Below are 144,179 nucleotides of genomic sequence, written 5' to 3' on the forward strand. Positions count from 1 at the left end.
TGGTGTAGGAAGGAAGTGTTTGGGTTCCTGGAGAACTGGGCAGACTTTGCAGTCGGCTACAGGTTCTACAGCAGGGATGGGCTGCACCTTAATGGGGAGGGTGCAGCTGCATTGGGGGAGAAGATGGGTAAACGGTTGGAGGAGATTTTAAACTAGGATCTGGGGGGAGGGGGGAAGATAAAGTCTCAATATGTAGACAAGATAAGGTAAAAAGACAGTGGGAGCCTAACATTATGGGGGGTGGAGAGGGGGGTGGGGACAGTGTAAAGATTAAGGAGGTTGCTAAAACTTCAAGTAGCCCATTTCAGGTAAACAAAATTGGTAAATGTGTTGGTAAAAATATAAAGTGCATGGTAACCAATGCTTGGAGCCTTGCAAATAAAATAGACGAACTAGAGTTCATTCTGAATGACAAAGGCTATGACATTGTGGGTATAACCGAGACATGGATGGATGAAAGCCATGACTGGATAGCTAATTTAAAAGGATACAATGTGTTTAGGAGGGATAGAACAGGGAAAAAAGGTGGAGGGGTTTGTCTCTTTGTTAAGAATTCTTTTACAGCTGTCCCCAACGATGAGATGGAGGAAGATTGCGAAGATGTGGAGTCCGTTTGGGTAAATATTCATGGTGGAAATAAAGGTTGCCAATTGCTTATTGGGGTATGCTACAGACCACCTCATATTAATGAAGCTGCAGAACTGCGATTACTACAGCAAATTGAAAAAGCTGCAAGTAAAAATGAGGTCATAGTTATGGGCGACTTCAACTTTCCAGACATTGACTGGGGTATTGAGGCTACCCATTCTGGTAAAAGCAGCAGATTTCTGGCAGCACTACAGGACAAGTACTTGACACAAATGGTAACGGAACCAACTAGGGGGAATGCGTTACTGGATCTGATCATTTCTAATAGACCAGATAATGTATCAAATGTGCAGGTTCAAGAACATTTGGGAAATAGTGATCACAACATGATAACGTTTGATCTGGTGACTGATAGGCCACGGGGCAGCGGGAAACTAAAACTATGAATTTTAGAAAAGCAAAGTTCAATCAAATTAGGCAGGCACTAAGTTTGGTGAACTGGGATAATGTACTACAAGGGGAGGACACTGAAGGGAAATGGCAAGCTTTTAAACGTATTCTCAATCAATATTGTAGTATGTATATCCCATATGGAAACAAAATGTCTAGGAATAAAAAAAGGCCTCTATGGATGAATAGGAAGGTTAGGGATAAAATGAAGAGGAAAAGGAATGCCTATAAGGTCCTAAAACAGGAGGGGACCGAGGCTGCACTAAGCAATTATAAGGAGTGCAATAAAAATTGTAAAAAAAGAAATTAGGCTGGCAAAGATCGAAGCTGAAAATCAAATCGCTAGGGATATCAAATCTAACCCAAAAAAGTTTTACAAGTACATCAACTCTAAAAAAATAAAGGTTGACTGTATAGGAATCCTAAAGGATGAGGGTGGGAACTCAATGGTGGATGACCAAGGTAAGGCAGAGTTATTAAATGCTTTCTTTGCTTCTGTCTTCACAAAGGAAACAGCACTGTTGCAAATTACAGAGGTAGAAGAGTCTCAATCTTCTAACTGTAATATTAACCACTTCAGCCTACAGGTGTTTCACCTTCAGCACGCAGACACTTTTCCCCTTTCAGCACTCCTCCCATTCATTCCCCAATAACTTTTTCACTACTCATCACACATAAATGATTTATATCTTGTTTTTTTCGCCACAAATCAAGCTTTTTGTGAGCGATACTTGTTTTCAGTAAATACTTTATTTTCTATGCATTTTATAGTGAAAAACCAAGGAAAAAATGAAAAAAATACACTATTTCTCAAATTCCATCCCCAATAGTTTTAAAAAAAACAATATTACTATAGATAAAATACACACATTTTATTTGCCCATTTGTCTTGGTTGTCACAACATATAAATTATGTCCCTAGTACAAAGTATAGTGACAGTATATTGCTTGGAAATAAAGGTGTATTTTTTCTATGTTGTGTTTTTTGTTTTCTCATTGTACACTACCAAGGATTAAAAGTCCTTATTTGCATAACTAACAGGAATACGCCCTCATGGCATACATATTTACAAAGCTGAGTCCCTAAGGTAAAGATTTATGTATTCTTTTTTCAAATCTGTCACTTTTTGTGGGTTTTACAAGTGTTTTATTTTGGTACAGAGTTTATGAAAACACCAATATTATTGCTTTTCATTCACTTTGGCAGTTAGAAAAATTAACATGAAATACGCCTCAACTTTCTTACTACCCAAATTGTATTCTCTTGCTTGTCACGGTTAAAATGATACCCTATATACATAATCACATAGCATTTTGGGCTCACAGCACACTATTAACCGCAAGTAGTGCCAATTGATTTTTCAAAGCCATTTTTTTCAACAAATGCAGCAATGTCATTCTTTCTTAGCAACGCCCATGGAGTGTCAGAACATTCAATACATGTCATAAATGTTACCATTCTGAAAATTAGAGACCCAGGCCTACTCAGATATACATATTTGGTAACATTGGGACGTATGCGGTTTTGCTGAAGTTGCACCATAACTCTGAAAATTGCATTTTTGAACAGTTTTTTTTCAGTTTGGCAGTATGAAGAATTCACATGACACAGGCCTCAATCCTAAAACACACCAAAATCTATTCTACAGCTTGTCACGGTTAAAAAGATACCCTATATACATAATTGCATAGTGTTTTGGGCTCACAGCACACTATTAACCGCAAGTAGCGCCAATGGATTTTTCAAAGCCATTTTTTTCAACAAATGCAGCAATGTCATTCTTTCTTAGCAAAGCCCATGGAGTGTCAGAACATTCAATACATGTCATAAATGTTACCATTCTGAAAATTAGAGACCCAGGCCTACTCAGATATACATATTTGGTAACATTGGGACGTATGCGGTTTTGCTGAAGTTGCACCATAACTCTGAAAATTGCATTTTTGAACAGTTTTTTCCAGTTTGGCAGTATGAAGAATTCACATGACATAGGCCTCAATCCTAAAACACACCAAAATCTATTCTACAGCTTGTCACGGTTAAAAGAAAACCAAATGACAATGATGACAAATACAATGGAACTTACCATTGGACGTCTAGCAGGATTGGAGAACAGTCAGAAGTCAGGTGTCAGAAGCCAAAGCAAATTGGTGGGTCAGAAGAAGGGAGGGGTCAGCATAGTTCATTCCAAGCATGTGGCTAAAGTTCAATTTGGAACAGGGTCCAAAGTTCAATTTGGCAGCTTGATTATGTTTCTGGGCTTCTCCCAAGCATCCAGTTTCCTCCAACACCTCAGAAACACATTGGTAGGCCAAATGTGAGCTTCTTAAGGGACAGTAAGTGACATGAGTACACAGGAAATGGTAAAAGGCCAGTAAAATATGTCCAGGTTTAAAAAAAATATAGACACCCCCCCCCCCCCCCCCCCCAAAAAAGGAAGAAGATGAAATTAATAATGTGGAAGAGTGTGGTATGTCCTGAAACAAGTGGCAACGCATAGTGCTGGGGCTGAGTGGCAATCCGGGCAAAAATATCTGGACTCCCTCCTCATCTTGTGTTTCACACACACTCTGCATCTTCTCGTAGGGGTGGCTTTCACTTCATTTGGGGGGATCAGGGCAGGAAAGTGTCTTTAAGTCTGAGGGTATTCTCCAAATAAATTGGATCGTTTTGCTGAGCGATTTGGGTGAGCCAAAAATTAGAGACTTGTGGACTTTCTCCTGGAACTGCATAAAGGTGTCCCTTCCGCCTGCTTTTGCATTCAAGACAAATGCGTTCTGCATTGACACCTCCAGCAAGTAATAGGCTATCTTCTTATACCATGCCCTCCGCCTTCTTAGCATATAAGGAGCCAGTTTTTGGTCTGCCAAGTCCACTGCTCGCATTTTCTTGGTGTACTCCACTACAGCCTGTGGTTTTACAGTTCCCTCCCCTCTTGACGTGGCAGGAACGGTGGCCTCACTGTGGATCGTTGTTAGGATCAACACATCCCTCTTGTCAAAGTATTTTAGTGCGAGCAGTTCGCCACATCTGAGGCTGTAGGACTGTCCTCTATGTAGTTTTTTGTTCAGTACCTGTAGTGGGAGGCCTACACGGTTGGATCTAACCGTCCCACATGCTCCAGTCTTGGCTGAGTACAGGAACTTAAACAAAGGTACACTTGAATAAAAATTATCTACATAGAGGTGGTACCCCTGGTGGAGATAAGGGGTTAAAAGATCAATAACAATGTTCCCACTGGTGCCAATGTACTGTGGGCACCCAGCTGGCTGTAAAGCGGAGTCCTTGCCTTCGTATACTGTAAAGGCGAAGGTGTAGCCAGTGCCACTCTCACATGCCTTGTACATTTTTACCCCATATCTTGCCCTCTTGCTAGGTATGTACTGCTTAATGGCAAGTCTACCATGAAATGGTACAAGGGACTCGTCCACTGCAATGTCACGGTCTGGGGTGTAGAGATCTCGAAATACTGCAGTAAGGTGGGTCAGCATGGGCCTTAACTTGAATAACCTATCATGGGCAGAGTCAGTCCGTGAAACATGGTTGGTATTATCATTCAAATGAAAAAATTTAGATAGCAAGTCAAATCGCTGCCTTTTCATTGTTGCTGGGTAGAGGGGCGCGCTATGATAGAGGTCCTTGGACCAATATATTCTCAGTTGTGGCTTTGTTGTGACACCCATGCTGAGATTCAAGCCATTGAAAATTTTAAATTCAGGCACGTTGGTGGGTTTCCATTTTGTCACAGTCCAGTGGGTGGGGTTTTCAGCTAAAAATTGTTCAGCATAGAGATTAGTCTGCTCAACCATATGCTGCCAAAAGTCCACCGTAATAAAGAGCTGGTACAGCTCAATGGCTGACAGATTGTCAATAGGCACTGACACACCAGGAGTGGCTGTAAAGTGTGGTATATTGGGCACCTCAAAATTAGGGGGTGACCAAGTGCCATTAAGGATATGCTCTGGTACCGGCTGCCTGCGAGGTACCGATGGCCGCTCACCCCGTCTGCTGGCTCCCCTCTGCCCAGTGCTGCTGCTGGCTGCTGGGGTGTTGCCCGCTGAGACCCCAGCTATGGCTTCTGACTGTCCAGTTGGTTCCTGTCTGCTGGCTCCTGTCTGCCCACTGCTGCTGCTGGCTGCTGTGGTGTTGCCCGCTGAGACCCCAGCTATGGCCTCTGACTGTCCAGTTTGTTCCTGTCTGCTGGCTCCTGACTGCCCACTGCTGCTGCTGGCTGCTGTGGTGTTGCCCGCTGAGACCCCAGCTATGGCCTCTGACTGTCCTGACGGTTCCTGTCTGCTGGCTCCTGTCTGCCCACTGCTGCTGCTGGCTGCTGTGGTGTTGCCCGCTGAGACCCCAGCTATGGCCTCTGACTGTCCAGTTTGTTCCTGGCTGCTGGCTCCTGTCTGCCCACTGCTGCTGCTGGCTGCTGTGGTGTTGCCCGCTGAGACCCCAGCTATGGCCTCTGACTGTCCAGTTTGTTCCTGTCTGCTGGCTCCTGTCTGCCCACTGCTGCTGCTGGCTGCTGTGGTGTTGCCCGCTGAGACCCCAGCTATGGCCTCTGACTGTCCAGTTTGTTCCTGTCTGCTGGCTCCTGTCTGCCCACTGCTGCTGCTGGCTGCTGTGGTGTTGCCCGCTGAGACCCCAGCTATGGCCTCTGACTGTCCAGTTTGTTCCTGTCTGCTGGCTCCTGTCTGCCCACTGCTGCTGCTGGCTGCTGTGGTGTTGCCCGCTGAGACCCCAGCTATGGCCTCTGACTGTCCTGACGGTTCCTCATCAGGGGAATCAGGATCATCCCAACACAATTGGTGAGATGGCAGCCCTCCGGACTCTGAGCTTTCAGTACCTGAATCAGAGTCGCTCGGAGGGGACCACTCGCTGCCTGAGTCATCCCCAGATTCCTCACTGCTGCTCTGCTCGCAGAAGGCGACTGCCTCCTGCAAAGAAAAGCGCCTCCTCGCCATACTAAAAAGAAGAGATAGAAATAAAAAGTAAGAAGAAAAAGAAAGAAATAGATTGTGTGTTTTTTTTTTTAGTGACAGTTTTTTAATTGAAATAGATAGATAAAATAGATAAAGAGTAGATAGAAAGAGTATATAGAAAGAGTAGAGAGGGTGAAAATACCCAAAAGTTAGGAAGGGAGGTTAGAAAGAATAAATGGCAAGGAGAGGGAGGATCAGGAGATAAGAGGGTAGATATGGGGTTAAAATCAAGGAATGGGGGGCAAAATTTTAATAATATAAGTCCTACCACACTGCTGCAGTCTCTCTCTCAGCTCCTGTCAGCACAGATCACTCACAGAATCTGTGATGACAGAGAGCTGTGAGAGAGAGAGAGGGAAACTTTGTTTATAAACATTTAGCAGAATGTACATTGTTACTGGCTGTAACAATGTGCATTCTGCCTGTAAACTCATCTGATTGGTTAAGGGACCTGCTGGTCCCTTGAACCAATTAGCGCTCCGTCGGCTGGGCTGTGAACGAGCGGCGGGTGCGCGCGCATGAGCGCGCACCCGCGGAAATAACGCTGGACGTACTTGTGCGTCCATTTAGCCTGCAATGCGCCTATCTGGACGAATAGATCCGTCCAGATAGGCTGAAGTGGTTAAATACTTAACGCAGGAAGAAGTGAAGGCAAGACTAAATAAATTTAAAATAGACAAGGCACCTGGCCCGGATGGCATGCATCCTCTGGTCCTAAGGGAATTAAGTTCAGTTACAGATAAACCCCTTTATCTTATCTTTTGTGACTCTCTTTTAACTGGCAGAGTCCCAGTGGATTGGCGTACAGCCCACGTTTTCCAATTATTTAAGAAGGGCAAAAAATCAGATCCAGGAAATTATAGACCTGTAAGCTTAACATCAGTTGTATGCAAACTATTTGAGGGGTTACTAAGAGATACTATACATGACTTCATAGTAGAAAATAATCTTATTTCTCAGCATCAACATGGGTTTACTAAAGACAGGTCCTGTTTGACTAACATGCTCAGTTTTTATGAGGTAGTGAATGCTAATATGGATATTGGGAATGCTGTAGATGTGATATACTTGGACTTTGCAAAGGCCTTCGACACTGTTCCCCACAAAAGTCTGGTGCAAAAGTTGAGGATGCAAGGACTGGGGAAGAGTCTGTGTGCATGGATAGGGAACTGGCTGATGGACAGAAAACAAAGAGTTGTGGTCAATGGATCGTACTCAAAATGGGAGACTATTAGCAGTGGGGTCCCACAGGGGTCTGTACTGGGTCCAGTGCTCTTCAATTTATTTATTAATGACCTAGTGGATGCAGTAGTGAGCAATGTTGCTATTTTTGCAGATGATACAAAATTGTGCAGAATCATCAACTCTCAGGAAGATAGTGTTATATTGCAACAGGATCTGGATAGGATGGCTATATGGGCACATAAATGGCAGATGAAATTCAATGTTGAAAAATGTAAAGTCATGCATTTTGGTCGTACCAATGGTCTAGCACCATACAAAATAAATGGGATACAGTTGGGGACATCAAACTTGGAGAAGGACTTAGGAGTACTCATCGACAACAAGTTAAATAATTGTACTCAAGGCCAAGCCGCTGCAGCTAAAGCTAACAAAATTTTGGGATGCATTAAAAGGGAAATAAAAACTCGAGATGCTAGCATAATATTGCCCCTGTTTAACTCTCTAGTAAGGCCACATCTGGAATATGGAATTCAGTTCTGGGCACCACATTACAAAAAAGATATTGCAGTTTTAGAGCAGGTGCAGAGACGAGCAACAAAATTGATACGTGGGATGGAAGGTCTCGCTTACCAAGAAAGGTTAGATAAACTGGGTTTATTTAGTCTAGAGAAAAGACGCCTTAGAGGAGATCTAATTAACATGTATAAATACATCAGAGGGCAATATAATAGCTTGGCGGATGAGCTTTTTGTCCCTAGGCCTTCTCAAAGGACTAGAGGACATGATCTGCGCATGGAGGAAAAACGTTTTAGCCATTTATTTAGGAAAGGGTTCTTTACAGTAAGAGTGATTAAGATGTGGAATGCATTGCCACAGGAAGTAGTTATGGTGAACTCTATACATATATTATCTATATATGCATTTAAAGGGGGCTTAGATGCTTTCCTTGCGTTGAAAGGCATCCATGGCTACAATTACTAGGTAATGTCTAATGATGTTGATCCAGGGATTTTATCTGATTGCCATCTGGAGTCGGGAAGGAATTTTTCCCTTTGGGGCTAATTGGACCATGCCTTGTAAGGGTTTTTTCGCCTTCCTCTGGATCAACAGGGATATGTGAAGGAGCAGGCTGGAGTTGTACTTTGTACTGGTTGAACTCGATGGACGGATGTCTGTTTTCAACCAAAATAACTATGTAACTATGTAACATGTCAGCACAAAATAAATGCAATGTGTGCAACATGTCAGCACAAAATAAACGTAATGTGAGCAACATATCAGTACAAAATAAACGCAATGTGAGCAACATGTCAGCACAAAATAAATGCAATGTGAGCAACATTTCAGCACAAAATAAACGCAATGTGAGCAACATCAGCACAAAATAAATGCAATGCGAGCAACATGTCAGCACAAAATAAACATAATGTGAGCAACATATCAGTACAAAATAAACGCAATGTGAGCAACATGTCAGCACGAAATAAACGCAATGTGAGCAACATGTCAGCACAAAATAAACGCAATGTGAGCAACATTTCCCCTGTAAAAAAAAAGCATTTACTCACCTGACAGAAGTCTCCGGCCTCTGGCGCGCTGCTCCATCTTGCTCCTGCACTGCAGTCTCCCGCGCTGACAGGCAAGATGGTGCCCAAAGCCCTGTACTGGAGACACAAATAGTCTCCAGTACAGGGCTTCGGCAACCATCTTACCGTAGCCCTGCTCGCCTGCCGGAACGGAAGACTATGCAGGCTGGAGCGGGGCTGCGGGCAATGAACTGTCACAGCGTCTATAGATGCCGCAGACAGTTCATGCAGATACGGTGGCTAGAGTCCCGAGGCCGGGACGTCCCGTGGATAAAAGCGGGACGTTTCCCGGGACCTGATGCAGCCTGGGACAGCGGACCCTGAATGCGGGACGTGTCCCGGGTAAGGCGGGACGTATGGTCACCGTATATAAATACTGCTTTCATCCTGTTTGGGTTTGAGTTACATTGTTGTGAAACAGGACTGCTTCAATTACAGCACCCAATGCTGTGTTACATAAATTAATATATTACAAACACAATCATTACACACAAAAGTGCAAACCTGCAGGCTTACAAAACATAAAGTCTTGGTAGCATAGAGGTAGAGACATTGGTGCAATCAGGGCCGTTTCTAGCTTTTTTTCACCCCAGGCAATAAATTCTGCCCCCCTTTCAAAATAAAAAACAACACTAGAAGACATCCTATATGATACAACCATGTGCCATATAATACATGCTGCCACCATGCACCTCATATATACACAGCAGGTATTATGCCGCCCACACTACAAGTCCCGACATCATGTCCCCACAGAGCAATGTCAGGTATCATGTCCTTCACATTGCAGCATCAGATTGTCAGGCCATGCGGTCTTCATTTCAGAATACTTTTCCACAAATCTGGGATATGTAAATGTGACCCCGCCTGTTAGGATAGCTGTGGCCTGGAGGGGTATATCATGGTAGCAGCACACACATTTATCCTCTGCACATCCATGATGTCCCCTCCCACCACATCATGGGGGGAAATGCTGCCTTATGATGTGTGTGGGCTGTCATGGCCACACCCATTTCTCACTGCAGCGCTCTCACTTCCTTTCCCTACAAGATCCCACAATGCACTTAGCATGCCAACCCCTTGAGAGAAAAGGCCTCCAATGCTTTGTTCTTTGTGTAGATATTGTGATAGTCCTCTGTTGTAGCGTCCCACACATTAGGCCGGGCTTGGAGAAAACACAGATAATGTTTTCCTATGGACGACTCGCTCCTGACGACCGGTAGAGCTGTGGAGACTGGGCTATTACTCCAACATCTTGTTTACCTTGTGTGCACGGGTTGTGCACTTGATGCAATTTTATTACAAAAGGGTCCCTGTCACAAGGGCACTCCGTGCGAGTTTCTGTTTGCATTTGTATTTTTGCTTTGAATAAATGTTTGCAACCTTGGAAATTTAGCTGATGGATGTATGATCTATTTATCCGGTGATGGTCACTTCTTGTCTGAGCACTGGGTGACTGCAGCTTTGTGTACCTCCAGCTGATTGTTGGAATTGTGGATGTAGCACTGAGGATTACATTGGAAGTTCCTATGGACATTGTCAGACACATGTTACACTGTTTTCTTTTTCCCCTCATGTCATAGCTTGCACTGTGTTGTGCACTTTATGCATCATGTTACATCTGTCAGTGTAATCACCAGTGCTGTATTTAGTACCAGTGTCCATATGTGATGTATATCATTGTCTGTATCATTATGCACCCCTTGTTTGTTATCCCACTATGTACAGCGCCACGGAATATGTTGGTGCTTTATAAAGCAATAATAATTATGCGCGTGGGAACAGAAATGGCAATACGAATCGCATGCTGTATGCGGAAAAAGCAACAAAGCCGACGGCTAGGCTGGGATCACATTTGGGGACACACGTGTGTTTTGCTGCAATGTGGAATGGTATGCAGAATGCATGGAACGCATGTAATGCTTTTCTATGGACATTTGGGGCCATGTGGGTACAATGGTATTTTCCCTCCGCATTTGGAAAACCTCACACTTCTGTTGCTTTTTTCTCACACCGCATGCAATTCCTATTGCTGCTGTCAGCTGGCTGACGTGTGCAGAAGACTATATGGATATTCCACAGACTCCAATGTGATGTCAGCTGACTGCATGCAAAAGATTTGTAGAACACCGCGGTGACTCCAGTGTGATCCCTGCCGCACTGTAACAATGTGTGTGACATGGAGCAGCATGTTCTCCAGTGTGATCCCTGCCGCACTGTAACAATGTGTGTGAAATGGAGCAGCATGTTCTCCAGTGTTATCCCTGCCGCACTGTAACAATGTGTGTGAAATGGAGCAGCATGTTCTCCAGTGTGATCCCTGCCACACTGTAACAATGTGTGTGAAATGGAGCAGCATGTTCTCCAGTGTGATCGCTGCCGCACTGTAACAATGTGTGTGAAATGGAGCCTCGTGTTCTCCAGTGTGATCCCTGCCTCACTGTAACATTGTGTGTGAAATGGAGCAGCATGTTCTCCAGTGTGATCCCTGCCGCACTGTAACACTGTGTGTGAAATGGAGCAGCATGTTCTCCAGTGTGATCCCGGCCGCACTGTAACAATGTGTGTGAAATGGATCGGCATGTTCTCCAGTGTGATCCCTGCCGCACTGTAACACTGTGTGTGAAATGGAGCGGCATGTTCTCCAGTGTGATCCCTGCCGCACTGTAACAATGTGTGTGAAATGGAGCGGCATGTTCTCCAGTGTGATCCCTGCCGCACTGTAGCAATGTGTGTGAAATGGAGCGGCATGTTCTCCAGTGTGATCCCTGCCGCACTGTAACAGTGTGTGAGAAATGCAGCAGCATGTTCTCCAGTGTGATCCCTGCCACACTGTAACAATGTGTGTGAAATGGAGCAGCGTGTTCTCCAGTGTGATCCCTGCCACACTGTAACAATGTGTGTGACATGGAGCAGCATGTTCTCCAGTGTGATCCCTGCCGCACTGTAACACTGTGTGTGAAATGGAGCAGCATGTTCTCCAGTGTGATCCCGGCCGCACTGTAACAATGTGTGTGAAATGGATCGGCATGTTCTCCAGTGTGATCCCTGCCGCACTGTAACACTGTGTGTGAAATGGAGCGGCATGTTCTCCAGTGTGATCCCTGCCGCACTGTAACAATGTGTGTGAAATGGAGCGGCATGTTCTCCAGTGTGATCCCTGCCGCACTGTAGCAATGTGTGTGAAATGGAGCGGCATGTTCTCCAGTGTGATCCCTGCCGCACTGTAGCAATGTGTGTGAAATGGAGCGGCATGTTCTCCAGTGTGATCCCTGCCGCACTGTAACAGTGTGTGAGAAATGCAGCAGCATGTTCTCCAGTGTGATCCCTGCCACACTGTAACAATGTGTGTGAAATGGAGCAGCGTGTTCTCCAGTGTGATCCCTGCCACACTGTAACAATGTGTGTGACATGGAGCAGCATGTTCTCCAGTGTGATCCCTGCCACACTGTAACAATGTGTGTGAAATGGAGCAGCATGTTCTCCAGTGTGATCCCTGCCGCACTGTGACAATGTGTGTGAAATACAGCAGCATGTTCTCCAGTGTGATCCCTGCCACACTGTAACAATGTGTGTGAAATGGAGCAGCATGTTCACACGTCTACTGTATACTGTAAATAAAGTTGATTGAAGTGAAATGTATATTTGTTTGGTTGGTATACATTGGGCATGTGTGAGATGTGACATCATATGTGTGAGACTTTAAAACCAAAATGGCAGCTATTTGTGCAATAGTTAGTGGCTGCTGTCATGGCAGAACCACAAGTAATCATGATTGCAATCCAAAACGAGATTGGACCATGTAGGAACGCTTTGAGGTTTCCTCTGTCAAAGGAAAAGGCTTCCCTAACAAATAGGTGTGAAGAGCTTCATTAGGCTTCATGTCTGCCCTCTCAGTGACAGAGAAGTATAATCTCAGCATGGGGCCGGCCTAAGAGAAGAGTTTCCTGTAGACATCATGGCAAATCCATATCGTGCCTGGACTTGTAACACATAAAGGTACATTTCATATTTGCTATATCCTCCACAGCCTCCAACCAATGAGCAGAGGAAAGGGGCAGACATTACAGGACCAGCCAGGAGGACAAAGCAAGGGGAGGTCTCGCTGTGCCGCTGGGGCTGATGGACAGGACAAGATTCCCCAGGGTGCAGGTGCAGAGCAAGATCTCCTAATACCAGTAATAAAGCCCCCTCCAGTGATGTCACACATGACAGGGGGACCCAGCAATGCAGGCCCTGGTGAGATCGGTGGTGTGAGAGCAGCTGCTGCTGACAGCTGGGAGGTAAGAAAAACTACTCATCAAAACTTCCCTGAGACCCCCCTTCACTACAGGGCCCCAGGCAAAATTAACCAATTAACCTGACACCCCCTCCACTGACACCCCCTCTAGTAAGTGATATTAATGCTGAGTTTGATCCCCCCATGCCCCACTTCTCCTCTGTGATCTGGTGCATATTATCACATTATACATGCTGCCGGGTCACTGAGAAGATGCAGCCAGCGAGGATGAAGATGGGAAGGCATGGACTAATGGAGGAGAGCACCAGCTGGACAGGCAAATCACACACTGCTGGAAACTTTTGTAGGAATTTTGGGGACCACTATATAGCAGGTAGGAGACCTGGAGGGGGCAATGGGTGACAGTGGGCCTTGGGCGGTGAAGGGTACAAGTCTAACCCTGGCAGCCCCCTGGTAGCAGAAATAGCCGGGGCTGATCGGGTCCATGCTACTGCACAAGTGCAGACAGCTCACGCCTGCTCAGTAGCATGGACCCAATCAGGCTCGGCTTTTCCTGCCAGAGACCGACCGTGGCGGCGCTACTGCGTATGTGTGACCTGCTGACAAGGCTCTTGTCGGAGGAGAGGGACAAGGGAAGCCTCTGTATAAACCAGCTTCCCTCTGCTCAGGTAGACTGAAATGTCCTACAAAACAGCTGTCACTGAGATGTTGGGCTTTCTTATGGCACTTTTTGAGATTTTGCTCTGGATATTTGCCTGATGAAGCTGGAACCTAGTCCTGAGAAACGCGTTGCATTCTCGAGGGCTGGTGCAGAAAAGGCAGATAACATTCCACACTGCACACCAATGTAACCAGCCTGTACTGAACATAATAATGCTATTTGTGCCGATAACGCAAGAGTTTTACCATAGCAGTGCGCGTAAACCTTGTACGTGTGGTATGGGGGTAGCGTAGCACGTGCTACACTACTGCTGTGCCGTGGGTACACTGTTTATGTGCATTGCTATGGTAACGCTATCAGCACAACAAGCGTTACTAGGTTTGGTACAGACTGGCCACATTGCCACGTGGTGTGCAATATTATCAGCCTTTGTTGCTTCAACCTCTGTGAGAGTTTTTATTTTATCTCTCACTCTAAATTGTCCTCCTTAACACTTTAGAAGAGAGAAATTCATATCCTCCTCTTTTTAAATTATGAATATTATTTAGTATTTATATATAGTCTTGTCACTAACAGTCCCTCAGAGGAGCTCACAATCTAATCCCTACCGCAGGCCTCTGCCCATCATAGTCTAGGGCCAGCTTTGTTACTGGGTAATATATAATATCCTTAGCTTGATCAGCTACGTTCTGCTGACTGTGCAGGCGGCCTGCGGATCTCAGCGCTGGATCCGGTCAGTGCAGGACAGGGAACACTCTTTACCCAGAGGCTTCCCCTCCGGAGGTGAGGTGTGGGGTACAGGGGCACAGTCACATCTCACAGCTTCCTATTACAGTGTACCTGGACTCTTACACAGGACAGAAGATCATAGAGAAATGCACCCTGTATGTATGAAATCTCACAGGTAGTATAAGCGTACAGCTATTTAAAATTTTCAGATGGCTGAGTCAGTGCATGCAGTTCCACAACCAGAGGCTGCAGTTAGCCTATTCACCACAAGATGGCGAACTCTCACCTCCCAGGTGGAAGGCACAGACAGGAAGTAATGAAGCCACCGAGAGGATGTGATGTAACAGCAAGAGGAATTGTAGGAGTTTGAGACACACGGCTGTAAGAGGTAATTGTGTGATTATTGTTATATATTGTGCAGAGCAGAGGTCGGGGCGGACATACTTGTTATATATTGGGCAGAGCAGAGGTCGGGGTGGTCATACTTGTTATATATTGGGCAGAGCAGAGGTCGGGGTGGACATACTTGTTATATATTAGGCAGAGCAGAGGTCGGGGTGGGGACATACTTGTTATATATTGGGCAGAGCAGAGGTCGGGGTGGACATACTTGTTATATATTGGGCAGAGCAGAGGTCGGGGTGGTTATACTTGTTATATATTGGGCAGAGCAGAGGTCGGGGTGGTTATACTTGTTATATATTGGGCAGAGCAGAGGTCGGGGTGGACCTACTTGTTATATATCGAGCAGAGGTCGGTGTGGTCATACTTGTTATATATCGGGCAGAGCAGAGGTCGGGGTGGACATACTTGTTATATGTTGGGCAGAGCAGAGGTCGGGGTGGACATACTTGTTATATATTGGGCAGGGCAGAGCAGAGGTCGGGGTGGACATACTTGTTATATATCGGGCAGAGCAGAGGTCGGGGTGGGCATACTTGTTATATATCGGGCAGAGCAGAGGTCGGGGTGGACATACTTGTTATATGTTGGGCAGAGCAGAGGTCGGGGTGGACATACTTGTTATATATTGGGCAGAGCAGAGGTCGGGGTGGACATACTTGTTATATATTGAGAAGAGCAGGGGTCGGGGTGGACATACTTGTTATATATTGGGCAGAGCAGAGGTCGGGGTGAACATCCTTGTTATATATTGGGCAGAGCAGAGGTCGGGGTGAACATACTTGTTATATATTGGGCAGAGCAGAGGTCGGGGTGGACATACTTGTTATATATTGGGCAGAGCAGAGGTCGGGGTGGACATACTTGTTATATATTGGGCAGAGCAGAGGTCGGGGTGGACATACTTGTTATATATTGGGCAGAGCAGAGGTCGGGGTGGTCATACTTGTTATATATTGGGCAGGGCAGAGGTCGGGGTGGACACACTTGTTATATATTTGGCAGAGCAGAGGTCGGGGTGGACATACTTGTTATATATCGGGCAGAGCAGAGGTCGGGGCGGACATACTTGTTATATATTGGGCAGAGCAGAGGTCGGGGTGGACATACTTGTTATATATTGGGCAGAGCAGAGGTCGGGGTGGACATACTTGTTATATATTGGGCAGAGCAGAGGTCGGGGTGGTCATACTTGTTATATATTGGGCAGGGCAGAGGTCGGGGTGGACACACTTGTTATATATTTGGCAGAGCAGAGGTCGGGGTGGACATACTTGTTATATATCGGGCAGAGCAGAGGTCGGGGCGGACATACTTGTTATATATCGGGCAGAGCAGAGGTCGGGGTGGACATACTTGTTATATATTGGGCAGAGCAGAGGTCGGGGTGGACATACTTGTTATATATCGGGCAGAGCAGAGGTCGGGGCGGACATACTTGTTATATATCGGGCAGAGCAGAAGTCGGGGTGGACATACTTGTTATATATCGGGCAGGGCAGAGGTCGGGGTGGACATACTTGTTATATATTGGGCAGAGCAGAGGTGGGGGTGGACATACTTGTTATATATTGGGCAGAGCGGAGGTCGGGGTGGACATACTTGTTATATATTGGGCAGGGCAGAGGTCGGGGTGGACATACTTGTTATATATTGGGCAGAGCAGAGGTCGGGGTGGACATACTTGTTATATATTGGGCAGAGCAGAGGTCGGGGTGGACATACTTGTTATATATTGGGCAGAGCAGAGGTCGGGGTGGACATACTTCTTATATATTGGGCAGAGCAGAGGTCGGGGTGGACATACCTGTTATATATTGGGCAGCGCAAAGGTCGGGGTGGACATACTTGTTATATATTGGGCAGAGCAGAGTTCGGGGTGGACATACTTGTTATATATTGGGCAGAGCAGAGGTCGGGGTGGTCATACTTGTTATATATCGGGCAGGGCAGAGGTCGGGGTGGACATACTTGTTATATATTGGGCAGAGCAGAGGTCGGGGTGGACATACTTGTTATATATTGGGCAGAGCAGAGGTCAGGATGGACATACTTGTTATATATTGGGCGGAGCAGAGGTCAGGGTGGATATACTTGTTATATATTGGGCAGGGCAGAGGTCGGGGTGGACATACTTGTTATATATTGGGCAGAGCAGAGGTCGGGGTGGGCATACTTGTTATATATTGGGCAGAGCAGAGGTCAGGGTGGACATACTTGTTATATATTGGGCACAGCAGAGGTCGGGGTGGTCATACTTGTTATATATTGATTTTTATTGAAAAAATATATACAAAATATACAATACAATAAATAATAATTATATTCGTGATCAAAAGGATCACAAAAGCAAAACATACATAATCGATATATACATTGTATATCCTATACATAATGTATTAGCAACAATACTATTTACACAAGGTGATTAATTATCCATATCACCAACTTGTATCAAGCAAACCAAAGGATTATAAATACCTGAGCAGAAGAATACTCATTCAATCCACATTCAAAACCAGACAGGACAACAGGAAACATGAATCCATCACCCTACACCCAACAAGTGACAATCACCAGAAACAACGACCACTCATTCTGCCATTTATGCAGGAGGGGTAAACAAAGACAAAAATATCAAAATCAACACAGGACAAACAAGGACACCCATAAGTTAGTTGGAGGGATAACTCCACTATTTATGTCTGCGGCCAATCATCAAAAAAGGTATGAAAAAAAAAACCCCAAAAAAACTGAAAAGGGTGATAAGAAACAGAAAGCTCACCCATAAGAGACGGAGATAGGCTAAGGAGGCCTGATGTTCTGCCACGCAAGAACCCAGGCACCTCTGCCCAAACTACGCCTCTCCGAGTCCCGGATCCTAGATACCTCACCCAGAATATTGCCTACCACCACCTGAACAGGAATGGTTTTATGCCTAAGTGGTACCTGACACCGTGCCAACCATGTGTGCTGCCTAACAACTAAGCTGACTAAGTATAAGGTGCATAAATCAAAACCCTGGTGGTGTCTGAATGCTCCATACGCCCACTCTGCGTAACTTAGACGCTCCAGAAAGGGAATACCTAGGCTTCCTCCCACCTGTTTATACACTTCAACGTTGAAAGGACAATGAAGTAGAAAGTGGTCCATGGATTCCTCAACACCACCACACTCCTCACGAGGACATCCACGTGCCTCCACCTTCAGACACTTAACATTACTTCTAACGTAAAGCTTGCCATGAAAAGAGAGCCAAGCAATATCCCACAATTTATTTGGAATCTGCGGTGAATTAAGAAGTCGCAAACCCTCCTCCAATTTTACGCTTCGGCAATCTCTCAGGTGCAGTGGCTCATGAAAGTATGAGTCTACCACCCGGCTCGTAAGGACACGCCTCTCGACCGATTTCATATCCTCCACAGTCAATCCCCACTGCCTTAATTTTCTCAAGCACATAACAACATAGGTCGGAAGATAGTCACGACGTGACGCCAGTCTCTTCACTGAACCACCACTTTCCCAACTCTTGAGGTAAGTCCCAAACCAGGTCCGAAAGATGCCTACCCAGTCAGCTGGGTTCTCTGCAAACATATTACCAAGATTGTGTTTAATAAAAATCAGAGTAAAGAAAACAATTGGGTTGACCATGTCTATGCCACCCTCCCGCCTGGCTCTGTAGGTGATGCTTCTACGCATGATGTTTAATCTATTTCCCCAGAGCATCTGGAAAAACAGATCACAGATCCTTGCATACAGAGATTGAAGCAAAACTGCAACATAGCTGACATATAAGAGGATTGGAACCAGATGGCTCTTGATCAGGTCCACCCTTTCCCTAAAGGTCAATTTCCAACCTTTCCATCGTGCTACTTTGGTGCTGACATCATTCAGCCTACTAACCCAATTTTGATGACCATAGTCACCAGGTCCAAATTCGATGCCAAGAATCTTGATTTTCGGCTGGGGCACGGGAAAGGAGCCAGGAAGTACAAAGCTCTCTCCATCATTCCCCATCCAGAAAATTTCACACTTGTCTGGATTGACTTGTGAGCCTGATGCTTCTGAGTACTCGGCAATCTCCGAGACTACCACCTCTGCTTCCTCTGCCTTAGAGATCACCACAGTCACATCATCAGCATAGGCCACAACCCTGAAGGGTGAGACACCAGGGATGTCCACAGGAACTCCACTGAGCGCACTGCTCTCCAACCTTCTCACGAAAGGACCGATCGCAAATACGTACAGGAGGGAGCTCAGCGGACAACCCTGATGCACACCAGAACTTATTTCAAAAGGTCCGCCAACCCAGACATTAATGAGCATGAAACTCTCTGCCTCTTTGTACAAAGTACGAAGCCAGTCAACAAAACCTCCCTGTAGGCCGTACACACAAAGTAGCCTCCATAGGTACTTATGGTTGACCCGATTAAAGGCTTTAGACATCCAGTGCCAGCAAATACTTTCCCCCGCCCTCAGCCCTGCAACATTCCAGGACTTCCTGGACAGCCAAAAGTGCTGAGAAAGTACTTTTTCCTGAAATCGAGCAGTACTGGTGGCGAGAAAGCACACATGTCGCCTGAGACAATTGCCCGAACAAAGTTTTCGGCACAATCTTCCTATCGATGTTGAGAAGACTGATGGGGCGCCAGTTCTCAATCATCTCAGGATCTTTGCCTTTTGACAAAAGAATCACCGCTGACTGTCTCATGGATGGTGGTAACTCACCCTGAGCAAGACATTGATTAAAAAGCTCTACCAATTGTGGTGCCAGAAATGACTTGAAAGCCCTGTAAAACTCGGCCGTCAACCCATCTGGACCAGGTGTCTTTTTGGGTGTAAGACTATCAATAGCTCTCACTACTTCTTCCGTGGTGATCTCTTCTGCCAGACATATGTCAGAAGCATCTGCATCACCCAGACCTGGAGTTGAGACCCAAAAACTTTCCATTTTTGCTTGGTCAATTGGCTTTTCCCCAAGCAGATCAACATAAAAACTTCTGGCGATGGATAGGATTCCAAGTGTCGACTTTTCTAACAAACCCGATCCATCCCTGAGACCACTGACCGTTTTAAGGGCTGCGCCTTGTCTGCAATTCAGATAGGGATCAGGCGAGTGGTATTTGCCATAATCCCTCTCCAAACACAGAGAGGACAGACGGTCATACTGTTGCTGGCTAAGTTGAGCCTTGACCTCAGGGATTTCCCCATGATCTCCACTTTCCGAAACAAGAACTTCAAGCCTTTTCCTCAATCGTTGATAAGCATATTTACCAATTTGTCTTTTTCTGGCTAGGTTCTTGAAAAGAGCAACAACACGTCTTTTGACTACCTCCCACCACTCCGACCTGTTGTCAAAGCAGTCCAGTATGGTAATCTGTGCCTGAAAAAATTCCTCAACAGATTGTCTTACACTCTCTTCCAGTAGCATAGACGAATTTAGTCTCCAGATACCCCTACCTCTGGGAGCAGCATCTGAAACATTCAGGTCCACCGATAGAATACAGTGATCCAAAAATTCCACTGCCTGTACCCTAGGGGCCGTGGCAGTGAAACGCTCTGTAACAAAAAACCTGTCTATTCTACTCTGACTATCTAATCTACGAAAGGTGTACCCAGTGAGGTCTAGTGATTGTCGAACGTGAACATCCACCAGACCAGCCTCACTAACTATCCTATTGAGAAATTTGCTGTCAGAGCCCAGCTGAGTGTTGGTACCACTCCTGTTCATAACCCTAACAATGGTGTTGAAATCACCACCAAACACTACCGGCTGGGTCGTAAAAAGGAAAGGCCTGATCGCTGTAAAGAGGCACTTCCTCTCCCAGGCCGACTGGGGTGCATAGATATTAATTAATCTGAGGTCTTGCCCCCTCACAGCGACATCTAGGACCAGACATCTCCCCATCTCCACCTCAACCACTCGCCGGCAAGTTACCATACCAGTAAAAAGCACCGCCACACCACTGTAAGGCTCAGCCGCAAGAGACCAAAAACTCGGACCGGACCTCCAGTCCCTCTTGGCGAGATGGATATCGGCCAAAGAGGTGAGCCTAGTCTCCTGCAAAAACAAAATGTCAGCATCAAACTCACTGAGAAAAAATAAGGCTAGTTTACGAGCTCTTACTGATTTTATACTGGCCACATTAACCACTTCACAACTGAGGGGTTTTACCCCTTGACCACAAGAGCAATTTTCACCTTTCAGCACTCCTTCCATTCATTCGTCTATAACTTTATTATTACTTATCACAATGAAATGAACTATATCTTGATTTTTTCACCACCAATTACGCTTTCTTTAGGTGGGACATTATGCCAAGAATTATTTTATTCTAAATGTGTTTTAATGGGAAAATAAGAAAAAATTGGGGGGAAAAATCATTATTTTTCAGTTTGCGGCCATTATAGTTTTTAAATGATGCATGCTACTGTAATTAAAACCCATGAAATGTATTTGCCCATTTGTCCCGGTTATTACACCATTTAAATTATGTCCCTATCACAATGTTTGGCGCCAATATTTTATTTGGAAATAAAGGTGCATTTTTTCAGTTTTGCGTCCACCCCTAATTACAAGCCCATAGTTTATAAAGTAAGTGTTATACCCTCTTGACATAAATATTTAAAGAGTTCAGTCCCTAAGGTAACTATTTATGTATTTTTTTTAATTGTATTTTTTTTACAGTGTGGGAGGTAATGAGTTAATTTATAATGTAAAACTATATATTTGTATATGAAAAATGCTTTTGGGTGTAGTTTTACTATTTGGCCACAAGATGGCCACAGTAACTTTTTGTGAATGCGTCCTGTAAGCGTCAGAAGTACGCTTACCGGATGATCAATGCAGACGATCATTGCTGGGGGGCTTAGATCAACAAACAGGAACGTTTTTTCCTGTCCATTGATCTCCAGGCGAGCGGGCGGCGGTGTGCACAAGCGCGGGAGCGCGCACGGGAGCGCGGGAAGCGGCGGAGGTGCGTATATCTACGCCCCTGGTGGGGAAAGGTTGTGCAAAGGGGTGTAGATATACGCACCGCTGGTGGTAAAGTGGTTAATGGTTGCCAGTTTCAATGGTGGGGAAACAGCCATTTGAGTGTTTAAGGTGGAATCCCTCCAACTTACTTCACTAAGGACAAAACAAAATAGAAAAACATAAGACAGAGACAACATTAGGATGTATTCTTCTGCCCAGAATCTGATGTGTCCATACCCTCCTCAGATGTGGCCAGCATAAAATCAGTAAGAGCTCGTAAGTTAGCCTTATTTTTATTCAGCCGTTTTGATGCTGACATTTTGTTTTTGCAGGAGACTAGGCTCACCTCTTTGGCTGATATCCATCTGGCCAAGAGGGACTGGAGATCTGGTCCGAGTTATTGGTCTCTTGCGGCTGAGCCCTACAGTGGTGTGGCGGTGCTTTTAGAACTGGTTTAGTAACTTGCCGGCGAGTGTTGGAGATAGAAATGGGGAGATGTCCGGTCCTAGACGTTGTTGTGAAGGGGCAGGACCTCAGGCTAATTAACATCTATGGCCCCCAGTCCAAATGGGAGAGGAAATGCCTTTTTACAGCGATCAGGCCTTTCCTTTTTACAACCCGGCATGTAGTATTCGGTGGTGATTTTAACACCATTGTCAGGTCAATGGACAGGAGAGGTGCCAATACTCGGCTGGGTTGCGATAGTATTTTATTAAATAGGATAGTTAGTGAGGCTGGTTTGGTGGATGTTCACGTTCGACATTCACCAAACCTCACTAGGTTCACTTTTTCTAGAGCTACTAGTCAGAGTAGAATAGACAGGTTTTTTGTTACAGAGAGTCTTGCTACCTCGTCCCCTAGGGTACAGGCGGTAGAATTCTCTGATCACTGTATTCTATCGGTGGACCTGAATGTTTCGGATGCTCCTCCCAGGGGTAGGGGTATCTGGAGACTTAATTCAACTGTATTGCTGGAAGAGAGTATAAGACAATCTGTTGAGAATTTTTTTTCAGGGGCAGGTTACCATCCTGGACTGCTTTGGCAACAGCACTGAAGGGGACACACAGGAGAGGCAGAGGAGGCACTGAAGGGGTCACACAGGAGAGGCAGAAGAGGCAGTGAAGGGGACACACAGGAGAGGCAGAGGAGGCACTGAAGGGGGCACACAGGAGAGGCAGAGGAGGCACTGAAGGGGTCACACAGGAGAGGCAGAGTAGGCACTGAAGGGGGCAGACAGGAGAGGCAGAGGACGCACTGAAGGGGGCACACAGGAGAGGCAGAGGAGGCAGTGAAGGGGACACACAGCAGAGGCAGAGGAGGCAGTGAAGGGGACACACAGGAGAGGCAGAGGAGGCACTGAAGGGGACACACAGGAGAGGCAGAGGAGGCAGTGAAGGGGACACACAGGAGAGGCAGAGGAGGTACTGAAGGGGACACACAGGAGAGGCAGAGGAGGCGCCAAAGGGGACACACAGAAGAGGCAGAGGAGGCACTGAAGGGGACACACAGGAGAGGCAGAGGAGGCGCCGAAGGGGAGACACAGGAGAGGCAGAGGAGGCGCCGAATGGGACATACAGGAGAGGCAGAGGAGGCACTGAAGGGGGCACACAGGAGCGGACGAGGAGGCAGTGAAGGGGACACACAGGAGAGGCAGAGGAGGCACTGAAGGGGACACACAGGAGAAGCAGAGGAGGCACTGAAGGGGGCACACAGGAGAGGCAGAGGGGGCAGTGAAGGGGACACACAGGAGAGGCAGAGGAGGCCGTGAAGGGGACACACAGGAGAGGCAGAGGAGGCACTGAAGGGGACACACAGGAGAGACAGAGGAGGCACTGATGGGGACACACAGGAGAGGCAGTGAAGGGGACACACAGGAGAGGCAGAGGAGGAAGTGAAGGGGACACATAGGAGAGGCAGAGGAGGCACTGAAGGGGACACACAGGAGAGGCAGAGGCGGCACTGAAGGGGACACACAGGAGAGGCAGAAGAGGCATTGAAGGGGACACAGGAGAGGCAGAGGAGGCAGTGAAGGGGACACACAGGAGAGGCAGTGAAGGGGACACACAGAAGAGGCAGAGAAGGCAGTGAAGGGGACACACAGGAGAGGCAGAGGAGGCAGTGAAGGGGACACACAGGAGAGGCAGAGGAGGCAGTGAAGGGGACACAGAGGAGGCAGTGAAGGGGACAGACAGGAGAGGCAGAGGAGGCGCTGAAGGGGACAGACAGGAGAGGCAGAGGCGGCACTGAAGGGGACACACAGGAGAGGCAGAAGAGGCATTGAAGGGGACACAGGGGAGGCAGAGGAGGCAGTGAAGGGGACACACAGGAGAGGCAAAGGAGGCACTGAAGGGGACACAGGAGAGGCAGAGGAGGCACTGAAGGGGACACAGGAGAGGCAGAGGAGGCAGTGAATGGGACACACAGGAGAGGCAGAGGAGGCAGTGAATGGGACACACAGGAGAGGCAGAGGAGGCAGTGAATGGGACACACAGGAGAGGCAGAGGAGGCACTGAAGGGGACACACAGGAGAGGCAGAGGAGGCACTGAAGGGGACACACCGGAGAGGCAAAGGAGGCACTGAAGAGGACACAGGAGAGGCAGAGGAGGCACTGAAGGGGACATGCAGGAGAAGCAGAGGAGGTAGTGATGGGGACACACAGGAGAGGCAGAGGAGGCACTGAAAGGGACACACAGGAGAGGCAGAGGAGGCACTAAAGGGGACAGACAGGAGAGGCAGAGGAGGCACTGAAGGGGACACACAGGAGAGGCCGAAGAGGCACCGAAGGGGATACACAGGAGAGGCAGAGGAGGCAGTGAAGGGGACACACAGGAGAGGCAGAGGAGGCACTGAAGGGGGCACACAGGAGAGGCAGAGTAGGCAGTGAAGGGGACACAAAGGAGAGGCAGAGGAGGCAGTGAAGGGGACACACAGGAGAGGCAGAGGAGGCACTGAAGGGGACACACAGGAGAGGCAGAGGAGGCAGTGAGGGGGACACACAAGAGAGGCAGAGGAGGCACTGAAGGGGACACACAGCAGAGGCAGAGGAGGCACTGAGGGGGACACAGAGGAGAGGCAGAGGAGGCAGTGAAGGGGACACACAGGAGAGGCAGTGGAGGCACTAAAGGGGACATACAGGAAAGGCAGAGGAGGCAGTGAAGGGGACACACAGGAGAGGCAGAGGAGGCAGTGAAGGGGACACACAGGAGAGGCAGAGGGGGCACCGAAGGGGATACACAGGAGAGGCAGAGCAGACACTGAAGGGGACACACAGGAAAGGCAGAGGAGGCACGGAAATAACTGTGTGTGTGGGGTGGGGGGAGGGGGGTGGAGGAGGCAGTGAAGGGGACACACAGGAGAGGCAGAGGAGGCAGTGAAGGGGACACAGAGGAGAGGCAGAGGAGGCAGTGAAGTGGACACGCAGGAGAGGCAGAGGAGGCACTGAAGGGGACACACAGGAGAGGCAGAAGAGGCATTGAAGGGGACACAGGAGAGGCAGAGGAGGCAGTGAAGGGGACACACAGGAGAGGCAGTGAAGGGGACACACAGGAGAGGCAGAGAAGGCAGTGAAGGGGACACACAGGAGAGGCAGAGGAGGCAGTGAAGGGGACACACAGGAGAGGCAGAGGAGGCCGTGAAGGGGACACACAGGAGAGGCAGAGGAGGCACTGAAGGGGGGACACAGGAGAGACAGAGGAGGCAGTGAAGGGGACACACAGGAGAGGCAGAGGAGGAAGTAAAGGGGACACACAGGAGAGGCAGAGGAGGCACTGAAGGGGACATACAGGAAAGGCAGGAGGAGGCAGTGAAGGGGACACACAGGAGAGGCAGAGGAGGCAGTGAAGGGGATACACAGGAGAGGCAGAGGAGGCACTAAAGCGATGCACAGGAGAGGCAGAGGAGACACTGAAGGGAACACACAGAAGAGGCAGAGGAGGCACGGAAATAACTGTGTGTGGGGGGAGGGGGATGGAGGAGGCAGTGAAGGGGACACACAGGAGAGGCAGAGGAGGCAGTGAAGGGGACACAGAGGAGAGGCAGAGGAGGCACTGAAGGGGAAACAGGAGAGGCAGAGGCGGCACTGAAGGGGACACACAGGAGAGGCAGAAGAGGCATTGAAGGGTACACAGGAGAGGCAGAGGAGGCAGTGAAGGGGACACACAGGAGAGGCAGAGGAGGCAGTGAAGGGGACACACAGGAGAGGCAGAGGAGGCAGTGAAGGGGACACACAGGAGAGGCAGGGGAGGCAGTGAAGGGGACACACAGGAGAGGCAGAGGAGGCACTGGAGGGGACACACAGGAGAGGCAGAGGAGACACTGGAGGGGACACACAGGAGAGGCAGAGGAGACACTGGAGGGGACACACAGGAGACGCAGAGGAGGCACTGGAGGGGACACACAGGAGAGGCAGGGGAGGCAGTGCAGGGGACACACAGGAGAGGCAGAGGAGGCACTGGAGGGGACACACAGGAGAGGCAGAGGAGGCAGTGAAGGGGACACACAGGAGAGGCAGAGGAGGCAGTGAAGGGGGGACACAGGAGAGGCAGAGGAGGCAGTGAAGGGGGGACACAGGAGAGGCAGAGGAGGCACCGAAGGGGACACACAGGAGAGGCAGAGGAGGCAATGAAGGGGACACACAGGAGAGGCAGAGGAGGCAGTGAAGGGGACGCACTGGAGAGGCAGGGGAGGCAGTGAAAGGGACACACAGGAGAGGCAGAGTAGGCAGTGAAGGGGACACACAGGAGAAGCAGAGGAGGCAGTGAAGGGGGCACACAGGAGAGGCAGAGGAGGCAGTGAAGGGGACACACAGGAGAGGCAGAGGAGGCAGTGACGGGGACTCACAGGAGAGGCAGAGGAGGCAGTGAAGGGGAGACACAGGAGAGGCAGAGGAAGCAGTGAAGGGGACACACAGGAGAGGCAGAGGAGGCATTTAAGGGGGCACACAGGAGAGGCAGAGGAGGCGCTGGAGGGGACACACAGGAGAGGCAGAGGAGGCAGTGAAGGGGATACACAGGAGAGGCAGAGGAGGCACTAAAGGGGATGCACAGGAGAGGCAGAGGAGACACTGAAGGGAACACACAGAAGAGGCAGAGGAGGCACGGAAATAACTGTGTGTGGGGGGAGGGGGATGGAGGAGGCAGTGAAGGGGACACACAGGAGAGGCAGAGGAGGCAGTGAAGGGGACACAGAGGAGAGGCAGAGGAGGCAGTGAAGTGGACACACAGGAGAGGCAGAGGAGGCACTGAAGGGGACACAGGAGAGGCAGAGGCGGTACTGAAGGGGACACACAGGAGAGGCAGAAGAGGCATTGAAGGGTACACAGGAGAGGCAGAGGAGGCAGTGAAGGGGACACACAGGAGAGGCAGAGGAGGCAGTGAAGGGGACACACAAGAGAGGCAGAGAAGGCAGTGAAGGGGACACACAGGAGAGGCAGAGGAGGCAGTGAAGGGGACACACAGGAGAGGCAGGGGAGGCAGTGAAGGGGACACACAGGAGAGGCAGAGGAGGCACTGGAGGGGACACACAGGAGAGGCAGAGGAGACACTGGAGGGGACACACAGGAGAGGCAGAGGAGACACTGGAGGGGACACACAGGAGAGGCAGAGGAGGCACTGGAGGGGACACACAGGAGAGGCAGGGGAGGCAGTGCAGGGGACACACAGGAGAGGCAGAGGAGGCAGTGAAGGGGACACACAGGAGAGGCAGAGGAGGCAGTGAAGGGGGGACACAGGAGAGGCAGAGGAGGCAGTGAAGGGGGGACACAGGAGAGGCAGAGGAGGCACCGAAGGGGACACACAGGAGAGGCAGAGGAGGCAATGAAGGGGACACACAGGAGAGGCAGAGGAGGCAGTGAAGGGGACACACTGGAGAGGCAGGGGAGGCAGTGAAAGGGACACACAGGAGAGGCAGAGGAGGCAGTGAAGGGGACACACAGGAGAAGCAGAGGAGGCAGTGAAGGGGGCACACAGGAGAGGCAGAGGAGGCAGTGAAGGGGACACACAGGAGAGGCAGAGGAGGCAGTGACGGGGACTCACAGGAGAGGCAGAGGAGGCAGTGAAGGGGAGACACAGGAGAGGCAGTGGAAGCAGTGAAGGGGACACACAGGAGAGGCAGAGGAGGCATTTAAGGGGGCACACAGGAGAGGCAGAGGAGGCGCTGGAGGGGACACACAGGAGAGGTAGAGGAGGCAGTGAAGGGGACACACAGGAGAGGCAGAGGAGGCAGTGAAGGGGACCCACAGGAGAGGCAGAGGAGGCAGTGAAGGGGACACACAGGAGAGGCAGAGGAGGCAGTGAAGGGGACACACAGGAGAGGCAGAGGAGGCATTAAAGGGGGCACACAGGAGAGGCAGAGGAGGTGCTGGAGGGGACACACAGGAGAGGCAGAGGAGGCAGTGAAGGGGACACACAGGAGAGGCAGAGGAGGCAGTGAAGGGGACACACAGGAGAGGCAGAGGAGGCAGTGAAGGAGACACACAGGAGAGGCAGAGGAGGCACTGGAGGGGACACACAGGAGAGGCAGAGGAAGCAGTGAAGGGGGGACACAGGAGAGGCAGAGGAGGGGACACACAGGAGAGGCAGAGGAGGCAGTGAAGGGGACACACAGGAGAGGCAGAGGAGGCAGTGAAGGGGACACACAGGAGAGGCAGAGGAGGCACTGGAGGGGACACACAGGAGAGGCAGAGGAAGCAGTGAAGGGGGGAGACAGGAGAGGCAGAGGAGGGGACACACAGGAGAGGCAGAGGAGGCAGTGAAGGGGACACACAGGAGAGGCAGAGGAAGCACTGAGGGGGGGGGGACACAGGAGAGGCAGAGGAGGCATTGAGGGGGGACACACAGGAGAGGCAGAGGAGGCACTGAGGGGGGACACACAGGAGAGGCGGAGGAGGCACTGAGGGGGGACACACAGGAGAGGCAGAGGAGGCACTGAGGGGACACACACAGGAGAGGCAGAGGAGGCGCTGGAAGAGGAACTCCATGGACATCACTAATGAATTAATAAAATAAAAATTGGGTCATGTCCGGTTTGTTAAAAAGCTGGACCGGTTTCCCAAGTTTTACAGGGTGGGGGGGGGGGCACAGTGATTTCTAGCCACACCCATGCCCCGCCTCCTCTGATCTCCTGTCCAATAGGAGCTGCAGGGTTCAGCTGCTTGGTTTCTTATTAGGCAGAAGGATGGGAGGAGGAATGCGGCTATACTGTATGTATAGGAGTATATATGTATGTACAGTACAGGATTTACTAAAAAAATTAGCATATTGTGATAAAGTTCATTATTTTCTGTAATGTACTGATAAACATTAGACTTTCATATATTTTAGATTCAAATACACACAACTGAAGTAGCTCAAGCCTTTTATTGTTTTAATATTGATGATTATGGCATACAGCTCATGAAAACCCAAATTTCTTATCTCAAAACATTAGCATATTTAATCCGACCAATAAAAGAAAAGTGTTTTTAAAACAAAAAAAGTCAACCTTCAAATAATTATGTTCAGTTATGCACTCAATACTTGGCCGGGAATCCTTTTGCAGAAATGACTGCTTCAGTGCGGCGTGGCATGGAGGCAATCAGCCTGTGGCACTGCTCAGGTGTTATGGAAGCCCAGGATGCTTCCATAGCGGCCTTAAAGGGGAACTGAAGAGAGATGTATATGGAGGCTGTCCTGTTTATTTCCTTTTATGCAATACCAGTTGCCTGGCAGCCCTGCTGATACTCTGCCTCTAATACTATTAACCATAGCCCCTGAACAAGCATGCAGCAGATCAGGTGTTTCAGTGGTTCAGACTTTAAAGTCAGATCTGACAAGACTAGCTGCATGCTTGTTTCTGGTTTTATTCAGATACTACTGCAGAGAAATAGACCAGCAGGGCTGCCAGGCAACTGGTATTGATTAAAAGGAAATAAACATGACAGCCTCCATATAGCTCTCTCTTCAGTTCCCCTTTAAGCTCATCCAGAGTGTTGGGTCTTGCGTCTCTCAACTTTCTCTTCACAATATCCCACAGATTCTCTATGGGGTTCAGGTCAGGAGAGTTGGCAGGCCAATTGAGCACAGTAATACCATGGTCAGTAAACCATTTACCAGTGGTTTTGGCACTGTGAGCAGGTGCCAGGTCGTGCTGAAAAATGAAATCTTCATCTCCATAAAGCTTTTGAGCAGATGGAAGCATGAAGTGCTCCAAAATCTCCTGATAGCTAGCTGCATTGACCCTGCCCTTGATAAAACACAGTGGACCAACACTAGCAGCTGACATGGCACCCCAGACCATCACTGACTGTGGGTACTTGACGCTGGACTTCAGGCATTTTGGCATTTCCCTCTCCCCAGTCTTCCTCCAGACTCTGGCACCTTGATTTCCGAATGACATGTAAAAGTTGCTTTCATCCGAAAAAAGTACTTTGGACCACTGAGCAACAGTCCAGTGCTGCTTCTCTGTAGCCCAGGTCAGGCGCTTCTGCCGCTGTTTCTGGTTCAAAAGTGGGTTCATGCTTCCATCTGCTGAAAAGCTTTATGGAGGTGAAGTATTCATTTTTCAGCACGACCTGGCACCTGCTCACAGTGCCAAAACCACTGGTAAATGGTTTACTGACCATAGTATTACTGTGCTCAATTGGCCTGCCAACTCTCCTGACCTGAACCCCATAGAGAATCTGTGGGATATTGTGAAGAGAAAGTTGAGAGACGCAAGACCCAACACTCTGGATGTGCTTAAGGCCGCTATTGAAGCATCCTGGGCCTCCATAACACCTGAGCAGTGCCACAGGCTGATTGCCTCCATGCCACGCCGCATTGAAGCAGTCATTTCTGCAAAAGGATTCCCGGCCAAGTATTGAGTGCATAACTGAACATAATTATTTGAAGGTTGACTTTTTTGTTTTAAAAACACTTTTTTTTATTGGTCGGATGAAATATGCTAATTTTTTGAGATAGGAAATTTGGGTTTTCATGAGCTGTATGCCAAAATCATCAATATTAAAACAATAAAAGGCTTGAACTACTTCAGTTGTGTGTATTTGAATCTAAAATATATGAAAGTCTAATGTTTATCAGTACATTACAGAAAATAATGAACTTTATCACAATATGCTAATTTTTTGAGAAGATCCTGTATATCCAGCTACAGAAGTATTAGTGGTTGGGGATCTCCGTGACATAAATGGATAATTCCTCCACCTCGCAGCTCCTATAATTAGTGTTGTGTAACGTCACAATATCTTTATTACCACAATTGGGGACAAGAGAGAGATAAAGTGACAAAGGGGCATATGAGTGACACGAGGATACAATGGTAATAAGAATGTGTAAGTGACACCACATTGCTCTACAAACATAACACAGATCTCTTGCTATAAGTACATATAGGTCTGTTGTCACAGGAGTAACACATTGCTGCCATTGTCTCATCAAGCTCTACAATTTACTGCTTTCCATGTATGGCCAATGCTTTATGTGTAGAAGTCAAAGAGATGTAGGTAACTCTGCAGTTGTATGCAAATATAATGCAACTTGTATGCAGCTAATCACATTTCTCAGGCAATGTATTTTCATTGTTCAAATTTCATGATACAGAAAATGTGCACGCAAAGTTATTGTCCTGTGATTGGCCGCCTGTAATGAGCACAACCTTCTGCAGTTCTCTGTCAGGCTGATAACTAGTGATGGTCAGTGACATGCCCATAACTCTGAGATGGTGCAAATTATGTTATAATTATATGCAGAGTTATGCAGCTGCTGCATCTGGCCCATTTCCAATCTGCATCATCTTTGCACCAACTTGGAATTATCAGCAGCTCACTGACCTCCCTAATGATAATTGCTCCTCCCCTCAGAATTCTCTAACCGGAAGTGATGATGTTATTCTATTTGCAGCGCGGAGTCCCGGCATCAGGAACCTCTCAGAGACTCGTCTCTCTGTATCCACAGACTGTACAGCGGATGATGATGTCACTGGAGAAGATTCTCCTGCAGATATCCTGGTGACCCCAAATATTCCCCCAGATTCCCCTCACCTGTCTAACCCCGAGGGGCCTCATACCCAGCACAGCTCTCCCCCTACTGGAGGGTCTTATTCCTGTTCCACGTGTGGGAAATGTTTTGTGCGGAAATCACAGCTTCTCATACATGAGAGATATCACACTGGTGAGAAGCCTTATTCATGTGCTGAGTGTGGGAAACGTTTTGTACAGAACTCCGACCTTGTCAGACATGAGAGATCTCACACTGGTGAGAAGCCTTTTTCATGTGCTGAATGTGGGAAATGTTTTGGACTGAAATCAGAACTTGTCAGTCATGAGAGATCTCACACTGGTGAGAAGCCCTATTCATGTGCTGAGTGTGGGAAATATTTTGGACGGAAATCATACCTTGTCAGTCATGAGAGATTTCACACTGGTGAGAAGCCCTATTCTTGTGCTGAATGTGGGAAATGTTTTGGACGGAACTCCGACCTTGTCAGACATGAGAGATCTCACACTGGTGAGAAGCCGTACTCATGTGCTGAATGTGGGAAATGTTTTGGATGTAAAGGAATCCTTGTCAAACATGAGAGATCTCACACTGGTGAGAAGTCCTATTCATGTGCAGAGTGTGGGAAATGTTTTGGACAGAAATCAGACCTTATCAGGCATGAGAGAATTCACACTGGTGAGAAGCCCTATTCATGTGCCGGGTGTGGGAAATGTTTTGGACAGAAATCAGACCTTGTCAAGCATGAGAGAATTCACACTGGTGAGAAGCCCTATTCATGTGCTGAGTGTGGGAAATGTTTTGGAGATAAAAGAAGCCTTGTCACACATGAGAGATGTCACACTGGTGAGAAGCCCTATTCATGTGCCGAGTGTGGGAAATGTTGTGGACAGAAATCAGACCTTGTCAAGCATGAGAGAATTCACAATGGTGAGAAGTCCTATTCATGTGCAGAGTGTGGGAAATGTTTTGGACGTAAAGATAGCCTTGTCAAACATGAGAGATCTCACAATGGCGAGAAGCTCTTTTCATGTTCTGAGTGTGGGAAATGTTTTGGACAGAAATCAGACCTTATCAAGCATGAGAGAATTCACACTGGTGAGAAGCCCTATTCATGTGCTGGGTGTGGGAAATGTTTTGGACAGAAATCAGACCTTGTCAAGCATGAGAGAATTCACACTGGTGAGAAGCCCTATTCATGTGCTAAGTGTGGGAAATGTTTTGTATGGAAATCATATCTTGTCACACATGAGAGATCTCACACTGGTGAGAAGCCCTATTCTTGTGCTTTGTGTGGGAAAAGTTTTGGGCGGAATGGACAACTTTTATCACATGAGAGATCTCACACTGGTGAGTAGCCCTATTCATGTGCTGAGTGTGGGAAATGTTTTGGAGAGAAACGAAGCCTTATGAGACATGAGAAGTCACACTGGTGAGAAGCCCTATACTGAGTGCTGGAAATGTTTTGGCCATAAGTGCTTTTTTCCAATGTTTGTTTTACTTCTTGCAAATCGCATATGGCAGCATATTTACACTGAATCCGAGGACTCCTGCTGCTCTTTGACTGTCTATATTTAACTCCTTCAGATCCTCCAGCAGTTGCAGGCGTTTGTAAGCGTTGGTTCCTAGCGTACGTCAGGCATTTTCCAGGTTGTGGCGTTGGCTGGTTATACGCTCTGCTACCATATATTGTGCGTTTGTTGAGAGTTTACTCAGTGTTTAACGGATGTTTTGACAGAAAGCCAAAGGAACCAGGAAGTGCCGCTTATATTTCAGGAAGTGCCGCTTATATTTCAGGAAGTGATGTTTTACAGGAAGTAGAAACCAGGTACAAAATAAAAAATGGGGGATGTGTAGAGGTTAGTTTTAGAAAAAAGGGTGTTACATATAAATTTGGGGCTCTAGTGTTTGGCAATATTTTATTTGTGGGTGTTGCAATCATCTAAGGCTGAATGATTTCGGTTTTAAACTGAAAATCGTGATCAGGGGTAGGAAGATCTTCAGATCATCAAAGCTGCAGTTTTGTGGTGGTTTTCCCTGCTGGAGAGGAGGCCAATGAGGGGTTAATGATTCGCACCCCGCCCCCTCCCTCTCCTGGAGACTGCCAGGCTGGTGAATGGGGCACAGACACAGGAAGGACGGCTTGTCCCGCCCCTATCCCCGGGGACCCCGCCTCCTCCCTCTCAGGGAGACAGCCAGGCCGGTGAATGGGGCACAGACACAGAAACGACGGCTCGTCCCGCCCCTATCCCCGGGGAAACGTCACTGGAAGTTGTTGGTGAAGACAGAGGAGCCGGAGATCGCTGCCCGGGGAGCCATTCACACATTGACACCTCATTCTGCTCTCTACCTGGTGGAGGGACGCAGGGCTGTGGAGTCGGAGTCGGGGCAATTTTGGGTGCCTGGAGTCGGAGTCGGGAAAAAATGCACCGACTCCGACCCCTTAATGAATTTAAAATGTAATTAAAATAGAAAATATGGTAAAATGTTCTATTTTTCAGATAATAGTCATTAAAAATAATGTATATATACAGTATATATACAGTAATAGCTGTGCTTAGTCCACAAAAATGAAATAAACCAATCAAAATTAATTACTTGTGCTGCTTCAATAAAGCAGTCCCCGTAGTTTTAAGGTCAGATATACACATCTGATTGTGACTGTATATATGATGTGTACACAGGAATCTCTTATATATACTAAATAACATCTATGCTGTAAGTATAAAGCCTGATGTGTAGCCGTGTCACTAATAGAGATGGGCAATGAGATGGAAATAATTCTGCATTGATTCTTATTTATGCAAATGTACGCACTCTCTTTGCTCATGAAATCAAATAATTTGATATGTTGTTAAAATTTGGTTTGGTGACTACGAATTAAATGGTACCTGAGAAGGATGAAAAGAAAATTCAACCAGTCAGCGCAGTCCGGCCGCATGCCGCTTCCACAGCCAGGCGCGTTCTGCACCTGCGCAACAGTGCTGCGCAGGTATAGTACGCTCCCGGTGGCGGAGTGTGTGCTTGCGCACTTTGCCAGACTGGCTCAAGTACCTGGACTCATAGCAGAAGATCCAGGTGGCGGAGGGGGACAGCGAGGGACTGATTAGCCTGAAGGGGGCTGGAGGAAGCCCCAGGTATGTATAAAACTTTAATTTCATCTGTCTCAGTATGTCTAACCCTAAATACATAAATGCCTTTAAAGAACACATGCAGAACTTCTTTACCACTAACAACACTCCAGATACTGACCAAGCCACTATATGGTCAGCACATAAGGCCTACATGAGAGGCCTATACCTCCAACAAAGCTCTAGAAAGAAAGACAGAAATTATATTTAAAGTGAACCTCCGGACTAAAAATCGACTCAGCAGCACTGAAAAGGCTTGGTGTTTCTTTAACAGTTTCACAGCATCAGAACTTTTTTTCTCTTATACAAGCCTCATTTTTAGCTGTACAGAAGAAAACTGCCCGGGCTTTTTTCCCCTGATGCTGTGCAAAGCATGATGGGATTTCTGATGTTGTTGTTCTCGTTCTGCTGTTTTGGTGCAATTTTTTTTTTTACATTTTGAATTTGACATTTGAAGCCTACCGTGTGCAGCTGGGAGGGGTAATCAGGACACAGGACAGTTAGAACTGTGTCTCCTGCTCCTTGTCACCTCCTTTCAACCAAAAAGATGGCTGCCCCATGACAAAGATGGCAGCCCCCATGAATCACAAACATTTGCCTGTTCTTTTAAAACAGGGTGGTATAAGAGATTATATTACCTATCTATTCTAATTAACATAACTAATGTAACTTGATGACAGTATGTTTGTTTAGGCTGAAGTTCCCCTTTAAGCCTTCTTACCCAGATCCAAACTTTAGAAAAAGCACATAAACAAACATCAGATCCAACCATATATAATAGGTTGTTTTATCTCAGGCAAGAGTTGGAAAACTTTCTCCTATACCAATATGAGGCAAATCTACGGAAAACTAACTCCCTCAAGTATTCCCAAAACAACAAAGCGGGGAAATTTCTAGCGAATGCAATAAAACATAGAAATTCTAAATCTATGATACACGCAATCATTTACCCAACTACTAAATCAAACATAATGAACCCCAAGCACATAGCCAATGCATTCGCTGAATACTATTCACAGTTATATAACCTACAAAGAGACCCGAACGCCATTCAACCCTCCCAGACAGCAATTCATGATTTTCGTAGCTCAATTGATCTACCGAAACTAAGATCAGAACAATTAGAAGAAATGAATATACCCTTCTCTCAAACTGAAGTTATTAAGGCGATCAGGTCCCTGAAACAAAATAAAGCACCTGGCCCAGATGGCTTTCTTACTGAGTACTTTATCACATATGCCCACACACTAACCCCAATATTAACTGATCTCTTTATCGCCTTTATGACAAACACCCCTATACCCAAAGAATACCTGCAGGCAACAATAACCGTAATCCCTAAAGCGGAGAAAGATCATTAAAGAGAATCTGTATTGTTAAAATCACACAAAAGTAAACATACCAGTGCGTTAGGGGACATCTCCTATTACCCTCTGTCACAATTTCGCCGCTCCTCGCCGCATTAAAAGTGGTTAACAACAGTTTTAAAAAGTTTGTTTATAAACAAACAAAATGGCCACCAAAACAGGAAGTAGGTTGATGTACAGTATGTCCACACATAGAAAATACATCCATACACAAGCAGGCTGTATACAGCATTCCTTTTGAATCTCAAGAGATCATTTGTGTGTTTCTTTCCCCATGTTCTCGTGCACTGAAGTTTCAGGCTGCTTGTTTCTTCCTGCAAACAGCTTTGCCCTTGTCTGTAATTCTTCAGTATGTGAAAGCCCAGCCAGCTCAGAGGACGATTTATCCAGCTTGTAAAAGATAAGAGAGAAGAGAGAAGCTGCTCTAATCCTACATAACACACAGGCAGTGTGCATAGAGGGGCCTGGAAGGGGGAGTTCATAGCAGAACCACAACACTGAAGAACTTGGCAGCCTTCCATACACCGGCCGACAAGTCTGACAGGGGAAAGATGCATTGATTTATTACAGAGACTGTGATAGCAGAAAGTGCTGCAGTAAGCCAGAACACATTAGAATAGCTTTTGGAACTTGTAGGATGATAAAAAACAGGATGCAATTTTTGTTACGGAGTCTCTTTAATATCCCCATAACTATAGACCAATTTCTCTATTAAATTCAGACATAAAGCTCTAAGCCAAACTGATTGCAAACCGACTAATGCAAATTACGCCAGGTCTACTATTGCCAGATCAAGTAGGATTTACAGGCAGGCAGGGAGGTTTCAGATCTTACAAGGCGCATGCTGAATGTGTTGAGACACTTGGAGCTCTCTCCAACGCCTTCTCTGCTTCTTACATTGGGTGCGGAGAAGGCATTCCACAGAGTACATTGGGGCTTCCTAAGGGCAACCCTTACCAAATTTGGGTTTCAGGGGCCAATTTTAAACGCCATTATGGCACTGTATGCAAATCCCTCAGCAAAAGTAAATGCGACCGGCTTTTTATCTGGTGCTTTTGATAGATCCAACGGCACCCACCAGGGATGCCCATTATCCCCTATTATATTTGTTCTTCTTATGGAGACATTAGCGCAAAAAATCCGTTCCACTCCCGAAATTCCAGGGATAACCATAGGAGGGAAAACCCATGTAATCAGTCTATTTGCAGACGATATAGCCTTATCTCTCTCAAACCCCCATATTTCATTAGATTACCTACTCTCGGTGATAACAAAATTCTCTGAAGCATCCTTCTACAAACTAATCCATACTAAATCATTCATCCTAGGATTAAATATCCCACCAAAGCTTAAAGAATCTATATCTCGAAAGTTTATTTTCCCTTGGGCAGACCTGGCGGTGCAATACTTGGGGTATCCATTGAACAGCAAGAGCTTCAGATCTTTTCGAATATAATTTTGTCCCGCTATTAACAAAACTCAAAAATGAAGCCCAAACCCTCAATAAATTCTCACTATCCTGGTCAGGAAGACTAGCATCTTTCAAGATGTTTCTACTTCCTAAAATATTGTATCTACTCTGTACCTTACCAATACCTATTAAAAATTCATTTTTTATAGAAACAAAGAAAATTATAAATAACTTTGTCTGGGCAGGACGGAAGCCTAGGATTGCGTACAATACTATGACATTACACACAAAAAAAGGGAGGAGCAGGACTCCCAAATATTTGGGCTTACTACCATGCTTGTAATCTTGAATTCGCCAAATTGTGGTGGTCCAAAAGTAAAGATAAGAGATGGGTTACAATGGAACAAGATATATTAGCAATGTGTTCAAGAGATTTACTCTCAAGCATGATGCTAGGGTACAAGCCACCTAGGCATACCTTCCAATGGAACAAGATATATTAGCAATGTGTCCAAGAGACTTACTCTCCAGCATGAAGCTAGGGTACAAGCCACCTAGGCATACCTTCCAATGGAACAAGATATATTAGCAATGTGTCCAAGAGACTTACTCTCCAGCATGAAGCTAGGATACAAGCCACCTAGGCATACCTTCCAATGGAACAAGATATATTAGCAATGTGTCCAAGAGACTTACTCTCCAGCATGAAGCTAGGGTACAAGCCACCTAGGCATACCTTCCCGACTATCTCAGCAACACTATTGTCATGGGAACTTTTCTTGAAGCACCCCCCCCCCCCCCATGAGGGCTTATATGTAACACCCAGAATTCCTCTAACAGCCATGCAAGTCATGATTCCTGATTTGAATTTAAAACAGTTCAAGGCAGCAGGTATTATAAACCTAAATTATATACTAGATGGGATTAAGATTAAAACATTCGCTGAACTCAAAAGCCGGTACAACATAGCAGAGAATGCATTATTTACGTACTAGAAGATCGCTAGCTTTCTAAGAACAAAAAACATAAGCCTCCCACAAATAGCTAGTCAGATCTTGACCATGCTCAACTCAGCTACACCTCCATTGGGGAGTATAGCCACCTGTTACGAGGAACTCCTAACATATAATGTATCACCCATTAGTAAATATGTTCAAATTTGAGCATAGGACCTCAATATTAACCGGTTCAGCACCGCAGTGCAGAAAATCTCATGCATCCGAGCAGTGTTCACCTCCCATTCATTCGCCTATAACTTTATTGCTACTTATTACAATGAATTGATCTAGATCTTGTTTTTTCCACCACTAATTGGGCTTTCTTTGGGTGCTACATTTTGCTAAGAATTATTTTTTTCTAAATCAAGCTACATTTTGCTAAGAATTATTTTTTTCTAAATCAATTTTAACAGGAAGATTAAGAAAGAAATGAAAAAAATTCATTACTTCTCAGTTTTTGGCCATTGTAGTTTGAAATTAATATAAGCTACTGTAATTAAAACTCATGTATTTTATTTGCCCATCTGTCCCGGGTATTACACCGTTTAAACGATGTCCCTATCACAATTTATGGTGGCGATATTTTATTTAGAAATAAAGGTGCATTTTTTCAATTTACGTCCATCATTATTTATAAGCTTATAATTTTAAATAATATAATAACATATTTTCTTGACATGCATATTTAAAATGTTCAGACCCTTGGGTAACTATTTTTGTTGTTTTTGTTTTTTTTTAATTGTATTTTTTTTTTTTTTAATAAAAAAAAAATGTATGTGGGTAATTTTTGGTGCGGGAGGGAAACTGCTAATTTTAAATGTAAAATAATATTTTTTTTTATAAAAAATGTATGTGGGTGCAGTTTACTATTTGGCCACAAGATGGCCACAGTGAACGATCTCGCATCCAGGAACTAAAATGCTGGGGAGAAGTTTCCTGGGGGCAGAAATACCGCGCTCTCTGGAGAGAAAGCGTCGGTATTTCTGCGGGGAAATTAGATTGGTGAATGGGAATTATATTCCCATTCACTCATCGGGGGGCAAGCGGCGGGCAGCGGGGGCGCGCCAGATCGCGCTCACCAGCCAGCGGCAGCAGCAGTGCCTATCTGGATGAGGAAGCTCGTCCAGATAGGCCGAACTGCTTAATCTGTCCGTACCCCAAATAATCACATCTACTAAAATACTATCAAAAATGTCCAAATGCAATTCCCACTGGTAACAATATATAAAAATCCTTACAAGGTGGTATCTTACCCCGAGAAAGCTAGCAACCTTTCCTGATAATACCTCTGCAATTTGCTGGAATTGCTTATTGCATACAGGCACCATGATTCATATGATGTGGGAATGTCACTACGTAGCAGCTCTTTGGAAATATGTTCAAAATGACATCAGACAAAATCTCATCCCAAATTTCAATCTAACACCGCAACTAGCGATTTTACTCATCAGAATTGACAAGACTGATCTTACTTTTCGCAAACAGATCACGCATCTAATTATGGCAACGCTATGCACTATTTCGAATAACTGGAAATCTGCTGATGCGTATGACCTTCCCAACCTGTTAGCAACGCACAAACGTAATATGCTATTAGAGGAATATCTGAGCCCCATAATAGCCTCTGAATAGACGCAACTAAATGAAGTGGTGAAGTCACTACAGACATCGACGAACCTGTTGAGCCCATATTAAAGGATACTCAAAATATTAAGGGTGAAATAAAAGATGCTAAATAGATACGTTGTTTTGCTTTGTTTTCTATGTTATAGTTAAGTTATAATATTCTTAAGTTTGTATTGAATCCCACTGGATATAGCATCCATAAGCCTGCTACTAATAGTTGTAGTGCAAGCAGGAAGATTAGTACCGATGCACCAGCTCTCGATTGATTGGTCTAAGCACCACTGCTTCAGTCCAACAGAACAGTGGGAGGGTGATCTGTGGCCAACCAGCCTATATGGTTTTATGAATGGCTGACTAGGATCCCAGCTCCCATTGTGCATTTATCAAAGGATACTAATAATGATATAATAGCTTATATATCTCTGCACGGGTGATAAACTAGCTATATTCTATCGTTGATGAATGATCTACTGTTTACTGTTAGCGTTTATATATACCTTGTTCAGTCTCTATGTACAAATACATCCTAGTTGTACAAACCGTTATGATGTGTATTATACAAGATGTCATTGTACTATAATCCTGATGTATATCATAATACAAACCAATAAAAATTTTATTGAAAAAAAATGTCATCTGTCTCAGGTTTACTTTGTTACACAGTAGTACTATACTCTACATATGCACTCCCCACAGAGCTGCAGGGAATCCACTGAGAATGTTATGCACATTGAGCACAGAGGTGTTGTCTATCACCCATAAACCTAGTTCAGATTGTGCATGAAGAATGTGTAATAGAGGAAGAATCTCCTCATTCCCCTGCAGAGTACCTGCACATCACTCTTACATGTACCCACAGTTACACTGCCTAGGGCCTGATCCATGCTCAGATTCTGCATGAAGAATGTGTAACAGAGGAAGAATCCCCTCATTCCCCTGCAGAGTACCTGCACATCACTCCTACATGTACCCACAGTTACATTGCCTATGGCCTGATCCATGTTCAGATTGTGCATGAAGAATGTGTAATAGAGGAAGAATCGCCTCATTCTCCTGCAGAGTACCTGCACATCACTCCTACATGTACCCACAGTCACATTGCCTAGGGCCTGATCCATGCTCAGATTGTGCATGAAGAATGTGTAACAGAGGAAGAATCCCCTCATTCCCCTGCAGAGTACCTGCACATCACTCCTACATGTACCCACAGTTACATTGCCTATGGCCTGATCCATGTTCAGATTGTGCATGAAGAATGTGTAATAGAGGAAGAATCGCCTCATTCTCCTGCAGAGTACCTGCACATCACTCTTACATGTACCCACCGTTACATTGCCTAGGGCCTGATAGATGTTTTTTGTTCCGGCCTGTACCTTTTACAAGTACTCTTACCAAGGACTAGTTTTAGTCTATGACTAAAGGGAATAAATATGGCAGTCTCCACATCCTTCTCACTTCAGTTGTCTTTTAAAATTCCTAAGCGTTGGCAGTTAACCCCCTTGCCGGTCCAATTCCTGCGGCAAGGGTGCAGCACAGCACTTTTAAAAAAAAATATTTTTTTTAAAATCATGTAGCGAGCCCAGGGCTCGCTACATGATAGCCACTGAGCAGCAGCATCCCCCCACCCACTCCGATCGCCTCCGGCGATCAGAGTAAGCAGGAAATCCCGTTCAGAACGGGATTTCCTGCTGGGCTTCCCCGGTCGCCATGGCCAGGATGGCGTCACCGACGTCATGGACGTCAGAAGGAATCCCGATCCACCCCTCGGCGCTGCCTGGCACTGATTGGCCAGGCTGCGCAAGGGGTCTGAAGGGGGGGGCGGCGGGTAGCGGCGAATCGGCGGCGATCGAGAAATACACGCAGCTAGCAAAGTGCTAGCTGTGAGCAATAAAAAAAAAAATTAAAAATCCGCCCAGCGGGGCCTGAGAAATCCTCCTACGCAGGTTACCCCGAGCTGAGCTCAGGATAACCGGCAAGGAGGTTAAGAGATGAATTTCATGTTACATACTTTCAATCAACAAGATTGTAATATGCAAATTAGAGGAGGCTGAGTCAGTGGAATCCTAAACTGAGGAGTCGGTGGATTTTTGTACCGACTCCACAGCCCTGGAGGGACGGACAGACAGTCAGTGACAACTACTACTGCCATTACTGTGGTCCCCAGTCTGCCTGTCCAGTGTGTGCTGCTGCCTGGTGGGGGGGTGACAGTGACTGACACTGAAAACGAAACCGTGCTGCTGCTGGCTGGTCATTTTCTAGCAATCGCCCAACTACTGGCTGCTTCACTCAGTTATTTCACTCATCCCCCCGAGCAGTGTATAGATAGGAAGTCAGCTAGATATATGTAACACACCTTCTCATTCAAACAGTTTTGTTTATTTTCATGACTATGAACATTGTAGATTCACACTGAAGGCATCCAAACTATGAATTAACACATGTGGAAGTATAGTACATAACCAAAAAGTGTGAAACAACTGAAAATAGGTCATATTCTAGGTTCTTCAAAGTAGCCACCTTTTGCTTTGATTACTGCTTTGCACACTCTTGGCATTCTCTTGATGAGCTTCAAGAGTACCTGAAATGGTTTTCACTTCACAGGTGTGCCCTGTCAGGTTTAATAAGTGGGATTTCTTGCCTTACAAATGGGGTTGGGACCATCAGTTGCCTTGTGGAGAAGTCAGGTGGATACACAGCTGATTGTCCTACTGAATAGACTGTTAGAATTTGTATTATGGCAAAAACAACAGAGTCCCAATAGTGGTCACCTACAACCCAAGATTAAAGACACTGAGGAAGATATCGAAACCCCTGCAACCGATACTTCACAAAGACAAACGCCTGAAGGATGTTTTTCCTGATTTACCAATGCTTGCTTTCAGACAACCTCCCAATTTGAGACAAATGATTATCAGAAGTGCATTATCTACACCAGAAACTCCAGGCACATTACCCTGTAATAGCACAAGGTGTGAGACCTGCCCTTATATCTTGTGCACAAGCCAAATACAAATACCAAACTCACAGAAATATCATCCTGCGAGTCATCCAATGTTGTATACATGATACGCTGCATGAAATGCCCCTCAAGAGGAATCTATATAGCAGAAACAGGACAAAAACTGCACACAAGAATGAACCATCACCGCTTTAAAATTAATGAGGGTAAAATGGACACACCAGTGGCCCAACACTTCTGTGAACCAGGACACAGCATGCAATATCTAAAAGTACTTATTCTTAAGGGTAACTTCAAAAATGAACAAGCAAGAAAGATTTCTGACTACAAATTTATGAATATGTTTAAGAAATTAACAGAAGGTTTAAATTGTGGAATGGGATTCATGACTCCATGATTGACTTGGCTTCACTATCTTCAGAAACCTGCTAGATTTCATGTTTGCTTGCATAAGCTCACTGGCTCCACCCTGCTGATCACCTGACATCTAACTGCTAAACAGCAACCAACACAACTGCCATCTTCATGTTTGCTATTTCCCTGCATCAGCGTTTTACTACAGCTAACATCTAGAAATATGCCTGAAGAAGGGGACTAGATCCCAGAAAGCTTGCTTTATTTAACTTTATCAGTTAGCCATTAAAAGGTGTTACTTTTACAAGACTTTGTTTTTTTCTACCTACATATATTATGGCAAGAAAAAAAGCAGCTAAGTAAAGAAAAACGAGTGGCCATCATTACTTTAAGAAATGAAGGTCAGTCAGTCCGAAAAATTGGGTGGGGGGGTCATCAGGTGCTGATGAAGCGCCATAGACATATGGCATGAAACAGCTGTAGACCCCCCACCCACTTGTACTACTCTCCTATGCATGTACTGTAGCCTACTACTTTTTATATTTGTGGAAATAAAATGAAGATACTTTGCATTGGATGTGTGTGCCCAACTATCTTTTCATTAAATGATATAACCATGTGCCATATAATATATGCTGCCACCATGCACCTCATATATAACAGCAGGTATGATGCCGCCCACACTACAAGTCCCGACATCATGTCCGCACAGAGCAATTTCAGGTATCGTGTCCTTCACATTGCAGCATCAGATTGTCAGGCAATGCGGTCTTCATTTCAGAATACTTTCCCACAAATCTGGGATATGTAAATGTGACCCCACCTGTTAGGATAGCTGTGGCCTGGAGGGGGTATAGCATGGTAGCAGCACACACATTTATCCTCTGCACATCCATGATGTCCCCTCCCACCACATCATGGGGGGAAATGCTGCCTTATGGTGTGTGTGGGCTGTCATGGCCACGCCCATTTCTCACTGCAGCGCTCTCACTTCCTTTCCCTACAAGCTCCCACAATGCACTTAGCATGTGTCAGGGGCCTGAACGGAGAAACAGGGTTTGACCACAGTTTGCAGCATACAGACACTGGAACCAGGAATTAAGGTGCAAAAATAATGTTTTATTGCAAATGCAATAGTGCAAGCATACATACAAGCGTGAATGTAAATACCATACCACATATGCACAGCACACAATATATACACAAATAACCCGGGAAGCAGTGACAAAATATATATATATATATAACACCTAACTATCTAACTATCTATTTACAAGCGGTGTGCACGAGATATATATGTACAAGCAATGATATACAACAACGCGGTATCAAAAGGAGCAGGCAAAGACAGGTCAAAACGGAATAAAGTCAGCAACAGGTAATCAGATACATACAAGGTACAGAGGAGTAAGCATAAGCAGAGTCAGGACAAGCAGAGGTTCAGTAGCAGATAATCAGATCACAGGGCAGGGTACAAGAAACCAGGTATCAGGAACAGGGGTGACCAGAGACTCAGACCTGTAACAAGGAAGTTCTGGCAATGACTTGCAGGAAGAGGCAGACTTATATAGTCCATGTAATAGGAAGCAGCTGGTGGTAATTGATCAGAGACATATTAGAGGCCTCTGCAGGCCATACAAAGAACTGCAAGTCCTTAAATGTAATGATAAGCCACCTGCTGGTGGATAGTGGAAGTCCAGGGCAGTCCAACTCAATACCACCACCAGCAGGCAGGAGATGATACAACATGAATCGTAACAGTACCCCCCCTGAAGGAGCGGCCTCAGGACGCTCCACAGTGTCTTTAGAAAATGTCCGCCAGGGTCCCACAAGAAGGCAGACAACCCACACATTGGCCAGGTGGGTCGCAGAGGCCAAGCTTGGGCGGGCAGGGAGGGAAAACACTTTGAAAACTTGGTCTTTGAATGTTGTAACATAAGCTGTAAACGTCCAGGCAGAATGGCAAGTTGGATAAAAGACTGTACAACATCAGGCAGGACCCAGAAAGCAGCAACAAATACAGGAGGCAGTAAAAGGCAAACCTGGGTGGGCAGGGAGGGAAATAATGCCAACCAAATCCAGACCAGCATCTTTTGGACAAAGAGCAATGTAGAAAACAGGATCTCAGGAAACTGGAGGATATCAGGCAAGGTATCAGGCTGGACAGGAGACTGGCAGGCATAAGGCTTGGCGGGGGACTGAACAGGATCATTAGGCTGAGCAGGAGGCTGGACAGGATCATCAGGCTGAGCAGGAGGCTGGACAGGATCATCAGGCTGAGCAGGAAACTGGAGAGGATCACCAGACTGAGCAGGAAACTGGACAGGATCATCAGGCTGAGCAGGAGACTGGACAGGATCATCAGGCTGAGCAGGAAACTGGAGAGGATCACCAGACTGAGCAGGAAACTGGAGAGGATCAGGCTGAACGGAAAACTGGCAGGCACCAACAGGCCTGGCAGGAGACTGGCAGGCATCATCAGGCTGAGCAGGAGGCTGGACAGAATCATCAGGCTGAGCAGGAGACGGGACAGGATCATCAGACTGAGCGGGAAACTGGACAGGATCAGGCGGAACAATAGGTTGGCAGGTCTCAGACAGAGCAGGAAACTGGCAAACATCAGGCGATGCAGCAGGCTTGGTACCGACAGGGCAGACAGCAGTCCTGGAAGCATCAGGAGCGTTGGTAGCAGGAGTCTCTAGTGGCTGGGCAGCAGCAGAAGTCTGTGACAGCTGGACAGCAGCAGAAATCTGTGGAGGCTGGGCAGCAGCAAAAGTCTGTGACGGCTGGGCAGCAGCAAAAGTCTGTGACGGCTGGGCAGCAGCAAAAGTCTGTGACGGCTGGGCAGCAGCAAAAGTCTGTGACGGCTGGGCAGCAGATTGCATAACATCAGGTGAAACAGAAGGCAGGAAAACTTCAGACAGGTTAACAGGTTGGGAAGCTTCAGACAGGGCAACAGGCTCAGTAGTTTCAGGCAGGGCAACAGACTGTATAACTTCATGGATCTGGACCTTTGGCTTAGCATTTGGCTGGGCCGTTGGCTGAGCGCATGGCTGAACCATTGGCTGAGCACTTGACTGGACCTTTGGCTGAGACCCTGATACAGTTTGTGTGAGCTGGCACTGAGACTGTGCGGACTGGGCCTGTGCGAGCTGGAACTGAAACTGTGTGGACAAGATACTAGGTTCTGTAGGCTGTATACAGGTTTCTGTATCTTGAGGCAAAGTCTCTACCAGCAGAGGGCGAGATTCTGCAGACTGAGGGCTACATTCTGCAGGCTGGGTGCAGGTTTCTGCAGACTGGATGCAAACTTTTGCAAATTGGATCAAAGTCTCTGCAGGCTGGAAGTGAGGTTCTGCAGACTGAGGCAAAGTCCCTGCAGGCTGGAGGCAATATTCTGCAGACTGGGAACAGGGATCTGCAGACTGGATGCAAAGTTCTGCAGACTGTGAGCAGGATTCTGCAAGCTCTGCAGACTGTGAGCAGGATTCTGCAAGCTGTTTTGAAGTCTCTGTAGGTTGGAAATGAGGTTTTGCAGACTGAGCACAAGGCTCTGGAGACGGAGGCAAAGTCTCTGCAGGCTGGAGGCAAGGCTTTGTAGACAAACAAATGGCGGGACTGGATTCTGGAGCATACAAAGTCTGCAAGAGTTGTGAGAGGAAGGCAAGAGTCTGTATAACAAGTGTCACAGGAACATTAACTGGAGGCTGCACCAAACAGGAGTTGGATGGAGGCTGCACAGGAGGCGAGATGGCTGGAGGCTGCACAGGAGGCGAGATGGCTGGAGGCTGCACAGGAGGCGAGATGGCTGGAGGCTGCACAGGAGGCGAGATGACTGGAGGCTGCACAGGAAGCGAGATGACTGGAGGCTGCACAGGAAGCGAGATGACTGGAGGCTGCACAGGAAGCGAGATGACTGGAGGCTGCACAGGAAGCGAGATGACTGGAGGCTGCACAGGAAGCGAGATGACTGGAGGCTGCACAGGAAGCGAGATGACTGGAGGCTGCACAGGAAGCGAGATGGCTGGAGGCTGCACAGGAAGCGAGATGGCTGGAGGCTGCACAGGAGGCGAGATGGCTGGAGGCTGCACAGGAGGCGAGATGGCTGGAGGCTGCACAGGAGGCGAGATGGCTGGAGGCTGCACAGGAGGCGAGATGGCTGGAGGCTGCACAGGAGGCGAGATGGCTGGAGGCTGCACAGGAGGCGAGATGGCTGGAGGCTGCACAGGAGGCGAGATGGCTGGAGGCTGCACGGGAGGTGAGATGACTGGAGTAATGGAAGCTGTAGGAAAGTATTTGCGTCTGGTTTTGGTGACCACTCTGGAAACTGGAACAGCAGGTTCTCTTGGTATAACTGGACACTGCCAGGACCAAGGTGTGGATCTGATAGCATTTGTAATGTTGCTGATTTTACAGGTTTTTTAACTATTGCAGGTTCTGAGTTCTGGACACAAGAAGAGATACATGGAGAATGAGCAGAAGGAGGAGAGTGGAAACAGGAAGAAAGGATTTCACGCCAGGCAGTAATCAACATAGAAGCAAATTCACGCTTACAGAGCTTATGCAGCATCAATGACTCAGTTGCACGAACACAGGCAGACACATACAATTCCCCCTTCTCAAAGTAAGATTCATAAAACCCTTGTTTGTCTCTCTTTAAATAACCATATAAGTGATCAATCTGATCAGCGTTAAAAATGAAATCAAATTGTTTTGTAATGGGTGATTGGCATTTAAGCTGTTTAGTGGCTGTGGGCTGAGGATTCTGAATGTGACGGACATTCGGAGGGTTAACTGAAGAATTTATTACTTGCAGGACTTCTAAATAGGCAGCAATTAAGGCAGAAGCGGATTCATACTTGCAAAGCCTATGCGCAATCAATGTCTCAGTTGCACGTATACAGGAAGACACAAAACCTTCACTTTTGTCACAGTAATACTTAATAAATCCTTCTCTATCCTTTCTCAGAAAATCAAACAAATCATCAATCAGTTCAGAGTCAAAAATAAAATTAAATTCTTCTTTGCTGGGAGACTGACTTTGCAGCTGTTTAACTGCAGTGGACTGGGAGTGAGTGGCATTCAGAGGGTTAACAGGAGGTGTGCATAATGACAAGATTTCTGAATATGCATTGATCAAAGCATGGGCTGACTCAGGCTTACATTTTCTGTCAGACAACAGATTCTCGACTGCACATTTACACCCCCTTACAAACTCAAAGCTTTGTCTTTTATAGAATTCAAAAAAGGCATTTTTGTCTCTTTAAATAATTGAAATACATGTTCACTTGTTCTGAGGTAAAATCAACCTGAACTGGATTCACAACAGGTTGTGGAACCTGCAGAGATAATCTTCTGCCAAGCGTTTAACAGAAGGGAGGCTTTCCCATACTTGCATATTCCCTGAGTGATCAGGGACTGGAGGGAATCTATGCAAGCCTGCACGCTCTGTTTACCTTTGTTTGAGTAATGATCAAGAAAATATTCCCTGTCATCCTCAAACAAGTTAATCAGAGCTTCTATGGCATAATTGTCAAAAGGTGGATCATAATCACTGACTATACCTTGGTCAGAATCAGGTTGCATGCAAACATTTGTCATTTTGGGGTATGCAAGATCATTCCAGATCCTGGCTAAACTTTCAATATCTTGTGTACGAATTATTCCTAATTTGACATAACTATATGTCTGGCTAATCAACTGCTGCAATTCAACTTTAGAGAAATCAGCAAAATCTGCACGACACTCAGCTTCATCCTCATCAGCAAGCAATGCATAATAATCAATTTGTTGCAGATCCATTTTTGGACATAACAGCCAGGTATCAGTGTGCAGTATAGCTGCAGTGGTCAGTGTATATATGGCCAGAACTTACTGTCAGGGGCCTGAACGGAGAAACAGGGTTTGACCACAGTTTGCAGCATACAGACACTGGAACCAGGAATTAAGGTGCAAAAATAATGTTTTATTGCAAATGCAATAGTGCAGGCATACATACAAGCGTGAATGTAAATACCATACCACATATGCACAGCACACAATATATACACAAATAACCCGGGAAGCAGTGACAAAATATATATATATATAACACCTAACTATCTAACTATCTATTTACAAGCGGTGTGCACGAGATATATATGTACAAGCAATGATATACAACAACGCGGTATCAAAAGGAGCAGGCAAAGACAGGTCAAAACGGAATAAAGTCAGCAACAGGTAATCAGATACATACAAGGTACAGAGGAGTAAGCATAAGCAGAGTCAGGACAAGCAGAGGTTCAGTAGCAGATAATCAGATCACAGGGCAGGGTACAAGAAACCAGGTATCAGGAACAGGGGTGACCAGAGACTCAGACCTGTAATAAGGAAGTTCTGGCAATGACTTGCAGGAAGAGGCAGACTTATATAGTCCATGTAATAGGAAGCAGCTGGTGGTAATTGATCAGAGACATATTAGAGGCCTCTGCAGGCCATACAAAGAACTGCAAGTCCTTAAATGTAATGATAAGCCACCTGCTGGTGGATAGTGGAAGTCCAGGGCAGTCCAACTCAATACCACCACCAGCAGGCAGGAGATGACACAACATGAATCGTAACAGCATGCCAACCCCTTGAGAGAAATGGCCTCCAATGCTTTGTCATTTGGGGCCATGTGGGTACAATGGTATTTTTCCCTCCGCATTTGGAAAACCTCACAGTTTTGTTGCTTTTTTCTCACACCACATGCAATTCCTATTGCTGCTGTCAGCTGGCTGACGTGCAAAAAACTATAGGAATATTCAGCCGAAAACAACACCATTTTCCACAGACTCAAATGTGATGTCAGCTGACTGCATGCAAAATATCTGTATAAAACCGCGGTGACTCCAGTGTGATCCCTGCCGCACTGTAACAATGTGTGTGAAATGGAGCAGCGTGTTCTCCAGTGTGATCCCTGCCGCACTGTAACAATGTGTGTGAAATGGAGCAGCGTGTTCTCCAGTGTGATCCCTGCCGCACTGTAACAATGTGTGTGACATGGAGCAGCGTGTTCTCCAGTGTGATCCCTGCCGCACTGTAACAATGTGTGTGACATGGAGCAGCGTGTTCTCCAGTGTGATCCCTGCTGCACTGTAACAATGTGTGTGAAATGGAGCAGCATGTTCTCCAGTGTGATCCCTGCTGCACTGTAACAATGTGTGTGAAATGGAGCAGCATGTTCTCCAGTGTGATCCCTGCCGCACTGTAACAATGTGTGTGACATGGAGCAGCGTGTTCTCCAGTGTGATCCCTGCTGCACTGTAACAATGTGTGTGAAATGGAGCAGCGTGTTCTCCAGTGTGATCCCTGCCGCACTGTAACAATGTGTGTGAAATGGAGCAGCATGTTCTCCAGTGTGATCCCTGCTGCACTGTAACAATGTGTGTGAAATGGAACAGCATGTTCTCCAGTGTGATCCCTGCTGCACTGTAACAATGTGTGTGAAATGGAGCAGCATGTTCTCCAGTGTGATCCCTGCCGCACTGTAACAACATGTGTGAAATGGAGCAGCATGTTCTCCAGTGTGATCCCTGCTGCACTGTAACAATGTGTGTGAAATGGAACAGCATGTTCTCCAGTGTGATCCCTGCTGCACTGTAACAATGTGTGTGAAATGGAGCAGCATGTTCTCCAGTGTGATCCCTGCCGCACTGTAACAATGTGTGTGAAATGGAGCAGCATGGTCACACGTCTATGTATGTGTTTTACTGCCTGTTGTAAATAAAGTTGGTTGAAGTGAAATGTATATTTGTTTGGTTCGTATACACTGGGCGTGTGTGAGATGTGACATCATATGTGTGAGATATTAACCCCAACATGGCAGCCATGACTATTTGTGCAATAGTTATTGGCTGCTGTCCTGGCAGAACCACAAGCCATCGTGATTGCAATCCAAAACGGGATTGGACCATGTAGAAACGCTTTGGGGTTTCCTCTGTCAAAGGAAAAGGCTTCCCTAACAAATAGGTGTGAAGAGCTTCATTAGGCTTCATTTCTGCCCTCTCAGTGACAGAGAAGCATAATCTCAGCATGGGGCAGGCCTAAGACAGTGATAGGCAAACTTGTCTCTCCAGCTGTTAATGAACTACAAGTCCCACAATGCATTGCAGGAGTCTTACAGCCACAGTCATGACTGTAATTCCTTACCAGCTGGAGAGACATGTTTGCCTATCACTGGCCTAAGAGAAGAGCTTCCCGCAGACCCCATGTCACACCCATATGGGGCCTGGACTTGTAACACATAAAGGTACATTTCATATTTGCTGTATATGAAGAGGCGCCATGCTTCTGATCACCTGAAAATATATCACTGAATTGCTGGCATCAAGCTGGACCTGTGCATATCATTATTGTGTACATATCACAGCCAGAAACCACATTATTTCATCTCTTTGTAAGGGGACAGGCTAGGAAAGCCAAGTGTGATCTGATAATGATGTATGTTTAGTGGGTCAGGAATCTGCTACTATTGTGCATGCGTGATGAGCGATGCACAAAATATGACATATTAAGATATGAACATTTTCCCTCCAATATGGATGAGGAGGTTCAGCCTAAAGCAGGGGGCGGGACTTGTAAACCCGCCTCCCAAAGCAGATTCCTCAGAAGAGAATCCTGCCTAGCGGCATCAGGCCTCAGTTTTCCAACAAGCCAGGAACATCTGGAGCCAGCAGAAGACTCTTAAAGGACACTCGAAGTGAAAATAAAGTAATGAAATAAACAATTGTATCTATCTTCCTTCTCCTAAAAATGACTTTTTAAGATATTCCACAGTTTTCGTTTGTTTAAATCTACTTTTTAAGTTTGTACTGTTTTATTGTTTTTTGCTCAATGACACATTCATTGAAGTATGCCAGAGCTAAAATCTATGAACTATTGACCCTTTTTATCTCTTTCCTGCTCTCAGAAGCCACTTTCTGCTAGGAAAGTGTGTTATAGTTGTAATTTCTTATCAGTGAGGACACACTGTAGTCACTTCCTGTCTGAGTCAGGACCGAGTCAGCCACTTACATACCTGATATTTAACTTTTTCAGGCAGAGAAAGAAAAAAAGGAACACAGCATAGTTATTTGTGTGCTTCGCACTGTACATACCCATGTCTATCTCATCATGTCACATAAAGTTGAAGAGAAATCGAGAGCCCAATATGGTGTAGTATGTCAAAATTGATTGGGTAAATGAAATAGTGAGATGGTAATACTCACAAACACGGGTTACCACCTAGGTAACCACTCATTAGGCAGGTGAGGAGATTAGACCTGTCCTCACTCAGGATTAAGAAGTCGCTCTCCGTAGATAGGAAGAAAGGGGGTAGATCACCCCTCCACCTGGGGTGGACTCAAATATATTAGTAGGTGAACAGAGGCATCAGAAGGATAAAAGTACATAAAATCTTTTTAAAAATTGCTGGGAGGAAGTGGTGGACTCGCCTCCGTTAAAGCAGACACCAGGGACTGTAAATATATAGATATACACATTTATTGAAAATACCCCAAGGATGCAACGCGTTTCGCGGGCACAACCCACTTCTTCAGGCAATAAGCAGGGGATAAACAACTGTAAACAAAGGACAGAGGCATAGCTATAAATGTTGCCATAAAAAGATACAAATGGATTATTAGTTAGTGTAATAAGAATAGTACTTCAAAAATAGTGTTAAGTGATATGTTATAGTAGGGGGGTGATTGCAAGGAATGGGTCGGTGTAAACTACATAATGAGTATAGGGGAATGGACTAGATAACAGTGGTAAAAGGTAGTTAGTAAATCAGATTAAGTTGGCATCAAATTGACCGCATTAGGTATATTTCAGTAGAAGATAGGGAATGGAAAAAGTTGTAGCTGGCAAAAGGGAAAAAGGCATGCGTAGTGGTTAAAAATAAAGATAAAGTCTTACCAGCAATTCAGTTATAGCAAGCAGAGCACCTCTGTACTGTTGTGAGGTCGCTTGCTGCTTTAAATGTGTTAATGCTGGCAGCTCTGGCCTATCCAGAAGCTGCTTCGGTGTGGGTGGGTGGAGTCGGTGGCCATGGTGACAGAGGGTCCTCCAATCAGCTGCTGCCAGCTGTAAGGAGTACATTGGTGTGCATGTGGTCTTACATAACATGCATGCTTTCTCTGCATGCACATGGGAGTGTTTAAAGAGACACTGAAGCGAGACTAAATCTCGCTTCAGCTCTCATATATAGCAGGGGCATGTGTGCCCCTGCTAAAACGCCGCTATCCCGTGGCTGCACGAGGGTCCCTGACCCCCCAACCCACCCCCCGCATACCTTGGTCGCAGATTTGGTCGTGATTTATTGCTTCCTGGAGGCAGGGCTAACGGCTGCAGCCCTGCCTCCAGTCGCGTCTATCAGACGCGCATCGCCGCCTCTCCCCCGCCCCTCTCAGTGAAGGAAGACGGGGCGGGGGAGAGGCAGAGATATGCGCTGACAGACGCGCGTGGGGCAGGGCTGCAGCGGTTAGCCCTGCCCCAATGCGGAAGCGCTCCCCCGCATTACGGAGGGGATTTGGGGGGACAGGGACCCCCGTTAAGCCGCGGGATAGCGGCGTTTTAGCAGGGGCACACATGCCCCTGCTATATATGAGGTCTGAAGCGAGATCTATTCTCGCTTCAGACTCTCTTTAAAAAGGGAACATGGAGCACAGTGGTGTGTTTGTTGCCATCTAGTGGTTCAAAAGAACAAGTACAGTGAAAAGACTTCAATACATCATTGTATTAGAAGGATGATAATAATAGTCATAATGAAGATAATAATACACATCAGTAATAGAAGATAAGATATATAAAAAGGATTTTTTCCTAAAGCGGATAAAAGAGAGCGACCGAGATAAAAGCAAAACTATTGACAGGGATGGTTAGTGGATTTTTACCCTAACTTCGTTAAGGCCCTCCGGGGATAGGGTTCTTAATGTCTGTATCCAGAACATTTCGTGTTTTTTGAGGAGATCAAATGCATTCGGTTTTCTTGTATCCACTGAGTCAATCAGTGTAATATTAAATAGCAGTGGATTGCTGTTGTGATGGATGCTGAAGTGACGTGACACACTGTGAAGGGGAAATTGTTTCATGATATTTCTTTTATGTTGTCCGATTCTGCTGCGTACTAATTGGGTGGTTCTCCCCACATACTGGAGCCGGCACGGACAGGAGATGAGATAGATGACATATTTGGAGTCGCAAGTAAACCGTTTTTTCAAAGGGAAATTGCAGTTGGTACTGGTAGAAGAGAATGATACACTAGTGTTGATGAATTGGCAGGCTGTGCAGCGGGTCTTGTTACATGGAAAGCAGCCTGGTTCAAATGGTTCTGAATGAGTGGGCAGGGGCTGTGTGGGCGGACGCAGTTTACTGGGTGCAAGAATGTTGCGGAGATTGGGAGCTTTCCTATATGTGATGGATGGTGCTTTGGGTAATAGCGGTCTTAAGAAGGGGTCCTGCATCAGGATCTCCCATCTGTTGGTTAGAATGTCACGAATGTGCGAATGCTGGGCATTGTATTGAGTGATGAACCTTGGAGGGCCTGTGTTGTTAGGTAGTTTTGTATCAGTACTTGGGGGGTTGGGGCGTTTGGCTTTAAATTTAGCGTTTTTTTTATCAAGGTCTTAGGATATTGGCGGTCCGTGAATTTTTTAGTGAGGATATTGGATTGGATGTCATATTGTGATGGATCTGTGCAATTCCTGTAAATTCTCCTGAACTGACTGTATGGTGTATTGGTAATCCAGGGGTGATGATGGAAACTTTTGAAGTGAATGTAATTATTGGCATCGACCGGTTTGAAATTAGTTTTTGTTTTGATGTGATTCGATTCGATATATAGGGTAAAGTCAAGGTATTCCATGGAAGATGTGTGATGGTGGTATGTAAATTGTAACCCTGCTGTTGTGGAATTAAGATAATCCATAAAATGTGGGATGGTAGAAATGTCACCTTTCCAAATAAAAGGTAGGTCATCAATGTAACGTCTGTAAAATACTATATTATTGATAAACTGGTTGCCAGGGGAGAGTTTCATTTGTTCGAGGTAACCCATCATGAGATTAGCGTACGATGGGGCAAACGAACTCCCCATCGCCGTTCCGCTAATTTGATGGTAAACTTCTTCATTGAATGTGAAGATATTATTCTGAAGGATAAATTCAGTGCATTGTAGCAGAAACATTTGTTGTGTTGTAGGCATGGAGGGATTGGAGGCTAGGAAATATTGTAGTGCGCTGAGGCCGAATGGATGGGGGATGTTGGTGTAGAGGGCAGAAACGTCACATGTCAGCCAGACATAGGCTGCCAGGGAACATCCTGCAATAAACAAATGAGTTGCTGAGAATCTTTGAGGAATGATGGAAGGGACTGGACATGTGTTTGTAAATGTTGATCAAGGAATTTGGAGAGATTGCTGGTGATTTAGTTGACTCCTGAAATATTCGGTAGGCCAGGAGGTTTATGGAGATTTTTATGTATTTTGGGTAAATAATAAAAGTTCGGAGTGGTTGGTTGGGTGTTGATTATAAAATTCTTTTCATTTTTGGTGATGATGTTGGATAAAAAGGCATTATTGATAAAAGTTTTCAATGTGAGGTTAAGCGCGGGTGTTGGGTCTGATGTCAAGATTTCGTAATGTGTGGGGTTGTTGAGGAGTCTAGAAGCTTCGTCTAAGTAGTCGGACCGATTGAGTATGACAATGCCACCCCCTTTGTCGGCTGGTTTGATGATGAGATTATGATTTTTTTGTAAGGATTTAATAGCAGAGGTTTCGTTACGGTTGAGGTTGGAATTTAGTGGAGGTGGATTGTTGTGTAAAGTTTGTAGATCATTGAGTACCATGGAGTAGAATGTATCAATGAAGTGACCCTTGGAGGCCACTGGATAGAATCGTGATCTACCTTTCAGTTGTGTGGTAATATATTTTTCAGTGTTTAGTTCAGCTTGTGTAATGAATGAGATGGGTAGGGCGTCGTTGGTCGTGATTATGAGTGAGGGGGGGATCGGGGTCAGAGCTGGGTTTGAAAGATTTTATTGCAAAATGCCTTAAGATCGGCAAAGAGTTCAAAAGTGTTGATTTGGTTATTAGGACAGAAGGAAAGACCTTTCTCCAATACTGCCGTTTCATGTGCATTGAGGATATGGTCAGACAAATTGAAGATACATTTATTTTTAGGGGTCAGGGAGTTTTGTGTGATTGGGGTTTGCTTCTTTTTCCTTTTTCCTCTACTTCCTCTTTTTCTAGGTCTGGTAATTGGCGTTTTGATTTGTTCGGAGGCTGGAGATATACCTTCTCTGAACGGGGGCTCAGTAGTTGGGTGGTGAGGATGTTTTGTGACAAAGCTGAGGGGAGCTCTAAAAAAAGAGGAAGTTAGGGTGTTGTTAGCTGAATCATTGATAGATATAGGGTTGGTGGAAGGGGGCACGGGGAAAATATTGGTTGTGGTATTTTGTGTATGTGGACTGGTGGTATTGCTACTCGCCAGGGGAACGGAAATCATGTTTGTGGGTGATTTGGGGCTGGAATTGTCTGGCGGGCTCGGTGAGTCTGGATCTGAGTTGTAGATGCTGATCTGGGGTGCCCTGATGGGTGAGCTGGGGTGGCCTCTGGTGGTTTGGATGCCGTGGAATTTTTTTGTTCTGACTGGGTTAAATTTGTGGCAGTTTTTTGTAACGTTGCAGGTGGTCCGTTTGGGATGAAATTGAATCTAAGGCTAGTCTGTGTTTTAGAGATTTTCTTGCCGACACCAGTACGGGGGGTAGAGGTGACAGATTTTTAGGGATTGGTGGTTTTGGTGCGCTGGGTCTTGGGAGCAGTGATGATATAGAAACTATTGGGCGGTGGAGCTGTGCCTGTGAAAATGATATTTTTTGGGATGGTGTTGGTGATGGTATTGGGTAAGGGGATATTAGGTGGGGGGGGGGGTGCAGTGGAGGCTGGAGGTGTTGCTTGGACTTGGACTGGTGGTGGACCTAAGGGTGGAGGTGGAAAAGGTGGATATCTATATGGTGGTGGTGGGATGCTAAGTCTCATAGGTTAGCTAAGCTTACGCTGAGCATTGGGAAAGGGAGCGCAGACCGCGACCGGTTCCCGCCTCCCTGCCCCCGGGCCCAGCCCCCCCACCACCTGTCCCCCTAATGAGCCTTAGCATCCCACCACCACCGGTCACGGTGTCATTCATCTAACTAGACGAATATCACTTCGGCTGCGCAGCCAGGGCCGCGTGTGTCCTTGCTCACGATCGTGTCATCAGGACTAGTGTTGGGCGAACACCTAGATGTTCGGGTTCGCGAACGTTCGCCGAACATCGCCGCGATGTTCGGGTGTTCGCGCCGAACTCCGAACATAATGGAAGTCAATGGGGACCCGAACTTTCATGCTTTGTAAAGCTTCCTTACATGCTACATACCCCAAATTTGCAGGGTATGTGCACCTTGGGAGTGGGTACAAGAGGAAAAAAAAATATTTGAAAAAGAGCTTATAGTTTTTGAGAAAATTGATTGTAAAGTTTCAAAGGAAAAACTGTCTTTTAAATGCGGAAAATGTCATGTTTCTTTGCACAGGTAACATGCTTTTTGTCGCCATGCAGTCATAAATGTAATACAGAGAAGAGGTTCCAGGAAAAGGGACCGGTAACCGTAACGCTAACCCAGCAGCAGCACACGCGATGGAACAGGAGGAGGGCGGCGCAGGAGGAGAAGGCCACGCTTTGAGACACAACCCAGGCCTTGCATGAGGACAAGAAGCGTGCGGATAGCAATGCTTTTTGCCGCCATGCAGTCATAAATGTAATAAAGATGAGAGGTTCAATAAACAGGGACCGGAAACGCTAACCCAGCAGCAGCAGCAGCAGCAGCACACGTGATGGAACAGGAGGAGGCGCAGGAGGAGAATGCCACGCTTTTTGAGACACAGCATCCCAGGCCTTGCATGAGGACAAATAGCGTGCGGATATAGCAATGCTTTTTGCCGCCATGCAGTCATAAATGTAATAAAGATGAGAGGTTCAATAAACAGGGACCGGAAACGCTAACCCAGCAGCAGCAGCACACGTGAGGGAACAGGAGGAGCCGCAGGAGGAGAAGGCCACGCTTTTTGAGACACAACATCCCAGGCCTTGCATGAGGACAAATAGCTTGCGGATATAGCAATGCTTTTTGCCTCCATGCAGTCATAAATGTAATAAAGATGAGAGGTTCAATAAACAGGGACCAGAAACGCTAATCCAGCAGCAGCAGCAGCAGCAGCAGACGTGATGGAACAGGAGGAGGCGCAGGAGGAGAAGGCCACGCTTTTTGAGACACAACATCCCAGGCCTTGCATGAGGACAAATAGCGTGCGGATATAGCAATGCTTTTTGCCGCCATGCAGTCATAAATGTAATAAAGATGAGAGGTTCAATAAACAGGGACCGGAAACGCTAACCCAGTAGCAGCAGCAGCACACGTGATGGAACAGGAGGAGGCGCAGGAGGAGAATGCCACGCTTTTTGAGACACAGCATCCCAGGCCTTGCATGAGGACAAATAGCGTGCGGATATAGCAATGCTTTTTGCCGCCATGCAGTCATAAATGTAATAAAGATGAGAGGTTCAATAAACAGGGACCGGAAACGCTAACCCATCACAGATGGTCATTGTTCATGTTACTTGGTTGGGGTCCAGGAGTGTTGCGTAGTCGTTTCCAATCCAGGATTGATTCATTTTAATTTGAGTCAGACGGTCTGCATTTTCTGTGGAGAGGCGGATACGCCGATCTGTGACGATGCCTCCGGCAGCACTGAAACAGCGTTCCGACATAACGCTGGCTGCCGGGCAAGCCAGCACCTCTATTGCGTACATTGCCAGTTCGTGCCAGGTGTCTAGCTTCGATACCCAATAGTTGAAGGGTGCAGATGGATTGTTCAACACAGCTACGCCATCTGACATGTAGTCCTTGACCATCTTCTCCAGGCAATCGGTGTTGGAGGTGGATCTGCACGCTTGCTGTTCTGTGGGCTGCTGCTGCATGGGTGTCATAAAATTTTCCCACTCCAAGGACACTGCCGATACCATTCCCTTTTGGGCACTAGCTGCGGCTTGTGTTGTTTGCTGCCCTCCTGGTCGTCCTGGGTTTGCGGAAGTCAGTCTGTCGGCGTACAACTGGCTAGAGGAGGGGGGGGATGTCAATCTCCTCTCTAAAGTCTCCACAAGGGCCTGCTGGTATTCTTCCATTTTGACCTGTCTGACTCTTTCTTCAAGCAGTTTTGGAACATTGAGTTTGTACCATGGATCCAGAAGGGTATAAACCCAGTAATTGGTGTTGTCCAGAATGCGCACAATGCGTGGGTCGCGTTCAATGCAGTCTAGCATGAATTGAGCCATGTGTGCCAGAGTCCTGCCAGAATCCTCATCATCCTCTTGTGAGCGTTGTGATAGTTGTTGTGATGCATCATAGTCGTCACCTTCTTCCTGGTCTGCTTCTGCTGACCATTCGTGCTGAATTGTGGAAGTCCAACGTGCACCGCTCTGGCCCTCGTCAGTGGTGGCAGGAAATTCCTGCTCCAACTCCAGCTGTTCCTCCTCCTCTTCTTCGTCATAGCTGCTGGGGCCAGCGTTTCCTGATGCGGATGGCCTGATGTTGGTACCATCACGCTGATCGTTTTCTCCTTCAGATTCCCCCAGTTGCATCATGACAGCTGTTTCCTTGATTTTCAACATTGACCTCTTCAGTAAACACAGCAGTGGTATGGTAATGCTGACTGAAGAGTTGTCACTGCTCACAAGCAACGTGGATTGCTCAAAATTTTGGAGGACTTGGCAGAGGTCCAACATGTTGGCCCAATCGGATCCACAGAAGCTTGGCAGCTGTCCGGATGCGCCTCGGTACTGCGCCGTCATGTACTGGACCACTGCACTCTTCTGCTCGCAAAAGCGGGCTAGCATGTGCAGCGTAGAATTCCAGCGCGTAGGGACATCACACAGCAAGCGATGGTGGGGGAGATTGAAGCGCTCCTGCATCTTGGCGAGTGCCCCTGAAGCAGTACTGGAATTTCTGCAATGTTTGGCCACTCGTCGCACCTTCAACAGAAGATCGGCCACGCCTGGGTATGTCCTCAGGAACCGCTGAACTACTAGGTTCATCACGTGCGCCAGGCAAGGGATGTGTGTCAGCTTAGCCAACCTTAAAGCGCGAATGAGATTACTCCCATTATCACACACAACCATGCCCGGTTTCAGGTCCAGCGGTGCCAGCCACAAATCCGTCTGTTCCTTTATTCCCCTCCAAATTTCCTCCCCTGTGTGCTACTTATCCCCAAGGCAGATCAGCTTCAGCAACGCTTGCTGACGCATGCCAACAGCTGTGCTGCACTGCTTCCACGATCCTACTGCTGCTGGGTTAGCGTTTCCGGATGAGGTACAGCTTTGAGATGCGTTGGAGGAGAAGGAGTCAGAGAGGTAGGTGCTGCTGTTGTTATCCAGTGGGAGGGATGGCGGTGCAGCTGTTTGCGGCGTGGGCAACACCCGCGCCGTAGCAGGTGAGGAATCGCTGCCAGGCTCCACAAGGTTCACCCAGTGCGCGGTAAGGGAGATGTATCGACCCTGGCCGAACGCACTCGTCCAGGTGTCAGTGGTGAGGTGAACCTTGCAGGCAACGGCATTCTTCAAGCTTCAGGTTATTTTGCTGACCACGTGCTCATGCAACTCAGGCACTGCAGAGCGCGCAAAGTGGTAGCGGCTGGGAACCACGTAACGTGGGATGGCCACTGACATCATGCCCTTGAAGCTGTTTGTCTCCACCACTCGATATGGCAGCATTTCGCAGGCCAGAAGCTTGGCTATGCTGGCTGTTACTGCCACGGCCCGGGGGTCATTTGCTGGCAATTTCCTCTTGCGATCAAACATCTCCGAGACAGACAACTGAATCGTAGGGCTGCACACTGAAGGGCTGTTGGTTGTTGTGTTTGATGAACACTGGGAGACCTCAAGAGCACTACTCCGGAAAGTGACAGTGTCAGCGTCTGATGTTTGTGAATGTTGTGAACCACGCAATGGCTGGGCTACTGCTGCTGCTGAGGCGGGTCTGGTGAACCCAAGGGAGGCAGTGTTGCTGGTACCCTGTCCTGCCGCGTTTGCCCACAGAGTGGGATGTTTGGATAGCATGTGGCGGCTCATGCTGGTGGTGGAGAGGTTGTTAATACTTTTCCCCCTGCTCAGGCAGGTCTTGCACACCTTGCAAATCGCCATAGTACCATCCTCAGTGCAGTCTTCAAAGAAAGCCCAGACTTTGGAGCACCTGCCTTGCTGGCGATTTCTGTTTGCGCCTCTTTTGCCTCTCACTTGAACTTCCACGCTTGTGGTGCCTGAAATTGCGCGCCACCTACCTTGTGGCACAAGGCGAACTCGTGCAGCAGTGGGTTCTTCAACAGACTCATCTGTGCTGCTGCTACGACGGCGATGTTCTCGTGCACAAACAAAATCTGGGTCTCTGTCCACATTGTCCATACCCTCCTCTTCCATCTCCTGAAACTCGTCATATGTCATTGTGGGGGGCCGCCGCCGTGGAGTAGAGCTCCCCAGAACAACCTCTGCGCAGCTCACTCCAACGTCGTCTTCCAGATCTTGTCGGCCGACCTCCTGCAATTGCAACCCCTCCTGCCCAACTTGCTCTGGGATTTGGGTTTCCGAGTCCTCCTCGGACTCGCCTTGTATTTCAGTGCGCGGTGCATTTCCCACAGTTAATAGTTGTGAATCCGGGCACAACATTTCTGGCTGTTCCTCCATTGACCTTTGAAAGGTGGAAGTCTGTTGGGCTGGGAATAGCTCCTGCGAATACCCCATTGTGTCCTGAGGTAATTCATCGGACTGGTTATCTGGCAGTTGTGTGCGTGGTGTCGCTGCCGGTTGTGTCAGCTTTGTGCCCACTGGCTCCTTGTAACTGGCTGAGGACTCGGACCTCGTGCGTGATGTGCTGTTGCTGCTTAACCCACTGCTGGACGCTTGAGAGGTCATCCAAGTAATTATCTGGTCCTGTTCTTTTCGATTTGTGAGGGTTGTTGTCCTGGACAACATGGGCGGTATTGAGTGGGTTTTCTTGGGTGCTCCCCTGTGGCCTGTACGTGAACCGTCAGGGGAAACACCTCTTCCCTTGCCCCTCCCTCTTTCACCGGATTTCTTCCTCATTTCACTTATCCTTAAAGTACACGCTGACTGGCAGCAGTACAGTGGCAGTACAGAAATGCTATACAGTGGTGGGTGAGCGGTGTACCACTATTCCCAGCAGCGACACAGAACACAATGCTATACAGTGGCGGGTGAGCGGTGTACCACTATTCCCAGCAGCGACACAGAGCACAATGCTATACAGTGGCGGGTGAGCGGTGTACTACTGTTCCCAGCAGACACAGAGTGGCAGTAAACAGAATGCTATATAGTGTGGCTGAGCGAGGTACACAGAGTGGCAGTAAACAGAATGCTATATAGTGTGGCTGAGCGAGCGGTGTACTACTATTCCCAGCAGACACAGAACAGTAAACAGAATGCTATATAGTGTGGCTGAGCGGTGTACCACTATTCCCAGCAGCGACACAGAGCACAATGCTATACAGTGGCGGGTGAGCGGTGTACCACTATTCCCAGCAGCGACACAGAGCACAATGCTATACAGTGGCGGGTGAGCGGTGTACTACTATTCCCAGCAGACACAGAGTGGCAGTAAACAGAATGCTATATAGTGTGGCTGAGCGAGGTACACAGAGTGGCAGTAAACAGAATGTTATATAGTGTGGCTGAGCGAGCGGTGTACTACTATTCCCAGCAGACACAGAACAGTAAACAGAATGCTATATAGTGTGGCTGAGCGGTGTACCACTATTCCCAGCAGCGACACAGAGCACAATGCTATACAGTGGCGGGTGAGCGGTGTACCACTATTCCCAGCAGCGACACAGAGCACAATGCTATACAGTGGCGGGTGAGCGGTGTACCACTATTCCCAGCAGCGACACAGAGCACAATGCTATACAGTGGCGGGTGAGCGGTGTACCACTATTCCCAGCAGCGACACAGAGCACAATGCTATAAAGTGGCGGGTGAGCGGTGTACTACTATTCCCAGCAGACACAGAGTGGCAGTAAACACAATGCTATATAGTGTGGCTGAGCGAGGTACACAGAGTGGCAGTAAACAGAATGCTATATAGTGTGGCTGAGCGAGCGGTGTACTACTATTCCCAGCAGCGACACAATGACTGGGGGGACCCTGGCTAGCGTGGCTGGAGCGCGAACTACCCTGCCTGCCTACCCAAAGCTAAACCCACAGACAAATGGCGGAGATATGACGTGGTTCGGGTATTTATTTACCCGAACCACGTGACGGTTCGGCCAATCAGAGCGCGTTCGGGTCCGAACCACGTGACCCGTTCGGCCAATCACAGCGCTAGCCGAACGTTCGGGGAACGTTCGGCCATGCGCTCTTAGTTCGGCCGAACGGTTTGGCCGAACACCATCAGGTGTTCAGCCGAACTCGAACATCACCCGAACAGGGTGATGTTCTGCAGAACCCGAACAGTGGCGAACACTGTTCGCCCAACACTAATCAGGACTTACTGCGCAGTACAAAGCTTTCTCGAACTGCTCCTGTGCAGTAAGCTCCCGCTGAGGCGATCGGAAGCGAGGACGTGCACGGTCCCGGCCGCGCAGCCGCAGTGATAATGACACCGTGACCGGTGGTGGCAAACGCAAGATCCTGCAGGGATGGCGCGGGAGTTGATGTCTTCAAGGGGCTGGTAGAAGCCCCAGGTAAGTGTCCGATTTTCTTTTTAAAAACCCCACAGTACTCCTTTAAAGGGAACCTGAGGTGAGAAGGATATGGAAGCTGCCATATTTATTTCCTTGTAAATCATGCCAGTTGCCTGGCAGCCCTGCTGATCATCTGGCATAAGTATAATAAGTACAACACTAAACAGCAGCGCTGCCGCTGTAGTTCCGCAGTGTCGGCACATGTCACGTGGTGCGCTCCCGGGCCCCCGGCATGCAGCCCCCGCTGGAGTCTGACGATGTGTATGACTTCCTGTTTAAGCTGGTTCTGGCCGGGGATGCCGGGGTCAGGAAGATGTGCGTCATGCAGAGGTTCAGGAGCGGCGTGTTTGTGGAGAGACAGGGCGACACCATCGGGGGTGGACTTCACTATGCAGAGCCTGGAGATCCAGGGCAAAAGGGTGAAGGTAAGGGGACTACAATTCCCAGCATGCCTCCCCAGCCTTATATGTGTGTGTGAATAGGGGGGGGGGGGGACTACAGCTCCCAGTGTGCCAAACTATACAGTGGCTTGCAAAAGTATTCGGCCCCCTTGAAGTTTTCCACATTTTGTCACATTACTGCCACAAACCTGAATCAATTTTATTGGAATTCCACGTGAAAGACCAATACAAACTGGTGTACACGGGAGAAGTGGAACGAAAATCATACATGATTCTAAACATTTTTTACAAATCAATAACTGCAAAGTGGGGTGTGCGTAATTATTCAGCCCCCTTTGGACTGAGTGTAGTCAGTTACCCATAGACATTGCCTGATGAGTGCTAATGACTAAATAGAGTGCACCTGTGTGTAATCGAATGTCAGTACAAATACAGCTACTCTGTGACGGCCTCAGAGGTTGTCTAAGAGAATATTGGGAGCAACAACACCATGAAGTCCAAAGAACACACCAGACAGGTCAGGGATAAAGTTATTGAGAAATTTAAAGCAGGCTTAGGCTACAAAAAGATTTCCAAAGCCTTGAACATCCCACGGAGCACTGTTCAAGCGATCATTCAGAAATGGAAGAAGTATGGCACAACTGTAAACTAGAGTGACCAGACGTCCCGGATTTCCCGGGACGCGTCCCGGATTCGGGGTCCGCTGTCCCAGGCTGCATGAGGTCCCGGGAAACGTCCCTCTTTCAGCAGCGGGACGTCCCGGCCTCGGGACTCTGGTCACTCTAACCTCATGAACTGGCAGCGGCGTCTATAGACGCCGTGCCAGTTCATTGCCCGCAGCCCCGCTCCAGCCTCCTTCTTCCGGTGTCCGTTACGACACCAGCAGGCGAGCAGGGCTACGGCAAGATAGCTGCCGAAGCCCTGTACTGGAGACTATTTGTGTCTCCAGTACAGGGCTTCGGGCGCCATCTTGCCGTAGCCCTGTCAGCGCGGAACTCTGCAGGAGGAGGAAGGTGGTCCCGGGAGCAGCGCGCCAGAGGCCGGAGACTTCTGCCAGGTGAGTAAATGCTTTCTTTTCCAGGTGAAATGTTTGCCCGCATTGCGTTTCTTTTCTGGTGAAATATTTGCCCGCGTTGCGTTTCTTTTCCGGTGAAATGTTTGCCCGCATTGCATTTCTTTTCTGGTGAAATGTTTGCCCACGTTGCGTTTCTTTTCTGGTGAATGTTTGCCCGCATTGCGTTTCTTTTCTGGTGAATGTTTGCCCGCATTGCGTTTCTTTTCTGGTGAAATGTTTGCCCGCATTGCGTTTACTTTCTGGGGAAATGTTTGCCCGCATTGCGTTTACTTTCTAGTGAAATGTTTGCCCGCATTGCGTTTCTTTTCTGGGGAAATATTTGCCCACATTGCGTTTCTTTTCTGGTGAAATGTTTGCCCGCATTGCGTTTATTTTCTGGTGAAATGTTTGCCCGCATTGCGTTTACTTTCTAGTGAAATGTTTGCCCGCATTGCGTTTCTTTTCTGGGAAAATGTTTGCCCACATTGCGTTTCTTTTCTGGGGAAATGTTTGCCCGCATTGCGTTTCTTTTCTGGTGAAATGTTTGCCCGCATTGCGTTTACTTTCTAGTGAAATGTTTGCCCGCATTGCGTTTCTTTTCTGGGGAAATGTTTGCCCGCATTGCATTTATTTTCTGGGGAAATGTTTGCCCGCATTGCGTTTATTTTCTGGTGAAATGTTTGCCCGCATTGCGTTAATTTTCTGGTGAAATGTTTGCCCGCATTGCGTTTATTTTCTGGTGAAATGTTTGCTCCCATTGCGTTTCTTTTCTGGGGAAATGTTTGCCCGCATTGCAGTAATTTTCTGGTGAAATGTTTGCCCGCATTGCATTAATTTTCTGGTGAAATGTTTGCCCGCATTGCGTTTATTTTGTACTGACATGTTTGCCCGCATTGCGTTTATTTTGTACTGACATGTTTGCCCGCATTGCGTTTCTTTTATACTGACATGTTGCCCGCATTGCGTTTATTTTGTGCTGACATGTTGCCCATTGTGATTATTTTCTGGTGTCCGGGGTAACTGTTACTGCATTTATTATTTAATGGTCATAGATGGCTATGTTTGCTGCTTTGTGGTTACGGTATACTATTAGCATCACACAGTTTCTGCACACCCATGATGCAAAGTCTCGTTTGTCCACATCATGGCGTAAACACTGCTTTCTTAGGCCTCGCTGTTACATCAATGTGTTAGCTCCGCCCATACAATGTCATGGCCACGCCCTCCCCCCCCCCCCCCCCCCCCGGTCTTCATCGCTGTGCGCTCCTCAGTACCCCTAACTTTTCGCTTCGCCTACCCGCCCCCCCCCCCCCCCTCCCTGTCCCAGGTTGGACCCACAAAAATCTGGTCACTCTATGTAAACCTACCAAGATAAGGCCATCCACCTAACCTCACAGGCCAAACAAGAAGAGCGCTGATCAGAAATGCAGTCAAGAGGCCCATGGTGACTCTGGACGAGCTGCAGAGATCTACAGCTCAGGTGGGGGAATCTGCCCATAGGACAACTATTAGTCATGCACTGTACAAAGTTGGCCTTTATGGAAGAGTGGCAAGAAGAAAGGCATTGTTAACAGAAAAGCATAAGAAGTCCCGTTTGCAGTTTGCCTCAAGCCATGTGGGGGACAGAACAACCATGTGGAAGAAGGTGCTCTGGTCAAATGAGACCAAAATGGAACTTTTTGGCCAAAATGCAAAATGCTATGTGTAGTAGAAAACTAACACTGCACATCACTCTGAACACACCATCCCCAATGTCAAATATGGTGGTGGCAGCATCATGCTCTAGGGGTGCTTCTCTTCAGCAGGGACAGGGAAGCTGGCAAGAGTTGATGGGAAGGTGGATGGAGCCAAATACAGGGCAATCTTGGAAGAAAACCTCTTCCAGCAGGACATTGACCCTAAGCATAAAGCCAGTATAACAATGGAATGGTATAAAACAAAACATATCCATGTGTTAGAATGGCCCAGTCAAAGTCCAGATCTAAATCCAATCAATAATCTGTGGCAAGATCTGAAAGCTGCTGTTCACAAACGCTGTCCATCTAATCTGACTGAGCTGGAGCTGTTTTGCAAAGAAGAATGGGCAAGGATTTCAGTCTCTAGATGTGCAAAGCTGGTAGAGACATACCCTAAAAGACTGACAGCTGTAATTGCAGCAAAAGGTGGTTCTACAAAGTATTGACTCAGGGGGCCGAATAATTACGCACACCCCACTTTGCAGTTATTTATTTGTAAAAAATGTTTTGAATCATGTATGATTTTCGTTCCAATTCTCACATGTACACCACTTTGTGTTGGTCTTTCACGTGGAATTCCAATAAAATTGATTCATGTTTGTGGCAGTAATATGACAAAATGTGGAAAACTTCAAGGGGGCCGAATACTTTTGCAAGCCACTATATATATATATATATATATATATATATATATATATATATATATATATGTATATATATATATATATATATATATATATATATGAATGATAGTGGCTGTGTGAGGAGGACACATGGCCTGGCCAGCAGTGATAGTGGGTGTGTGAGACCAGGAGTTATTAACTTTGTAACCAAAGAGCTGCCTCTACTGCTTATGCTGCTGTAACCTGATCCCTCCCCCTCAGTGAGCTGGGAGTAGTTGTTTATCTCACTCCCGAGTCCCTAACTCTTTGCAGCTCAGCAGAAGCTGCAGTTCCTATGTGAACCGAATCACTCCTTGTGATGATCTGGATTATTTGACTCACAAAAAAAGATCCGGATCAAAGATCCAAATCGTTCATGATCCAGACAACACTACTGCTGGGGCTGATGGACAGGACAAGATACCCCGGGGTGCAGGTGCAGAGCAAGATCTCCTAATACCAGTAATAAAGCCCCGTGCAGTGATGTCACACATGACAGGGGGACCCAGCAATGCAGGCCCTGGTGTGATCGGTGGTGTGAGAGCAGCTGCTGCTGACAGCTGGGAGGTAAGAGAAACTACTCATCAAAACTTCCCTGAGACCCCCCTTCACTACAGGGCCCCAGGCAAAATTAGCCAATTACCCTGCCCCCCCACCTCCACTGACACCCCCTCTAGTAAGTGAAATGAATGCTGAGTTTAAACCCCCCATGCCCCACTTCTCCGTGATCTGGTGCGTGTTATCACATTATACATGCTGCCGGGTCACTGAGAAGATGCAGCCAGCGAGGATGAAGATGGGAAGGCATGGACTAATGGAGGAGAGCACCAGCTGGACAGGCAAATCACACGCTGCTGGAAACTTTTATAGGAATTTTGGGCACCACTATATAGCAGGTAGGAGACCTGGAGGGGGCGGTGGGTGACAGGGGGCCTTGGGCGGTGAAGGGTACAAGTCTGACCCTGGTAGCCCCCTGGTTGCAGAAATAGCCGGGGCTGATCGGGTCCATGCTACTGCACAAGTGCAGACAGCTCACGCCTGCTCAGTAGCATGGACCCAATCAGGCTCGGCTTTTCCTGCCAGAGACCGACCGTGGCGGCGCTACTGCGTATGTGTGACCTGCTGACAAGGCTCTTATCGGAGAGGGAAGCCTCTGTATAAACCAGCTTCCCTCTGCTCAGGTAGACTGAAACGTCCTACAAAACAGCTGTCACTGAGATGCTGGGCTTTCTTATGGCATTTTTAGAGATTTTGCTCTGGATATTTGCCTGATGAAGCTGGAACCTAGTCCTGAGAAATGCGTTGCATTCTCTAGAGCTGATGCAGAAAAGGCTGTTAACATTCCACACTGCACACCAATGTAACCAGCCTGTACTGAACACAATAATGCTTTGTGTACCGATAGCGCAAGAGTTTTACCATAGCAGTGCGCGTAAACCATGTACGCGTAGTATGGGGGTAGCGTACTACACTACTGATGTGCCGTGCGTACACTGTTTATGTGCATTGCTATGGTAACGCTATCAGCACAACAAGCGTTACTAGGTTTGGTACAGGCCGGTCACATTGCCACGTGGTGTGCAATATTATCGGTCTTTGTTGCTTCAACCCCTGTGAGAGTTTTTATTTTATCTCTCACTCTAAATTGTCTTCCTTGACACTTGAGAGGAGACAAGTTCATATCCTCCTCTTTTTAAATTATGAATATTATTTAGTATTTATATATCGTCTTGTCACTAACAGACCCTCAGAGGAGCTCACACTCTAATCCCTACCGCAGGCATATGCCCATCATAGTCTAGGGCCAGCTTTGTTACTGGGTAATATATAATACCCTTAGGTTGATCAGCTACATTCTACTGACTGTGCAGGCGGCCTGCGGATCTCAGCGCTGGATCCGGTCAGTGCAGGGCGGGGAATACTCTTTAGGATCCAGAGGCTTCCTCTCCGGAGGTGAGGTGTGGGGTACAGGGGCACAGTCACATCTCACAGCTTCCTATTACAGTGTGCCTGACCTCTTACACAGGACAGGAGATCATAGAGAAATGCACCCAGTATGTATGAAATCTCTCAGGTAGTATAAGCGTACAGCTATTTCCAGATGGCTGAGTCAGTGCATGCAGTTCCACAACCACAGGCTGCAGTTAGCCTATTCACCACAAGATGGCGAAATCTCACCTCCCAGGTGGAACGCACAGACAGGAAGTAATGAAGCCACAGAGAGGATGTGATGTAACGGCAAGAGGAATTGTAGAAGTTTGAGACACGCGGCTGTTAGAGGTAATTGTGTGATTATTGTTATATATTGGGGAGAGCAGAGGTCGGGGTGGACATACTTGTTATATATTGGGCAGAGCAGAGGTCGGGGTGGGCATACTTGTTATATATCGGGCAGAGCAGAGGTCGGGATGGACATACTTGTTATATATCGGGCAGAGCAGAGGTCGGGGTGGACATACTTGTTGTATATTGCGCAGAGCAGGGGTCGGGGTGGTCATACTTGCTATATATTGGGCAGAGCAGAGGTCGGGGTGGACATACTTGTTATATATTGGGCAGAGCAGAGGTCGGGGTGGACATGCTTGTTATATATTGGGCAGAACAGAGGTCGGGGTGGACATACTTGTTATATATTGGGCAGAGCAGAGGTCGGGGTGGTCATACTTGTTATATATTGGGCAGAGCAGAGGTCGGGGTGGACATACTTGTTATATATTGGGCAGAGCCGGGGTCGGGGTGGGCATACTTGTTATATATTGGGCAGAGCAGAGGTCGGGGTGGACATACTTGTTATATATTGGGCAGAGCAGAGGTCGGGGTGGTCATACTTGTTATATATTGGGCAGAGCAGAGGTCGGGGTGGACATACTTGTTATATATTGGGCAGAGCAGAGGTCGGGGTGGACATACTTGTTATATATTGGGCAGAGCAGAGGTCGGGGTGGACATACTTGTTATATATTGGGCAGAGCAGAGGTCGGGGTGGACATACTTGTTATATATTGGGCAGAGCAGAGGTCGGGGTGGGCGTACTTGTTATATATTGGGCAGAGCAGAGGTCGGGGTTGACATACTTGTTATATATTGGGCAGAGGTCGGGGTGGACATACTTGTCATATATTGGGCAGAGCAGAGGTCGGGGTAGACATATGTGTTATATATTGGGCAGAGCACAGGTCGGGGTGGTCATACTTGTTATATATTGGGCAGGGCAGAGGTCGGGGTGGACATACTTGTTATATATTGGGCAGAGCAGAGGTCGGGGTGGACATACGTGTTATATATTGGGCAGATCAGAGGTCGGGGTGGACATACTTGTTATATATTGGGCAGGGCAGAGGTCGGGGTAGACATACTTGTTATATATTGGGCAGGGCAGAGGTCGGGGTGGACATACTTGTTATATATTGGGCAGGGCAGAGGTCGGGGTGGACATACTTGTTATATATTGGGCAGAGCAGAGGTCAGGGTGGACATACTTGTTATATATTGGGCAGAGCAGAGGTCAGGGTGGACATACTTGTTATATATTGGGCAGGGCAGAGGTCGGGGTGGACATACTTGTTATATATTGGGCAGAGCAGAGGTCGGGGTGGACATACTTGTTATATATTGGGCAGGGCAGAGGTCGGGGTGGACATACTTGTTATATATTGGGCAGGGCAGAGGTCAGGGTGGACATACTTGATATATATCGGGCAGAGCAGAGGTCGGGGTGGACATACTTGTTATATATTGGGCAGGGCAGAGGTCGGGGTGGACATACTTGTTATATATTGGGCAGGGCAGAGGTCAGGGTGGACATACTTGATATATATCGGGCAGAGCAGAGGTCGGGGTGGACATACTTGTTATATATTGGGCAGAGCAGAGGTCGGGGTGGACATACTTGTTATATATTGGGCAGAGCAGAGGTCGGGGTGGACATACTTGTTATATATTGGGCAGAGCAGAGGTCGGGGTGGACATACTTGTTATATATTGGGCAGAGCAGAGGTCGGGGTGGACATACTTGTTATATATTGGGCAGAGCAGAGGTCGGGGTGGACATACTTGTTATATATTGGGCAGAGCAGAGGTCGGGGTGGACATACTTGTTATATATTGGGCAGAGCAGAGGTCGGGGTGGACATACTTGTTATATATTGGGCAGAGCAGAGGTCGGGTGGACATACTTGTTATATATTGGGCAGAGCAGAGGTCGGGGTGGACATACTTGTTATATATTGGGCAGAGCAGAGGTCGGGGTGGACATACTTGTTATATGTTGGGCAGAGCAGAGGTCGGGGTGGACATACTTGTTATATATTGGGCAGAGCAGAGGTCGGGGTGGACATACTTGTTATATATTGGGCAGAGGTCGGGGTGGACATACTTGTTATATATTGGGCAGGGCAGAGGTCGGGGTGGACATACTTGTTATATATTGGGCAGAGCAGAGGTCGGGGTGGACATACTTGTTATATATTGGGCAGAGCAGAGGTCGGGGTGGACATACTTGTTATATATTGGGCGGAGCAGAGGTCGGGGTGGACATACTTGTTATATATTGGGCGGAGCAGAGGTCGGGGTGGACATACTTGTTATATATTGGGCAGAGCAGAGGTCGGGGTTGGCATACTTGTTATATATTGGGCAGAGCAGAGGTCGGGTTGGGCATACTTGTTATATATTGGGCAGAGCAGAGGTCGGGGTGGACATACTTGTTATATATTGGGCAGAGCAGAGGTCGGGGTGGACATGCTTGTTATATATTGGGCAGAGCAGAGGTCGGGGTGGACATACTTGTTATATATTGGGCAGAGCAGAGGTCGGGGTGGTCATACTTGTTATATATTGGGCAGAGCAGAGGTCGGGGTGGACATACTTGTTATATATTGGGCAGAGCCGAGGTCGGGGTGGGCATACTTATTATATATTGGGCAGAGCAGAGGTCGGGGTGGACATACTTGTTATATATTGGGCAGAGCAGAGGTCGGGGTGGTCATACTTGTTATATATTGGGCAGAGCAGAGGTCGGGGTGGACATACTTGTTATATATTGGGCAGAGCAGAGGTCGGGGTGGACATACTTGTTATATATTGGGCAGAGCAGAGGTCGGGGTGGACATACTTGTTATATATTGGGCAGAGCAGAGGTCGGGGTGGACATACTTGTTATATATTGGGCAGAGCAGAGGTCGGGGTGGGCGTACTTGTTATATATTGGGCAGAGCAGAGGTCGGGGTTGACATACTTGTTATATATTGGGCAGAGGTCGGGGTGGACATACTTGTCATATATTGGGCAGAGCAGAGGTCGGGGTAGACATACGTGTTATATATTGGGCAGAGCACAGGTCGGGGTGGTCATACTTGTTATATATTGGGCAGGGCAGAGGTCGGGGTGGACATACTTGTTATATATTGGGCAGAGCAGAGGTCGGGGTGGACATACGTGTTATATATTGGGCAGATCAGAGGTCGGGGTGGACATACTTGTTATATATTGGGCAGGGCAGAGGTCGGGGTAGACATACTTGTTATATATTGGGCAGGGCAGAGGTCGGGGTGGACATACTTGTTATATATTGGGCAGGGCAGAGGTCGGGGTGGACATACTTGTTATATATTGGGCAGAGCAGAGGTCAGGGTGGACATACTTGTTATATATTGGGCAGAGCAGAGGTCAGGGTGGAAATACTTGTTATATATTGGGCAGGGCAGAGGTCGGGGTGGACATACTTGTTATATATTGGGCAGAGCAAAGGTCGGGGTGGACATACTTGTTATATATTGGGCAGAGGTCGGGGTGGACATACTTGTTATATATTGGGCAGGGCAGAGGTCGGGGTGGACATACTTGTTATATATTGGGCAGGGCAGAGGTCAGGGTGGACATACTTGATATATATCGGGCAGAGCAGAGGTCGGGGTGGACATACTTGTTATATATTGGGCAGGGCAGAGGTCGGGGTGGACATACTTGTTATATATTGGGCAGGGCAGAGGTCAGGGTGGACATACTTGATATATATCGGGCAGAGCAGAGGTCGGGGTGGACATACTTGTTATATATTGGGCAGAGCAGAGGTCGGGGTGGACATACTTGTTATATATTGGGCAGAGCAGAGGTCGGGGTGGACATACTTGTTATATATTGGGCAGAGCAGAGGTCGGGGTGGACATACTTGTTATATATTGGGCAGAGCAGAGGTCGGGGTGGACATACTTGTTATATATTGGGCAGAGCAGAGGTCGGGGTGGACATACTTGTTATATATTGGGCAGAGCAGAGGTCGGGGTGGACATACTTGTTATATATTGGGCAGAGCAGAGGTCGGGGTGGACATACTTGTTATATATTGGGCAGAGCAGAGGTCGGGTGGACATACTTGTTATATATTGGGCAGAGCAGAGGTCGGGGTGGACATACTTGTTATATATTGGGCAGAGCAGAGGTCGGGGTGGACATACTTGTTATATGTTGGGCAGAGCAGAGGTCGGGGTGGACATACTTGTTATATATTGGGCAGAGCAGAGGTCGGGGTGGACATACTTGTTATATATTGGGCAGAGGTCGGGGTGGACATACTTGTTATATATTGGGCAGGGCAGAGGTCGGGGTGGACATACTTGTTATATATTGGGCAGAGCAGAGGTCGGGGTGGACATACTTGTTATATATTGGGCAGAGCAGAGGTCGGGGTGGACATACTTGTTATATATTGGGCGGAGCAGAGGTCGGGGTGGACATACTTGTTATATATTGGGCAGAGGTCGGGGTGGACATACTTGTTATATATTGGGCAGGGCAGAGGTCGGGGTGGACATACTTGTTATATATTGGGCAGAGCAGAGGTCGGGGTGGACATACTTGTTATATATTGGGCAGAGCAGAGGTCGGGGTGGACATACTTGTTATATATTGGGCAGAGCAGAGGTCGGGGTGGACATATTTGTTATCTATTGATTTTTATTGAAAAAATATATACAAAATATACAATACAATAAATAATAATGATATTCGTGATCAAAACGATCACAAAAGCAAAACATACATAATCGATATATACATTGTATATCCTATACATAATGTATTAGCAACAATACTATTTACACAAGCTGATAAATTATCCATATCATTAACTTGTATCAAGCAAAACAAAGGATTATAAATCCCTGAGCGGAAGAATACTCATTCAATCTACATTCAAAACCAGGCAGGACAACAGGAAACATGAATCCATCACCTACACCCAACAAGTGACAATCACCAGAAACAACAACCACTCATTCTGCCATTTATGCAGGAGGGGTAAACAAAGACAAAAATATCAAAATCAACACAGGACAAACAAGGACACCCATAAGTTAGTTGGAGGGATAACTCCACTAATTATGTCTGCGGCCAATCATCAAAAAAGGTATGAAAAAAACCCCCAAAAAAACTGAAAAGGGTGATAAGAAACAGAAAGCTCACCCAGAAGAGACGGAAATGGGCTAAGGAGGCCTGATGTTCTGCCACGCAAGGACCCAGGCACCTCTGCCCAAACTACGCCTCTCCGAGTCCCGGATCCTAGATACCTCACCCAGAATATTGCCTACCACCACCTGAACAGGAATGGTTTTATGCCTAAGTGGTACCTGACACCGTGCCAACCATGTGTGCTGCCTAACAACTAAGCTGACTAAGTATAAGGTGCATAAATCAAAACCCTGGTGGTGTCTGAATGCTCCATACGCCCACTCTGCGTAACTTAGACGCTCCAGAAAGGGAATACCTAGGCTTCCTCCCACCTGTTTATACACTTCAACGTTAAAAGGACAATGAAGTAGAAAGTGGTCCATGGATTCCTCAACACCACCACACTCCTCACGAGGACATCCACGTGCCTCCACCTTTCAAGCACTTAACATTACTTCTAACGTAAAGCTTGCCATGAAAAGAGAGCCAAGCAATATCCCACAATTTATTTGGAATCCGCTGTGAATTAAGAAGTCGCAAACCCTCCTCCATGAAAGTATGAGTCTACCACCCGGCTCGTAAGGACACGCCTCTCGACCGATTTGATATCCTCCACAGTCAATCCCCACTGCCTTTATTTTCTCAAGCACATAACAACATAGGTCGGAAGATAGTCACGACGTGACGCCAGTCTCTTCACTGAACCACCACTTTCCCAACTCTTGAGGTAAGTCCCAAACCAGGTCCGAAAGATGCCTACCCAGTCAGGTGGGTTCTCTGCAAACATATTACCAAGATTGTGTTTAATAAAAATCAGAGTAAAGAAAACAATTGGGTTGACCATGTCTATGCCACCCTCCCGCCTGGCTCTGTAGGTGATGCTTCTACGCATGATGTTTAATCTATTTCCCCAGAGCATCTGGAAAAACAGATCACAGATCCTTGCATACAGAGATTGAGGCAAAACTGCAACATAGCTGACATATAAGAGGATTGGAACCAGATGGCTCTTGATCAGGTCCACCCTTTCCCTAAAGGTCAATTTCCAACCTTTCCATCGTGCTACTTTGGTGCTGACATCATTCAGCCTACTAACCCAATTTTGATGACCATAGTCACCAGGTCCAAATTCGATGCCAAGAATCTTGATTTTCGGGCACAGGAAAGGAGCCAGGAAGTACAAAGCTCTCTCTATCATTCCCCATCCAGAAAATTTCACATTTCTCTGAATTGACTTGTGAGCCTGATGCTTCTGAGTACCTGGCAATCTCCGAGACTACCACCTCTGCTTCCTCTGCCTTAGAGATCACCACAGTCACATCATCAGCATAGGCCACAACCCTGAAGGGTGAGACACCAGGGATGTCCACAGGAACTCCACTGAGCGCACTGCTCTCCAACCTTCTCACGAAAGGATCGATCGCAAATACGTACAGGAGGGAGCTCAGCGGACAACCCTGACGCACACCAGAACTTACTTCAAAAGGTCTGCCAACCCAGACATTAATGAGCATGAAACTCTCTGCCCCTTTGTACAAAGTACGAAGCCAGTCAACAAAACCTCCCTGTAGGCCGTACACACAAAGTAGCCTCCATAGGTACCCATGGTTGACCCGATTAAAGGCTTTAGACATCCAGTGCCAGCAAATACTTTCCCCCGCCCTCAGCCCTGCAACATTCCAGGACTTCCTGGACAGCCAAAAGTGCTGAGAAAGTATTTTTTCCTGAAATCAAGCAGTACTGGTGGCGAGAAAGCACACATCGCCTGAGACAATCGCCAGAACAAAGTTTTCGCCAGAATCTTCCTGTCGATGTTGAGAAGACTGATGGGGCGCCAGTTCTCAATCATCTCAGGATCTTTGCCTTTTGACAAAAGAATCACCGCTGACTGTCTCATGGATGGTGGTAACTCACCCTGAGCAAGACATTGATTAAAGAGCTCTGCCAATTGTGGTGCCAGAAATGACTTGAAAGCCTTGTAAAACTCGGCCATCAACCCATCTGGACCAGGTGTCTTTTTGGGTGTGAGACTATCAATAGCTCTCACTACTTCTTCCGTGGTGATCTCTTCTGCCAGACATATGTCAGAAGCATCTGCATCACCCAGACCTGGAGTTGAGACCAAAAAGCTTTCCATCTTTGCTTGGTCAATTGGCTTTTCCCCAAGCAGATCAACATAAAAACTTCTAGCGACGGATAGGATTCCAAGCCTGGACTTTGCCACCGAACCCGATCCATCCCTGAGACCACTGACCGTTTTAAGGGCTGCACCTTGTCTGCAATTCAGATAGGGATCAGGCGAGTGGTATTTGCCATAATCCCTCTCCAAACACAGAGAAGACAGACGGTCATACTGTTGCTGCCTAAGTTGAGCCTTGACCTCGGGGATTTCCCCATGATCTCCACTTTCCGAAACAAGAACTTCAAGCCTTTTCCTCAATTGTTGGTAAGCAACATATTTACCAATTTGTCTTTTTCTGGCTAGGTTCTTGAAAAGAGCAACAACACGTCTTTTGACTACCTCCCACCACTCCGACCTGTTGTCAAAGCAGTCCAGTATGGTAATCCTGTGCCTGAAAAAATTCCTCAACAGATTGTCTTACACTCTCTTCCAGTAGCATAGACAAATTTAGTCTCCAGATACCCCTACCTCTGGGAGCAGCATCTGAAACATTCAGGTCCACCGATAGAATACAGTGATCCGAGAATTCCACTGCCTGTACCCTAGGGGCCGTGGCAGTGAAACGCTCTGTAACAAAAAACCTGTCTATTCTACTCTGACTATCTAATCTACGAAAGGTGTACCCAGTGAGGTCTGGTGAATGTCGAACGTGAACATCCACCAGACCAGCCTCACTAACTATCCTATTGAGAAATTTGCTGTCAGAGCCCAGCTGAGTGTTGGTACCACTCCTGTCCATAACCCTAACAATGGTGTTGAAATCACCACCAAACACTACCGGCTGGGTCGTAAAAAGGAAAGGCCTGATCGCTGTAAAGAGGCACTTCCTCTCCCAGGCCGACTGGGGTGCATAGATATTAATTAATCTGAGGTCTTGCCCCCTCACAGCGACGTCTAGGACCAGACATCTCCCCATCTCCACCTCAACCACTCGCCGGCAAGTTACCATACCAGTAAAAAGCACCGCCACACCACTGTAAGGCTCAGCCGCAAGAGACCAAAAACTCGGACCGGACCTCCAGTCCCTCTTGGCCAGATGGATATCAGCCAAAGAGGTGAGCCTAGTCTCCTGCAAAAACAAAATGTCAGCATCAAACTCACTGAGAAAAGATAAGGCTAGTTTACAAGCTCTTACTGATTTTATACTGGCAACATTAACCACTTCCCAACTGAGGGGTTTTACCCCTTGACCAGAGTAATTTTCACCTTTCAGCGCTCCTTCCATTCATTCGTCTATAACTTTATTATTACTTATCACAATGAAATGAACTATATCTTGTTTTTTTCACCACCAATTACGCTTTCTTTAGGTGGGACATTATGCCAAGAATTATTTTATTCTAAATGTGTTTTAATGGGAAAATAAGAAAAAATTTTGGGGAAAAAACATTATTTTTCAGTTTTCGGCCATTATCGTTTTTAAATAATGCATGCTACTGTAATTAAAACCCATGAAATGTATTTGCCCATTTGTCCCGGTTATTACACCATTTAAATTATGTCCCTATCACAATGTTTGGCACCAATATTTTATTTGGAAATAAAGGTGCATTTTTTCAGTTTTGTGTCCATCCCTAATTACAAGCCCATAGTTTATAAAGTAAGTGTTATACCCTCTTGACATAAATATTTAAAGAGTTCAGTCCCTAAGGTAACTATTTATGTATTTTTTTTAATTGTATTTTTTTTTTACAGTGTGGGAGGTAATGAGTTAATTTATAATGTAAAACTATATATTTGTATATGAAAAATGCTTTTGGGTGTAGTTTTACTATTTGGCCACAAGATGGCCACAGTAATTTTTTGTGAATGCATCCTGTAAGCGTCAGAAGTACGCTTACCGGATGATCAATGAGGCTGGGAAACTTTTTTTTTTCACAACGATCGTGCTGCTTCTCATAGAAGCAGACGATCATTGCTGGGGGGCTTAGATCAACAAACAGGAAAGGTTTTTCCCGTTCATTGATCTCCGGGCGAGCAGGCGGCGGCGTGCACGAGCGCGGGAGCACGCACGGGAGTGCGGGTAGCGGCAAAGGTGCGTATATCTACGCCCCTGGTGGGGAAAGGTTGTGCAAAGGGGTGTAGATATACGCACCACTGGTTGTAAAGTGGTTAATGGTTGCCAGTTTCAATGGTGGGGAAACAGCCATTTGAGTGTTTAAGGTAGAATCCCTCCAACTTACTTCTCTAAGGACAAAAAAAAATAGAAAAACATAAGACAGAGACAACATTAGGATGTATTCTTCTGCCCAGAATCTGTTGTGTCCATACCCTCCTCAGATGTGGCCAGTATAAAATCAGTAAGAGCTTGTAAGTTAGCCTTATTTTTATTCAGCCGTTTTGATGCTGACATTTTGTTTTTGCAAGAGACTAGGCTCACCTCTTTGGCTGATATCCATCTGGCCAAGAGGGACTGGAGATCTGGTCCGAGTTATTGGTCTCTTGCGGCTGAGCCCTACAGTGGTGTGGCGGTGCTTTTTAGAACTGGTTTAGTAACTTGCCGGCGAGTGTTTGAGATAGAAATGGGGAGATGTCTGGTCCTAGACGTTGTTGTGAAGGTGCAGGACCTCAGGCTAATTAACATCTATGGCCCCCAGTCCAAATAGGAGAGGAAATGCCTTTTTACAGCGATCAGGCCTTTCCTTTTTACAACCCGGCATGTAGTATTCGGTGGTGATTTTAACACCATTGTCAGGTCAATGGACAGGAGAGGTGCCAATACTCGGCTGGGTTGCGATAGTATTTTATTAAATAGGATAGTTAGTGAGGCTGGTTTGGTGGATGTTCACAATCGACATTCACCAAACCTCACTAGGTTCACTTTTTCTCGAGCTACTAGTCAGAGTAGAATAGACAGGTTTGTTGTTACAGAGAGTCTTGCTACCTCGTCCCCTAGGGTACAGGCGGTAGAATTCTCTGATCACTGTATTCTATCGGTGGACTTGAATGTTTCGGATTCTCCTCCCAGGGGTAGGGGTATCTGGAGACTTAATTCAACTGTATTGCTGGAAGAGAGTATAAGACAATCTGTTGAGAATTTTTTTCAGGGGCAGATTACCATCCTGGACTGCTTTGGCAACAGGTCAGAGTGGTGGGAGGTAGTCAAAAAGCGGGTTGTTGGACTTTTCAAGGGCCTAGCCAAGAAAAAACACATTGGTAAATACAGTGGGTTGCAAAAGTATTCGGCCCCCTTGAAGTTTTCCACATTTTGTCATATTACTGCCACAAACATGAATCAATTTTATTGGAATTCCACGTGAAAGACCAACACAAAGTGGTGTACACATGAGAAGTGGAACGAAAATCATACATGATTCCAAACATTTTTTACAAATAAATAACTGCAAAGTGGTGTGTGCATAATTATTCGTCCCCCTTTGATCTGAGTGCAGTCAGTTGCCTATAGACATTGCCTGATGAGTGATAATGACTAAATAGAGTGCACCTGTGTGTAATCTAATGTCAGTACAAATACAGCTGCTCTGTGAGGGCCTCAGAGGTTGTCTAAGAGAATATTGTGAGCAACCAAACCATGAAGTCCAAAGAACACACCAGACAGGTCAGGGATCAAGTTATTGAGATTTTTAAAGCAGGCTTAGGCTACAAAAAGATTTCCAAAGCCTTGAACATCCCACAGAGCACTGTTCAAGCAATCATTCAGAAATGGGAGGAGTATGGCACAACTGTAAACCTACCAAGACAAGGCCATCCACCTAAACTCACAGGCCGAACAAGGAGAGCGCTGATCAGAAATGCAGTCAAGAGGCCCATGGTGACTCTGGACGAGCTGCAGAGATCTACAGCTCAGGTGGGGGAATCTGTCCATAGGACAACTATTAGTCATGCACTGTACAAAGTTGGCCTTTATGGAAGAGTGGCAAGAAGAAAGGCATTGTTAACAGAAAGCATAAGAAGTCCCGTTTGCAGTTTGCCACAAGCCATGTGGGGGACACAGTAACCATGTGGAAGAAGGTGGTCTGGTCAGATGAGACCAAAATGAAACTTTTTGGCCAAAATGCAAAACGCTATGTGTGGCAGAAAACTAACACTGCACATCACTCTGAACACACCATCCCTGCTGTCAAATATGGTGGTGGCAGCATCATGCTCGGGGGGTGCTTCTCTTCAGCAGGGACAGGGAAGCTGGCCAGAGTTGATGGGAAGATGGATGGAGCCAAATACAGGGCAAACTTGGAAGAAAACCTCTTGGAGACTGCAAAAGACTTGAGACTGGGGCGGAGGTTCACCTTCCAGCAGGACAATGACCCTACACATAAAGCCAGGGCAACAATGAAATGGTTTAAAACAAAATCTATCTATGTGTTAGAATGGCCCAGTCAAAGTCCAGATCTAAATCCAATCGAGAATCTGTGGCAAGATCTGAAAAACTGCTGTTCACAAACGCTGTCCATCTAATCTGACTGAGCTGGAGCTGTTTTGCAAAGAACAATGGGCAAGGATTTCAGTCTCTAGATTTGCAAAGCTGGTAGAGACATACCCTCAAAGTAATTGACTCAGGGGGCTGAATCATTACGCACACCCCACTTTGCAGTTATTGATTTGTAAAAAATGTTTGGAATCATGTATGATTTTCGTTCCACTTCTCACGTGTACACCACTTTGTATTGGTCTTTCACGTGGAATTCCAATAAAATTGATTCATGTTTGTGGCAGTAATATGACAAAATGTGGAATACTTCAAGGGGGCCGAATACTTTTGCAAACCACTGTATGTCTGTAGTCTATGTATGTATCATAGTCTGGGGGCAATTTAGGGGGGAGACAGTTAAATTGTTGTTTTTGGTGTGTGGGAGGAAACCGGAGTGCATGGAGGAAACCCAGGCAGACATGGGGAGAACATACAAACTCCATGCAGATCGTGCCTTGGCTGGGATTGGGGACCCAGTGATGCAAGGCGAGACAGCTAACCACTGTGCCACCATGCTGCCTTATATATCGGTACTGATGAAAACCCACAGCATGGCCACTAAATTGGATTTTTTGATTAATGTGCAGGTTTAGCACTGCTGTCTTTGTCTAAGTAACTTTAATGCTGCCACTCCCCACCCACAAAGGAGAAATCATTTATGAACATCCCTCAGAGGTTTGATTTAAATATTTTTATAAATGAGTTTTCCTGTAATACTGGGGCTCCATCTGCTACCTACACTGGGGGGAGGGGGGACTACACAACCGGAGGGGGGCACTTTGAACTCTCCACCTCTAGTGCTGGGAAACCTTTTCCCGGCCCTTACACAGCTGACTGGGGAGGTGAGGAGGATTCTGGGAAATCATGTGACATTATTGTTGGTCTTTCTATACAGAGTTTTCCTCCAGTGAAGTCTGGTGATCACGTGACCATCACTGTGCCCCCACCTCACTCTGGGAGACACAATAAGGAGAAGATTCTGGAAGTCACCAGGAAGATGATGGAGCTGCTGATAGGAGAGGTGAGCGGTGCTGGGAATTATGGGATATTATGCAGTAAAAGCAAGGGGTGTGTCTGGGTGGTGACTGTATCATTGTTTGTGTCAGGTTCCTGAAAGGTGTCAGGATGTTGCTTCCTGTTCCTCCATGGAGGGGTGCCAGTATATAGGACACCAGGACCTCTACAAGGACACCATGATGGAGAATATGCCTCCCTTCACATCAACCGGTAAGAGGAGACTTACATGTTTTGTAAAGAAGAGTGCAGACCCAACCCCCCCCCCCCCCCCCCCCCCCCATCATCTAATAAACACTTAGAGACAATGTATTCAGTCAGTGTGTGTGTGTTTCCTACAGATGTATCCAGTAACAGAAACCCACCAGAGAGATGTACAGGTCCTCTTTATCCCCAGGATTGTCCACCTAGATCCCCCATCATCTGATAATCACATAGAGACAATGTATTCAGTCAGTGTGTGTGTTTCCTGCAGATGTATCCAGTAACAGAATCCCACCAGAGAGATGTACAGGTCCTCTTTATTCCCAGGATTGTCCACACAAAGACCCCGCCATCCCCCGGCATTATCAGGTAGGTGGGGCTGAGGGTCCCCAGAGACTCCAAACCATGATACATTCTTTTCTCGTGAGTATGCTGTTATCTGTGTTTTACATTGTACATTATCTCTCACTTTGTGCACTTAGGAGGGAGAACTTATACAAGGAAATAATGTGGTGAAAGAGGAAGAAGAAGAGACGTATGTGAGGAGTGATCAGCAGTGTATGGAGGAGGGTGACATGATGAGGACAAGTAAAGAGGAAGAAGAAGAGACGTATGTGAGGAGTGATCAGCAGTCTATGGAGGAGGGTGACATGATGAGGACAAGTAAAGAGGAACAAGAGAAGAAGTATGTGAGGAGTGATCAGCAGTGTATGGAGGAGGGTGACATGATGAGGACAAGTAAAGAGGAAGAAGAGGCATATGTGAGGAGTGATCAGCAGACTATGGAGGAGGGTGACATGATGATGACATGTAAAGAGGAGGAAGAAGTGACATATGTGAGGAGTGATCAGCAGTCTATGGAGGAGGGAGACATGATGAGGACATGTAAAGAGGAAGAAGAAGAGACGTATGTGAGGAGTGATCAGCAGTCTATGGAGGAGGGTGACATGATGAGGACAAGTAAAGAGGAAGAAGAAGAAACATATGTGAGGAGTGATCAGCAGTCTGTGGAGGAGGGTGACATGATGAGGACAAGTAAAGAGGAACAAGAGAAGACGTATGTGAGGAGTGATCAGCAGTGTATGGAGGAGGGTGACATGATGAGGACAAGTAAAGAGGAAGAAAAAGAGACATATGTGAGGAGTGATCAGCAGTCTATGGAGGAGGGTGACATGATGAGGACATGTAAAGAGGAAGAAGAAGAGACGTATGTGAGGAGTGATCAGCAGTCTATGGAGGAGGGTGACATGATGAGGACATGTAAAGAGGAAGAAGAAGAGACGTATGTGAGGAGTGATCAGCAGTGTATGGAGGAGGGAGACATGATGAGGACAAGTAAAGAGGAGGAAGAAGAGACGTATGTGAGGAGTGATCAGCAGTCTGTGGAGGAGGGTGACATGATGAGGACAAGTAAAGAGGAAGAAGAAGAAACATATGTGAGGAGTGATCAGCAGTCTGTGGAGGAGGGTGACATGATGAGGACAAGTAAAGAGGAAGAAGAAGAAACATATGTGAGGAGTGATCAGCAGTCTGTGGAGGAGGGTGACATGATGAGGACAAGTAAAGAGGAAGAAGAAGAGACATATGTGAGGAGTGATCAGCAGTGTATGGAGGAGGAAGACATGATGAGGACATGTAAAGAGGAAGAAGAAGAGACGTATGTGAGGAGTGATCAGCAGTCTATGGAGAAGGGTGACATGATGAGGACAAGTAAAGAGGAAGAAGAAGAGACGTATGTGAGGAGTGATCAGCAGTCTATGGAGAAGGGTGACATGATGAGGACAAGTAAAGAGGAGGACAATGTTACAGAGGGCAGAACAGGTGAGTAATCAGCAGTAATATAGAATAAATGTGTATATGTATTGCTGTGATGTCACTGCTCACAGACTGGCCATATTAGGGGTTATGCTATGTGCTCATGTTAGATTTTGCCATCTATAACTACCATTCATGACAGTATTGGGTGACCGCTTACTAACAATAGCAGTACAGACACCCTGGGGAAGGGAAAGGTCTCTTTATTCTCTCACACTGGGCTGCCCTCCTTTCCTCTGACACTTTAGCAGGGGCCGCTTGCTGGTGTCAGCAGCACTGATTACCTAATAGTGTTACATTTCTGCTAATTTAGTTCCAGCGCTGATGCCCTCATGTCATTGTTCAGCCACCTTAGTGTGATCCCTGGTTGCTTAGATCTATGGGGAATTGCCTGCGTCTCAGCTCTTCCTGTGTCTGACACAGCTGAGGCGCACAGCCTTACACCCAGAGGCGGAGTATGGTGACATCATCTGTAGGTGAGTATGCAGCGCTGGGTTTACACACCCACAAGTATGGCTATAAAGCAATGCAGCCTCGGAAGAAGCGGCCACCAGTGTGAAATGGCTGACAGGCTTGCTTTAGTGCCCTGCACCCACTGCCTGACTCCTCCCATCACCTCAGTATGTCAGGCTTGCTTTAGTGCCCTGCTCCCACTGCCTGACTCCTCCCATCACCTTGGTATGTCAGGCTTCCTTTAGTGCCCTACACCCACTGCCTGACTCCTCCCATCACCTCAGTATGACAGGCTTGCTTTAGTGCCCTTCACCCACTGCCTGACTCCTCCCATCACCTCAGTATGACAGGCTTGCTTTAGTGCCCTGCACCCACTGCCTGACTCCTCCCATCACCTCAGTATGTCAGGCTTGCTTTACTACCCTGCACCCACTGCCTGACTCCTCCTATCACCTCAGTATGTCAGGCTTGCTTTACTACCCTGCACCCACTGCCTGACTCCTCCCATCACCTCGGTATGTCAGGCTTGCTTTACTACCCTGCACCCACTGCCTGACTCCTCCCATCACCTCAGTATGTCAGGCTTGCTTTACTACACTGCCCCCACTGCCTGACTCCTCACATTACCTCAGTATGTCAGGCTTGCTTTACTACCCTGCACCCACTGCCTGACTCCTCCCATCACCTCAGTATGTCAGGATTGCTCTAGTGCCCTGCTCCCACTGCCTGACTCCTCCCATCACCTCAGTATGTCAGGCTTTCTTTAGTGCCCTGCACCCACTGCCTGACTCCTCCCATCACCTCAGTATGTCAGGCTTGCTTTACTACCCTGCACCCATTGCCTGACTCCTCCAATCACCTCAGTATGTCAGGCTTGCTTTAGTGCCCTGCACCCACTGCCTGACTCCTCCCATCACCTCAGTATGTCAGGCTTGCTTTACTACCCTGCACCCACTGCCTGACTCCTCCCATCACCTCAGTATGTCAGGCTTGCTTTACTACCCTGCACCCATTGCCTGACTCCTCCAATCACCTCAGTATGTCAGGCTTGCTTTAGTGCCCTGCACCCACTGCCTGACTCCTCCCATCACCTCAGTATGTCAGGCTTGTTTTACTTCCCTGCACCCACTGCCTGACTCCTCCCATCACCTCAGTATGTCAGGCTTGCTTTAGTGCCCTGCACCCACTGCCTGACTCCTCCCATCACCTGGGTGTATAAGGCTCTGTTCTCACTAAGCCTGCAACCAGCAAATGGACATGTCAACAGATCCCGTGCTAAGCATATTCTGACTAGTGATATCCTGCAGTTCACATCAGTGGACAGTTCACAGCAAACATTAGCCATTGGTATTTACCGCAAAGCTTATGCTAAGTTCACGTTCGCCCCATACTTTAGCATGGTGCCATATTTTGACCCTTCAACCTCAGGTCTGGTAAAAGCGAAAATGTATACATGAAAAAAGGCGCCTGGAAAAAGGGCGCAGGGGATCGCTGCTAGTAGAATATCACTAAAATTAGCAATATTCTACTACTGGATTTTTATAGTAAAATATCGGTAGTATTTCCTGTACTGTAATATTTACTATGGCTAAACTGAGCCCTACTCTCACACAGATCCCTCCCCTGGTGGTGCCTGCTTCGCTTTTTTCCTGCATCAAGTCAGGACAGCCAATTAAGCATTTTTACCATATGGGCCACACATGCCTGTAAAACAAACAAATCTAGCAGTCATGTTACAGTCAGACTAGAGTCAGTGTAGGTGGAGCTGTGCTGCTGATTGAGGGACAGAGAGATAGCTTGCTGACAGTGTTCTGTGTTATTCAGTGCTGTGTAGCTGTGTGCCTGGAGTCAGTGTAGGGAGAGCTGTGCTGCTGATTGAGGGGCAGAGAGATAGCTTGCTGACAGTATTCTGTGTTATTCAGTGCTGTGTAGCTGTGTGCCTGGAGTCAGTGTAGGTGGAGCTGTGCTGCTGATTGAGGGACAGAGAGAGAGCTTGCTGACAGTGTTCTGTGTTATTCAGTGCTGTGTAGCTGTGTGCCTGGAGTCAGTGTAGGGAGAGCTGTGCTGCTGATTGAGGGGCAGAGAAATAGCTTGCTGACAGTGTTCTGTGTTATTCAGTGCTGTGTAGCTGTGTGCCTGGAGTCAGTGTAGGGGAGCTGTGATGTTGAATGAGGGACAGAGACATAGCTTGCTGACAGTATTCTGTGTTATTCAGTGCTGTGTAACTGTGTGCGTTCAGTCAGTGTAGGGAGAGCTGTGCTGCTGAGTGAGGGACAGAGAGATAGCTTGCGGACAGTGTTCTGTGTTATTCAGTGCTGTGTAGCTGTGTGCCTGGAGTCAGTGTAGGGGAGCTGTGATGTTGAATGAGGGACAGAGACATAGCTTGCTGACAGTATTCTGTGTTATTCAGTGCTGTGTAGCTGTGTGCCTGGAGTCAGTGTAGGTGGAGCTGTGCTGCTGATTGAGGGACAGAGAGAGAGCTTGCTGACAGTGTTCTGTGTTATTCAGTGCTGTGTAGCTGTGTGCCTGGAGTCAGTGTAGGGAGAGCTGTGCTGCTGATTGAGGGGCAGAGAGATAGCTTGCTGACAGTGTTCTGTGTTATTCAGTGCTGTGTAGCTGTGTGCCTGGAGTCAGTGTAGGGGGAGCTGTGCTGCTGATTGACGGACAGAGATAGCTTGCGGACAGTGTTCTGTGTTGTTCAGTGCTGTGCAGCTGTGTGCCTGGAGTCAGTGTAGGGAGAGCTGTGCTGCTGATTGAGGGACAGATAGATAGTTTGCTGACAGTGTTCTCTGTTATTCAGTGCTGTGTACCTTCAGTTAGTGTAGGGGGAGCTGTGCTGCTGATTGAGGGACAGAGAGATAGCTTGCTGACAGTGTTCTGTGTTATTCAGTGCTGTGTAGCTGTGTGCCTGGGGTCAGTGTATGGAGAGCAGTGCTGCTGATTGGGGGACAGAGAGATAGCTTGCTGACAGTGTTCTCTGTTATTCAGTGCTGTGTAGCTGTGTGCCTGGAGTCAGTGTAGGGAGAGCTGTGCTGCTGAGTGAGGGACAGAGACATAGCTTGCTGACAGTGTTCTGTGTTATTTAGTGCTGTGTAGCTGTGTGCCTGGAGTCAGTGTAGGGGGAGCTGTGCTGCTGATTGAGGGACAAAGAGATAGCTTGCTGACAGTGTTCTGTGTTATTCAGTGCTGTGTAGCTGTGTGCCTGGAGTCAGTGTAGGGAGAGCTGTGCTGCTGAGTGAGGGACAGAGAGATAGTTTGCGGACAGTGTTCTGTGTTGTTCAGTGCTGTGTAGCTGTGTGCCTGGAGTCAGTGTAGGGAGAGCTGTGCTGCAGATTGAGGGACAGAGAGATAGCTTGCTGACAGTGTTCTGTGTTATTCAGTGCTGTGTAGCTGTGTGCCTGGAGTCAGTGTAGGGAGAGCTGTGCTGCTGAGTGAGGGACAGAGAGATAGCTTGCGGACTGTGTTCTGTTATTCAGTGCTGTGTGCCTTCAGTCAGTGTAGGGAGATCTGTGCTGCAGATTGAGAGACAGAGAGATGGCTTGCTGACAGTGTTCTGTGTTATTCAGTGCTGTGTAGCTGTGTGCCTTCAGTCAGTGTAGGGAGAGCTGTGCTGCTGATTGAGGGACAGAGAGATAGCTTGCTGACAGTGTTCTGTGTTATTCAGTGCTGTGTAGCTGTGTGCCTGGAGTCAGTGTAGGGAGAGCTGTGCTGCTGAGTGAGGGACAGAGAGATAGCTTGCTGACATTGTTCTGTGTTATTCAGTGCTGTGTAGCTGTGTGCCTGGAGTCAGTGTAGTGGGAGCTGTGCTGCTGATTGAGGGACAGAGAGATAGCTTGCTGACAGTGTTCTGTGTTGTTCAGTGCTGTGTAGCTGTGTGCCTGGAGTCAGTGTAGGGAGAGCTGTGCTGCTGACTGAGGGACAGAGAGATAGCTTGCTGACAGTGGTCTGTGTTATTTAGTGCTGTGTAGCTGTGTGCCTTTAGTCAGTGTAGGGAGAGCTGTGCTGCTGATAGAGGGACAGAGAGATAGCTTGCAGACAGTGTTCTGTGTTATTCAGTGCTGTGTAGCTGTGTGCCTGGAGTGAGTGTAGGGAGAGCAGTGCTGCTGATTGAGGGACAGAGAGATAGCTTGCTGACAGTGTTCTGTGTTATTCAGTGCTGTGTAGCTGTGTGCCTGGGGTCAGTGTATGGAGAGCAGTGCTGCTGATTGGGGGACAGAGAGATAGCTTGCTGACAGTGTTCTCTGTTATTCAGTGCTGTGTAGCTGTGTGCCTGGAGTCAGTGTAGGGAGAGCTGTGCTGCTGAGTGAGGGACAGAGACATAGCTTGCTGACAGTGTTCTGTGTTATTTAGTGCTGTGTAGCTGTGTGCCTGGAGTCAGTGTAGGGGGAGCTGTGCTGCTGATTGAGGGACAAAGAGATAGCTTGCTGACAGTGTTCTGTGTTATTCAGTGCTGTGTAGCTGTGTGCCTGGAGTCAGTGTAGGGAGAGCTGTGCTGCTGAGTGAGGGACAGAGAGATAGTTTGCGGACAGTGTTCTGTGTTGTTCAGTGCTGTGTAGCTGTGTGCCTGGAGTCAGTGTAGGGAGAGCTGTGCTGCAGATTGAGGGACAGAGAGATAGCTTGCTGACAGTGTTCTGTGTTATTCAGTGCTGTGTAGCTGTGTGCCTGGAGTCAGTGTAGGGAGAGCTGTGCTGCTGAGTGAGGGACAGAGAGATAGCTTGCGGACTGTGTTCTGTTATTCAGTGCTGTGTGCCTTCAGTCAGTGTAGGGAGATCTGTGCTGCAGATTGAGAGACAGAGAGATGGCTTGCTGACAGTGTTCTGTGTTATTCAGTGCTGTGTAGCTGTGTGCCTTCAGTCAGTGTAGGGAGAGCTGTGCTGCTGATTGAGGGACAGAGAGATAGCTTGCTGACAGTGTTCTGTGTTATTCAGTGCTGTGTAGCTGTGTGCCTGGAGTCAGTGTAGGGAGAGCTGTGCTGCTGAGTGAGGGACAGAGAGATAGCTTGCTGACATTGTTCTGTGTTATTCAGTGCTGTGTAGCTGTGTGCCTGGAGTCAGTGTAGTGGGAGCTGTGCTGCTGATTGAGGGACAGAGAGATAGCTTGCTGACAGTGTTCTGTGTTGTTCAGTGCTGTGTAGCTGTGTGCCTGGAGTCAGTGTAGGGAGAGCTGTGCTGCTGACTGAGGGACAGAGAGATAGCTTGCTGACAGTGGTCTGTGTTATTTAGTGCTGTGTAGCTGTGTGCCTTTAGTCAGTGTAGGGAGAGCTGTGCTGCTGATAGAGGGACAGAGAGATAGCTTGCAGACAGTGTTCTGTGTTATTCAGTGCTGTGTAGCTGTGTGCCTGGAGTGAGTGTAGGGAGAGCAGTGCTGCTGATTGAGGGACAGAGAGATAGCTTGCTGACAGTGTTCTATGTTATTCAGTGATGTGTAGCTGTGTGCCTTCAGTCAGTGTAGGGAGAGTTCTGCTGCTTATTGAGGGACAGAGAGATAGCTTGCTGACATTGTTCTGTGTTATTCAGTGATGTGTAGCTGTGTGCCTTCAGTTAGTGTAGGGAGAGCTGTGCTGCCGATTGGGGGTCAGAGAGATAGCTTGCTGACAGTGTTCTGTGTTATTCAGTGCTGTGTAGCTGTGTGCCTGGAGTCAGTATAGGGAGAGCTGTGCTGCTGATTGGGGGACAGAGAGATAGCTTGCTGACAGTGTTCTCTGTTATTCAGTGCTGTGTAGCTGTGTGCCTGGAGTCAGTGTAGGGAGAGCTGTGCTGCTGACTGAGGGACAGATAGATAGCTTGCTGACAGTGTTCTGTGTTATTCAGTGCTGTGTAGCTGTGTGCCTGGAGTCAGTGTAGGGGGAGCTGTGCTGCTGATTGACGGACAGAGATAGCTTGCTGACAGTGCTCTGTGTTATTCAGTGCTGTGTAGCTGTGTGCCTTCAGTCAGTGTAGGGAGAGCTGTGCTGCTGATTGAGGGACAGAGAGATAGCTTGCTGACAGTGTTCTGTGTTATTCAGTGCTGTGTAGCTGTGTGCCTTCAGTCAGTGTAGGGAGAGTTGTGCTGCTGATTGAGGGACAGAGAGATAGCTTGCTGACAGTGTTCTGTGTTATTCAGTGCTGTGTAGCTGTGTGCCTGGAGTCAGTGTAGGGGAGCTGTGATGTTGAATGAGGGACAGAGACATAGCTTGCTGACAGTGTTCTGTGTTATTCAGTGCTGTGTAGCTGTGTGCGTGGAGTCAGTGTAGGGAGAGCTGTGCTGCTGATTGAGGGACAGAGAGATAGCTTGCTGACAGTGTTCTGTTCTATTCAGTGCTGTGTAGCTGTGTGCCTGGAGTCAGTGTAGGGAGAGCTGTGCTGCTGACTGAGGGACAGAGAGATAGCTTGCTGACAGTGTTCTGTGTTATTCAGGGCTGTGTAGCTGTGTGCCTGGAGTCAGTGTAGGGAGAGCTGTGCTGCTGGTTGGGGGACAGAGAGATAGCTTGCTGACAGTGCTCTGTGTTATTCAGTGCTGTGTACCTGTGTGCCTTCAGTCAGTGTAGGGAGAGCTATGCTGCTGATTGGGGGACAGAGAGATAGCTTGCTGACAGTGTTCTGTGCTATTCAGTGTTGTGTAGCTGTGTGCCTTCAGTCAGTGTAGGGAGAGCTGTGCTGCTGATTGGGGGACAGAGAGGTAGCTTGCTGACAAAGTTCTCTGTTATTTAGTGCTGTTTAGCTGTGTGCCTTTAGTCAGTGTAGGCAGAGCTGGGCTGTAGATTGAGGGACAGAGACATAGCTTGCTGATAGTGTTCTCTGTTGTTCAGTTCTGTGTAGCTGTGTGCCTGGAGTCAGTGTAGGGGGAGCTGTGATGTTGAATGAGGGACAGAGAGAGAGCTTGCTGACATTTTTCTGTGTTATTCAGTGCTGTGTGCCTTCAGTCATTGTAGGGAGAGCTGTGCTGCTAATTGAGGGACAGAGAGATAGCTTGCTGACAGTGTTCTGTGTTATTCAGTGCTGTGTAGCTGTGTGCTTGGAGTCAGTGTAGGGAGAGCTGTGCTGCTGATTGTGGGACAGAGATATAGCTTGCTGACAGTGTTCTGTGTTATTCAGTGCTGTGTAGCTGTGTGCCTTCAGTCAGTGTAGGGGGAGCTGTGCTGCTGATTGAGGGACAGAGAGATAGCTTGCTGACAGTGTTCTGTGATATTCAGTGCTGTGTAGCTGTGTGCCTTCATTCAGTGTATGGAGAGCGCTGCTGCTGATTGAGGGGCAGAGAGATACCTTGCTGACAGTGTTCTGTGTTATTCAGTGCTGTGTAGCTGTGTGCCTTCAGTCAGTGTAGGGAGAGCTGTGCTGTTGAATGAGGGACAGAGAGACAGCTTGCTGACATTGTTTTGTGTTATTCAGTGCTGTGTAGCTGTTTGCCTTCTGTCAGTGTAAGGAGAGCTGTGCTGCTGATTGAGGGACAGAGAGATAGCTTGCTGACAGTGTTCTGTGTTATTCAGTGCTGTGCAGCTGTGTGCCTTCAGTCAGTGTAGGGGGAGCTGTGCTGCTGATTGAGGGTCAGAGAGATAGCTTGCAGTCAGTGTTCTGTGTTATTCAGTGCAGTGTAGCTGTGTGCCTTCAGTCAGTGTAGGGAGAGCTGTGCTGCTGATTGAGGGACAGAGAGATAGCTTGCTGACAGTGTTCTGTGTTATTCAGTGCTGTGTAGCTGTGTGCCTGGAGTCAGTGTAGGGAGAGCAGTGCTGCTGAGTGAGGGACAGAGAGATAGCTTGCTGACAGTGTTCTGTGTTATTCAGTGCTGTGTAGCTGTGTTCCTTCAGTCAGTGTAGGGGGAGCTGTGCTGCTGATTGAGGGACAGAGAGATAGCTTGCTGACAGTGTTCTGTGATATTCAGTGCTGTGTGCCTGGAGTCAGTGCAGAGAGAGCTGTGCTGCTGATTGAGGGACAGAGAGATAGCTTGCTGACAGTGTTCTGTGTTATCAGTGCTGTGTAGCTGTGTGCCTTCAGTCAGTGTAAGGAGAGCTGTGCTGCTGACTGAGGGACAGAGAGAGAGAGAGCTTGCTGACATTGTTCTGTGTTACTCAGTGCTGTGTAGCTGTGTGCCTGGAGTCAGTGTAGGGAGAGCTGTGCTGCTGATTGAAGGACAGAGATAGCTTGCTGACAGTGTTCTGTGTTATTCAGTGCTGTGTAGCTGTGTGCCTTCAGTCAGTGTAGGGAGAGCTGTGCAGCTTATTGGGGGACAGAGAGATAGCTTGCGGACAGTGTTCTGTGATATTCAGTGCTATGTAGCTGTGTGCCTGGAGTCAGTGCAGAGAGAGCTGTGCTGCTGATTGAGGGAGAGAGAGAAAGCTTGCTGACAGTGTTCTGTGTTATTCAGTGCTGTGTAGCTGTGTGCCTGGAGTCAGTGTAGGGAGAGCAGTGCTGCAGATTAAGGGACAGAGAGATAGCTTGCTGACAGTGTTCTGTGTTATTCAGTGCTGTGTAGCTGTGTGCCTTCAGTCAGTGTAGGGAGAGCTATGCTGCTGATTGAGGGACAGAGAGATAGCTTGCTGATAGTGTTCTGTGTTATTCAGTGCTGTGTAGCTGTGTGCCTGGAGTCAGTGTAGGGGGAGCTGTGCTGCTGATTGAGGGACAGAGAGATAGCTTGCTGACATTGTTCTGTGATATTCAGTGCTGTGTAGCTGTGTGCCTGGAGTCAGTGTAGGGAGAGCTGTGCTGCTGATTGAGGGACAGAGAGATAGCTTGCTGACAGTGTTCTGTGTTATCAGTGCTGTGTAGCTGTGTGCCTTCAGTCAGTGTAAGGAGAGCTGTGCTGCTGACTGAGGGACAGAGAGAGAGAGAGCTTGCTGACATTGTTCTGTGTTACTCAGTGCTGTGTAGCTGTGTGCCTGGAGTCAGTGTAGGGAGAGCTGTGCTGCTGATTGAAGGACAGAGATAGCTTGCTGACAGTGTTCTGTGTTATTCAGTGCTGTGTAGCTGTGTGCCTTCAGTCAGTGTAGGGAGAGCTGTGCAGCTTATTGGGGGACAGAGAGATAGCTTGCGGACAGTGTTCTGTGATATTCAGTGCTATGTAGCTGTGTGCCTGGAGTCAGTGCAGAGAGAGCTGTGCTGCTGATTGAGGGAGAGAGAGAAAGCTTGCTGACAGTGTTCTGTGTTATTCAGTGCTGTGTAGCTGTGTGCCTGGAGTCAGTGTAGGGAGAGCAGTGCTGCAGATTAAGGGACAGAGAGATAGCTTGCTGACAGTGTTCTGTGTTATTCAGTGCTGTGTAGCTGTGTGCCTTCAGTCAGTGTAGGGAGAGCTATGCTGCTGATTGAGGGACAGAGAGATAGCTTGCTGACAGTGTTCTGTGTTATTCAGTGCTGTGTAGCTGTGTGCCTTCAGTCAGTGTAGGGAGAGCTGTGCTGCTGATTGAGGGACAGAGAGATAGCTTGCTGACATTGTTCTGTGATATTCAGTGCTGTGTAGCTGTGTGCCTGGAGTCAGTGTAGGGAGAGCTGTGCTGCTGATTGAGGGACAGAGAGATAGATTGCTGACCGTGTTCTGTGTTATTCAGTGCTGTGTAGCTGTGTGCCTTCAGTCAGTGTAGGGAGAGCTGTGCTGCTGATTGAGGGACAGAGAGATAGCTTGCTGACCGTGTTCTGTGTTATTCAGTGCTGTGTAGCTGTGTGCCTTCAGTCAGTGTAGGGGGAGCTGTGCTGCTGATTGAGGGACAGAGAGATAGCTTGCTGACAGTGTTCTGTGTTATTCAGTGCCGTGTAGCTGTGTGCCTGGAGTCAGTGTAGGGGGAGCTGTGCTGCTGATTGAGGGACAGAGAGATAGATTGCTGACCGTGTTCTGTGTTATTCAGTGCTGTGTAGCTGTGTGCCTTCAGTCAGTGTAGGGAGAGCTGTGCTGCTGATTGAGGGACAGAGAGATAGCTTGCTGACAGTGTTCTGTGTTATTCAGTGCTGTGTAGCTGTGTGCCTGGAGTCAGTGTAGGGAGAGCTGTGCTGCTGATTGAGGGACAGAGAGATAGCTTGCTGACATTGTTTTGTGTAATCCAGTGCTGTGTAGCTGGGTGCCTGGTGTCAGTGTAGGGAGAGGTGTGCTGCTTCCTCCATAGGTGTTCTGCTCCTTGCAGTCCACCAACTAGGGACTCCAAAAGTCCTTTTGTGGACTGATCCTTCTGTTATTTGTTGTTGTTTGTGGTGTGCTTTTTAGCTTATATACATTACCTGTTTAGTATAGTGTAGTGTGTGGCTGTTACAGCCCATCACTGTGCAAAAATAGCGGTTGAGTGGCCATATTGTACTGTAGAAATGTTGTCACCTGACAGTGTCACACAAAGGGCCTGATTCACAAAGCGGTGCTAACAGTTAGCACGCTGGTGAAAAGCCCTTTATCATGCCTAAACTCAGTTTAGGCATGATAAGTTTAGGTGTGATAAGTTTAGGTGTGATAAGTTTAGGCATGATAAGTTTAGGCATGATAAGTTTAGGCATGATAAGTTTAACCACCAACTGCGTTAGCAACGCAGTGCCCAGCTGATGAAAAGTTTTGCGCTAGCAAAGTCTGGTGCACTTCGCATAGAGTTTAATGGCGCTGCTTTGCGTGCGGGACTTTGCACGCTATCTACACTTATCTAAACTTATCACGCCTAAACTTATCACACCTAAACTTATCACACCTAAACTTACCACGCCTAAACTGGCTTTTCACCAGTGTGGTGCAATGGTTATCACGCCTAAAGTCTCTAACTGGGTTAGCACCGCTTTGTGAATCGAGCCCCAAGCCTTTCACATCACTGTGGAGCTTGTAGTGCAGTGTTAGGCCCACAGTGCACAAGCAGCATATTTTGTGATTGCTGTGTACTTAAAAAAATTAGGCAGGTATAAGCCAAATATTTAAAGGGAACCAGAGACGAAGCATACCTGAAAAATGGAAAAAGGATGCAGAGGATGGCGGCGTGGGAGCAATCCAGGCTTATGGAGCTGGAGGAAGCCTCAGGTATGTATAAGTCTTTTTCTTCTTCGTCTCTGGTTCTGTTTATAGCCTCTGCCTCTCTAAATAAAGCCTTTGTGTAAAATACATATTTTGGAGGTAAATTTTGCTATTTTTACCCCTCCGCCATGCAGCTGCCCTGGTTTTTGGATAGTGTGAAAGGCAATGGAGTCTCCGCAAGCGTTCGGTTGGGAAACATTTGCATAAGAGTCTATGAATAGTCCGTGAACATTAATTCGCAATGTTCGTCCATCAGTAGTGTGGAGATGTATGCTGTGCCCATCGCAGTGACAGAAATCACACGTGGCATAGATAGCCATGACAAGGATGGGAAGTCACAGCACATGTTACATCACATCCGCTGTCCTCCTGTTACTCCAGCTCACATTTACAGATTGCCCAGCAAGCTCATGGGGAACCAGAACTCCCAGGAGTGTGTAAGGGACTACAAAGGACCAACAAGCCCTCTTACTAGAATGCTATGCAAGACAAAAACTTTGCTTCTTAAAGGAATACTATCAAAGTTTACGTTTTTTTTCTGAAGCCCTTTAGGAGTTAAAATGGACTTAGTAATGGCAGATAGTGGTAGTAAAAGAAAATTCAGCTTATCAGACCTTGCATATTGCTAGGACAGTGCAGTGGTCTGATAAGCTGAATAGAGGAACCCGACACCACTGCACTGTCCTAGCACTATGCAAGGTCTGATAAGCTGAATAGCGGAACCCGTCACCACTGCACTGCCCTAGCACTATGTGAGGTCTGATATGCTGAATAGAGGAACCCGACACCAGTGCACTGTCCTAGCACTATGCAAGGTCTGATAAGCTGAATAGAGGAACCCCTCACCACTGCACTGTCCTAGCTCTATGCAAGGTCTGATAAGCTGAATAGAGGAACCTGTCACCACTGCACTGTCCTAGCACTATGCAAGGTCTGATAAGCTGAATAGAGGAACCAGACACCACTGCACTGTCCTAGCTCTATGCAAGCTCTGATAAGCTGAATAGAGGAACCAGTCACCACTGCACTGTCCTAGCACTATGCAAGGTCTGATAAGATGAATAGAGGAACCCGATACCACTGCACTGTCCTAGCACTATGCAAGGTCTGATAAGCTGAATAGAGGAACCCGACTCCCCTGCACTGTCCTAGCACTATGCAAGGTCTGATAAGCTGAATAGGGGAACCCGACACCACTGCACTGTCCTAGCACTATGCAAGATCTGATAAGCTGAATAGAGGAACCCGACACCACCGCACTGTCCTAGCACTATGCAAGGTGTGATAGGCTGACTAGAGGAACCCGACACCACTGCACCACTGTCCTAGCACTATGCAAGGTCTGATAAGCTGAATAGAGGAACCCGACACCACCGCACTGTCCTAGCACTATGGAAGATCTGATAAGTTGAATATAGGAACCCGACACCACTGCACTGTCCTAGCACTATGCAAGGTCAGATAAGCTGAATAGAGGAACCCGACACCACTGCACTGTCCTAGCACTATGGAAGATCTGATAAGTTCAATATAGGAACCCGACACCACTGCACTGTCCTAGCACTATGCAAGGTCTGATAGGCTGACTAGAGGAACCCGACACCACTGCACTGTCCTAGCACTATGCAAGATCTGATAAGCTGAATAGAGGAACCCGACACCACTGCACTGTCCCAGCACTATGCAAGAACTGATAAGCTGAAGAGAGGAACCCGACACCACTGCACTGTCCTAGCACTATGTGAGATCTGATCAGCTGAATATAGGAACCCGTAACGCTGCACTGTCCCAGCACTATGCGAGGTCTAATAAGCTGAATAGAGGAACCCCTCACCACTGCACTGTCCTAGCACTATGCAAGGTCTGATAAGCTGAATAGAGGAACCTGACGCCACTGCACTGTCCTAGCAGTATGCAAGGTCTGATAAGCTGAATAGAGGAACCCGACACCACTGCACTGTCCTAGCACTATGCAAGGTCTAATAAGCTGAATAGGGGAACCCGTCACCACTGCACTGTCCCAGCACTATGCAAGGGCTGATAAGCTGAATAGGGGAACCCCTCACCACTGCACTGTCCTAGCACTATGCAAGGTTTGATAAGCTGAAAAGAGGAACCTATCACCACTGCACTGTCCCAGCACTATGCAAGGTCTGATAAACTGAATAGAGGAACCCAACACCACTGCACTGTCCTAGCACTATGCAATGTCTGATAAGCTGAATAGAGGAACCTGTCACCACTGCACTGTCCCAGCACTATGCAAGGTCTGATAAGCTGAATAGAGGAAACGGTCACCACTGCACTGTCCTAGCACTATGCAAGGTCTGATAAGCTGAATAGAGGAACCCGACACCACTCCACTGTCCTAGCACTATGCAAGGTCTGATAAGCTGAATAGAGGAACCTATCACCACTGCACTGTCCTAGCACTATGCAAGGTCTGATAAGCTGAATAGAGGAACCCCTCACCACTGCACTGTCCTAGCACTATGCAAGCTCTGATAAGCTGAATAGAGGAACCTATCACCATTGCACTGTCCTAGCACTATGTAAGCTCTGATAAGCTGAATAGAGGTACCCGACACCACTGCACTGTCCTAGCACTATGCAAGGTCTGATAAAATGAATAGAGGAACATATCACCACTGCACTGTTCTAGCACTATGCGAGATCTGATAAGCTGAATAGCGGTATTCGTTACCACTGCACTATTCCAGCACTATGCGAGGTCTGATAAGCTGACTAGAGGAACCCCTCACCACTGCACTGTCCTAGCACTATACAAGGTCTGATGAGCTGAATAGAGGAACCCGTCACCACTGCACTGTCCTAGCACTATGCAAGGTCTGATAAGCTGAATAGAGGAATCTGTCACCACTGCACTGTCCTAGCACTATGCAAGGTCTGATAAGCTGAATAGAGGAACCTGACACCAATGCACTGTCCTAGCACTATGCAAAATCTGATAAGCCGAATAGAGGAACCTGTCACCACTGCACTGTCCTAGCACTGTGCAAGGTCTGATAAGCTGAATAGAGGAACCTGACACCACTGCACTGTCCTAGCACTATGCAAGATCTGATAAGCTGAATAGAGGAACCTGACACCACTGCACTGTCCTAGCACTATGCAAGGTCTGATAAGCTGAATAGAGGAACCCATCACCACTGCACTGTCTTAGCACTATGCAAGGTCTGATACGCTGAATAGAGGAACCCGTCACCACTGCACTGTCCTAGCACTATGCAACACCTGATAAGCTGAATAGAGGAACCCGACACCACTGCACTGTCCTAGCACTATGCAAGGTCTGATAAGCTGAATAGGGGAACCCGACACCACTGCACTGTCCTAGCACTATGCAAGGTCTGATAAGCTGAATAGAGGAGCCCGTCACCACTGCACTGTCCTAGCACTATGCAAGGTCTGATAATCTGAATAGAGGAACCTGTCACCACTGCACTGTCCTAGCACTATGCAAGGTCTGATAAGCTGAATAGAGGCACCCGTCACCACTGCACTGTCCTAGCACTATGCAAGGTCTGATAAGCTGAATAGAGGAACCTGACACCACTGCACTATCCAAGCACTATGCAAGGTCTGATAAGCTCAATAGAGGAACCCGACACTGCTGCACTGTCCTAGCACTATGCAAGGTCTGATAAGCTCAATAGAGGAACCCGACACTGCTGCACTGTCCTAGCACTATGCAAGGTCTGATAAGCTGAATAGAGGAACCCGTCACCACTGCACTGTCCTAGCACTATGCAAGGTCTGATAAGCTGAATAGAGGAACCCGTCACCACTGCACTGTCCTAGCACTATGCAAGGTCTGATAAGCTGAATAGAGGAAACTGTCACCACTGCACTGTCCTAGCACCATGCAAGGTCTGATAAGCTGAATAGAGGAACCCGACACCACTGCACTGTCCTAGCACTATGCGAGGTCTGATAAGCTGAATAGAGGAACCCGACACCACTGCACTGCCCTAGCACTATGCAATGTCTGATAAGCTGAATAGAGGAACCCGTCACCACTGCACTGTCCTAGCACTATGCAATGTCTGATAAGCTAAATAGAGGAACCCAACACCACTGCACTGTCCTAGCACTATGCAAGGTCTGATAAGCTGAATAGAGGAACCCGTCGCCACAGAACTGTCTGAGCACTATGCAAGGTCTGATAAGCTGAATAGAGGAACCTGTCACCACTGCACTGTCCTAGCACTATGCAATGTCTGATAAGCTGAATAGAGGAACCCGTCACCACTGCACTGTCCTAGCACTATGCAAGGTCTGATAAGCTGAATAGAGGAACCCGTCACCACTGCACTGTCCTAGCACTATGCAAGATCTGATAAGCTGAATAGAGGAACCCGACACCACTGCACTGTCCTAGCACTATGCAAGGTCTGATAAGCTGAATAGAGGAACCCGACACCACTGCACTGTCCTAGCACTATGCAAGGTCTGATAAGCTGAATAGAGGAACACGACACCACTGCACTGTCCTAGCACTATGCAAGGTCTAATAGGCTGACCAGAGGAACCCGACACCACTGCACTGTCCTAGCACTATGCAAGGTCTGATAAGCTGAATAGAGGAACCTATCACCACTGCACTGTCCTAGCACTATGCGAGATCTGATAAGCTGAATAGCGGAATTCGTTACCACTGCACTGTTCCAGCACTATGCGAGGTCTGATGAGCTGAATAGAGGAACCAGACACCACTGCACAGTCCTAGTACTTTGCAGGATCTGATAAGCTGAATAGAGGAACCTGCCACCACTGCACTGTCCTAGCACTATGCAAGGTCTGGTAAGCTGAATAGAGGAACCTGTCACCACTGCACAGTCCTAGCACTATGCAAGCTCTGATAAGCTGAATAGAGGAACCCGTCACCACTGCACTGTCCTAGCACTATGTAAGCTCTGATAAGCTGAATAGAGGAACCTATCACCACTGCACTGTTCTAGCACTATGCAAGATCTGATAAGCTGAATAGTGGAACTCGTCACCACTACACTGTCCTAGCACTATGCGAGGTCTGCTAAGCTGAATAGAGGAACCCGACACCACTGCACTGTCCTAGCACTATGCAAGGTCTGATAAGCTGAATAGGGGAACCCGTCACCACTGCACTGTCCCAGCACTATGCAAGGGCTGATAAGCTGAATAGGGGAACCCCTCACCACTGCACTGTCCTAGCACTATGCAAGGTTTGATAAGCTGAAAAGAGGAACCTATCACCACTGCACTGTCCTAGCACTATGCAAGGTCTGATAAACTGAATAGAGGAACCTGTCACCACTGCACTGTCCTAGCACTATGCAAGGTCTGATAAGCTGAATAGAGGAACCCGACACCACTGCACTGTCCTAGCACTATGCAAGGTCTGATGAGCTGAATAGAGGAACCCGACACCACTGCACTGTCCTAGCACTATGCAATGTCTGATAAGCTGAATAGAGGAACCTGTCACCACTGCACTGTCCTAGCAGTATGTGAGGTCTGATAAGCTGAATAGGGGAACCCGTCACCACTGCACTGTCCCAGCACTATGCAAGGGCTGATAAGCTGAATAGGGGAACCCCTCACCACTGCACTGTCCTAGCACTATGCAAGGTTTGATAAGCTGAAAAGAGGAACCTATCACCACTGCACTGTCCTAGCACTATGCAATGTCTGATAAGCTGAATAGAGGAACCCGACACCACTGCACTGTCCTAGCACTATGCAAGGTCTGATAGGCTGACCAGAGGAACCCGACACCACTGCACTGTCCTAGCACTATGCAAGGTCTGATAAGCTGAATAGCGGAACCCGACACCACTGCACTGTCCTAGCACTATGCAAGGTCTGATAAGCTGAATAGAGGAACCCGACACCACTCCACTGGTCTAGCACTATGCAAGGTCTGATAAGCTGAATAGAGGAACCTATCACCACTGCACTGTCCTAGCACTATGCAAGGTCTGGTAAGCTGAAAAGAGGAACATGTCACCACTGCACAGTCCTAGCACTATGCAAGGTCTGATAAGCTGAATAGAGGAACCCGACACCACTACACTGTCCTAGCACTATGCAAGCTCTGATAAGCTGAATAGAGGAACCTATCACCACTGCACTGTCCTAGCACTATGTAAGCTCTGATAAGCTGAATAGAGGTACCCGACACCACTGCACTGTCCTAGCACTATGCAAGGTCTGATAAACTGAATAGAGGAACCTATCACCACTGCACTGTTCTAGCACTATGCAAGATCTGATAAGCTGAATAGTGGAACTCGTCACCACTACACTGTCCTAGCACTATGCGAGGTCTGATAAGCTGAATTGAGGAACCCGTCACCACTGCACTGTCCTAGCACTATGCAATGTCTGATAAGCTGAATAGAGGAATCTGTCACCACTGCACTGTCCTAGCACTGTGCAAGGTCTGATAAGCTGAATAGAGGAACCTGACACCACTGCACTGTCCTAGCACTATGCAAGATCTGATAAGCTGAATAGAGGAACCCGACACCACTGCACTGTCCTAGCACTATGCAAGATCTGATAAGCTGAATAGGGGAACCAGTCACCACTGCACTGTCCTAGCACTATGCAAGGTCTGATACGCTGAATAGAGGAACCCGTCACCACTGCACTGTCCTAGCACTATGCAACACCTGATAAGCTGAATAGAGGAACCCGACACCACTGCACTGTCCTACCACTATGCAAGGTCTGATAAGCTGAATAGAGGAACCCGTCACCACTGCACTATCCTAGCACTATGCAAGGTCTGATAAGCTGAATAGAGGAACCCGACACCACTGCACTGTCCTAGCACTATGCAAGGTCTGATAAGCTGAATAGAGGAACCCGACACCACTGCACTGTCCTAGCACTATGCAAGGTCTGATAGGCTGACCAGAGGAACCCGACACCACTGCACTGTCCTAGCACTATGCAAGGTCTGATAAGCTGAATAGAGGATCCCGACACCACTGCACTGTCCTAGCACTATGCAAGGTCTGATAAGCTGAATAGAGGAACCCGACACCACTCCACTGTCCTAGCACTATGCAATGTCTGATAAGCTGAATAGAGGAACCTATCACCACTGCACTGTCCTAGCACTATGCGAGATCTGATAAGCTGAATAGCGGAATTCGTTACCACTGCACTGTTCCAGCACTATGCGAGGTCTGATAAGCTGAATAGAGGAACCTATCACTACTGCACTGTCCTAGCACTATACAAGGTCTGATGAGCTGAATAGAGGAACCCGACACCACTGCACAGTCCTAGTACTTTGCAGGATCTGATAAGCTGAATAGAGGAACCTGCCACCACTGCACTGTCCTAGCACTATGCAAGGTCTGGGAAGCTGAATAGAGGAACCAGTCACCACTGCACTGTCCTAGCACTATACAAGCTCTGATAAGCTGAATAGAGGAACCTATCACCACTGCACTGTCCTAGCACTATGTAAGCTCTGATAAGCTGAATAGAGTTACCCGACACCACTGCACTGTTCTAGCACTATGCAAGGTCTGATAAACTGAATAGAGGAACCTATCACCACTGCACTGTTCTAGCACTATGCAAGATCTGATAAGCTGAATAGTGGAACTCGTCACCACTACACTGTCCTAGCACTATGCGAGGTCTGATAAGCTGAATAGAGGAACCTATCACCACTGCACTGTCCTAGCACTATGTAAGCTCTGATAAGCTGAATAGAGGTACCCGACACCACTGCACTGTTCTAGCACTATGCAAGGTCTGATAAACTGAATAGAGGAACCTATCACCACTGCACTGTTCTAGCACTATGCAAGATCTGATAAGCTGAATAGTGGAACTCGTCACCACTACACTGTCCTAGCACTATGCGAGGTCTGATAAGCTGAATAGAGGAATCTGTCACCACTGCACTGTCCTAGCACTGTGCAAGGTCTGATAAGCTGAATAGAGGAACCCGACACCACTGCACTGTCCTAGCACTATGCAAGATCTGATAAGCTGAATAGAGGAACCCGACACCACTGCACTGTCCTAGCACTATGCAAGATCTGATAAGCTGAATAGAGGAACCCGACACCACTGCACTGTCCTAGCACTATGCAAGGTCTGATAAGCTGAATAGAGGAACCCGTCACCACTGCACTGTCTTAGCACTCTGCAAGGTCTGATAAGCTGAATAGAGGAACCCGTCACCACTGCACTGTCTTAGCACTATGCAAGGTCTGATACGCTGAATAGAGGAACCCGTCACCACTGCACTGTCCTAGCACTATGCAAGCTCTGATAAGCTGAATAGAGGAACCCGTCACCACTGCACTGTCCTAGCACTATGCAACACCTGATAAGCTGAATAGAGGGTCCCGACACCACTGCACTGTCCTAGCACTATGCAAGGTCTTATAAGCTGAATAGGGGAACCCGACACCACTGCACTGTCCTAGCACTATGCAAGGTCTGATAAGCTGAATAGAGGAACCCGTCACCACTGCACTGTCCTAGCACTATGCAAGGTCTGATAATCTGAATAGAGGAACCTGTCACCACTGCACTGTCCCAGCACTATGCAAGGTCTGATGAGCTGAATAGAGGAACCAGTCACCACTGCACTGTCCTAGCACTATGCAAGGTCTGATAAGCTGAATAGAGGAACCCGTCACCACTGCACTGTCCTAGCACTATGCAAGATCTGATAAGCTGAATAGAGGAACCCGACACCACTGCACTGTCCTAGCACTATGCAAGGTCTGATAAGCTGAATAGAGGAACCCGACACCACTGTACTGTCCCAGCACTATGCAAGGTCTGATAAGCTGAATAGAGGAACTCGTCACCACTGCACTGTCTTAGCACTATGCAAGGTCTGATAAGCTGAATAGAGGAACCCAACACCTCTGCACTGTCCTAGCACTATGCAAGGTCTGATAAGCAGAATAGAGGAACCCATCAACACTGCACTGTCCTAGTACTATGCAAGATCTGATAAGCTGAATAGAGGAACCCGACACCACTGCACTGTCCTAGCACTATGTAAGATCAGATAAGCTGAATAGAGGAACCTATCACCACTGCACTGTCCTAGCACTATGCAAGGTCTGATAAGCTGAATAGAGGAACCCGTCACCACTACACTGTCCTAGCACTATGCAAGGTCTGATAAGCTGAATAGAGGAACCCGACACCAACTTCACTATCCTAGCACTATGCAAGGTCTGATAAGCTGATGGATGTCTTTTTTCCTTCTACCATTATCTACTATTACTAAGTCTCTTGTAACTTCTGAAGGGCGTCTGGAAAAAACGTAAACTTTGATAGTGTTCTTTTAACAAAGAAGGTATTTGTGCTTATTCAGGTTGGAGAGAGCATTTAAGGGTGTCCCACAATGCACTACTGCTGAATATGCTAATCATCCTTATGTTGACCCTGAAAGCTGAACACACCCGCAGATCCGCTGGAATGCAATGATGTATCAGGTTGTTTTAGCTTTCAGGGACAGCAAAGGGATGATTTGCATATTCTGCAGTGATGCATTGTGGGAGACATCATTTGCTCACTCCAACCTGAATAATTACAAATACCTTCTGTTTTGGGAAGGCAAATTCATGTTCCAGCTCAAATGTGACCGAGCCTAAGAGCTTCTCATGGCAAACCCTGTGTGATGTGATGACTTAAAGAGGGTAGAATGCCTGCTATTCACACAGGAGGTACTGAAGGGGGACACACAGGAGAGGCAGAGGAGGCAGTGAAGGGGGCACACAAGAGAGGCAGTGAAGGGGACACACAGGAGAGGCAGAGGAGGCAGTGAAAGGGGCACACAGGAGAGGCAGTGAAGGGGACACACAGGAGAGGCAGAGGAGGCAGTGAAGGGGACACACAGGAGAGGCAGAGGAGGCAGTGAAGGGGACACACAGGAGAGGCAGAGGAGGCAGTGAAGGGGACACACAGGAGAGGCAGAGGAGGGCACACACAGGAGAGGCAGAGGAGGCAGTGAAGGGGACACACAGGAGAGGCAGTGAATGGGACACACAGGAGAGGCAGAGGAGGCAGTGAAGGGGGCACACAGGAGAGGCATTGAAGGGGACACACAGGAGAGGCAGAGAAGGGGACACACAGGAGAGGCAGAGGGGTCACTGAAGGGGACACACAGGAGAGGCAGAGGAGGCAGTGAAGGGGACACACAGGAGAGGCAGAGGAGGCAGTGAAGGGGGCACACAGGAGAGGCAGTGAAGGGGACACACAGGAGAGGCAGAGGAGGCAGTGAAGGGGGCACACAGGAGAGGCAGTGAAGGGGACACACAGGAGAGGCAGTGAAGGGGACACACAGGAGAGGCAGAGGAGGCAGTGAAGGGGACACACAGGAGAGGCAGAGGAGGCAGTGAAGGGGACACACAGGAGAGGCAGAGGAGGCAGTGAAGGGGACACACAGGAGAGGCAGAGGAGGCAGTGAAGGGGACACACAGGAGAGGCAGTGAATGGGACACACAGGAGAGGCAGAGGAGGCAGTGAAGGGGACACACAGGAGAGGCAGAGGAGGCAGTGAAGGGGACACACAGGAGAGGCAGTGAATGTGACACACAGGAGAGGCAGAGGAGGCAGTGAAGGGGGCACACAGGAGAGGCAGTGAAGGGGACACACAGGAGAGGCAGAGGAGGCAGTGAAGGGGGCACACAGGAGAGGCAGAGGAGGCACTGGAGGGGACACACAGGAGAGGCAGAGGAGGCAGTGAAAGGGACACACAGGAGAGGCAGAGGAGGCAGTGAAGGGGACACACAGGAGAGGCAGAGGAGGCAGTGAAGGGGACACACAGGAGAGGCAGTGAAGGGGACACACAGGAGAGGCAGAGGAAGCAGTGAAGGGGGCACACAGGAGAGGCAGTGAAGGGGACACACAGGAGAGGCAGAGGCGGCCGTGAAGGGGACACACAGGAGAGGCAGAGGAGGCAATGAGGGGGACACACAGGAGAGGCAGAGGAGGCAGTGAAGGGGGCACACAGGAGAGGCAGTGAAGGGGACACACAGGAGAGGCAGAGGAGGCAGTGAAGGGGACACACAGGAGAGGCAGAGGAAGCACTGAGGGGGGACACACAGGAGAGGAAGAGGAGGCAGTGAAGGGGACACACAGGAGAGGCAGAGGAGGCACTGGAGGGGACACACAGGAGAGGCAGAGGAAGCAGTGAAGGGGACACACAGGAGAGGCAGAGGAGGCAGTGGAGGGGACACACAGGAGAGGCAGAGGAGGCAGTGAAGGGGACACACAGGAGAGGCAGAGGAGGCAGTGAAGGGGACACACAGGAGAGGCAGAGGAAGCACTGAGGGGGGGGAGGGACACAGGAGAGGCAGAGGAGGCACTGAGGGGGGACACACAGGAGAGGCAGAGGAGGCACTGAGGGGGGACACACAGGAGAGGCAGAGGAGGCACTGAGGGGGGACACACAGGAGAGGCAGAGGAGGCACTGAGGGGGGACACACAGGAGAGGCAGAGGAGGCGCTGGAAGAGGAACTCCATGGACATCACTAATGAATTAATAAAATAAAAATTGGGTCATGTCCCGGGTTTTAAAAAGCTGGAGGGGTTTCCCAAGTTTTACAGGGGGGCACAGTGATTTCTAGTCACACCCATTCCCCGCCTCCTCTGATCTCCTGTCCAATAGGAGCTGCAGGGTTCAGCTGCTTGGTTTCTTATTAGACAGAAGGATGGGAGGAGAGATACGGCTATACTGTATATATAGGAGTATATATGTATGTACAGTATATCCAGCTACAGCAGTATTAGTGGTTTGGGATCTCCATGACATAAATGGATAATTCCTCCACCTCGCAGCTCCTATAATTTAGTGTTGTGTAACGTCACAATATCTTTATTTGCACAATTGGGGACAAGAGAGATATAAAGGGACATTACAAGGGGCATATGAGTGACACGAGGATACAATGGTAATAAGAATGTGTAAGTGACACCACATTGCTCTACAAACATAACACAGATGTCTTGCTATAAGTACATAGAGGTCTGTTGTCACAGGAGTCACACATTGCTGCCATTGTCTCATCAAGCTCTACAATTTACTGCTTTCCATGTATGGCCAATGCTTTATGTGTAGGGAGGGTCCGTGACATGCAAATGACTCTGACTTGTATGCAAATATAATGCAAATTGTATGCAGATAATCACATTTCTCAGGAAATGTATTTCTTTGTTCAAAGATACAGAAAATGTGCACGCAAAGTTATTGTCCTGTGTTTGGCCGCCTGTAATGAGCACAACCTTCTGCAGTTCTCTGTCAGGCTGATAACTAGCGATGGTCAGTGACATGCCCATAACTCTGAGATGGTGCAAATTATATTATAATTATATGCAGAGTTATGCAGATGCTGCATCTGGCCCATTTCCAATCTGCATCATCTTTGCATCAACTTGGAATTATCAGCAGCTCAACAATAGATAAAAGGGATAGTACAATCGGTTCCACCCCGTTTACACTTAGTTACATAGAAAACAGTCCACTGGGGGTTTTAACGGAAAAGCATCAGTCTTTATTCTTCATAAATATAATGTCATTTGATTGCAGCCGTATGAATAGGATATCCAATCCCTACACCAACAAATTATCAGCAGCTCACTGACCGCCCCTAATGATAATTGCTCCTCCCCTCAGAATTCTCTAACAGGAAGTGATGATGTTTCTCTATTTGCAGCGCGGAGTCCCGGCATCAGGAACCTCTCAGAGACTCGTCTCTCTGTATCCACAGACTGTACAACGGATGATGATGTCACTGGACAAGAGTCTCCTGCAGATATCCTGGTGACCCCAAATATTCCCCCAGACTCCCCTCACCTGTCTAACCCCGAGGAGCCTCATACCCAGCACAGCTCTCCCCCTGCTGGAGGGTCTTATTCCTGTTCGATATGTGGGAAATGTTTTGTATGGAAATCACACCTTGTCACACATGAGAGATCTCACACTGGTGAGAAGCCCTATTCTTGTGCTGAGTGTGGGAAATGTTATAAATGGAAATCACAGCTTGTTATACATGAAAGGTTTCACACTGGTGAGAAGCCCTATTCATGTGCAGAGTGTGGGAAATGTTTTGGGCGTAAATCAGACCTTGTCGTACATGAGAGAGCTCACACTGGGGAGAAGCCCTATTCATGTGTTGAATGTGGGAAATGTTTTGGACGGAAATGGCACCTTGTCTCACATGAGAGATCTCACACTGGTGAGAAGCCTTTTTCATGTGCTGAGTGTGGGAAATGTTTTGGATGGAAATCACAACTTGTGAATCATGAGAGATCTCACACTGGTGAGAAGCCCTATTCATGTGCTGAGTGTGGGAAATGTTTTGTACGGAAATCACACCTTGTCAAACATGAGAGATCTCACACTGGTGAGAAGCCCTATTCATGTGCAGAGTGTGGGAAATGGTTTGGGCGTAAATCACACCTTGTCACACATGAGAGATCTCACACTGGTGAGAAGCCCTATTCATGTGCTGAGTGTGGGAAATGTTTTGGAGAGAAAGGAAGCCTTGTCACACATGAGAGATCTCACACTGGCGAGAAGCCCTATTCATGTGCTGAGTGTGGGAAATGTTTTGTACGGAAATCACAACTTGTCAGTCATGAGAGATCTCACACTGGTGAGAAGCCTTTTTCATGTGCTGAGTGTGGGAAATGTTTTGGATGGAAATCACAACTTGTCACACATGAGAGATCTCACACTGGCGAGAAGCCCTATTCATGTGCTGAGTGTGGGAAATGTTTTGTACGGAAATCACAACTTGTCAGTCATGAGAGATCTCACACTGGTGAGAAGCCTTTTTCATGTGCTGAGTGTGGGAAATGTTTTGGATGGAAATCACAACTTGTCACACATGAGAGATCTCACACTGGTGAGAAGCCCTATTCATGTGCTGAGTGTGGGAAATGTTTTGGGTGTAAATCTTACCTTGTCAAACATGAGAGATCTCACACTGGTGAGAAGCCCTATTCATGTGCTGAGTGTGGGAAATGTTTTATACGGAAATCACAGCTTGTCAGTCACGAGAGATGTCACACTGGTGAGAAGCCCTATTCATGTGCTGAGTGTGGGAAATGTTTTGGACAGAAATCAGTCCTTATAAGTCATGAAAGATCTCACACGGGTGTGAAGCCCTATTCATGTGCTGAGTGTGGGAAAAGTTTTGGACGGAAATCAAACCTTGTCAGACATGTGAGATCTCACACTGGAGAAAAGTGCTATTCATGTGCTGAGTGTGGGAAATGTTTTGGACAGAAATCAGAACTTGTCACACATGAGAGATCTCACACTGGTGAGAAGCCCTATTCATGTGCTGAGTGTGGGAAATGTTTTGGACAGAAATCAAAACTTGTCAGTCATGAGAGATCTCACACTGGTGAGAAGCCCTATTCATGTGCTGAGTGTGGGAAATGTTTTGGACAGAAATCAAAACTTGTCAGTCATGAGAGATCTCACACTGGTGAGAAGCCCTATTCATGTGCTGAGTGTGGGAAATGTTTTGGAGTGAAAGGAAGCCTTATGAGACATGAGAAGTCACACTGGTGAGAAGCCCTATACTGAGTGTGGGAAATGGTTTGGCCATAAGTGTTCTTTTCCAATGTTTGTTTTACTTCTTGCAAATCGCACATGGCAGCTTTCTTACACTGAATCCCGAAGACTCTCATGCTGCTCAGTGCATTAGATTGTTGCTGCTCTTTCTCTATATCAGACTCCTTCAGTTCCTCCAGCAGTTGCAGGCGTTTGTAGGCGTTGGTCCCTAGCGTACGTCAGGCATTTTCCAGGTTGTGGCGTTGGCTGATTGTACGCTCCACTACCATATATTGTGCGTTTGTTGAGAGTTTACTCAGCGTTTAATGGATATTTTGACAGAAAGCCAAAGGAACCAGGAAGTGCCGCTTATATTACAGGAAGTGATGCTTATATTTCAGGAAGTGCCGCTTATATTACAGGAAGTGCCGCTTATATTACAGGAAGTGATGCTTATATTTCAGGAAGTGCCGCGTATATTACAGGAAGTGCCGCTTATATTTCAGGAAGTGATGTTTTACAGGAAGTAGAAATCAGGTAAAAATGAAAAATGGGGGACATGTAAAGGTTAATATAAAAAAGAAAGGGTGTTACATATAAATTTGGGGAGGCATCTTTTGGCAATATTTTATTTGTGGGTGTTGCAATCTAAGGCTGAATGATTTTCGTTTTTAAACTGAAAATTGTGATCAGGGGTAGGACGACCTTCAGATCATCAAAGCTGCAGTTTTGTGTCGGTTTTCGCTGCCGCTGGTACCTGCTCTGCTCCCGGCTCTCTCCTCCTCAGTTGTGTATGTAACAAATATATTCCCTGCTGGAGAGGAGGTCAATGAGGGGTTAATGAGTCGCACCCCGCCCCCTCCCTCTCAGGGAGACAGCCAGGCTGGTGAATGGGGCACAGACACAGGAAGGACGGCTCATCCCACCCCTATCCCCAGGGACCCCGCCCCCTCCCTCTCAGGGAGACTGCCAGGCTGGTGAATAGGTGTTAGGCTTGGGGGTGTATTCTCCACAGTCAGCATACAACACATAAGCTGACGTGAAGGAGGTACACACACCAGCACAAGGGATCAGGATATCCCCAGTTTAGTGGAGGAGAGGACTGACTCCAATAGGAGATTGTGGTGCACAGAGCCGGTGCAGATCCGAACAGCCACAAACAACACTTTCGTAATAACGTCTCAGCGCAAAGTAGCGCTGAGCGCATAAACCAGGACTGAGGAGATCAGGACAGGTAGACAGAATGAACGCTTGCTAGCTAGCGACTACTTAGCGACAGCAAGCGTCCAAAACCAGACAGACTGGAATGAGGCAGCCAATGCGTTGCGGCGATGGCGTGCCTCACAAAGACAGGACAGGATAGCCAGAAAATAGCAGGATCAAGATAGATGAACGTAACACAGATAAATATACAACAAGTATGATTTCCTAGCGTATTACAATTACAGCTATCAATGAAACTATTCGTAACGTCTGACTAACATATGTATATATCGGCAATGAACCGATATATGACATAAGCAGGAACTCTGACTAAGACTGGAGTAATACAGGGAACAGGACTCAGAAGGATTCGCTATCTCTTCGCAGAGATGAACGCAATCCACAAACAGGACCAGGAACAGGATACTAGCTCAGCACGGGTGCTCACGATACGCGCAAACTACCAAAGCGTGCTGGAAGGCTGACTAACTGAACACAGGAAATAAACAGTTCGTGTACGTATATATCAGCGACACTGATATATCAACGTAACACGAATACAAGGAAAATAACAAAATGCGCAAGTATGCGTATATATTGGCGATGAACCAATATATGACACAAGACAAGCAAGTAACAACTTCTAGAGCAAGAGCAGAACTAGGAGGACTCGCTGACCCCTTCGCAGGAGTCAGCGCAGTCCACACGGACTAGGAACGAGGTGGGGCACGGGCAGAGTAACAGATAGAGTCTGAGACTATGGTAGCCCAAGGAGCCCTGCAGGAAGCAGATCTTTATACTGAGGTCATCCAATGGGAGCAGACATGCAGATTCCCACACAGGTGAATGGTAATCATTCAATCCTGAGCTGGCCAGCATTGCAGAGCCTCTGCAGATAGAGTCAGCAACTAGTTTGAGTGCAAACCAAACTATGCAAGCAAATGCATGTAATGACATCAAAAACTGCTTGTCTTCAGGCAAACTGCAGCCAACAATACATGCTGCAGACATGATCATAACAATAGGGCACAGACACAGGAAGGACGGCTCGTCCTGCCCCTATCCCCAAGGACTCCGCCCCCACCCTCTCAGGGAGACTGGCAGGCTGGTGAATAGGGCACAGACACAGGAAGGACTGCTCGTCCTGCTCCTATCCCCCAGGACCCCGCCCCCTCCCTCTCAGGGAGACAGCCAGGCTGGTGAATAGGGCACAGACACAGGAAGGACTGCTCGTCCTGCCCCTATCCCCCAGGACCCCGCCCCCTCCCTCTCAGGGAGACAGCCAGGCTGGTGAGTGGGGGACAGACACAGGAAGGATGGCTCATCCCGCCCCTATCCCCTGGGACCCCGCCTCCTCCCTCTTCGGGAGACAGCCAGGCCGGTGAATGGGGCACAGACACAGGAAGGACGGCTCGTCCCACCCCTATCCCCGGGGACCCCGCCTCCTCCCTCTCAGGGAGACAGCCAGGCCGGTGAATGGGGCACATCGTCCCGCCCCTATCCCTAGGGACCCCGCCCCCTCCCTCTCAGGGAGACAGCCAGGCTGGTGAGTGGGGCACAGACACAGGAAGGACGGCTCGTCCCGTCCCTATCCCCGGAGACCCCGCCTCCTCCCTCTCAGGGAGACAGCTAGGCCATTGAATGGGGCACAGACACAGGAAGGACGGTTCGCCCCACCCTTATCCCCGGGGAACCCGCCCCCTCCCTCTCAGAGCGACAGCCAGGCCGGTGAATGGGGCACAGACACAGGAAGGACGGCTCGTCCCGCCCCTATCCCCGGGGACTCCGCCCCCTTGCTCTCAGAGAGACAGCCAGGCTGGTAAATGGGGCACAGACACAGGAAGGACGGCTCGTCCCACCCTTATCCCCGGGGACCCCGCCCCCTCCCTCTCAGGGAAACAGCCAGGCTAGTGAATGGGGCACAGACACAGGAAGGAAGGCTCATCCCGCCCCTATCCCCGGGGACCCCGCCTCCTCCCTCTCAGAGAGTCAGCCAGGCCGGTGAATGGGACAGACACAGGAAGGATGGCTCGTCCTGCCCCTATCCCTGGGGAAACGTCACTGGAAGTTGTTGGTGAAGACAGAGGAGCCGGACACTTCTTTCTGCTCTCTACCTGATGGAGGCACGGACAGACAGCCAGTGACAAGTACTACTGGTATTACTGCGGTCCCCTCTCTGCCTGTCCAGTGTGTGCTGCTGCCTGGCCGGGGGTGACTGACACTGACAACCTTCACCTCGCTGCTGCTGCTGGCTGGTCGGCTTCTAGCAATCACCCAACTACTGGCTGCTTCACTCAGTTATTTCACTCATCCCCCCTGAGCAGTGTATAGATAGGAAGTCAGCTAGATATATGTAGAGGGGGAGGAATATGATAGATTATATATATATATATATATATATATATATATATATATATATATATATATATATATATATATATATATATATATATATATATAAATAATCTACTGTACAGACCAACAGTTTGGACACACCTTCTCATTCAAAGAGTTTTCTTTATTTTCATGACTATGAACATTGTAGATTCACACTGAAGGCATCCAAACTATGAATGAACACACGTGGAAGTATAGTACATAACCAAACAGTGTGAAACAACTGAAGATATGTCATATTCTAGGCTCTTCAAAGTAGCCACCTTTTGCTTTGATTACTGCTTTGCACACTCTTGGCATTCTCTTGATGAGCTTCAAGAGGTAGTCGCCTGAAATGGTTTTCACTTCACAGGTGTGCCCTGTCAGGTTTAATAATGGGATTTCTTGCCCTATAAATGGGATTGGGGACATAAATTATTATATTACAAACACAATCATTACACACAAGAGTGAAAACCTGCAGGCTTACAAAATGTAAAGTCTTGCTAGCATAGAGGTAGAGACATTGGTGCAATCAGGGCCGTTAGTAGCCTTTTTTCACATCGGGCAATCAATTCTGCCCCCCCCCCCCCCCAAAGAAAAATTCTTACACTGTTAATGGCATGGTTCCCAAGCTTGACACAGTGGGCCACTGGGTGACTGGGATTAATATTCAGAAATGTGGGTGGCGCCAACAGCCAATCAAATGTCACCTATTGATTTCCAAGGGGATTATCTACATTGCTACCATTCTTACACTGTTAATGGCAGAGGCCTCTTACCTGATAGGTGACTGGGGTCCAAATTCACTAAGGGGGCGGAGCCACAAACAGCTAATCAGATTTGTTAGATTGATTTCAGCCATTCTGTTATTGGCAGGGTTCTCAAACGTGACACAGTTGGTCACTGGATGACTGGGATTAATATTTAGTGGGTGGAACCTACAACAACCAATAAAAATTCACCTATTGATTTTTAAGGGAAATATTGAAACTGCTGCCACTCTTACACTAATAATTGCAGAAGCCTCAAACCACCTACAGTCGGTCATGAAGTGGCTGGGGTTCAAATCCACTAAAGGGGTGGAGCCACAAACAGCCAATCAGCTTACTTTACTGGATAAACTGCTTCCATTCACACAATTTTGATGGCCGAAACCCAAAAGCTTAAAACTTGGTCACTGGGATTAATATTTGATTTTCAAGGGGAATATTTAAATTGCTGCCATTCTTGCACTGTTAATGGCACAAGCCTCAAACCTGGTACAGTTGGTCATTGGGTCATTGGGGTTCAAATTCAGAAAAGGGGTGGAGCTACAAACAGCCAATCAGATTTGTTTCATCTCGCTGGTAAATTACAAATTATTGATGCCAAGGAACCCAGAGGTCACAAACTTGGCCATTGAGTGACTGGGTGTCCACGTTACAAAAAGTGGGCAGAGCCAAAAACAAATTTCACTCGAAAAATATAAACTGCAGCCATTCTTACACTGTTAATGGCAGGGTTCTCAAACTTTGCCCAGATGGTCACTGGGTGACTGAGATTAATATTATGGGAAGTGGGTGGGGCCTATTTTAGCCAATCAAAGTTCACCTGTTGATTTTCAAGGGGAATATTTAAATTGCTTCCATTTTTGCTCTATTAATAGCAGATGCCTCAAACCTGCTACAGTTGGTCATTGGGTCACTGGGGTTCAAATGCCAGAGAGATGCAGAGCCACAAACAGCCAATCTGATTTGCTTAATTTCTATGGGAATATACAAATTATTGATGACAAAGACCCCAAAGTTCACAAACTTGGTCATTGAGTAATTGTGTGTTAGGGTTAGAAAAAGTGGCCGGAGCTAACACCAGCCAAATACATACCCGGATAACGCCGATTCATCAGCTATTATTCATAAAGGTGGATGGAGCCTACAAAAGCCAATCAAAATTCATCTATTGATTTTCAAGGGGAATATTTCATTACTGCCATTCTTGCACTGTTAATGGCACGAGCCCCAAACTGGGTACAGTTATTTATTGGGTGACTGGGGTTCAAATTCAGAAAAGGGGTGGAGACACAAACAGCCCATCAGATTTGTTTCATTTCAATGCAAATTATTGATGCCAAAGACTGCAAAGCTCACAAATTTGGTCACTGAGTAATTAAGTAATTGTCTGTTACTGTTACAAAAAGTGGGCATAGCCAACACCAGCCAAATACATACACGGCAATGCTGGGTCATCAGTGGGCGGAGACAAATAGAAATTTCACTGGGAAAATGTAAACTGCAGCAATTCTTACACTGTTAATGGTAGGGTTCTCAAACTTTGCACAGTTGGTCACTGGGTGACTGGGATTAATATTCATAAAAGAGGGTGGGGCCTACAAAAGCCAATCTAAATTCATGTATTGCTTTTCAAGGGGAATATTCAATTGCTGCCATTCTTGCACTGTTAAGGACACAAGCTTAAAGGGAACTAAGCATATAAAAAGTGTATTTAAAAAAAATAAGTGTAAAAGGATAGTGTCTTTCCAAATATTAATGATTGAAATTCCAGAGCAGTAGACTGTCACTTTTCGCTTGTAACTGCATTTATTACTATTCAGCAGCAGAGCAGGGAGCTGCCATGTTTTTTCCTAGAAGCAGGGGTAGCGACATATTACGCTTCCTCTGCCCTTCCCATGATCCTCATCATGTGCCTGTAATCTTGTGGCTGTGCAGGAGGGGGGACAGTCTCCATGGCAACGTGATTCCATCTCGCATTACAAAGAAAGGATTAATTAGGTAAACACAACCCATTCTTGCAGGGCCGTGTCTCAGAAGTCTGTCCTTCCCCAAGTGTGAAGATTCATTAGCTGAGGTATGTGTAAAGTAAACAGTAGCAATCCCTGCAGAAGCACAGAAGTCTCCCTGTGTGTATGTCCTGGTCCTGTCACAGAGTTGGGGGGAGCCAGCATTTAGGGCCCGTTTCCACTAGAGTGGAAACCGGGCCGAATCCGCAGAGTTTCCCCGTAGGCAAATCGCGCGGGGAAACTCTCCCATAGGAAACTATAGCGTCACCGGCCGAATCGCTTACCCTAGCGGTTCGGCCGACACTGTCCACAGTTTTCGCTCCGGTGGCTGCGAATCCCATAGCCGTGCATGGCAGGAAGTGCCACCGCGTGTCTCGCAGCCGTGGCTAGTGCAAACGGGCCCTTATAGATCAGCTACTGTAATCCATCTGGTATTTTGTGGGTAGCTACTTGGACTGCTACTTGGGCAATGTTTCTTTATAGTCTTGTTGACTCTCTGGTGATTGCATTTGGACTTTAGATCAATGGCAGAAATAGTGCCTGGTCTGATTATGTACTCCGTAAAGTGCTGCAAAAATATGTCAGTGCTATACCCAAATCCTACCTAATACAAGTGTCCCAACGTCCCATGTCCCTATGTCCGTGCTATACCCAAATCCTACCTAATACAAGTGTCCCAACGTCCCATGTCCCTATGTCCGTGCTATACCCAAATCCTACCTAATACAAGTGTCCCAACGTCCCATGTCCCTATGTCAGTGCTATACCCAAATCCTACCTAATACAAGTGTCCCAACGTCCCATGTCCCTATGTCAGTGCTATACCCAAATCCTACCTAATACAAGTGTCCCAACGTCCCATGTCCCTATGTCAGTGCTATACCCAAATCCTACCTAATACAAGTGTCCCAACGTCCCATGTCCCTATGTCAGTGCTATACCCAAATCCTACCTAATACAAGTGTCCCAACGTCCCATGTCCCTATGTCAGTGCTATACCCAAATCCTACCTAATACAAGTGTCCCAACGTCCCATGTCCCTGTGTCAGTGCTATACCCAAATCCTACCTAATACAAGTGTCCCAACGTCCCATGTCCCTATGTCAGTGCTATACCCAAATCCTACCTAATACAAGTGTCCCAACGTCCCATGTCCCTATGTCAGTGCTATACCCAAATCCTACCTAATACAAGTGTCCCAACGTCCCATGTCCCTATGTCAGTGCTATACCCAAATCCTACCTAATACAAGTGTCCCAACGTCCCATGTCCCTATGTCAGTGCTATACCCAAATCCTACCTAATACAAGTGTCCCAACGTCCCATGTCCCTGTGTCAGTGCTATACCCAAATCCTACCTAATACAAGTGTCCCAACGTCCCATGTCCCTATGTCAGTGCTATACCCAAATCCTACCTAATACAAGTGTCCCAACGTCCCATGTCCCTGTGTCAGTGCTATACCCAAATCCTACCTAATACAAGTGTCCCAACGTCCCATGTCCCTATGTCAGTGCTATACCCAAATCCTACCTAATACAAGTGTCCCAACGTCCCATGTCCCTGTGTCAGTGCTATACCCAAATCCTACCTAATACAAGTGTCCCAACGTCCCATGTCCCTATGTCAGTGCTATACCCAAATCCTACCTAATACAAGTGTCCCAACGTCCCATGTCCCTATGTCAGTGCTATACCCAAATCCTACCTAATACAAGTGTCCCAACGTCCCATGTCCCTATGTCAGTGCTATACCCAAATCCTACCTAATACAAGTGTCCCAACGTCCCATGTCCCTATGTCAGTGCTATACCCAAATCCTACCTAATACAAGTGTCCCAACGTCCCATGTCCCTATGTCAGTGCTATACCCAAATCCTACCTAATACAAGTGTCCCAACGTCCCATGTCCCTGTGTCAGTGCTATACCCAAATCCTACCTAATACAAGTGTCCCAACGTCCCATGTCCCTATGTCAGTGCTATACCCAAATCCTACCTAATACAAGTGTCCCAACGTCCCATGTCCCTATGTCAGTGCTATACCCAAATCCTACCTAATACAAGTGTCCCAACGTCCCATGTCCCTATGTCAGTGCTATACCCAAATCCTACCTAATACAAGTGTCCCAACGTCCCATGTCCCTATGTCAGTGCTATACCCAAATCCTACCTAATACAAGTGTCCCAACGTCCCATGTCCCTATGTCAGTGCTATACCCAAATCCTACCTAATACAAGTGTCCCAACGTCCCATGTCCCTATGTCAGTGCTATACCCAAATCCTACCTAATACAAGTGTCCCAACGTCCCATGTCCCTATGTCAGTGCTATACCCAAATCCTACCTAATACAAGTGTCCCAACGTCCCATGTCCCTATGTCAGTGCTATACCCAAATCCTACCTAATACAAGTGTCCCAACGTCCCATGTCCCTATGTCAGTGCTATACCCAAATCCTACCTAATACAAGTGTCCCAACGTCCCATGTCCCTATGTCAGTGCTATACCCAAATCCTACCTAATACAAGTGTCCCAACGTCCCATGTCCCTATGTCAGTGCTATACCCAAATCCTACCTAATACAAGTGTCCCAACGTCCCATGTCCCTATGTCAGTGCTATACCCAAATCCTACCTAATACAAGTGTCCCAACGTCCCATGTCCCTATGTCAGTGCTATACCCAAATCCTACCTAATACAAGTGTCCCAACGTCCCATGTCCCTATGTCAGTGCTATACCCAAATCCTACCTAATACAAGTGTCCCAACGTCCCATGTCCCTATGTCAGTGCTATACCCAAATCCTACCTAATACAAGTGTCCCAACGTCCCATGTCCCTATGTCAGTGCTATACCCAAATCCTACCTAATACAAGTGTCCCAACGTCCCATGTCCCTGTGTCAGTGCTATACCCAAATCCTACCTAATACAAGTGTCCCAACGTCCCATGTCCCTATGTCAGTGCTATACCCAAATCCTACCTAATACAAGTGTCCCAACGTCCCATGTCCCTATGTCAGTGCTATACCCAAATCCTACCTAATACAAGTGTCCCAACGTCCCATGTCCCTATGTCAGTGCTATACCCAAATCCTACCTAATACAAGTGTCCCAACGTCCCATGTCCCTATGTCAGTGCTATACCCAAATCCTACCTAATACAAGTGTCCCAACGTCCCATGTCCCTGTGTCAGTGCTATACCCAAATCCTACCTAATACAAGTGTCCCAACGTCCCATGTCCCTATGTCAGTGCTATACCCAAATCCTACCTAATACAAGTGTCCCAACGTCCCATGTCCCTGTGTCAGTGCTATACCCAAATCCTACCTAATACAAGTGTCCCAACGTCCCATGTCCCTATGTCAGTGCTATACCCAAATCCTACCTAATACAAGTGTCCCAACGTCCCATGTCCCTGTGTCAGTGCTATACCCAAATCCTACCTAATACAAGTGTCCCAACGTCCCATGTCCCTATGTCAGTGCTATACCCAAATCCTACCTAATACAAGTGTCCCAACGTCCCATGTCCCTATGTCAGTGCTATACCCAAATCCTACCTAATACAAGTGTCCCAACGTCCCATGTCCCTATGTCAGTGCTATACCCAAATCCTACCTAATACAAGTGTCCCAACGTCCCATGTCCCTATGTCAGTGCTATACCCAAATCCTACCTAATACAAGTGTCCCAACGTCCCATGTCCCTATGTCAGTGCTATACCCAAATCCTACCTAATACAAGTGTCCCAACGTCCCATGTCCCTGTGTCAGTGCTATACCCAAATCCTACCTAATACAAGTGTCCCAACGTCCCATGTCCCTATGTCAGTGCTATACCCAAATCCTACCTAATACAAGTGTCCCAACGTCCCATGTCCCTATGTCAGTGCTATACCCAAATCCTACCTAATACAAGTGTCCCAACGTCCCATGTCCCTATGTCAGTGCTATACCCAAATCCTACCTAATACAAGTGTCCCAACGTCCCATGTCCCTATGTCAGTGCTATACCCAAATCCTACCTAATACAAGTGTCCCAACGTCCCATGTCCCTATGTCAGTGCTATACCCAAATCCTACCTAATACAAGTGTCCCAACGTCCCATGTCCCTATGTCAGTGCTATACCCAAATCCTACCTAATACAAGTGTCCCAACGTCCCATGTCCCTATGTCAGTGCTATACCCAAATCCTACCTAATACAAGTGTCCCAACGTCCCATGTCCCTATGTCAGTGCTATACCCAAATCCTACCTAATACAAGTGTCCCAACGTCCCATGTCCCTATGTCAGTGCTATACCCAAATCCTACCTAATACAAGTGTCCCAACGTCCCATGTCCCTATGTCAGTGCTATACCCAAATCCTACCTAATACAAGTGTCCCAACGTCCCATGTCCCTATGTCAGTGCTATACCCAAATCCTACCTAATACAAGTGTCCCAACGTCCCATGTCCCTATGTCAGTGCTATACCCAAATCCTACCTAATACAAGTGTCCCAACGTCCCATGTCCCTATGTCAGTGCTATACCCAAATCCTACCTAATACAAGTGTCCCAACGTCCCATGTCCCTATGTCAGTGCTATACCCAAATCCTACCTAATACAAGTGTCCCAACGTCCCATGTCCCTATGTCAGTGCTATACCCAAATCCTACCTAATACAAGTGTCCCAACGTCCCATGTCCCTATGTCAGTGCTATACCCAAATCCTACCTAATACAAGTGTCCCAACGTCCCATGTCCCTGTGTCAGTGCTATACCCAAATCCTACCTAATACAAGTGTCCCAACGTCCCATGTCCCTGTGTCAGTGCTATACCCAAATCCTACCTAATACAAGTGTCCCAACGTCCCATGTCCCTATGTCAGTGCTATACCCAAATCCTACCTAATACAAGTGTCCCAACGTCCCATGTCCCTATGTCAGTGCTATACCCAAATCCTACCTAATACAAGTGTCCCAACGTCCCATGTCCCTATGTCAGTGCTATACCCAAATCCTACCTAATACAAGTGTCCCAACGTCCCATGTCCCTATGTCAGTGCTATACCCAAATCCTACCTAATACAAGTGTCCCAACGTCCCATGTCCCTATGTCAGTGCTATACCCAAATCCTACCTAATACAAGTGTCCCAACGTCCCATGTCCCTATGTCAGTGCTATACCCAAATCCTACCTAATACAAGTGTCCCAACGTCCCATGTCCCTATGTCAGTGCTATACCCAAATCCTACCTAATACAAGTGTCCCAACGTCCCATGTCCCTATGTCAGTGCTATACCCAAATCCTACCTAATACAAGTGTCCCAACGTCCCATGTCCCTATGTCAGTGCTATACCCAAATCCTACCTAATACAAGTGTCCCAACGTCCCATGTCCCTATGTCAGTGCTATACCCAAATCCTACCTAATACAAGTGTCCCAACGTCCCATGTCCCTGTGTCAGTGCTATACCCAAATCCTACCTAATACAAGTGTCCCAACGTCCCATGTCCCTATGTCAGTGCTATACCCAAATCCTACCTAATACAAGTGTCCCAACGTCCCATGTCCCTGTGTCAGTGCTATACCCAAATCCTACCTAATACAAGTGTCCCAACGTCCCATGTCCCTATGTCAGTGCTATACCCAAATCCTACCTAATACAAGTGTCCCAACGTCCCATGTCCCTGTGTCAGTGCTATACCCAAATCCTACCTAATACAAGTGTCCCAACGTCCCATGTCCCTATGTCAGTGCTATACCCAAATCCTACCTAATACAAGTGTCCCAACGTCCCATGTCCCTATGTCAGTGCTATACCCAAATCCTACCTAATACAAGTGTCCCAACGTCCCATGTCCCTATGTCAGTGCTATACCCAAATCCTACCTAATACAAGTGTCCCAACGTCCCATGTCCCTATGTCAGTGCTATACCCAAATCCTACCTAATACAAGTGTCCCAACGTCCCATGTCCCTATGTCAGTGCTATACCCAAATCCTACCTAATACAAGTGTCCCAACGTCCCATGTCCCTGTGTCAGTGCTATACCCAAATCCTACCTAATACAAATGTCCCAACGTCCCATGTCCCTATGTCAGTGCTATACCCAAATCCTACCTAATACAAGTGTCCCAACGTCCCATGTCCCTATGTCAGTGCTATACCCAAATCCTACCTAATACAAGTGTCCCAACGTCCCATGTCCCTATGTCAGTGCTATACCCAAATCCTACCTAATACAAGTGTCCCAACGTCCCATGTCCCTATGTCAGTGCTATACCCAAATCCTACCTAATACAAGTGTCCCAACGTCCCATGTCCCTATGTCAGTGCTATACCCAAATCCTACCTAATACAAGTGTCCCAACGTCCCATGTCCCTATGTCAGTGCTATACCCAAATCCTACCTAATACAAGTGTCCCAACGTCCCATGTCCCTATGTCAGTGCTATACCCAAATCCTACCTAATACAAGTGTCCCAACGTCCCATGTCCCTATGTCAGTGCTATACCCAAATCCTACCTAATACAAGTGTCCCAACGTCCCATGTCCCTATGTCAGTGCTATACCCAAATCCTACCTAATACAAGTGTCCCAACGTCCCATGTCCCTATGTCAGTGCTATACCCAAATCCTACCTAATACAAGTGTCCCAACGTCCCATGTCCCTATGTCAGTGCTATACCCAAATCCTACCTAATACAAGTGTCCCAACGTCCCATGTCCCTATGTCAGTGCTATACCCAAATCCTACCTAATACAAGTGTCCCAACGTCCCATGTCCCTATGTCAGTGCTATACCCAAATCCTACCTAATACAAGTGTCCCAACGTCCCATGTCCCTATGTCAGTGCTATACCCAAATCCTACCTAATACAAGTGTCCCAACGTCCCATGTCCCTATGTCAGTGCTATACCCAAATCCTACCTAATACAAGTGTCCCAACGTCCCATGTCCCTATGTCAGTGCTATACCCAAATCCTACCTAATACAAGTGTCCCAACGTCCCATGTCCCTGTGTCAGTGCTATACCCAAATCCTACCTAATACAAGTGTCCCAACGTCCCATGTCCCTGTGTCAGTGCTATACCCAAATCCTACCTAATACAAGTGTCCCAACGTCCCATGTCCCTATGTCAGTGCTATACCCAAATCCTACCTAATACAAGTGTCCCAACGTCCCATGTCCCTATGTCAGTGCTATACCCAAATCCTACCTAATACAAGTGTCCCAACGTCCCATGTCCCTATGTCAGTGCTATACCCAAATCCTACCTAATACAAGTGTCCCAACGTCCCATGTCCCTATGTCAGTGCTATACCCAAATCCTACCTAATACAAGTGTCCCAACGTCCCATGTCCCTATGTCAGTGCTATACCCAAATCCTACCTAATACAAGTGTCCCAACGTCCCATGTCCCTATGTCAGTGCTATACCCAAATCCTACCTAATACAAGTGTCCCAACGTCCCATGTCCCTATGTCAGTGCTATACCCAAATCCTACCTAATACAAGTGTCCCAACGTCCCATGTCCCTATGTCAGTGCTATACCCAAATCCTACCTAATACAAGTGTCCCAACGTCCCATGTCCCTATGTCAGTGCTATACCCAAATCCTACCTAATACAAGTGTCCCAACGTCCCATGTCCCTATGTCAGTGCTATACCCAAATCCTACCTAATACAAGTGTCCCAACGTCCCATGTCCCTATGTCAGTGCTATACCCAAATCCTACCTAATACAAGTGTCCCAACGTCCCATGTCCCTATGTCAGTGCTATACCCAAATCCTACCTAATACAAGTGTCCCAACGTCCCATGTCCCTATGTCAGTGCTATACCCAAATCCTACCTAATACAAGTGTCCCAACGTCCCATGTCCCTATGTCAGTGCTATACCCAAATCCTACCTAATACAAGTGTCCCAACGTCCCATGTCCCTATGTCAGTGCTTTTGCGCATGTCCTGCACTGACAGCCGTTGGGACGCAGGATGGGCCAGGGGGCTGGGCGAGTGTGTGTGCATGGGCGGGTGCACGCTCGCGCAGTGGTGACAGACTTAGATCCCTTTTCCACTAGCAATCGCTAGCGTTCGCGCTGAACGCTAGCGACTGCGATTCAGCAAAAATACAAAATTTTGTGACGATTTCCCAATGTTTGCGATCACGATTAGGTAAAAATCGAATCGCGGTAGTGGAAATGACCTACCGCGATTCCTATGTTAAAAGCAAACCATAGCAATTTGGAAAATAACTAGCGGTTTGCGATTTTGCGATTCAGAAATTGCAAACGCCGTAGTGGAAAATAGGCTTTAGAGCCCGTTTTTAAACATATTTTGACATACCGGTAATAATATGGTAGGAGTTTTGACTATAGTAGAGATTAGATTGTGAGCTCCTCTGAGGACAGTCAGTGACATGACTATGTACTCCATAAAGTGCTGCGGCTGAAGAGCTCAGTGCTGTATAAATACCTACTAATATGGTAGGATATTAGACTATGACAGGATTAGAGTGTGAGCTCCTCTGAGCACAGTCAGTGACATGACAATGTACACTGTACAGTGCTGCAGAAGATGTCAGTGCTATATAAATACATAATAATAATAGGGTAGGACATTACACTATGACTATGGTAGGATTAGAGTGTGAGCTCCTCTGAGGACAGTCAGTGACATGACTATGTACTCTGTAATGTGCTGCAGGAGATGTCAGTGCTCTATAAATACATAATAATAATATGGTAGGACATTAGACTATGACTATGATAGGATTAGATTGTGAGCTCCTCTGAGCACAGTCAGTGACATGACTATGTACTCTGTACAGTGCTGCAGCTAAAGTTGTCAGAGGGTGGTTTAGGCAGGGCACAATTGGCTACCTACTGAGGGCTCCTCATGTAGCCAGCCCATCCCTGTGATAGTCGCCATCTTGTCTGCAGCCGGCCACACTTCAAAGGACCCGCATCTGAAGCTTGCTCCTGTCCGCAATACATGCTCGGAGCTGTAGTACATACATCGCCCTGGCAGGAGATGCACGGACAACAAACTACAACTCCCAGCATGCATTATGGGCAGCACAATGGCGTAGTGGTTATCGCTCTTGCCTTGCAACGCTGGGTCCCCGGTTCTATCCCAGCCAGGTCAACATCTGCAAGGAGTTTGTATGCTCTCCTCGTGTGTTCGTGGGTTTCCTCCATGGACTCCGGTTTCCTCCCACATCCCAAAAACATACAGATAAGTTATGGCTTCCCCCTAAAAATTGTCCCTAGACTTTGATACATACACTACACGATACATACATAGAAATATGACTACGGTCTCCATAATTGGTATTTTACTCCAAGACGTTTGGCCACTTTCAATACCTCTCACTCACCATATTGCTGGAGGAATTGTCTAGAAATAGGCTCCCTATATCATGTGCTTTGGTCCTGTCCTTTAGTGCATGGCCTATGGAAAAAAAATTTCAGAACCATTAGTGACATTGTAGGTCACCAAACTCACCCAGACCCAGCATTAGCCATCCTCCATATTAATATGGATCGTATCCCTCCATCGTACAGACTTATTGTCTCACACATATTGTTTGCCACTAGACAACTCCTCCTAGCAAATTGGACATCCCCACAGGTCCCGTCCATAATACAAGTTAAGGCAACTGCTCAAACAAACGTAAATTTTGAAATGCTCTTCTCAGCTCGCCTTAACAGTAGCTCCTGTACATCACTCTGTATGTGACCCTTCACTTATCTCTCTACCTCTTACCTTCTTCCAACCCAATCTTATCAGATAGTACCAATCACAACATAATCTGAGTATCAAAATACTAACATTCTAGAGGAAACAGTCATATTAACCCTTAAATATTGGTTATTGGTGTTCATGTTTTGCTGGCTACATACTACATACTATATTCTATTTTATCATTGTTACCTACACCAACGTTATGTGTTATGTTTTATAAGTTATATTATAAGCACATTGTGTTCTGCTTTGCATGACATAGTTCATGCAGCAATTGAGGATATTACTGTTAACATCTCTATACTGTTTGTGTTTCTCTGTCACCAGAATTCTTACCTGCTCCTACCCTATTTGAGCTACAATTTTATTGTATACTGATTATCATACAGTTGAATTATATGCTTATATGTGTATTTCTGTGTTGACTTTCTCAATAAAAAATATTGAAATTAAAAAAATATGTCTACGGTAGGGATTAGATTGTGAGCCCCTCTGAGGGACAGTTAGGGACAAGACAATATACTCTGTACAACGCTGCGGAAGATGTCAGCGCTATATAAATAATAATTACTGCATAAAGCTTCCAGCATGCATTGCAGCCAGGAGCGAGGTTCAGACGCAGGTCCTTTGAAGTGCGGCTGGCTGCAGACAGGATGGCAGGATGGGGACCATCACAGGGACGGAGGGCTACACGAGTTCATTTGTCTTTAACCACCGGCACTTCCATCTTTACCAATAGTTTGCGATGTAGGGAGACCGCAGCACAGTTTATACACACTATAATAAAAACAAACATTTTAAAGATCATGGCTTCCAGATAGATTTTGTCGCTACTTGCAGGTCAAGTGAGGGGATCTGAACTTGAATCACAAATGCAGAGCAGATGCAAAACTTCTTGCAAATGCAGAACTGTGAGACTGTCTTGTGATTTTTATTGCCAACTTTAGTCAGGGAACACACTTGCAGGGTTGGACAGTGCCATGGTTTATTAGTACAAGACCAGCATTCTCAAGGGGGCTACTAGTTTCACTGTGCTCTCTCACATTTGCTCTGACACCTTGAGCATGAGTGCCATAAAGACCAGCAAGGTTTTCCTCTCTGTTCCCTTGAAGTAAAATCAGTTGTCCTAAGTACATTACCCCACCCCCAGCAATACATTTTGTGTGAGCTCGATCTGCTCTCACTATCTCTGTCACAGCTGAGCGGCTGGCTTTTGCAAGCACATGTGCCGGGGATGCTCTCGCAGTAACACGCACTACCCAGGAGTCCCTGCGAGCAGCCGACCACAGAAGCTCCTGCGGTAGGGAGAGGAGAAAGTGATTTATAATTATTATCTTTGTAAACACAAATAGGGAAAAAAGAGTTGCCGTAGTAAACTTGTATGATGGGGAAGAATTAGTGCAGGTCAGTTGTTAAAATAGATTTGTTTCATTTCAATGCACATTATTGATGCCAAACAATGCAAAGCTCACAAACTAGGTCATTGAGTCATTGTGTGTTAGGGTTAGAAAAGTGGGCGGAGCCAACACCAGCCAAATACATACCCGGGCAACGCCGGGCAATCAGCTAGTGAGATATAAAGCAACAAAGCCGACGGCTAGGCTGGGATCACATTTGCGGACGCACGTGTGTTTTGCTGCAATGTGGAATGGTATGCAGAATGCATGGAACGCATGTAATGCTTTTCTATGGACATTTGGGGCCATGTGGGTACAATGGTATTTTCCCTCCGCCTTCGGAAAACCTCACACTTCTGTTGCTTTTTTCTCACACCGCATGCAATTCCTATTGCTGCTGTCAGCTGGCTGACGTGTGCAGAAGACTATATGGATATTCTACAGACTCCAATGTGATGTCAGCTGACTGCATGCAAAAGGTCTGTAGAAAACTGTGGTGACTCCAGTGTGATCCCTGCCGCACTGTAACAATGTGTAACAAAATGGTATCTCTGCACTCTATCTCTTGTGTGTGCTTAGGACAATAAATTAATACATATGAAAGAGGAACCAGTCCCTTTAACACAGCACCACACAAATAAGTGATATTCAAAAAGATAACAATTTATTCATATACAATCATTAAATCACTATAGAACCATGTTAAAAACAATTAAAAGGAAGAGTCATGCTGCCTGAAATACATAAATAATCATAACCATCAATCAATGTAATAAGTAGCGCCCCATCATGGAATAAACATATAGATATAGTATCATACTGTAAGGTGCTCAATACAGAGCTACCCCCAGTACCAGAACCCGGGTTCAGTATTAGCTGAAAAAAGTGAACCAATAAAGACCTGCAAAGAGGTTAATAGTGAACACACAGTGCAAAACTATACCATCAATATGATGCAAACAATAATGCAGATGCAATATGATCAACCCAATTATAACAAAAAGTGCATAAACCAGTGAAGTGGTACAATCAATTGTAGTGACTATGATACCGCACGCAGAAGGCTGACGCAGTAATGAGGACAATAATACTTAGCCGGATGGGCGCAATTGCAGGCAGCAGGCAGGAAGAGAGCCCCAGGCGGATGTCTCCACCGGTTCCGCGGCACCAACGCCGCTTTTTCAAGAGAGAGGGGGACTCCTGTAACCGTAATGGCGGAAGACGCCAGGTTAAATAGTGTGCAGAGCGGCGTCACGTGGTCGCGTGACGTACGCGTATCACGTGCGTCGCTCGGCCAATGAGAGACAATTGGGCGGATAGGAAGGAAAGAGGAAGTCCCGGAGACTACGCTGGAACGCAAATAGGAAGTAAGTATCACACAATACGTGATCTCACCACCCATTACGTCGTGCAGGGCAACCATGCGCCCTGTTAACCTTTGAATGTACCTACTTCACTCAAAGTATCTGTGCGGAATATATACATATATAAATACATAGTAGGTTATACAACAGGCAAACATATCACATAATAATAATGACATTACATGCATTACTTATATTAAACCAAAAAGGTATCAAGAACGTCAGAGAGGAAGGTCCATAAAGTATCTCCTATATTGAATCACTCTTAGGATCCACATATACTGGCCCAATATGTGGACTCAACAAATAAGCCAGTCCCATATGAGGTATCACAGCGTGACATAGAACTGAGTCCAAAATCCCATAGGTCCATAATGTGTGTAGTCCATTGTTAATTATTAATTATAGATGAGTTGGGGACCCAATCAGGATCACAATGTCCATATCCCAGGCAAAGGTCCAATACAGTCCAAAAACAGTACCACAGTTAATAAGGTCAGCCCAGATCCAAAATCACATAGTCCACAGTGGTGGTAATTAGTAAATCAAAGTCCAGCTTAAAGTCCAAGGATCCAGGACCACAGCCATGGTCAAATGAGGAACCAAATACAATGATAACAGGTGGATATATCATAGTATTAATGTGAGCACATACTGAAACAATACATCCATCATATTCCATCTGTAAAGAAAAACAAAAACAAAATACAAATAAGAATATATATCAATACGGTCACAAAAAGCCTGTGAAATCGGGGGCGTGGCTTGACGCGCAACTGTGATGGCTGCTTAAACCCGGAGCTCCCGCAAGCCCTCCGCTAAAGCTTCCTCTACAAGCTACCCAGCTGACCCAAAATGAGTGTCCGGACTACTAGAAAGCAGCAAGGCACCACACTCGAGGCGGGTGGCACTCCCGTACCCACAGGCAAAACGGTCCCAGAGATTTTCCGCCAGCAGAAACAGACCACACAGGCCACAAAGATGGCGCCGGTGGGTGGAAATGATACATCGCAACCGTCTTCCCCAGAGTCCACGGCAAGTGTAAGTAGCAAGAAGACAGATCAGCTACATAGATCCCCCACACTTGCGGACATGCATGCCATGGCAGAAGACATAAAGCGCACATTTCAAGACGCCATAGCTAACATCCGCACAGACATGGCGGGTTTTAGCAGCAGACTAGCGGTGGTGGAAACTGAGGGGAAAAAAAGAGACACCCGCATTGATAAACTACAGCGGTCCTCAGACCACCATGACACCAGGCTGTCGGAACACGCTAGACATCTAGAAGATCTAGATAATAGGGGCAGACGGTGCAATATCCGCGTCAAAGGGATACCAGAAACCGTAAGCTCAGAACAGATCCCACAGGCCCTGGCGGCCATCTTTAACAATCTTCTACAACGTGCAGAAGACACACTGATCCCCTTTGTTAGAGCTCACAGGGCCCTCAGACCACGAGGTGGAGATGCTGACCTTCCAAGAGACATTATATGTTGTCTTGAGTCATTTCAAATTAAAGAAAACATCATGAGAGCTGCTAGAACACAGGATGAGATTCTATTCAACACCACTCCTGTCCAGCTATACCAGGATCTATCACTGATAACTCTCAACAAGCGTAGAATTTTGAAACCTCTCTTAAAGGTCCTTAAAGAGAATGGCTTCTCTTACAGATGGCGTTTCCCATTTGCATTAACAGTGCTTCATGAAGGCAAAGTGGTCGCATTAAGATCTCCCGCGGGCCTACCCGACTTCTATGATGACCTGGGCTTAGATCATATAGACATTCCAAACTGGGAGACTGCTCCAATGTTTCCGCGCTCAGACGCGGTTTCCTCCAAAGGTCCCCGCCGCAACCAAGGGAATGCTAACCGCATCAGACACAGATCCGTTAGCAGCAACGGCGAAGAACCTAACAAAAGACCTATTCTCGACCGACAAGAGCGGGATTCCTCAGACGACGACTAAGTAGGATCTACCTAATACTACATTCTGACCGTGTAAGTCATTTCTGCTGCCTATGAGAACCCCGGATGTTTCTCCCCGCGAGCAGCCTTACTCTTGCGAACATAACTGTATTACTCACCGGCTGGCAACGATGGCACGATCCCCTCTCTGAGTCCTTTCTCCATCAGGGGAAAATGAGGTTGCCTCAATTCATCACCCCCGATAGGACACAATGACATCCAACCTCCTTATACTGCTGGTATTTATATCATAGACTCACGGTTACACCTTTAATGGTATTTATGAGGCCACCTAGCTTGAAAAGTCCTCATGTGCAATAATTGTTATATCTGATGATGTATTTTCTATGCATATAAGTAAAAATTTCAGGCATATTAATAACTGACCAGTTAACCTTAACATAAGTGTCCGCCTGTACGATCTCTAGCTAACTTATTCATGCCTACAGGAAAAGGGGGTTATATGTGAACACACTGACAGAGAAATATCTATTTCCCTCCCCCCCTCCTCCTTTAAGTATACAAAGATTGGTCACTTGTTATAATGCTTATCTTCCAAATTTAATAGAGATTGGATATATCAATAGTATTTACTGACTGCATAATGTGTTCTTAACTTGCTGCAATGAGACTGGGAAACCTGTTGGGTCTTGCATAAGGGTGTGGTGGCCTGAGTGGGATCGGCATCGACCACACACTGAGAGATTTCTCTCCTCGTACAAAACCATGGCCCCTTAAAAATCCCTACTCCTTGATATCTTCATAAGTATGAGGCTCACATAATTGCTTGCCGGTTCCTCTCGGGTTACCTATATACCTTTTCCCCAAAGAGTGTCACTGATAAGTCTAGAGATAGAGCATAAGCCTCTCGTTATACTTTGTTATGGTTTCTAGTGTCTAAGCACAGAGGCGTATAAGGGATAGAAAGATAGGCTCACTGAAAATGTTTATTACATAACTGTAAATGGTTGCCTTGCTGCTTTAGTTTGGGTTTACTCTTTAACAATACTAATTAACAATAGAATAGCTGGTTCTAGCAACCTCTACACCCTGTACAGCGGAGGGTGCGGTTATCCAATCGCCTTTTCGCCTATAACACCTCAACTGCCGATTAGACCTACACGGCAGAGATTAGTCATTACAGATTCTGGGTGTCTTCTACATCCCCACACAGTGTATGTACTAGTTTTATATACACTGAATACATCTCCCACTAATATAGTAGGTGTTGGTTTGATAAACCACACCTACATAGGGAGTAATCTTCTCTCTTTCTGCTAGACTCAATAACTCCTACTACCCCCGTTACCCTGGTCACACTCTCATCACACAACAATTGATGCAGTTTTGGCTGCTTCGATTCTGGGTGTCTACAATCCTTACCTCCTTCCTTCCCCCAACACCCTCCGCCATTCCCACATTTCCCTTCTTAGTTCGAGCTCTTATAGCCCTATTACCTGACATAACACATACTTCTTTAAATAACCAACTACCAAGGGAACCCTCTTTTTCGTACAAAATGACTGAAGCATCCAACACCTGTCGGACACAACTAGCTTGGAAATTCCTATCACTTAATGTAAATGGGTTGAACATTCCAACCAAAAGATCAATGGTTTTCGATTTTCTCAAGAAAGAAAAGACTCACTTTGCTTTTCTCCAGGAAACACACCTCAGAACAAACCATATACCATCTAGATTTGATAGACACTTCCCAACAGCCATACATGCCACATCCCAAACAACTAAAACAAAAGGAGTCTCTATTTTTATCCACAAAAACGCTCCTTTTCAAATAGATGAGGTGGAGAAAGATCCAGACGGAAGGTTCCTGTTTGTAAAAGGAAAGCTTAACAATCGAATCCTTACTTTAGCAACAATTTATGCTCCTAACAAGCAGCAGCCTTCCTTTATCGCTTCAACCCTCAACCGTCTTTCGTATTTCACATCAGGCATTCTAATTCTTGGAGGCGACTTCAACATACCCTTACAACCACTAACAGATTGCTCGAACGGCTCCTCCACGCTTTCTTACAGGGCTCTTAAATTTATTAGGTCTACCCTGCAAAGATTGACACTCATGGACCCCTGGAGAATATCACACCCTCAGGAAAAAGATTACACATTCTTCTCCCCCATCCATCAAAAGTATTCGCGCATCGATTACTTTTTTGTCTCACAAAGGGACCTGTCACTCATACGCAATTCATCCATTGGCTCCAAGACAATCTCGGATCACTCTCCTGTTTCTCTCATTGTAAGTTTCCCCGAGAAAATAAGCAAATCTTGGTGCTGGAGACTCAATCCACAAATTCTAGCCGATGAGGCTAGGGTAGCCACCATAACATCAGCACTAGATGATTATTTCCACGACCACAAAAACACTGATACGTCCACTCTTACCATCTGGGAGGCCCACAAACCTGTAATCAGAGGGCGCCTGATTCAGATGGGAGCAAAACTGAAAAAAGAAAAAGAGGAGGGAATTATCAAACTCTCGGAGGAGATATGCAAACTAGAGAAGCTCCATAAACAATCCCTTGCTACACAAACATTAGAAACATTAACAGAGCGCAGAGCCAGACTACATTCCCTATTATTTACTGAGGCCAAACAAAAAATTTTGTCAGGGAAAAAAATCTTTTATGAACTGGGAAATAAGAGTGGTAAATACCTAGCTAAAGCTCTTCGCCAAAAAATGCTCAATTCCCATATTCTCACCATCATTGACGCCAAACAGAGTAAGCTATCTAAGTCAGAGGACATAGTTGAGGAATTTCGTCGGTTTTACAAAGACCTGTACAATCTGCAAGACTTACATCCAGAGAAAAGGCCGCATGCTTCTAGAGCTAACAAAATTGCAGATTACTTAACCAATTATTCCTCTCCCCTTAAAATCTCGCAAGATGAATTTAAAGACCTAGAAGCTCCAATATCTGAGGATGAGTTTCTAATGGCGGTTAGAAATCTGAAACCTGGCAAAGCACCTGGCCCTGATGGGTTCAGTTCCCACTACTACAAACTGTTTGCCAGGGTGTTGGCTCCAGCTTTTACCTCAGCTTTTATGTCAATCAACTCAGACACAATTCCCTCCTCTCAATTTCTTGAAGCCCACATAACTGTGATTCCTAAGCCGGGGAAGGACGTCAAGCTCTGTTCAAATTATAGGCCCATTTCCCTTCTCAACCTGGATGCCAAGATATTTGCTAAAATACTGGCAAATAGAATTATCCCATTTATTCCTGACCATATCAAAATAGACCAATCGGGCTTTATCCCAGGTAGAGAGGCCAGAGACAATGTGATGAGAGCAGTGGGTGTTGTGGCCCTCACTAAAAAACACAACCTTAAAGCCTTCCTTCTTTCCACCGACGCCGAGAAGGCCTTTGACAGGGTGGCGTGGGACTTTTCCCGCGCTGCCCTGTCACACCTGGGTCTGGGCCCCAACATTTTAAATTGGATAAACCTACTATATTCCAATCCCTCCGCCAAAGTAAAGGCCAATGGCTTGCTTTCTGATAATTTTACCATCACCAATGGCACACGCCAAGGGTGTCCCCTTTCACCTCTGCTATACATAATCACTCTAGAACCCTTTCTTAACGCCGTGAGAGCAAACCCTGCGATTAGAGGTATACACACGAAATCCTCAAACCATGTAGTATCCGCTTTTGCAGACGATTTATTATTTTTTCTCCAGGATCCCCTAACCTCTATACCCAATCTAATGAAGCAATTTGAACAATTTGGCTCTCTCTCAAACCTTAAGATAAACTTTCACAAGTCAAGAGCCCTAAACATCTCACTCGACCCTGAAACAGTCAAACACTGTCAAAAAACATTCACATTCTCCTGGTCACCTGAATCGCTACACTACTTAGGAATAGATATCCCACAGAACCTAAATAATATCTTTACAAGTAACTTTATCCCATTAAGCAGAAAGCTCAAAGCAGATCTAATATCCTGGGGCTCCCAAAAAAAGCTCTCCTGGTTTGGCAGAATAGCTTCTGTCAAAATGACCTTGCTTCCAAGATTTTTGTATGTTAGCCAATGTCTCCCGATTTCCCTACCGCCATCTTATGTTAGAGATCTCCAATCTGCTATCAACAAATTTATTTGGGAAGGGAAACCCCCAAGAATCAAGAAATCAATCTTGATCCTCCCCAAGGAAATGGGAGGCATGGCACTCCCCGATGTTCACACTTACCATATAGCCTCTCAACTAAGCAGAGCCATTGAATGGTCCAACTATACTACACCTAAACAATGGGCACTGGTTGAGGGAGAAAACTCTGATCTCCCTACCTCTGTTCTGGGCTGGTCTGATTTCCCTCCCGCCACGAGAAATAGTTGGGAAAACCCTCTGATCGAAGCTACCATCAAGAGTATGCGCAAATATCTACCGCCTAAGGGCTTGGCGTCCTTCCCTAGCAGACTCACCCCCCTTTCCAACAACCCCGCGTTCTCCCCAGCAAAAGACATAGCCTTTCTTAAAAACTGGTCCAATGGTGGTTGCCCTAGACTTCAGGACTTCGTCAACAATGGTACAGTTAAGTCTCTACCTGTCATTAATGCAATGAGAGCTGAGTGCCAACTTTCGCAATGGCAATATTTCCAACTCCGCCACTTTACTCATACAATCTCCAGTAAAGTTAACTGGGCCACACCAGTGTCCCCCTTTGAGAAACTAATATGCAGTCAAGGACCGCATAAACATTTAATTTCACAACTCTACCAGATCCTCCTTACAAGCCCACTACCTAACAAAACGAGATTTCAGGAGGAATGGGAGAGAGATCTGAATACACAGTTTACCAATGACCAATGGCAAAAACTCCTCTCCCTTAATCATAGGGGATCCATGAGTGTCAACATACAGGAACTAGGATACAAACTCCTAACCAGATGGTACAGAACACCTAAACTATTACACAAAATTTTCCCCCCGGTGTCCGATAGATGTTGGAGATGCAATCATTCAGAGGGATCTCTTATACACATCTTTTGGGAATGCCCAAAGATCCAGAACTATTGGGTCCAGATCCACCAATTAATTAAAGACATAACTTGGGACAGGGTTCCCTTTACACCAGCCTCACTCCTTCTCCATGATACCACAAACTCGCATAAAAATTACAAAAAGTCTCTAGTAATTCACTTAATCAATGCAGCTAGAGCTCTTATTCCGGCTCATTGGAAAAAATCAGATGCACCCACGATTAGAGAATGGATCAGAAAGGTGGGAACAGTAGAGTCAATGGAGAGAATCATAGCTTGTGCAACAGACAAAATGGAAAGGTTTAATTACACTTGGGCTCTCTGGAACGAATTCCAAGTATCAGAAAAATATAAGCTTCTCTTGGACCATTGATATTTGCTTACAAATGTACCCTTCCTACACCCCTCTATCACCAATACACTATCTCCCCATAACGCACCCTAAGCGGTGGATTCTACCCCTTTTCAATGTCCACCCTATAGGGTCTCTCTCTTCCACTTTCCTCGTAGACTCCCAGAACTGGAAAAATGAAAGATGTGACTAGGATATAATACACCCCTTTCCATTGCTCTGATCAATCATATGCTACTAGTACGTCTCTCCTCTTCCGTAAACTTGCAAATAGCACAGTACAAATACCGAGGAGATAACCTCGGGCATCTATGACCATCCTTTAACACTATCATATCAGCATGTCCTAAGTTGTGGTGCCTTACAACAGTTGTATAAGCTTGTACTAGATAACAATAGCTTCTCTCCGTTTTGCATGTTCATGTTCATAATCCTGCATTTGGATCTATTTGCTAACGCTTATAGATGATTGTTAATAATCAGATTACATTTAGAATATTTCTTTCAATAAACGTTAATTGAAAAAAAAAAAAAAGCCTGTGAAATCAATCTCCTCATTCAGACCATAAGGAGCCTTTGTATTCAATGTATAGATCCATCTGGCCTCTTTTTGTAACAACTGTCTGACCACATCACCACGTCTAACGGTGGATCTGACCTGTTCCAATCCATATACTTGAATATCAGAATAGCTACCTGCATGTGTATGTAAAAAATGAGATGCCACTGATGTCAGAGTCTTACCCTCTTTAAAATCCCTCTCAGCCAGCCTAATTTTAGACAGATGTTGCTGAATTCTCTTTTTCAAAGCATTCTTCGTCTGGCCAACATACATCATAGGACAACTGCATTTTAAAACATATATTACACCATGAGTTCTACAATTCACATATTGTTTGATTTTAAACTGGTTAGATTGTGACGAATTCATAATATGTGTTTGTCTATTCATAAATGGGCAGATATTGCAAGAGCTACACGGGAAACTACCACATATTCGTCTTCCCTATGTGTGACCAATCACTGTACTTAAATGACTGGAACAAAGTGTATCTTTCAAAGACGGAGACTTCTTAGCAGTGATGGATGGATGTGGGGTAATATATTTGGCTAGATCTGGATCTGCTTGTAGGATCGGCCATGCACTATGTAATGCCTGATAGATGTCATGCCAGCCATTGTTGAAAACTGTGCTTAGTCTCACCAGATTGGATTGTGGTTTGGGTCTGCTGTTAATCAGCTCGATACGATTTCTTGATTTTGCGATGTGGTAGGCCCTCTTAACAACCTTGTTCGGGTACCCCCGGTCCAAGAAACGATTCTGCAGGTCTTTAGCTTGTCTGAAAAAGTCAGCATCATTAGAGCATAATCTACGCAATCTTAAAAATTGGCTGACCGGAATATTGTCTTTCAATGACCGGTTGTGCGCACTTTGATAGTGAAGAAAGCTATTAACAGCAGTAGGCTTACGATATAAGTCGGTTGAGACAGCACCGTCTTCTTCAATTCTCACTGTCACATCCAAAAATTCTATTTGGGACTGGGATGTCTGCATAGTAAGAAAAATATTCATGTTGTTATCATTAAGTTCAGAAATGAACCGTCTACATTTGTCTTCTGGGCCATGCCACATAATCAGCAGGTCATCTATGTAGCGAAACCAACCCAGAATATGGGAATGGTACGCCACATATTGATCCCCAAATACAACTTCACGCTCCCAGTAACCCAGGAAAAGGTTAGCTATGGCCGGTGCACACTTAGCACCCATAGCCACGCCACATACCTGCTTGTAAAATTTCCCAGTCTCCGGGACTTCCTCTTTCCTTCCTATCCGCCCAATTGTCTCTCATTGGCCGAGCGACGCACGTGATACGCGTACGTCACGCGACCACGTGACGCCGCTCTGCACACTATTTAACCTGGCGTCTTCCGCCATTACGGTTACAGGAGTCCCCCTCTCTCTTGAAAAAGCGGCGTTGGTGCCGCGGAACCGGTGGAGACATCCGCCTGGGGCTCTCTTCCTGCCTGCTGCCTGCAATTGCGCCCATCCGGCTAAGTATTATTGTCCTCATTACTGCGTCAGCCTTCTGCGTGCGGTATCATAGTCACTACAATTGATTGTACCACTTCACTGGTTTATGCACTTTTTGTTATAATTGGGTTGATCATATTGCATCTGCATTATTGTTTGCATCATATTGATGGTATAGTTTTGCACTGTGTGTTCACTATTAACCTCTTTGCAGGTCTTTATTGGTTCACTTTTTTCAGCTAATACTGAACCCGGGTTCTGGTACTGGGGGTAGCTCTGTATTGAGCACCTTACAGTATGATACTATATCTATATGTTTATTCCATGATGGGGCGCTACTTATTACATTGATTGATGGTTATGATTATTTATGTATTTCAGGCAGCATGACTCTTCCTTTTAATTGTTTTTAACATGGTTCTATAGTGATTTAATGATTGTATATGAATAAATTGTTATCTTTTTGAATATCACTTATTTGTGTGGTGCTGTGTTAAAGGGACTGTAACAATGTGTGTGACATGGAGCAGCTTGTTCTCCAGTGTGATCCCTGCCGCACTGTAACAATGTGTGTGAAATGGAGCAGCATGTTCTCCAGTGTGATCCCTGCCGCACTGTAACAATGTGTGTGAAATGGAGCAGCATGTTCTCCAGTGTGATCCTTGCCACACTGTAACAATGTGTGTGAAATGGAGAAGCACTTTCTCCAGTGTGATCCCTGCCGCGCTGTAACAATGTGTGTGAAATGGAGAAGCACGTTCTCCAGTGTGATCCCTGCCGCGCTGTAACAATGTGTGTGAAATGGAGCAGCGTTTTCTCCAGTTTGATCCCTGCCGCACTGTAACAATATGTGTGGAATGGAGCAGCGTGTTTTCCAGTGTGATCCCTGCCTCACTATAACAATGTGTGTGAAATGGAGCGGCGTGTTCTCCAGTGTGATCCCTGCCTCACTGTAACAATGTGTGTGAAATGGAGCGGCGTGTTCTCCAGTGTGATCCCTGCCTCACTGTAACAATGTGTGTGAAATGGTGCAGCGTGTTCTCCAGTGTGATACCTGCCGCACTGTAACAATGTGTGTGAAATGGAGCAGCGTGTTCTCCAGTGTGATCCCTGCCTCACTGTAACAATGTGTGTGAAATGGAGCAGCGTGTTCTCCAGTGTGATCCCTACCGCGCTGTAACAATGCATGTGAAATGGAGCAGCATTTTCTCCAGTGTGATCCCTGCCGCGCTGTAACAATGCGTGTGAAATGGAGCAGCATGTTCTCCAGTGTGATCCCTGCCGCACTGTAACAATGTGTGTGAAATGGAGAAGCACGTTCTCCAGTGTGATCCCTGCCGCGCTGTAACAATGTGTGAAATGGAGCAGCGTTTTCTCCAGTGTGATCCCTGCCGCACTGTAACAATGTATGTGAAATGGAGCAGCGTGTTCTCCAGTGTGATCCCCGCCGCACTGTAACAATGTGTGTGGAATGGAGCAGCGTGTTCTCCAGTGTGATCCCCGCTGCACTGTAACAATGTGTGTGGAATGGAGCAGCATGTTCTCCAGTGTGATCCCCGCCGCACTGTAACAATGTGTGTGGAATGGAGCAGCATGTTCTCCAGTGTGATCCCTGCCACACTGTAACAATGTGTGTGAAATGGAGCAGCGTGTTCTCCAGTGTGATCCCTGCAGCACTGTAACAATGTGTGTGAAATGGAGCAGCATGTTCTCCAGTGTGATCCCTGCCACACTGTAACAATGTGTGTGAAATGGAGCAGCATGTTCTCCAGTGTAATCCCTGCCGCACTGTAACAATGTGTGTGAAATGGAGCAGCATGTTCTCCAGTGTGATACCTGCCGCACTGTAACAATGTGTGTGACATGGAGCAGTATGTTCTCCAGTGTGATCCCTACCGCACTGTAACAATGTGTGTTGACATGGAGCAGCATGTTCTCCAGTGTGATCCCTGCCGCGCTGTAACAATGTGTGTGAAATGGAGCAGCATGTTCTCCAGTGTGATCCCTGCCGCGCTGTAACAATGTGTGTGACATGGAGCAACATGTTCACACGTCTCTGTATGTGTTTTACTGTCTGCTGTAAATAAAGTTGGTTGAAGCGAAATGTATATTTGTGTGGTTGGTATACACTGGGCATGTGTGAGATGTGACATCATATGTGTGAGACATTAAAAGCAAAATGGCAACCATGACCATTGTTCTCCCCAGAATTTTTTTCCAATCGGGTGACATGAAAACATTGTCAGGTGGGGCAATATGAGAGAATGCAGGGCCGATGCTTCTGTGTGCAGCTCTGCTTATAGCATAGGAGGAGGGGAGGTGATGACAGCCGGGTGCTCATCAAAACTAGCCGAGTGGAGCACCCAGCTATAAAAGCCAGGGGAGAACACTGCATGACTATTTGTGCAATAGTTATTGGCTGCTGTCCTGGCAGAACCACAAGCCATTGTGATTGCAATCCAAAACGAGATTGGACCATGTAGGAACGCTTTGGGGTTTCCTCTGTCAAAGGAAAAGGCTTCCCTAACAAATAGCTGTGAAGAGCTTCATTAGGCTTCATTTCTGCCCTCTCAGTGACAGAGAAGCATAATCTCAGCATGGGGCAGGCCTAAGACAGTGATAGGCAAACTTGTCTCTCCAGCTGTTAATGAACTACAAGTCCCACAATGCATTGCAGGAGTCTTACAGCCACAGTCATGACTGTAGTTCCTTACCAGCTGGAGAGACATGTTTGCCTATCACTGGCCTAAGAGAAGAGCTTCCTGCAGACCGCATGGCACATCCATATGGGGCCTGGACCTGTAACACATAAAGGAACATTTTATATTTGCTGGATATGAAGAGGCGTCATGCTTCTGATCACCTGAAAATATATCACTGAATTGCTGGCAGCAAGCCGGACCTGTGCATATCATTATTGTGTACATATCACAGCCAGAAACCACATTATTTCATCTCTTTGTGAGGGGACAGGCTAGGAAAGCCATGTGTGATCTGATAATGATGTATATGTTTAGTGGGGCAGGAATCTGCTACTATTGTGCATGCGTGATGAGCGATGCACAAAACATGACATATTAAGATATGAACATTTTCCCTCCGATATACATGAGGAGGTTCAGCCTAACGCAGGGGGCGGGACTTGTAAACACGCCTCCCAAAGCAGATTCCTCAGAAGAGAATCCTGCCTAGCGGCATCAGGCCTCAGTTTTCCAACAAGCCAGGAACATCTGGAGCCAGCAGAGGACTCTCCAGGCTGGGCTAATAAAGGCATGGACCTCCACTTGTACTTCCACAGAGGACTGACATCTTCATACTTTATGTATTCCTTCTCCTCATTGCTCTCCTCTTTTATGTTTATGCTGTTTGCTACATTGTGCATTTTGTTACACAGAACATTTGTCTGTAATAATCTATTTACACTTTATAATAAATGTCAGAGTCATTGTTTGGCTATGACCTGTTGTGAGTATCACAGGATGAAGCTGCTTCTGCAGAGACCGTTACCCAGAGATCTGTATTATTTAGAAATATTAGGCTGTATTATCCCTGTCTTCCCTACCTCAGATTAGTGAGTCCCTCTTTCCGGAATAGAAGAGGTGGTGGCAGTTTTTTTTTTTACTATTTATTTGCATGTAGCAATTGTATGTGTGTACCCATCCTCTCCTGGTCTGTCTGTAAGCCCAATTCCAGCACTCCGACACATCGATTGTATCCATGGGATTGGATGGTCTGTGTGCCCGACTAGATTGGGAGGCTTGAAGCAGGCCGGCCAGTAGGGGGCGTGTCAGCTGACATAAGAGCACAGGCTTGGAAGTGATTGGGTGAGAGTTTGTATACACCCCACAGCTCAGTTAGCAGTCTACAGCAGCGGTCCTTAAACTATGGCCCGTGGGCCAAATGCGGCCCCTGAGAATTTTTCACTGGCCCCTCAAACACAAAATGTATAACCTACAAATGCACCCCACTGCACCTTTAAATATTGGCTGTCCGCATACAGAATAGCAGTGCTGGCATCACCCATCCACATACTGTAGAAGCCAGGGAGCAGTCATTTGCTAGCTTCCAATCCAATTCTGCATCAGGTGACACTGCTGTCCAACTAAATGACAGGTTGTCACCTGAGTATGCTTCACTGTCTGGTGCACAGACGCCCCATGACTGAATGGCTGCTGCTGGGAGTTCTCCTCCGGGCATGATTGGGAGGAATCAATACCTAGATCCAATGTAATGTTTTTCCACATCATTGTATGTATGTTCCGGCCTCCCAGCAATCTGAAGTATGTTGACCCGGCCCTTGAGTGAAAACGTTTGGGGACCCCTGTCTTACAGGAACTGAGGCTCTGTTATTTTTCAATACTATAACTGATTGTAATTGTGAATTGTGGGAAGGCCGAGACCTAAAAGCTGAGGGGCAGCAGCTGGCAGGACTCAGGATCAGATCTCTCCCGAAATATTCCCCTGGAAGCAGGGGCGTGGCCTAGCACTAATGGTGGACGGCAGCTCTCTCCGTGTGCTCCGCTGAAACTTTCTGGATTTCCAGCTATAAAGCAGACTACCGTGCCCAGCCTGCTACCAGCTCCCCTCCGAATCCATAGCTGTCTCTGCCTGCTACACAGGAGCGGTAAAGAAAGGAGGTACAACCTGCTGGCA

General features: G+C 47.0%; 1 pseudogene; it reads left to right on the forward strand.

Moving 5' to 3' along the window:
* Positions 1-20,849: 20,849 nt before the first annotated feature.
* On the forward strand, positions 20,850-111,336 carry LOC137537276 (zinc finger protein 850-like; annotated as a pseudogene).
* Positions 111,337-144,179: the final 32,843 nt, after the last annotated feature.

The sequence above is a fragment of the Hyperolius riggenbachi genome, chromosome 10 (genome assembly GCF_040937935.1).
Source record: "Hyperolius riggenbachi isolate aHypRig1 chromosome 10, aHypRig1.pri, whole genome shotgun sequence".
NCBI lineage: Eukaryota > Metazoa > Chordata > Amphibia > Anura > Hyperoliidae > Hyperolius > Hyperolius riggenbachi.